This window comes from Strix aluco, chromosome 7, assembly GCF_031877795.1.
Source record: "Strix aluco isolate bStrAlu1 chromosome 7, bStrAlu1.hap1, whole genome shotgun sequence".
Lineage (NCBI taxonomy): Eukaryota > Metazoa > Chordata > Aves > Strigiformes > Strigidae > Strix > Strix aluco.
In genome coordinates, this window is record NC_133937.1 from 29,914,962 (window position 1) to 30,033,178 (window position 118,217).

At 40.6% G+C, this 118,217-nt stretch overlaps 1 protein-coding gene across 8 annotated transcripts; it reads left to right on the forward strand.

Moving 5' to 3' along the window:
• The first annotated feature begins 2,402 nt into the window (after window positions 1-2,402).
• On the forward strand, window positions 2,403-104,862 carry ADD3 (adducin 3). 8 transcript variants are annotated; one of them, XM_074831231.1, is made up of 17 exons: window positions 2,418-2,507; window positions 37,279-37,323; window positions 38,928-39,078; window positions 76,540-76,763; window positions 89,760-89,898; window positions 91,390-91,541; window positions 91,664-91,744; window positions 92,822-92,971; window positions 93,848-93,991; window positions 94,080-94,178; window positions 95,196-95,378; window positions 96,216-96,473; window positions 97,520-97,639; window positions 98,958-99,047; window positions 100,265-100,388; window positions 101,677-101,772; window positions 102,468-104,862. In XM_074831231.1, the coding sequence occupies exons 4-17, from the start codon at window positions 76,569-76,571 to the stop codon at window positions 102,764-102,766; spliced, it is 2,130 nt and encodes a 709-aa protein (XP_074687332.1). In that variant the 5' UTR covers window positions 2,418-2,507; window positions 37,279-37,323; window positions 38,928-39,078; window positions 76,540-76,568; the 3' UTR covers window positions 102,767-104,862. The 8 variants fall into 8 exon arrangements, with proteins under 8 accessions (XP_074687331.1, XP_074687337.1, XP_074687332.1 ...); XM_074831232.1 differs by lacking the exon at window positions 2,418-2,507 and adding an exon at window positions 36,937-36,996; XM_074831230.1 differs by lacking the exon at window positions 38,928-39,078 and having other exon boundaries at window positions 2,403-2,507.
• The last annotated feature ends 13,355 nt before the right edge of the window (window positions 104,863-118,217 follow it).

Here is a 118,217-nt window from a genome sequence, read left to right on the forward strand (position 1 = left end):
CCCTACAATAAACACAAAAGGCATCTTTACATGCCTGAAAGCATTCTGCTGGGATAAGCAACTGCTGCCTCTGAAATTCAAATCTCAAGGTGTGTGATCAATGTCACGCAGCACCTTAGCACTCAAATCAAGCTCCTGAGACAAGAAGTCTGTCCCCTGCCGTTGTAGACAATGCATTGTATAATGACTTTAATAAACTTCATCTCAAAAGCAGTGAGATTTTTCCATTCCCAATAACCCCCCTGGAAAAGGTGGAATTTGATTGCTCTAATGGTTAACAACCCTCCTCTAATTTCCAGCTTAAATTTGTGGGTCAGCAGTTCATACCCAATTGCTCTTGTGCCAGCACCATCTCTAGCTAAGCAGTTGTCTGGAGCAGAGTGCAGAAGTCCCAATCTACCTATTTCAATGCAGTATCACCCTCACTTTCAAAACCATACCTCAAGTTTGCCATTTCTTGGTCTTTTCAAGTTGAAAGTTTATTAAAACATGATGCAGCTGTATTTTTTCCTAAAAGGAAATAAAAAAGAGGGGATGAACATGCAAGGAACAGCCCTACTAATTCCATGAGTGTTATACTGAATAAATACGCAAATTGGAGAAAGGCAATTGCTTCAACCTTCATAGTGCACTCCATATGTAGGTATATATTCTTCCTGTGCCCAAGGTAAGTTTTAACTTCCTACAACCACCAGATAGTTAGAGATCTTGTATTATAACATCTTAATAACAGATGCTGTACCACCTCATCCCATTATTACTGGCCAGTACCTACAGGTTCCCATAGTGCTGGTCTGGTCAGGTGGAGCCATCTCAGTGCTGGGTATAAATTTGCAAAGTTAAAACATGCTCTGTACCCCCTCCCTATCCAAATCAAGTACCCCGTGGCTGGATAGTTTGGTGCCTCAAGCACTTTGTTCTCTGAGGACCTCCCTAGCTCCCAAGGGGCCTTGCTTGTATTTCTGTGAGGGACTTGCAGCTCCTACACTGATGTGGTGGCAGGAGCCAGCATGGCTGGAGCCTCTTTGGTGACGCCATCAGAAGAGGGGCCAGGGCATGCATCTTAGACTGGACATTAGGAAAAAATTTTTCACAGAACGAGTGTTTAGACAGTGGAATAGGCTGCCCACGGAGGTGGTGGAATCACCATCCCTGGATGTGTTTAAGGGTCGTTTAGACGAGATGCTGGGGGATATGGTGTAGGGGAGAACTTTGTAGAGTAGGGCTGATGGTTGGACTCGATGATCCCAAGGGTCTTTTCCAACCTTAATGATTCTATGATTCTATGATCTTCACCCTGCCCTTGCTCCAGCCCTGCTCATTTCTCCATGATCACAGTCCCCAAGGGGCTCTTTAAAAGTGAGCAGTATACAGAATTAAAAGGTCTTGTCCCCGAACCTACAAGAAGTAATTTTAAACATGTAAGCAATACTACTGATTTTAAAGGGAACTTTTGAGCCTTTCAAGCATATTTTAGACAACACCTGAGTTTTAGAAAGAATTAAAAATATAATTAAAATACAGACTTTTTTTTGCATATAAAGGACAACTACCACCCAGTGCTTCCGTAACTTCAAATGGCTGGTCAGAACCGCTCAGATGTAAGCAAACCAGCCCTGAAACCAAGAAACCAGTAACTTTGGGTGGGGAACCAAGACAGCGATGATTTCAGCTGCAAAGCAGAACAATTACAGAAAGCCAAAAAAAAAAAAAAGAAAAAGAAGGACAGCTTTTGCCAACAAAATGAGATTTGCATTTCGTGCAGCTTTTTTTAGCCAGGGCCGCTTTCTCCCCGTGGATGGCGCGAGATCCTTCTCCTCAGCAGCCCCAGCCATCTGGAGAAGCGCTCTGCTGCCTTTCAGCCCCAAAGACTGTTTAAATCTCTCAACATTTCATTTCCAAACAGGGTTTTTTTGGGTTTTGGGGGGGTGTGTTTATCCACTATTGCCACATACGCCTCGTTTTACTTCCCCCCCCCCCCCCCCCCCCCCCCCCCCCCCCTCAGCTGTGCAGCGGGCATTGCGGAGTCTCTCTCCTCACGTCAGACCCAGCTCGCCATGGCCCTTCGGAGATAAAACGCTCCCCCCCGAGGATGACTCGCCGGGGACGAGCGGCGTTGCCCGCCCCGCACTGCAGGTACAGCCGAGGCCCGGGGACAACAATGGAGGGCGGCCGGGGCGCAGGACACAGCGCTGCCGCCGCCCCTCGGCCAAGTTGGAAGCCGGGGGAGGGTGAGGGGGGGCGGCGTTCGCCGCCCCCCCTCACCCTCCCCCGGCTTCCAACTTGGCCGAGGGGCGACGGGGGAAGGGCGGCGGGCGAGTCCCCCCTCGCTGCCAGATAGTGAGCCACAGCGGGCGGGCGGGCGCGGGGGGAGGAGCCCAGGTGTCCCTTCCTGCCACATAGTGCGCCGCCCCTTTCCCCGCCCGCTCGCCCGCCGCGGTGGTGCTGGGGCTCCCGCCGCCGGCGAGGAGGGATGGACTGAAGCACAAAGGCGCGGGCCCGCTGAGGTAACGCTCCCGCGGTGTGGGGAGAGGAGGAGATGGCGGCGGCGGTGACGGGGGGGGATCCCCTCCTTTCCCGCCCTACGCGGGCGGTAACGGCCGCTGTTGAAGGGGGAAGGGGCGGCGGGAGGCCTGGCGCGCTCCCCACGGCCCCTCAGCCGCCTCACGGGGCTGAGGCGGTGTGAGGTGGGGGGGGCTGCGGTCGCCGTGGGGCTGAGGGGGAACTTCTCCGTGGGTATACGCCAGCTCTCCGTCCGGGCGAAGATGCTGCAGTGCTGTCTTTCTGCCTCAGCGCTGAGCTGGGAAGGGCTTTAAATAATGCGCCTTCTGCTCGGCAACTCTGCTAATCAAATAAAACCCTGAAAGTGATGATTATAATTATGGACTGTCCGTGGGCCAGCGCAAGGCTCGGGACTCCCTACGAGTCTCGGTAAACTTCTTAAAATGTATATTCTTTAGGCTTTTTCTATGTTTAACCGCGCAGGGCTCCACCTTTGCCGTCGATGATGGTGCGGGGAGCCCAGGCATGGAATTTCCAGGCTGGGCACACGCATTCCGGTCACGGCACCGCGCACCCACCGGCGTGACCAGCATCAGCCCCACGCCACTCGCTTCGCGGGGATTTGCAGCGTGGTGGTGGGTTCACAGTTTGGAATTATTTTCGTTGCGTGTTTATGTTAGCGAGGACAAAATACGAGATTGCTGCCTTGAACTTTAGGCTGCAGAAATGAGGATTACGGTGGGCCTTTTGGGAGTTGGTTCCTCAGTTTTGGTCTCACCTCAAGACCATTTTCATCTCGTGTTAAAAAGCTTATTTAGGAATTCAGAGCAGCTTTATCAGTTGGTGTTCGTCCCGGACTTCAGGACAGGCAGGCTCTGCGTGGCCAAACGATGTGATTTTAGGAGGGAAGCCTTGGACTGGCTCTGTAAGGAGGGTAGAGCATGCCTCAAAAGCAACAACTTGCCGCAGCTGGTCATGGAGGTGGGTTGCTTCTGTCTTCGCAGCATCATTATGTTACAGGCAGGTTGAGGCTGAATCTGCTGGTTTTCATCCACGGGTCCTGGACTCGTGTCTGGAGGGTAGTGATGTGATGCCAAGCAGAGGAAAAACGTGTAGGATTATGCTTCATCAGTGTGGTGCCACTATGTGGAGGAGTTAAGTTTTAAAACAAATACATACAATCAATAGCAATGAGTACCTGGGCAAAAAATAATTGGCCAAGGGTTATAAAAGCATGAATGTATGAAATTGCTGAATTACTAATTGTGTGGGAGAAGTTGTTGCTTAAATCAGCTTTGGTACTGGAGGAATGAAGCTGATACACATGACCTCAGCCTTTAAAAAAGGGCTTTGGTGCGCCTGGGGCAGCTTCAGGCTGTCTCGCCTGCCTCCTGCTCCAGTTGCTGGTGACTGGAATAAAGCACAGGTGTGGCAGACGTATGGCTGTGTGTGATCTGCTGGGAAGGGACGGTGCAGGGCGGGGGCAGTTCTGCACGTGTCTGTTTTGGCAGCAGATCTGCTGTGAAAGGCTCCCTTTCGCTTCCCTGCCAGGGTTTGCCAGCACATCCCTTGTACCAGGGAGATCTCTGGTCTGCACATCCCATCACATACGTGGCCTGGCTGGAAACAGCGTGTGAACAAGTTGCTCGAGCTTCCCTGGTGGCCTCCTGGCCTTACAGAGAAAGAAGGTGTGAACTCTGGGAGCGCCGTGGGCTCCTTGGCCATTATTGGAGAAGCTCCTCAGTGCTTCTTTGAGTAAGGACTGCATGTCTTCATCAATGAAACAAAATGATGATTGCATGTTTAATAGTGTATACCAGTTTTAACTTTAGAAATTTTTGTGTTAACGCCTTTGGTGATACTCGCATTATTTTTCAGAAGATGTTATTACTTGTGTTTAATTCTCGCTGGGACAAGTGAAGCCCTAAGCAGGGAGGAAGGGGTGGGCTATTTAGGGGCTGAGTGTTTAACAATCGAGGTTAGTGCCTGATGATGATGATTAAGCACGTCCTTAATTCTTGACCAATAGATGGAGTGCTGCTACCCTTTAGGATATCTGGGGATTTAATGGTCTCTTGGTTAAATCAGTCATTATCCTTGACTCTTGCCTGGGGATTGAGGTAGCTGACTTTTTTATTTAAGGAAATTATTTTAGGGTGGTGTAGTTAGGCTGGACGTCCTCTTGAGGTTAGATAATCACAGTGTACAGGTGATGCCTCTCACGTCTGAGATTTTGCATTGCTTGTAGAGAGGGTGGACTCGAGTGATCTGGGTGAATGAGGATGTTTCACCATCAGTCAGCAAGGCGTACTGCAGCTATTCTGTCGACCCTTTGCTGGTTATGAAATGAGCATCGGCTGTTCGACAGGGCTGGATGAACCGAGCTGGTTTCAGTGTAACTCTGCTGGAACTGTCCCTGTTGCATGTGATGTTAGAGGTGACATTGCATGCGGGGCTGCCTGCTTTTGTTCAGCTCAACTTGTAACAGGCCAAATACCTGGCGTAGGACACTATTTGCTGTGAAAATCGTCACAAATTAACGTGTAAGAGTTGAAGAATTAAAAATACTTGAAGACAAGCCAATGTTTGTTTCTTTTTGTAAGTGGAATGGTTTACAAATCAAAAACTGAAATGAAAGCAGACAGAGGGCTGCTAGTGTTTTTGTTGTTAAAGTCATTGTTGCTAGTTAAAACTGCAACAAACGTACTTGCCGCACTGTGGATGGTGTTGGAATGATAATGCTTTAAAAAAACAGTTTTAATTTAAGAGAATAACTTGTGTGACTTTGAGCTGGTGCATAAAATTGCCTTTACTACCTTTTTTTAAACTGGATAAAATTTTTGTTTCTTTAAAAAAATGTCCTGTAACTTTAGCAGCCATAGCAATCTCTGGCTATTATTTCCTTTGTAAATCAATTTTGTATTTTCGTAGTGCTGCTGTTTCAAAAGCTGAGTCGGTCATTGTTTTGGTATTGACTTAGAAGAATGCAATCTATATTATTTCATAACACTGCTTCCCGTTACATCACAGGCTTTTTTCTTCAAGCTATGTTTTGAAATGCTGGTTGCCGTATGAGAGATGGTGGTAGATGGTGCTGTGGCTCCTGGTAGGGTTTTTGGGGGGGTAGTTGCATTTTGTATAGCATTTTTTGGCAGATGAAGATGAATAAATGCTACTTGACCCTTAGGGAACAAGCAGTAATTTACTCGTGTGGTAATGTTAGATGTGTTTGTCATAGAGTCTATTCTGCTTCCTATATTAACTTTGAGCCACTTGGCATATGGGGAAACACTTTCGTCTCTTTTCCATATTCAAGATAACACAGGTCATTGTACATCATTGCAAATGAAATTTTTAGGTATTTCTTTTAAAGATATCCTAGCAAGTATATGGCTGTTTTGTCAATAATTTGTGGTTGGATTATTAGTTAAGACAAACCACTTTTAATAAATTTGGTTAGATAAGAAAGTATCTTTAGTTATGGCTAGGCTAGGGGGGTGGGGGTGTCACTTCAAAAATCATCAGTAAACTGGAAAATGTTTATTACTAAAAAGTTGAGATTTTCTTCAGATTTCTTGAAAAGTTAAATAGTGAAAGAAGGTTTGAGAGCTTCAGACCTCAGTGTGAAGGGTGATGACTTCTGGTTGGTTTTTTTCCTCCCTGTATCTTCACAATTTGGTAAATGTGATGTAACTATCTAGTTAGCTAGGAGTCTGGGAGCATATTAAGCATAGTATGTGTCTTATGGTAGTAATGTCTGTTCTGCTTGACAAGGATGCAATTGGCTGTTACAAAGGGCTAATTAGGGAAATATTATAATAGCCTCATTCATTGTTCCAGTCTCTTAAACTGTTCTGGTGTTGGCTAGGAAGAAACTCTTTTCTTGCCTTGTATTGTTTAATGTGTTAAAATCCTAGTGACATAGAAGTAGCAGGTAGTTTTCATGTGGGTTAGCAGGTTGTGGTGAAGATCAGTAAATTGCAAACTGGTGTGAGAGCTCCAGCTTGCTTTGTAGATTTTCACTTTGTGTTTTCTTGACCTGCAGCAGCTGACACCTGGTAAATCCCTTTTCTCTTGTGAAGTCAGAATCTCCTGAAGTTACTTCTCCAGCTGAAGTACACAGCAATCTTGAATACTGTAGAGTTGATGGTAGCTTACTGCTGCTCTTACTGCTGCTGTGCTGCCCTGAACGAGTACCTATCATGGTGTTGGTGTTAATGGTAGCTGACACTTCAGCCAAGAGCTGAACTGTATCTGCTCTGTTGGCCGAAGTAAGAGGATTCTGTTGAAGTGCTTTGAAGATCTGTGCTTGTTGGCTTCATCTATACCTGTAATAAGTGGTCTCTTTTTTGATTGTTGCATGTATTTAATTATTACATGATGTGGGTTTTTTTTGTAGAAAACAAGCATTCCAATGCATATCATCAATAGCTATTACACTAAATACCACACAGCGTAGAGGCCAGTTGATCTGCATCTTGTCTTTGCAGATGCACTGTAAATGTCAGTTCTGGAAGCAGGGTGCTTACTACCCAACCAATCCTTCTGATGGTAAATAAGAGTTCAAAACAGAAAAGCATACTTATTGGCTAAAGCTTGCTTTGCTTTAACAGTAAAAACAAGAAAGGGAAAATATAATTTGAATTTTTTAAAAAAATCTTTTCTCCCTCCAAATGTGGGCTGGCTTTTGTTGAAGTGCTTTTTTTGACAGCTCTAGAAGTCTTGACAGAATGCTGTGGAAGTGATTTGGTGCTGAAGTTGTCTGTGTGATTCAAAAATAATTTCTAGATCAATTAAAATTATAAGTTGGGTGGGTTCAGAGAGATTGTTGATATTAATGTAAGTGGTTTCATATAATCTGTATCACAGTACTTCCTCAGCAACTCGTATGACACTTTAGTCTTTATGGATTTATACACAAAAAAACTCTGTATTTATAAAGAGCATCAGTAGGGCCACAAAGTCAAGTATCTGAAAACTGGATAGTGCTTTTCAAAGAAAAATATCCTTGATTTAAAAATTAAAATTAAACTATAGCATTGGAAAATATGAGCCCTAGCATCAGGAAGAGTAGAAGTGTTTTGGCTCAGATGCTTCAGATCTAGCAGACACTTAGCAGAGGCAACCTTCAGCCTAACATATGAAAAATTAGACGAAATTGGAAATAGGATTTTGGGACGGAAACAGTGGACAATACTAGGCAGCGCATCCAGCTCTGTCTAGAACCGAATACAATGACACAAAAGTAGTGACCTCACAATTACCTTTGTGTTTTCCTGACTCAGATGCACAACCGTTTTTAGGAATGCTAATGAATTGCATAACAATTTCTCCAGGCTCCTGGTCAATGCTAAAACAGGAGTAAAACACAACTTAAGCTAGCTCTCTTTTAACATACCAATTATTGCTACACACCAAACAACCTACTGTATTTGCTGTGTATCCTAAACCACTAAAACCAAACCAAAACACTTCAGTCTTAGAACATACAAACTTTATATAGAGATTGCATGGTATAGTAGCCTGTGGAGGGTAAGATCAAGTATTCTCTTGTGATTGTTTTCAGCTGTATTATCTGCAGTTTCTGTGAAGATGCTGACATTTAAGGTGCAAGAAGCTGTGTATGGAATGAATACCTGGCATTCCCGTGTTAAATCAATACAACATTGACCCATCTGATGTATTACTACTGCCATAATAAATGAATAACTAGTCAAATAAGTATTTCTGTTACCAGGATTGAATTGTGGTAGTGCCCACAGGCAGCCCTTCATTCCGTTTCAGATCTTGATCGCATATGAAGCATTGTATGAAATAAGTTAAGCAGTAATTGTCTTTGTAATGTTCACAGTTAATCTGTACAATTTATGGCTTTCAGTGGCAGCTGTCTTTAAACGTCTGTTTGTCTAAAAGTATGTGCAAAGGCAAAACTCTTCCGGTCACTCAATTTTTTTTTTTTGACCCAGCTGTCAGGGTAGAAAGGAGATGATATTCGTGGTCTTCAGTTCATTTACTAAATGGAAGCTGTTGTCTCTTAGAGCAAACTGTGTATTTTCACACCAAAGCTTGTGTAACTGACTCCTAAAATTATTGAGGTTGTGAAAGAATCTGTGGGTATGTGTTGATTTTTTTCTTTTTTTTTTCTTTTTCCATTCCAATCGATGGACATAATACTGAATGCAAATTAGATTTCTTACTGACACGTTGATTGTTATGGATTGACTATCCAAAGCTATTTGTCTTTGGTGCGTAGCTGACTTGGCATTCAAAGGACACGTGCATGTTCTGCGCTAAATGGCTTAAGGACTGGAGTGACACAGTTGGAGAGCTTGGCAGATACCTCTGTGTGCGCATGGTTTGGAACAGAAAACTCCATCTTCTATGACAGTGTCCAAAGTAGATTGCTCAGTCAAATTTACATAAATATTTTTATTGCAAAGATTTAATCCTGAACAGCTGAACAAGAAAAATGAAGTTGTGATATGTGCTTTAATAATGGCTAGTACAATGTTTTATAAAGCAAAGTATGCCTGTAACCAGCAAAGCTCTCTTTATATGTTTGGCTTGTTCCTTATCGACCTGATCAAAATCATGGGTCGGGTATTGAGCAAAATAAGAAATGAGCAGAAGAACTTGCAAATACATTGAAGTTTGTGGATTTTTAAAACAAATAAAACAAAAACCAGAAACCAAACCCAGTGGTCTGGCAGTCAGGTTCCCCCCTCCTTTTTTTACTCTGTTTTGAACTTTGTTTAAATAGTTTTGCAGCATGCAAAGAGATTGAATACATCTGTAGTGCTAGCAGGAGTGGGTCTGTACTCAAAAACAGGTTAGTTTAAAAAAGAAAAATAAAAAAAATCTTGAAATGAATCCAGGTAACTTCCTAGTTAAAACATATCAAATAACATAAAGCATGTGAACTCAAGACAACTCAGTTTAACTATATAAAATGTTTAAGCTGTAAAACATCAGGAGGGCTTTTTTATAGGTGCCTGGATAATTTGCCCTTAGGTGGCAGAGGGGCAGTGCAGGTTCCCTTTTTACATCAGATGTTTTCCTATGAGCCAAGCACTTGGGGAAACACTGAAATACTGCTTCCTCTTTAAATGGTGGTTGCATACACGTTACACTCTTTGTGTGTGTTTGCTCAAGCTTAGATGTTTTTAAACAGCAATGTCCCTAATTTTACATGCCCTAAGACAACTCCTGGTTAAGGGCTGGGTTTCACAGACTGCTTGCTTCTTCTCAAGCACTGCACCATTCAAAATTGAAATTTTTGCTGTCTGGTCAGCAGACAGTGTTCTTTTACTTGACATTCCTAATGTGAGTGGTTTATTGCACATCAGTGCTTCTAATCAAATCAAGTGACTTTTAATGTATTGCCATGTGGGATCCTGTGTCCTTCAAAATATCTTAAGTCTGAAAGTCTCCACTTGCCTGGATCAAGACACCATCTCTTCAGCGATGGACCTGAAGTGGCCAGTGGACACCTTTTAAGTGTGGTGGGATGTCTTCTATACCAGAGGAGTGTCCTCCAGGGAGGGTGGTCAACATTCCAGTCCTACAGTCTGTGAAATGTTTGCTTAGATGTGAAGACTGCCAAATCTCTCCTCAGTTGGCAAACACATACAATGCAAATCAGAGCGAAAGGGAGGGAGAGCTCTGAGTGGAGACGCAGGAAGTGGGAGCGCTCTGCTCCATAGGCAAGGCGAGCAGAAGCCCAAGCTCACCCAGTGGTTCCAGTGCCAGCAGCTTTGGCTGCCTGGTCTTTTCCTATAGCTTGGAAAAATAGACTGCCTAGCCCATATGTATCTGCAGAGCAATGTGCATATGGGCAACCCTTTTCAAGAACCTCAGTTGCTATATGGTGCTTGAGTCTGTGAACTGTTTCCCAGGAGCCCATAAGACAGAACAAAGTGTAATAGTCTTAGTGTCCCAATACTTGTGTTAGGAGATCCTGTCTCTCCGCTGGAAAATTTCTCTGTTTCCTTGTTGAAAAGGGTTGAAATCCTTTTTTTTTTTTTTTTTTGGGGGGGGGGGGGGAATAAAAATTTAAAAATCAGATGTGTTGCTTCCTTTCCTATTAATAATGGCTAGTATGTTGAATAAGACTCTATGTGCAATGTTGAATAAAAAAGAATTAGCTAATGGTGGGAGTAAGAATAACAATGTCATATTTATAAGCTGGGTTAGCCTTAAAGGCTAAAGAAATAATAGCTTGAGGTATACCATGTAACGCTAGTGTCTGGCTACTATCAAACATGCTGCAAATGTATAGTAACAGGTATTGTGTGCAGTAACTTTATCTTTGTAGTAGAAACGTGATGTTGTTGCTATTCTCAGGGGGTAAGTTGAATTACATTATTACTGAGGCTGAGCTAACAGAGCTTTGCTTATGGTATACATACAGACAAGACGGTTCTTCACAGAGAGGTGACCTTTGCTGTATTTTGGTTTCAGATTTCACAGGGACCTATTTCAAAGTTTTTAGCTTCAGTCCACACCCTGCTGGTAGTTAGCTATAAAAGTCTCTTTGAAGCAAGTTAAAAAAAAAAAGTCTGCCCTTTATTACTTTAATAAAGTTAGATAAAGGTCATTTGTTTACTCCTTTTGTAATATACACTGTTGCCACTGTTACTTGTCAACATAACTGATAGTTCAAAGATGAAATTAAAGCTACAGAATTACCGGTTATAATGTGCAAATGCATAGTGTAAGTAATTCTTTTTTATGACTCTTCTGTTTATTAGTTAACTTGAAGAATGTGTACTAGCATATATTTGTGCTGGGGAAATGATTATGGTTGACATGGCATAACGTAATGTACTCCCTCCAAGGTTATTCCACCCTCTCGAAACTCTTTTTGGGTTACTCGCTCTCTCTCTCTCCAAAAGCAAGTTAAAGAAACAAATTAAAGCCCTGTAATCCTATTTAAGAACCAAGTCAAATAAGAAGTCTGCATGTCACTGTTCCAATAAATATAATCACCTCTTTAATACAGTCATTCCTCTCTAGGACTCTGACTTCCACCTGATTATACAAGCCAAATATTGGCTTGTACGTTACAACCGAGCTAAAGGGGACATCCTGATCTTCCCTCCTGGCCGTGTGGTCCTGCCTCGTCTATTGTGTAAGCCCTGCTGTTTGCTGAACTTCTGCAATTCACCGTGAATTGCAGCAGAATAAATCTTCTCCCCTCCCCCGTCTGCATTAATTCTCTTTAATAAGTTGAATTGGCTCAAGAGAGTTGAGTTGAGTGAGCCCTAGAGTGGGTGCAAGGTGTCAAAGGCAGTGGTGAGAACCTACGGGGAAGGTGGGAGGAGGGAGATGGGGGACTGTCAGTGCTGAGCTTCAGGTTGACTCCAGCCCCTTAATCCTTCAGTGGTGGCAGTTCTGCAGGGTCCTGCCTGCAAAAATGTAAGTGAAAGGTGTTTGTGAGATGAGCCTTCTGCAAGGGGACTTGTTTATAAGAAAGTAAGAGAAAGCTGTTTCTCTAGGTTTTGAGATATGATGTGGCAGCCACTAGGTTACGAGGTTGCCCGTGCACTCCCAATACTCTCACAATCTGAGGGGGAACAGTTGTGTTTAAAGGGAGGCTCTTTGGGATAAATGCAATGTTTTGGAGAAAGTATGTAGGCTTTTTGAAATTATTTTCATTAAAATAATCTCAACATGCTGGCCTGAGCTGCTCTTTGGCTCCCATGTCACATGCCCATATCCCAGCTCCATGAGGCTGCCAGTGACAGTCCTGGGTGGTGTGGAGGTGGGTGCTTGGAGTTGTTTTCTGTAACAGTATTCCCTTTTCTCCAGAGCCCACAGTATACATGGGCAGCACAAGATACACAACTAAATTTTCTATTGTAAAATAGAATTTTTCACTATTAAACACTGTGTACCATTGCGGCTCTTACTTTTTTTTTTTTTGTTCTATTTCAGTTATGTATAAGAAATGAGTCTAAACATTGCCACGGGAAAACTTAATTGTGTCAGGTAGACCACGGTGTCTGTATGTTCAGGAACGTATAGAACAAATTATTTCTTTGGTAAAAGGATGGGGGTTGTGCTTGGTTCTAGTAATGAACTTATGCATATGTTTACAAGAGAATTTTATACATAAAGAAGAATTGCATACATAAAGGAAAATGTATACAAATAAGTTGTTTAGCATAGCTCAGCCTGCCTCCCAAAATGTTGTGTAACTATAACTTGCAGTCTCTTACATGCCTTTAAAAATGGTATTGTCTCTCTTCTCCTTCCATCCAGGTTCACATTAATTAAATGATGTGTAAGAAAACCTAGTGTTGCTATCAACAAATTTGGCAGAAGAATTGTTTTAGAAGTGTAATACTGAGTTTCCAACAGCAGAAAGCTGTTTGCTGTTTTAAGTTGACTGAACTTGTTCCAGTTAGTCCCTGTGCAGGTGGTGAATGATACACATTCACAGTGTGAATGGCTGTCCTGCAGATAGCACTTTATGGTCCTCAGTGCTGGGTCCTCCCAGCTTTTTCCTGGACCCCTCTCTTTTTTTTTTCCCTTTTTTTTTTTTTTTTTTCCCCTAGCTGCAATGAAGCATCATCTTCAAAAGTTTGCATTTTCTTTGATGTGATATGCAGGCTTCAGTGTAGATACTTAAGGAGTCTTATCAAAGTAATACTGGCTCAGTCAGAGTAAAGATGCTTTAGTTAAATATACTATGACTGTGTTTAAAAATAACAGCTCTGGCTGTGTCAGTGCATTGGACGACCTGATACTGACTTCCAACAGAAAGATTCTGAAAATTACTTTGCCTGTTGCATGTATTATTCCCAGTGTGAACTTGTTTTCTGTTGGTAGCATTTTGGTGTCAGATGAACCAAAACAGAGCCCCTGAATTTTAAATGCGATTAGCTAAATGGCTTCAGAGAGAGCTGCTTGTACTGGGCACCTTCTAAATGCATGAACAGGAGCAGCAGCATTTCTGGTCTTGTTCAGATCATCAAAACAGTGGTGTCTGGGGTTGGGTACACACACTGTCCTCGTCTAAGCTCAGTAGTTTTGGGTTCTTGGCCATCTGATTTTTTTAGGAAAAAGGTGGTGTGTGTACTCTGCCAGCCCGGCATCTGTCCATGTGTGACTGCCAGCCTGCACACGTGTAGGCTGTTGCTTTCTCATAATAGTAAAGCATGTGGAGGAGCTTATTAGTAATTCCCATGTAACTGTCATGTCTCACCCCAGCCCTGATTTGACTCTGACTTCTGCTGCCTTTCTGAAGACTAATTTCAAGGACTGGTGTTCTTAAAAGGTCTTGGTTAATGAGATATAGGCAACATGCAAAGAAATAAAAGGTAAAACTTTTTGAAAATACTGTGTGTAGCTGATGTTTATTCCGTTTTTTATGGTTCTTGTCCTGTGTGTGTTTTCTGTCCTTTTTTGTTTCTTGGCAAGAAAGACAGTATTACATTCTTGTACCAAGAGGAAGGGTATTAAGCTTACTCATAAAAAGAAGATTTATTATCAAATGTAGTTTTTCATTTTGTCCATTGGAATTATTTTTTTAAAAAAACTCTAACCATACCCAGATTACTGGCTTCATTCATAGGGTCGTTGTATCAAGTTTGGATGCTGTCTTTGTTAAATTATGGCTCCAGAGGGTTTTCTATTACAGAGGTTTCTTCAGTCAGGGGAAATGAGGGTATAATAAAGAGGATCCAAGGACCGGACATAATGATTCTATATAACTGAAACAAACAATGCCAGATTTGGCTGATGTTGGATTTTCCATCAAACTTTTTTATTGGCATTTGGTCATTTTGCTTTAAGCAGAGTTTAAAACTGAGGCAGCTTGAGTGCCTGAAGTAACTGAAAGACCAATAGCAGATGATTTGGACAATACTTTTAATCACTATATCCTGTCTTCATGCCTTTATCCTGAATTCTCCTTGATTCAAATGCCGTTAGAGCTGTAAATTGAAAGGGAGACATCCAAAGTCACTGAAAGAACTATAACTGAAGGCAGTATAATAGACCTGGCTGTGCCTGAGGTTCCTGAAACCTTGTTCCAAGCGTTCAGCTCGTGCTCGGTGAGAAGCAGTGCTGCTTCCTGGGACAGTGAGTGCCTGACCTTTGTTGCTGTTGCCTCTGACTTGCTGCAGCTGTCTACTTACTAGCTGTTAATGGTATCTTTCACCTTCTACTACAGTTATAAAATAATATTAATTGTAATATTCTAAAATAGGGATAGAATCATCAAAACATACTTCAGAATGCAAACAAATTTGCTGAGAGACTCTATAAATAAATGACTGCGCCTTCTTGCCTCACACTGTATTTCTGGCTGAGTGTGCTGGTAGTTTTCTCTCTTTCTGGTGTTGAGCACTGCCAGAAGAGAAATGATGCTGAATCCGTTTCTCACTGCCACTGCTGTGCCAGAGCATTGGTCTTTCAGAGTAGAGAGTGTGCAGTACTGCCATTTTCTGCAGATACTTCTCAAGGAGAGAGGAGGAGGAAAAAATGTAGTATTAGTTTTGACATTTGCAAACTAATAGATACCACCATAAAGCTGCTGAAGTCAAAACTTTGTTTAATTCTTTTAGAATGTTTTGAGGGTGGTTTTCCCCCCTTGTTATTCTCAATAAGTTCTGTGTGTTTGCGCATTGGTGGAATTAGGTGCAACAATTGAATCACACCCAATACACAAAACTGTTTCCTCTCCCCATCTATTTCTGCATGTGCTCTTCAACATACCTTATGCACTTCTTTATTCATAGAAATCTAGGAGACACTTTCCTAATGCTCTTTCTCTTATTCAGGTTCAATTGCATAACTTCAACTCCTTTTCTATTCTTAAGTCTTTCCTAACCATGTTAGAAGCCACTGTCTGGTAAAAATGAAAGTCCTTACAGAGGTTAATGGTGTAGCACTTTGGAAGATGAAAACTGGATTCCTCATAGAGCAAAAAGCTGTATGTGATTTGAGATTAGCACTTGCAGTGCATTAGCACTGTACATTATGGTCAAATTTAATGAATACAGTATTTCTAGTCCTTTTTTTGTGTACTGCGATATGCAAATGGTACAGTAGGATTCTGCTTGATGAAAAAAGAAAGTTGACGGAAGGGGTAAAACTACATATTGCCCCAAGGATAAACTTCTGGAAATATTTCTGTGGATTACAGCAATGGGTATTACATAAGAAAGAAAAAAAAGTTTGCCCTGAAGCGCCTAAATTATTAAAGCATTTGTAAAAGTAGGATTTGTCTGTCTAGAAATCTATTGCAATGTCCACTTCTGACCAGAGGCGAAACGAGTATGGATGCGTTGTAAAATCTGTCATCTACAGGAGCCTGTGGATTTTGAGGGTTGCAAGGTTGTGTAACTCTGTGTGAAAAACATAAAAGGTTACAGCTGATATCTTCAGATTAACTATTTATCTTGCAGTTGTGTGAAATTAAGTTTCCTGAGAGGTCTGAGTGACAGTATTTAATGTAAGAGGATCTGATCTAGTTGTTTGTTCTTTGTGATAAACTGAACTAGCACAGACTTGACTGAAAGTGTTGAATTGTGCAGCTTTCTAATTAATTGGAGCACTTCCTTTAGCATATTTGATAGATCAGGAGGGGTTATAAAAGCAGAAAAGTAGAACCATCTTGGTTGTGAGATGCAGTGATTTCTTTGTAGTATCTCATGGCAGGGAGTTTGCACTGGACTCGAATCCAGAGCTATTTAGACTCCCTTGAGCCACAGCATCTTTCTTTAGCTTGGTCCATAAAGGAGCAGAAAGGCAGGAGGTATTCATGCCACTCAGCTCAGCCAGCTGAGGCTTTCCCCTTAATCACATTCCTGCTTTGAATTGCTTTTTGGAGAACTCTCTATGGATGCCGGAAGCCTTAAAACAAGGCAAACTCAACTCAGGCTTGGCTGGCTAATTAAGGCGCCCCAGTAGAGCAGTGAATAGCACACTTAGGTTATTAAGCCTGCATACAAATTCTTTGTATGGTGGGGCCTGGATCCATGGGTCCTCTTGGCTCCATGCAGATAACACCCAGATAACAATTCTCTGTTTAGGTCTCAGCTCATTATGGGATTGCTGTAATATTTAAATATTCCAACTGCATATTGGCTTAACCTCTGGAAGGACTTGGGCTGTGAGATTATTTAAAAAAAACCCCCGACTTTTTAATACAAGCTGTGTAAATGCTGCAGTATGTTATCTTTCTCCTTTTAAGATATTTTATTCCATACCGATGTGACAGCTGCTGGTGTTCACCCTTTCCGGGGGCAGTGAAACCCTTCATGTGAAATAGTTGGCACCTAGTAGATGGATGAAGATTTTGCTGTTGATTTATGTGTCCAGAAACCACCTGTATGTTTTGGGTTCTCAAGCAGTACAATTTGTTTGTCTTCCTTCTGAAGAAAATAAACAAATTCGGACACACTCATTTGTTTCTCCTAACCCCATCCGTAGGTAGGCTTCAGATTCGGTCAAATCAAAATGTTCTCAAATTGGGGTTTGTTTTATGTTTGAAGGAGAAGCTTTGCTAGCAAGGCTTCATTTATAAATAGTAAGTAAGTGCACATATCCAGAAGGGCTGCTTTTTTTAAGTGAGGCTGTAGCTAGTTGAAGTTTGGAAGTAATTTTTAGGCACCGCGTAGGTAGACTGCACATGGGCAGAGCTGCTCACCTGCATCACCCACCATAACTGAAGTAGGTGGAAACACTCGGTTGAGAGTGTAGCTGAGCCTCAGCTCTTGGACGCTCCAGTGGCCTCTCCTGCTGAAATGACCTTTTCCTCGTGGAGCAGAAACAAGTGCTTTGCTCACCTCTGAGCTCAGATTGCCTTGTTCATCAATCCTCGCCAAAGTTTCCTATCTGAACAAGCCGTTAGGTCAAACCGCACTTTAAATCAATCTGATTCCACCACTAAAGACAGTGTTTATACAACTATATTTATTTATTTTTTAATCCTGTTGAAAATTATGCTCAATTCAGATGTCATAGGTGTTTAAAGTACTTGTTAAGGGTCATTTGGGATATTTGAAGTAGTTATGAAAAAATGCTGTTGTCTGATCTTCAGGATCTCCAGGAGCAAATACAGTTATGTACCTGTTGGTTATAAATTGGCTGGTTGTGAGTGGATTCTAAAATTGAAGCTCTGTTCACATTTTCTGACACTGTGTTTCCTAGGTGAAAACAGGACTTTTCCCTGCTTTTAGTTTTATTCTTCAACTTTTTCATCATTTCATATGACCTTTTTAATACCTTGCTCGGAAAAGATAATCTAGATTAATCAAATACCTGAGCTTTACCAGTAAATGTAGGCTCTCATAAGTGGCAGTGTCCTCTGAAAGAGTTAGTTTTATTTTTCAAAGGTCCAATCAAAAGATAATTTGGGGACAGGGGTTGGGTTTTTTTCAACTGATGATTTAAAGTGATGTAACTGGTAGTTAACTAACTTAGCTTAAAGTACTTTAATTCCTTGGATCAATACACTGCCAAGGCAATAACCTCAATAACCATGAACGACTTAGTGTTTTTACTAGTTTAATTTTATATGAGCATGAATGTAGGGTGAGAGTAAAATGATTATATATAGCGAGAATTTTTCTTAAACAGTAGATTCTCTATTCATATGAACTTGTCTGATGTAGTTCAGGAGTGCGTTTGTTAAGAGGACTGTTCTTAAATACTTCAATACCTGGATATCAAATATGGTGAAAATCTTCTGGGTTTAGATGTGAAACAATGCAGTCAAGTCTTTCTGTGCTGTTTCTATCCTGTTTTGAAAAGAGTTTGAGTTTTAGTCAAACTTTCTTGAGGCAAGTTGATAGGATTTTATAAATTGGTAAGCATGAAAGAACCAACTTATTCAGATTTCACTAATTTTGAATTTAAAAGTTGTTATTTCTATTCATTTTGTTGATTGATCAGTGTTTTATCAGAATTAAGCTACCTTTTATGTTCTAAGCAATGCTAGAACACACCAACTAAATCTTTATTATATATTTGAGTTGCCTTACTGAGAGCTCTATAAATTGGTAAGAGATTTTAAGGATGCTCGTGGATAGTGATCAAAAACTTGGGTATGTATCAGTTGATTTTTTTTAAATTATTTTTACTCAAAACACTAAAAATAATGATTAAGATCTCTTTAAGTTTCTCCAGTCCTGCAAGCAGAGTTGTAGTAACTATTTTGTACTTTGAAAATCAAATTACGAGTCAGGTGAAGTCCTAGGTAAGTGTTGTTTGTAGTGAAGAAGCTCAGTCTAGACTTAGTTCTAACCTGCAGTGTTGCCTTCTCACAGCTGACAGCAATGAGCTGCTACAAAGCAGTGTTTCCTCAGTAACATGTTCAGCTCCTCTTTGATAAGAGTATGCTTGAATTATTTTTGTGGTGGATGTGTGAAAGGGGAGGGTGTGTAACTTTTTTCGTTCTAGGAAACATTTTTTGTGAGTTAAGAGACTTAGAGAAAACATAGAAGACAAGTGAAATGATTATACATAGAGAGAATTTTTCCTTAAACATTGGGTTCAAGATGTAGGCCACATCTGTAATCATGTTTTTAGAAATGAGTCCATATTAAATTGATTCTCTGCCAACAGCATCTGGTTGCACTTTATGTACGTGTTTTCTTTCATAAAGAAATCAAACCATATGACATAACCCCAGTCAGATAAAAATGATTGTTTATAATACTTTGTTTATTTATATAGCACCACAAGATGAAATATGTCCTCATCTGAGAAACCTTACAGCAGATTACAAAGGTAGAGCAGATGATATCTGCATTTCCAGGTGGCTGGTCCGAGGTACTGTGTAGCATGGTTAATAAGCCCTGTTTAAAGGGATATAAAATTAGTAGCTGAATTGCTAATCGAATGGGGGCTAATAATTCTGGGTGCCTTCATGGGTAGTGTCCCACATCCTGCAGCAGCCCTGTGATACTGGTAGCACTCCTGAAGCATTGCATGGTGTCAGAAAGAGCAATACTGTGCAGTGACAAACCTTCACAGACACAGAGCCTTTTAGGACTGATGGCAAACCCCTGGTACTGCTCACTGCTATGAGTAAAATTTGGGAGCAATGATTTGGTTTTAATAAAATAGACTGCACAGCAGTTATTCGCATGAATTGTTCAGACTAATTTCAGCAGGCTGACCGAAGTTACGCTCTTAAAAGTGGCGTCTTCACTTACAAAACAAACTGTCTGCGGGGCTTGTGAAGAGTTCCAGCCTGGATTCACCCTTTGAGTTCAGCTTGGAAAACAGCTGAAAGATAAGAATTGAAAATACCTTGTGAACATCAGAAGCACAAGTACTGGGCTGTGATGCCCTCAGAGCAGGGGGAGCTAGGCAGTGGGATTTCGGCTGTTGTAATCCTAAACAACAGATCTCTTCAGCCCATGCCTAGCAAGGTTTTTAAGGGTGTCAGCCGTGTCTTTCCAACATGAAAGTTGGGCCACCTGCAGCTGTCAAAAAGGCTGTAGATGAAGCAGTGTTTAACTGAGCATGTATGGTACTGTACTCCTGATTTTGAGGTATTTGGAAGGAGCAATTTCCATGTAGGCCAGCAGACAGTTATTTCGGAAACACCTTCTTGTGTCAAAAGCTTGGTGGGAGCTTTTATGCCCTGCAAGACCTTGTGTGTCAGAGAGGGACATACTGGGCAGGGATGCAAATGTCATCTAGTGTAGGGTTTATTTCTTCCCTTAACAGGCTCTGATCAAATGTGCACAAGGAAAGGACATTTTGACAATTTGTACCTAGATAAAATATCCTTGTGTTGTTAACGGTTTCATCCAAGATCTGGATGTCTTTCATTTTGGATTTTTTAATTGATTATTCATACATTAAAGTTGCTTAGAATATGCAGTATTCAATAAGTAATACTTTCTTTGACTCTTTCCATTTCAACTGATTACTTATCTGTTAACAGCCTTTTTTTTTTGACTTTGTCATAAGAATGACAGTGGTTTAGAAGAGGGTTTTGTTGCAATAACAGAACAAAAGAAGAATTTAAATACTGTGGCTATTAGACCTTTTAAAATTAGGCATCCTAATTAACAGAGCTAAACATGACTTAATTACTTAATGTAATTAACAGAATACCTATTACCTTTTTAGTTGCTAGGCTAAGAGGTTTTTAGCCGAGTGCAAGCTTTTGCTGTGCATGATGACCCTTTAAAGGCTTTTGGGACTCTGTCCAGCTGGCAGCTTGGCATTGCTGAACAGATGTGGCTGGTCTCTGGAGAGCTGATCTGTACTGCTAGCTTTATTAATTCCTGACATTCATATTGATCTGTGGGTCCAAACAAAAGTAAAGAGTCTCATGTGGAAGTGGCATAATGTGTAAGATCCTGTTGGTCTCTTCCTGATATGTTCAGGATATATCTTGGTAGGTCTAATATTAGCCTTAGCTCGTATTTGTTGTTTGTACGTGTGCATGTTTTACTGTTTCTTGGCTTCATGTTCTGTTCTTGGTGATTCATAGAGCATCAACATGCACAGAAATCATGTTCTCAGCACTTTGGAAGACCTCTCCAGATAATTTTGAATGCTGCTTGTTCACGGGAAGCAAGTGGGCGTGCAGGAGGAGCATTCAAGTTTCCTGAAAGCGCTCGTGATTACTGAGGAACTGCTTTGCAGCTCTCCTCTGAGAAGGGATTTCTTCATTTCTTCCAATATTATTTAATAATTAAAATTGTGGTGTTGGGAGGAAGTACATTTTCCTGTAATAAGGACAGATGGCATTGAAAATTTGTGCTGATGGACTGGAGTTTATCTAATTTATATCCGCAAAAGGCAAGCCGTAGTAAACTGGAATTAGTATGACAATAAACTCAAATCACGAGTGACGGATTTTTCTCGTAGTCTGGGGAGAGTTATAGTCAGATGTTCTGTGTATGGGAAGCCTTTGTGGGCCACCTGTTAATGTAATATTACCCACCCATTAATTTATTATTATCAAAGTGCTAAATTGAAGATTTTTTTTTTTTAAATGCTTATCAAATGTAAGAGGAAACCTGAAATGGTTTAGGACTTTGCATAAGAACAGTATGACCAGAAGTTGGCACGTTGGAGATGCTGGTCACAGGCTGTTGCAGGTAGTGTTCTGAAGGTTATCAGTGGAGGATGCCAGTGGGCTGTGAATTTTCCTCTTCAGCCACTCTGGCACAAATAAACATGCTAATTACGTCAACAAAGGTGCTGCACTAGTGCACATTACTAACCTCATCCCAAGAAACGTACAGCACTAGCCAATTTCTGATATAATTTGTGGAAAACATTTATTTAAATACTTACTGAAAACAGATGTTTGGGAAGTTTTTGTGGGTATGTTAAAGTCTTTAAAAAAAAAAAAAAATCCTGAACTGTAATTATAATAGCTGATTGTTTATACCTTTTCAATCCTTGGTCTCCGAGGCTGTGCTTTGATAACTTCTCCAAAGGAAGCACTTGCTGATCAGAAAGTGGATTCAGACTGAGACCACCCAGTAGTCACTGAATAGCAGTCATGGCAATATGTATGTTTTCATTTAGTATAAACATTCTGAACTTAATGACTTCCTGTTTCTAAGGATGAGAATAATCTTGCTTAAAAAAGGAGGAGGGGGAATATTAAAACAGGAAACTTGAGTACATGACTGCACTTTGCTAGTAAGCCTATAGGTTGATGCAAACTCAGGAGAAAGGTCATAAGATGTTATGATATTACTGTTTGCAATTCCTAAGGTGTTTGTCAAGCAGTTACAGTTGTTTTCATACAAAGACCCAAACTTGTGCATTTTGCTGAACAGAAATACAACAAGCACCAACAGCTTGTTGAATGGAACAGCAAATGAGGAAGGAGTGGATGGCTGGGAAGACAGTGAGGGGAGAATATGGATTGTGTTAAGTAGCATCTTGACTTAATAAAATATTACACTGGATAGTATTTCTGTTTAACTAGGTAACAAGTCTCTGTTTACATTTCCAAACCCAATCTGAATAGGCAAATATTAGTATGAAAGAGTAAAAAGAAAAAACCTCAAGATTAGACTTGAATCATTAAAACACTCAACAGTTGAACTCAAGTTGAAGATGTCAATTAATACTATCCTAGTTTTGCTCTCTTCTAACTGAATTTGATGTACAAGTTCTCAGTGTGTCAGTGTTCTAGAAGCAGCATATAAAAGTGACTATTTATTTTGTTTCTTGAGTTTAGCAGGGGAGTGAGTTGCAAGTGAGTTACAAAGATCCAGTAAGGGCTTGTGTAAATCGACTGAAGCGCACATACTGAGGAAATCTTACGCTTCTGTAGTACGGTTTTATTTTAGACCTGGACTTGGATTAATTCTGCTGGCCTTCAACATGTATCTCTTGTGCAATCTTATATCACCACTTTATGTAGCGCTCTGTTTGATCAGCACATGTTTTCTTCCCTTTTTTAAGTAATCTTTCTTGAAGGGATCAAAGTACAATAGCCTTAGCCAAAGCTGAGGATCTTGTTAGGAAGGCGGGTGCTAAGAGGTGAGGAGGGGGATGGCCTGATTTGATTTAACTTTGCAAGAGCTGTGAGGGGGGAATTGAAACCAAATGAGGTCTCATCTTCCTTTCTTGAGGGAGGAACATATAAAACTAAATAGCATCCTTTTCGCATAGCAATAATTTACATTTGTATTGGTCTAACTTTATACTTGAGTATCATTTTGACTTACAGTTTTGAAGGAAGAAAAACAATCCCCTCCCAAAGGGCTTTGCTAGAAGTGTGCTGGAGGAGCCTGTGGAAGTGAGTCAGTTTGACTAAGTTGCAAATAATAATGTTCCATCTCAACTGAGAAAAAAGAAAAAAACCCCTTGATTTCTGAAGGGGAAAGAAAGATTAATTGGTAGTGTTCTTATACCCTGATAACTTCTGTTTTTGAGAAAGCTTGACCTGTGTATTGTGAAATGAAGTTTCTTCCAGAGTCAAAACGTATTTGCTTTTGCTTTTGGTGGCGAAATAAGTTATACTAGTTGAGCAATCTTCTGAAGCTTTGCGTGGTCCAGGCGTTCATCAGAGTAGGGATTTGTCTTCTGAATGTAAGTAAATTTGGGTATTGCTCTTGTTTACATCTTCTGTAAAGTGACAGTAACACTTAAGTATAGTTTTAATGGTCTTGAGTGTTTTTTTTTTTTCTTTTCCCATTTGGAAAACTGGATTCCCTGTGGTGAATGACAAACAAGGATTGCATCAGTAAACTTTGTTATAGTAGCTATTGCAGCAATAACTGACAGGATCTGGGTTTTGTCTCAACATGGTGATCCAACCAGGCAAAACTGTGCAGCAGCAGTATTTTCATTGGGCTGACCCCTAAATCTATTCCAGTTATCCATCATTTAGGAAGTTATGCATTTATTTTACTGTATTGTTATTTTCATAGAATTTCTTCATACCTTAAAACTAGTACAATCTGAACGTGAAATTTAGTATCTTGTGTCTTACTTTTTAAATGGCAAAAGGTTTTAGAAAGTAAAGCCTGGGCGGGGGAGCAGAGACTTCATACAGCAGATAGACATTCTTGTTGCATTTATACCTGAAATAGCTACTATCATCATGTAGCCACTGAAATTCTTTATTTGTTTTTTTCCAACTGATAGCCTAAATGTCTTGAGTTGTGGAACTGTCCCATTAAAAGCCAACTCTCCCCTTAATAACATTGTCTTGAAGTGTGTTTTAACATATGCAAAATTTGGCTTTATAGCATAAGCAGTGATATAAGGAATTTCTCTAGTACCAGGCCCGAAAAGGATGGCAGTGGTTCCTGCTGCCTCCCTGGCATGTCTAACCTAGGCATTCTCATTTACTTCTGCCTGTTCAGTTTTAGCCCTTCCTTTCATATGTCTCTCGATTTCTGCAGGGTTTGCATGTTGTGTAAGAAAGGCATAGTTTGAAGTGAAGAAAATCCTACCTGCTAAACATGCCTGGAGCACATGTTAGGGACTTACTTCCACGGCAGGCATTAGGAGGTTAGTTACTTGCTGTGAGTATGCCTTTTTTCCTCTCTCCAAAGCAGTGAGCACCCCTCAGCACAAGAATTTTTGAGTACAGCCTTCCTTGATCGACATTTTGAACCCAAAAACAATCACTAGCGACAATAATGTGATAAACAAAGTATTGTTGCTTCTAGTGTTTCTAGCAAGGCAGTAAGCAGAAGCGTTCTTCTGTTTGGGGAAATACAGTTGTTCATCTCTATTGGAATATCTTGTAGGGTACGTTTTGTGAGGAAAGGCTTTGAAAATCAACAGGAAAAAATTGCTAAATATATATATCCTATTGAATACAGAATGGTTTCTTAAAGAAGCGTGTTCTTGCCAAAGACGAGATCAAAGTTATTTGACGTTTCCACATTGTGCTTACAGCTGAAACCATCATTCTGATTTGCATTCAGTGTGATGCATGTGACAGGCCATTATCTGGATTATTCAATGTGTATAATTAGGCATTTACTTTCTTTTCCTTTTGAAGTATATGTAAAGGGGTTTAAAATTTTGAAGTAGTAATGAACTGTGTACTTTCATACAGCATTTGCATAATTAATTTGGGAGGTTGGTCAGAAGGATTTATTTTGAAGCTTTTGTGCCAAAAATAGATTCTATTGATTTATAGATAGAGATGGGTATTGATGTGCGGTCTGCAGTGGGATAGCATAGTGAAGTAGTATCTTGGCCTCTGGTAATGTATTTGGGATTTCAGGCCTAGGCTGTTACCTCTGGACTGCTGGCCTCCAGGCAAACACTTTTGGAAGCAGGTTCTTGACATTGATGTTTTGAGGTGCATTGGTATTTTCCTTTTGAAAAGTGGACAGCTGTGCAGAAAGAGTTGTCACTGCCCAATCCAACACAGCATATATGTAAATGTGGAGCATTCTCTGCAGTTGAAATGAGCCTCACTAAAACACCTGTATTGAAACTGCTTCAGAAAGATTCTATTTTCAGTTCACAGTCCAGTTTTTATTGGATGCAAAGGAGACCTGGATTTAGTTGGAAATGTGAATTTAAGGTAACCTTTTTCTTTAAAACCCTGTGTATACCCAGAGAGAAACTGTCTTGCTGTGTTGTGAGAATGATGGATAACAAGACTTGTTTTGCCTCTTGCAGATACATACACATGCGCAACCTCCGTTGCTAAGCAGTGGGTTATGTGGCTGGTTACTAGAAGGAATGTTTCATTTTAAAGTTTCGGAAGTGCACCATGTACTTCTGAAGTTTTAAATTCTCCAAAGAATTCTGATTATTTTGGCCCGGAGGAACGGAACTTGTGGAGTTCTCTGGCGTAGCTGCCCTTTGGGTCTGTCTGTGTCCTGAGTGCAATCCCCGCACATGAAGCGCAGCACTGGCTGGGGAGAGCATCCTGAAGGAGCCCCATGGCATCAGCTCCACTGGCAGGGAGGCTCAGGGGGACCCGCTCCAAAGTCCAGTACGCATCGGGGCAGGGAAACCCACTTAGGGTTTGTGGTGTGGAAAATCCTGAAAATCAGCACCTTTTACCTGGTCCCCTTTGAGTTCCTGGAAAGAAGGAAATGTTTGCTGCCTCACTGGTTAAAAATTTGTTTTCCCTCTGAAAGAAGACCCATGAGATGTGGGCAGGCAGACTTTTAAAAGTCATGGGGAACTTGAACGAGCAGACTATATTAAGTGTCAACTGTATTATAGGTTATTTTTAGTGTTACTTCCTGCACTGTTGTTGAGAGGAGTAGGCTGGTACTGGTGGTGAGCAGGTGTGCATCCCGCTCACACCTCTGTTCTCTCCCTCCTTGAACAGATGGGTATGCCTCGCCAGTGAGGTTGCTAGTTAAACTGCTAGTTCAGGATACTCAAGATTCAATTCCTTAATCAGTTTGGAGGGATTTTGCTTCATGCACCTTCTGCAGTTGATGATGTTTGTTACAGAAGCAGCACAAACCTAGAAATTTTGTTCCCTTGGATTCTGCCCTGTTTCCTTAGAAACTAATTTGATACCTTAACTATGGATGGAGAATTGAGTCACTTCATGTTCTCTCCGTTAGAAACATACAAAATCAAACTAATGCACACTAAAGTGCAAATATATTGGTCCTCACTTCTTTGCAGATTCTTCTCTTCTCTACAGTGAATCTTCTCTTACTGATCCTTTTCTGACTTGGGTGCTCTAGAGAACAGAGCCCATTAGGCTGTGATTACTATTCTTTTGATTAAGCTGCAAGGAGTTGTCATTGCTGGAAGTAAAACTTATTTTTAGTAGCTTGCATGAAATGTTCAGCTTGTGTCTCAAGAAAAGGAAGTTCAGTTGCCTGTTTATTGTCCATGTCTTCACTTCTAAAAGAAAAAAAAAAAATTACAAATTCTGTGGAAAATTTGAACAGCTTGAAATCACATTCAAGGGGGGGGGAAAGTCCTTGTTAGTGGAGGTATTGCTCAACTGGTAACAGATCTCCTGGGGTTTTGTTTCTGATAAATAATTTGGCAATGCTTCCCTAAAGCAGAGATGTGTTGCATCTTCACTATGCTCCAGCTAATTTTAATGACAAAATGTGTTTATTCATATTGATGGTCCTTTGTGCGTTTTGGAGATGAGGAGGCAAAAACTGTGAAGGGATAATGTTGAATCGGTCTAGAAACTGGCAACTGCGAATGCAAGGAAGTAGAATGTTTGGTTTTGTTAACATTGCACTAAGTCCTCATTTCATAGATGTGGAGGAGGTAAATGTTGGCAAGGGAAGTGTTTCTGCCCTGGCTTTGTCCCCTCAATTATTCTGGTCCAAGCGTTTGGGGAGCCACAGAGCTTTATGCAAAATCTATTTTATATTATTTTATATGCGGTGGTATTTAGGTGAGTTGTTTCAATAGTTAATTTTTCACATGAACACATTCAATTACATTTTTAATTCATAGTTTTCTCTACTGTGTATTCCTTTCTCTAATGAATTAACTGTGGTTGTGGTATGCAGCCTCCTGCGCATCTGTGATTGAACTCCTTGGTATTCCATGAGAGCCGTTGACGAAACAAGAAGATACTTGACATTAAAAATTATTATGCCTCTGAAGGGTCCCTTCTTTGAGTTAAATTCGGAGGTTCAACCTGAAATAAACAGCAGCAGGTAGTTCTCTTTAAGTGATCTTCCCTCTACAGAGGTATTTTTCTTCTAGTACCTGTTTTCTAATTTATGTTACAGTATAGTTCTACATCGACATTTTTTCCTTATCACAGGTATTAAATTACCTCATTAAACTGAATTAAATTTTGAAATGAATCAGATGTTTGGGTCAAGCATCACAAAGCTTCGGGAACTTTCAATTCCTAATTAAAAAGTTAGCTGCATGTCATGCATTGCTCATTGCTTTCATTAATTTTCTCTGTAACAAAGGGGCCAATGTGGCTTTCATTGAAACTTGATGCAGATTTCTGGTGCATGTCAAGTGGAGTAGAATAGAGCTGGAAAGTAGTTTTTAATGGTAAGCTATAGTTGACTACCTCTTGATCGAAAGAGATAGTGTGCCTTTAAAAATAGGGCTATAAAACGCACTAAAAGGGAAGCATTATACATCAGCTCAGATAAAACCAGATAAAAGTAGGTGGGTTTTAAGAACATGTGGTTGAAAGTAAAAACCAGTTTGAGGTAGTTGCTTGTCTTCTGCAGTTTGCAGAAGTCTTCGTGGGCACATTTGTATCTGCAGTGTTGGGAGGGGAGTCGCAGCATGGATATTTTGGCAAAAGGTGGACAAACAGAGATGCAGCAGTCCTGCTCCAGCAGTGAGCTACCAAGGGGAAGGAGGGACACCATCAAAATGAGTACGACTTCAAAAATAAATGTTTGTCTGTGTTCCTTTTAAAATTTGTCTCTGATCTTAGTTTGGCAATAATCAATTTTATTAGCAAAACTGTCACTTTTGCTGTCTAAATAAACACTTTGATACAATTGCTACTGTCCTAATCCATCATATATGAACTTTCATGCTGTTTGTAAAGGCTTTTGTGATGAGAGGGTGAAAACTGAGGGGAAAAATAGTAAGTTTACTTTTTCTAGTGCTGCCTTTTTTTCATTTTAAAAATGATAAATGAGGAAGTTGTATGACCTCAGTAGAGGTCACAATGAAGACCCTGCGAGCTCCCCAGAGGGCACAATAACTTTTTTGAGAAAATAAGAACTTAGAAAATAACTGTGCCGACAAGACAGGAAGATAGTAAGGGGATTTTCTTTGTTCATGAACAAATTTAACTTTCTTCTCAATAAATACAGTCCAGATGGCTGGAAAGTACAAGATGCTCCCAGGGGTTAGGGTGGAGGTTGGATGAATTAAGCTTTGTAGAAGTCAAAAGTGAACAAGTGAAATACAGAGTTAAAAAAAAAGTGTATTTGGTTTCTATTCTTTCTTAGGTTTGGGGGCTGGATTGAGTATTTCATGACAGTGATTAAATTGAAGACTATAAAGAGGCAATGTTTCTGTTCATAATACCAGAATAAAGTAGGAAGAATATTGGTAAAAATCTGTTTTTCTTTCACCAGTGGAGTCAGTCAGTTTGTAAACAAATCATACTCTTAACTCCCAAATACAATGTGTTTCAATAAATAAGGGTTCTGATACTTTGGAGCTGAGGAAAATTATTTAAAGATAGGTATGTGTACTGATAATTATTAGTTTTGCAGCAATAGTGGCATCATGAATCCAGCTATGGTTTTATGCATAAATTAATACTGGAAGAAAATAATACCATACATTTGAAGTTTATGTTCTGAAGCATCTTCTGATCATGTGTCTTCAGGCAGAGATTCCTCATGGGAGGTTGTGCCATGCCTTGATGAGACTGGGCTGGTTGCCTCAATCGCTGTTGGGAGTATGAGGAGAATCCTCTCCAGCCCCTCGAATCTTCAGCTGCAGGGCTTCATTTTTATTTCCGCTCTTCTTGTTCTCAGGCACGGTATGAGGGAAGTTTAGACAGTCTCAGAAAGAGATGCAGAATGCCAGTAACCTTGCTGAAAATGCTCAGAGGTAATGTTGCTGAAGTAGAATTAGGAGTAACACTTCAGCTTCACAGCTGAAAGAGAAAACTGTGTGCTATAGATCTGATGGCTTAGAAATAAAAACAACATAGTACTAAAGGAAAAGATGAGATTAGAAATGAATCAGTGGCTGCTCAGGTGGTCAAAGCATCAAGTTAGCAAGCATCACTTCTTAGTAAAAACATCCTGAATGGATGTTTTTTAGGAGTGAAGTGGCAAAGTTTGGAAAAAAAACATGCTGTGAAATGAAATGTAGTATGAGAATGTGCTAGATCTTATTGTACTTTATATGAAAAGGTATGGAAAGACTCCCTGTGAAACTTGTCTTGCTTTTTATCCTTAGGCATACCACTATCGCTATACCAGTACCATAACTGCAAATGTTTCTTTTTTACATATAAGTCTAACGAGAATGGTGTATCAAATGCACATACCTGCGTGAGTTGGGAAGTTGGTCTTGCTTCCTTGTGTGAGAGATGGAGGCCAAGGGAGCAGAGGTCTTGCTCCCTAAGGTGCCCATTCCTTTCTTGAAGCTTTGATGCTGTAGTAGGTCTTGGGCAGAGTAGGAGGTAGATGGTCTGCATACAGCACCAAGAAGTTGCTTCCAATTATGTTTTTATTCACCTCAAATTTGCAAAAGTGTTTGCTTGTGGATGTCAGATTGAGAATAGAAAAGGGCTAGGTAGGGCCACTTCCTAGTGGTAAACTAGTGTATCTATGATTTATAGGAAGTTAGCCAAAGTGATACTTATGGGCACTTCTCATACCGAGAGCGCACATGGCAGTGGAAGAGGAGGAGCAGGCGAAAGATGAAGTGTTGTAAGTGCAGAAGGTGGTGCTGAAAAACGAATGCAGAAGTAGGAGCAAAGCATGAAAGGAGAGAGCTGCAATGGGTGGAGCGTGGGATTTCTTGCAACCATTAGCAGTCTTGGCATTTTTGAACATGTATGTATTGCTGAGGGTGGGATCCTGCAAACCACTAGGTAGGAGTGGTTGGAGTGGATGGTTTCTGGTGAGAAGCTGAGAGCAACTTTTAAAATGTGGCGTATGATGTTAGTAGGTGAAATCTGATGACAGTAGTGAGGTTGTAGCAAAAGCTAATAAGTTGGACTTGACACTGGAAGACTGCTAGAAAATGAGAAAGAGATCTCTTCTCAGGGACAAGAAGAAAGCAGGAAGCCTGTGCTAACAAAAGGTGAGAAGAGTCATGCCAGGCTTCCACATTTCCTTTTCTTTTTGAAAAGGAATGTAAGATTACTTTTTTTCTTTTCTTCCAGTAGAGATTTCAAATCTCAAGAGTCTGAAGACCAGAATATACGTGGAGTGCAGCAAAAAAAGTAGAGGGGGGGGGGAAAGATTAGGGTGCAAGTTCAGGGGCATTAAATAGCAGCTGGAAAACAGTAGGTGGTTTTTTGTTCACAATTACCCAAATCTTGGACATAGCTTGGAAAGTATTTTGCTTAAATGCATTGTGTGTAGCTTTAACATATACTTTTTCATTTTTCATAATAAAGGCTAAAGGAGCACTATCCACTGGCTTTTTGAAGCCACAATTAGTACTTGTATTTTGTCGGTCTTGAAGTACATGTCACTGAAAGAGATGCAATATATTAACAAATATGAATGAATACAGCTTGACTAATGCTGATCTCAGTAGGAACTTCACCTCATTTTAAGGGGGCAAGGGGGCAGAAGTATGCAATGCTGAAATTATTTTCCTGAGGCCAGTTAGGATACCTGTTGCAGAGCTGTACCCGGCATCTGGATCCTTAAGACCATTCGGATGATTTCTGAAACTGCCATTTCCCACTGCTTGGACTGTATTTGCGTGAAAATTTAATAATGCAGTACTTAAAATACTCCATCTGAAACTTTTTACAGTCTTTCTGAGAAACTGTAATTAAGTAGATACCAGACAGCAGCTATATTCTTTACAACACTGAATTGTTGAGCACTGAGCCTTTAGTAGTGGGATTTGTCAGATGACAAAGGTGAAATGGCATAACAAGTATTATTATAAACTATAAACCATAAGGTAAGGGTGAATTAGCATATTCATTTTCATATGTATGTAGTTCAACCAGAAATCATAATGAAAGCTTTTCAGATAGTCTTCAGTAGCTTTGATTTATAACATTTTTCTAAAATCAATCTCTGCTTCCTTATCAACACCAAAGCTTCCGCTGATTGTAGCACCAATTCAACTCGAGTATGAATGTTACATAGATTCTGCACAGTAGTTTCATGCCATTCTGAACATGCATCTTAATGCAGCAACTGTAGGAAAAATTAAAAATGAACATTTTAATGAAAACCAGCAAATCATTTCTTGCATAGCTTGATATTACTATGTTCTAATTGTGGAAATATGTGATGTGCTCTAACTACTGCCTTGCCTTGCAGTCTGCAGTTTGGGTAGCTCTCTGTAGCATCAGCAGTAAGATTAAACTGAAAAGCTTTTCGTGCATGTTTTTCTCTAGGATGCTGACAGTAATAAAAATAAAAAATAGTTTTTTGAGTAGTCTTCTAAATCTCAACACAGACTTTGGCATATCAGCTGATGTGGGCTTTTGGTTGTCTAGTTAAGATAATAACTGGAAAAATATTTTTTGCTATACTGTTTGTAATTAAACCAAGCTGCTTCTTTGTATAATTTATGTCTAGATCTTCAGCATCATCTAAAAAGGAGGGGAGGGTTCCTATGTTTGTAACTTTAGAACAGTTGAATTCTCCAAGACCAAGATTGTGCTGTGACGAAAGGTCAGCACTTTGAGAGTTCAGTGTGCATCTCTGGGAAAGAAAGGATCAAGAGATGCAATAGTTCAAATAAAGCCTAGCTTGAAATTTTTAGCTTCCTGTTCAGTAACTCCTGGTAAATGGTTCTGTATGTGAAAATATTATGGGAGATTTGCAAGGGCTATTTCATCATTTATCATCTCAGAAGATCAAAGTACCGTATAGACACATTTTGTTTCTGATGGTGACGTCTTCCTCTGCAGTGCCATTGGGATGAGTTTATTGTCAAAGCCTTCTGGCCCTGTTTGTCTGCATGTGGGACACCCAAGCCATATCCCATTCTCCTTTTTGAAGAGCATGGAGGATTTTTGCATGGTCCCTCCTAAAAGGGGAATTCCAAAATTTGAAATCTTGTAATTGTAAGAGTGATTTCCTGGACTACCAGGGTAATAATCCCTCTGTCACAGATTGGAAACACTCTTCCACACAAGGAAAGTCTTTTAACGTTTCTATCTGAAGTTAAGACATTTGTCTGTCTTTTCTGCCATCAAAAATTCTTGACTTGTTTGGCACACTAACTCCATAAAGCTTTGTGTTTTATGGGTTTTGTTTGTTTTGGCTCTTCCTTCTGAAAACAATTTGGTCTTTGTAGCACATTTGAGCTTTGTTCTGTTTTTATGACTTGTTCCCCTTGCTTTCCTTCAGCTGCAATGAAGAGAATTAAGTACAGTTGTAGCCCTGATTAAAATCTTGGCTTAATTGAGTTGCAAATTTGCAATGACAGATATTTGTCAGGGTGCCGATGATTAGTACCTTTTAGCATTCCTGGTGCCTTTCTGAATTCTGATGATACTCTGTTTTTACCATTGCTCGAATTCATTGCTTCTCTTTTCAGCTTGAAGCTCAGCACAGGGTGTAAATTGCTTTCTCCTTGATAGTGACTTGTTAATTAGCTGTCAAGAAAATTAAGTCCCTTTTGTAAGGCCTGTCTTGCCTTTCCCTTGGGTTGTCTCTGATACTTGGTCTCCTCATGCAGGGTCTGAAGGCTGGTAGACTGTGAGTACTAAGAGTGCCATAGCCTGTACCAATGCACCAACATTACCAGCTTCCTTGGGAGGGGATTCACAGTGTCAGTTGGCACTGCTCAAATAATAATCCCAAACAGAGAAGTTGGTAAGGAAATCCGTTCATTAGACTAACGTGAGGGATATTGTATAAGGTACAAGGGGTATTCTACCAGTAGTGCTGCTGCTTCTTCCACTTGGAAAGTTAAGTAACAACCCATGTTCTCATGCCAGTGCTCCTCGCTAGTATCACCTGCCTTACTGTCAGGGAATGCTGCAGGACTGAGTCTTGTTATTGGTGTACTGAGTTATGCTTGGGGCTAGGGGTCTGTTTCTGGTTGATAGGGATGCTAACAGTATTTTTGGGAAAATCCAACAAATGAGTAGAAATCGCAGTAGAAAAATTTTGATTAGATGACGGTGCTTGATAATAAACGTAAGTGTTCTCTCTAACCTTCAGGAAATGTATTCTTGTAAAGCCTCTCAGGTGCCGAGTTTTAGTAAAGATATCTTGTGCCTCTGGTACACTTCTGTATCCTATTCTATCATCTATTTTGTATGCTGAGCGCTGAGAGTGGAAAAGATGGAAACATGGTTAGATTGTCGGTTGTTTCCAATGAAGAAATCTCTGTTTGGTGGAACTGTTTGCATTCCTGTGGTCAGTGGTATAAGGAAATACCATGTTATGAAAAATTCCCAATTGTTTCCTTAAGGGCTCTTAGAGTTGCACAATCTTTTGATGGTTTTGTTTGTTAAAAAAAGAAATTAGTTGCCAGCTCTCTTCAGTTTGGAACTGAGAATTCTCCGAAATATTTACTAGGGCTTTGCTTTTTATACTCAAGGTTTGGATTCAAACCAGAAATGTATTTTCCTAATATATGCTGATCAGCCATTATAATATGAGTAGTTGAAGAAGATTATTTATTCATTCCAGGAGGTGTCTCTTTGGGATATCCCATCAGTTCCTTGACTATCCATCATTGTGATTACTCATAGTTTCTGGATGCAGCTCTTAAATGTTGCTTCTCTGAGCAGGGGAGAGCTAGCTTTTAAATAACCCAAGTGGCTTTTGCACTTTAATCCTCAAAAAGAGAAATGGTATCTCTGACACACAAATCCTTTTGTCCTACAGGCTGAAGCCCTCATTTAACATTTAATTTGTACTTGCATTTTCAATATCCTGTTAGGATTTGTGTAATATGTCTGATTTTTGACATACACATTAATTCAGATGTAGTCCAAAATTTTTTGAAGCTGTTCCTATTCGATATTTGTCTTACTGCTGTCATATCTTGAGTTAAAATCCATCTCTCTTCCTAATTTATTCATCCAAGAATGTCTTTCAGTTCTTATTTTCACTGATCTGAGAGCTGCCTTTGAGTTGGTTCTTTACTGTGTGACTATTATTTCTTTTCAGATTTTTTTTCCCCATTCTTGATACAATCTGCATCCTTTGTTACTGGATGTATAATTTTATTTTGTCCATAGAGGCACTTAATTAATGAATAAGAGCTGAGAATATGGCCTAAACAATGCTAAGCGCAGTGAAGACAACTGCTGGCCAGTGCCTGTGTCAGTTTCTTGCCCATACTCAAGGCATGGGTGGAGTAGGATGAAAAGACCCCGATGGATTAAGCAGAGTGAATTGGGTCATGGCACCAAATGGCATAGTAGTTTCACAATTGTTGAGGGGTTTTTGTTGGTTTGTTTTTTTTTTTTAAATAATGAGAATTTTTAATTGGGGAGGGAGGAAGAGCTTGTGAAAGTGCACTGAGTGATACTAGGGAGAAGGGATATGAAGAAAGGGATTGTACAAAGAGCCTGTGATAAACGGTAGAAAAAAATTGCTCAAAAGCATATGATGCTTGAAGTGTTGCAGTTCATGGCTTCAGCTCTTTCCCCCACTGCCTCCTTTTGCTGAGAGCTGTAGGGTCTCCAACTTCTCCAGCACCCAGAGGTGGGGACCGAGCCAAGCCAGCTGGCCATCGCTCACGTGGGGCTCCGCTGACCCCCATGGGAGAGAGCAGTGCTGTGCAACTCCGGGGAGGCTAAAGTAGTGTTAAACACCATCATAAATGGGTACCTCTGCGTTCTGCCAACCAGTCCTATGGGACCCAGAGCTGACAAAATTAGAGAGAATATTAAATTTTCATGTCTGAGAGTAGTCTGTTGATGCCCTCTAGAAACAGTAGCTGCCAGCCTGCAAGACGGGATCTCTTCTTGCGGGTGATGGCTACGCTTAAAATAACATATCAGGAACTTGCATAGAAATAGCATTCCCTTATCTCTAGCAGTGTGAAGTAGATGAAAAATAAACCGTAGTCATGCCAAGAATAAACAGTCACGTTGAAGTGTTTAAATTCCTGACGCTGTGGAGGGCTCCTGCTCTAACACGACATTTTGATGCCAATACACTTCCTCCTCTTTCCTCAGTCACTGCCATCGCTTTGTGGGCTCTGCCAGGGAGCAGTTGGCAGGACAGCAAAATAAGCAAACATGCCCAAGCCTCATGCAGAGCACCTGGCTGGAGCCAATTCTGCCCCCTAAATCTGTATTTCTGTCAGGTTTAAAAGTAGATGAAATATTTTTGTGGCTGTTTACCTGTATTGATAATGAGTATAAGTACATTGTTCATTCCTAAATACAAACTTACTGAAAATAATGCTATGTTTATGGCAACATTTTTTTTGAATGGACTTACTGTGACAAAGTAAATCAGGGAAAATAGGCAACGTGAGCACACATACAATAACATCTTGTTTTAACTGTGATTCTCCTGGAAGTTTTGGTTTTTGCTTCAGAGTCTCTTGGGACAATAACGTCTTGGAGTGATTTTGTATAATTCTACTCACTGCCTTTTTGTGCACACTGTTTTTTCAGAAGTCAGTTCTTTACTGCTGAACTTCATAAAGAACACTGAATAATCCAGCCTCTAGTGATGATAAAGAATGTGGGATATCCATCCAGCCTGCTGAAATGTTGAAACTGGTGAAGTATTTTGTAGTACAATATACTGAGAAGACCTAAACAGTAATGCTCGAGGATACTGTATTGAAGTCATGAAAGAATAAAAAAGGAAAAGCTGGTGATGGTTGAAAGAGGCTGTTATAACCCGATGAATAAAAATGGGTTAACAGGTTGGTAAGAAGTACCGCCTGTGCCCGATGGTAGGCTGAGCTCTGTTTTCACAGTGCATAAAATGTCTAATTTGCAGTGTATAGATCTTAAAAAAAGAAAATGTAGCATATGTTTTGTATGCACATATGAAATCAAGGAGTCTGGCCCTCGTCCTCCAGGAAATAACTGCTTTTCCTTGGAGGAGTGGTTGAGGGAAAAGGGAAGATGATGGAAATAGATTTGTCAGGTTTGATTGAAGATAACATGTGCTCAAAGACCTAAGAAGACAAAAGATGATAGAAATAAACAATTGCTATTTTATTTATTCGTTTTACTTTCATGTTAGAAGATGAAGGTAAGAGGAAAACCCATAGCTGCTCAGTGGTGGGAAAGAGTCAGAGCAAGGCGGTTGTTTCCTTATGAACTTTGCACACCAGCAGTTGTCAACCTTCAAAGAGAGGTATTGTGTTCCTTTCCCTGGCTCCCCACCCGACTGGAGCCTGCCCCCTCGGCAGCGTAGCGGCTGCTCTACAGTTCAACTTCTGGGCTAGAAGAGGAATTGTGGATTGTGGCTGTTATGTTGTATTTTAAAAATGCAGCAGGTAGGCTGGATTTTACTTTCTGATTTGTAACTTGGTGTGCATGAGGCAAAATGGTGAGATTCCAACTAGGCGATCTGAAATGAGACTTCCCTTTGAGATTTTTATATATGAAAAACGTGTTATATGATAACAAAGTAAAATGTAATTCAATGAAATATTCTGAAAAAGAGTTAGAGAAACTAAATGTTGTTTTAATCTTTCTTAAGTTTTAAGTGTACAGTATATTCCAGTAATATTGAAAAGCCTACCAGGAGTCAGTAATCTCTTTCTTCTGTTTTACAGGTCAACTATATTACTAGAGCAAGGAGAGCTGTGGAAAAAATCAAGGTACCTAAAACACTTTACTGTCTGAATTCTTGGCTGTGTCTTGCTCGTCATTTAGTGTAATGATTTTAAGGAGGAGGAGGGGTCAGTTCCCCTCCTCCATCGTCAAACTGCCACTTCAAAGTGGTTTTATTAAAAAACACAGACAAAAAAACCCCACAATAACTTTAATCTTATTAAAGTTGTACAAAATACTTTTGTGGGATGAAATTGTACTTTAGCTTTGGTGCGTGTGCAAGAGTCTGAACAATACTGCAATAATATTTGCTCTAGATATGTAATGGAACTTCTCATGTGTAAGTTCCTACCACTGTGAGGTGGGTATTGCCTATTTGTACAACTGGGTACATTGACCAGCTGATAAGTATCATCAAAGATGAGTGAATGTGGTGCTTCCAGCTTTGACATTCATCACAGTAATTAGCAGACTTCAGCATGTTATTTAACCATTAAATATACAGTTCGTAAAGATGCAAAAGGAGGAGTATGAAGACAAAAAAACCTGAGCAGTAGCCTATATTTTACAAGTGAGGAATTAGGTTTTTTCATACCTTTTTCAGATGTTTTTGACTATTATGTCTTACAAATGTTACCACAGTATAGATAGAATATTTTGTGTTGTGGTCTTCATTTTTATAATAATAGGCAGCAAACATTGTTGCAGTGCAGTCTTTTAGGAATTGTAGTGCCTCATATCTGAAGGGGGTTTTCTTTCTACCGGTGTTTGCTACAGCTCCCCAGTCCTTGATCAAAATAAGACAAGAGTTACAACTTAATGTTTTCATGCCTGTTATGTAACTAAAAAGATTATATTAAAATAATCCTGTTGCAAACAGCTGGCTAGGATTCTTTTGGGGGAATTTTTTTGAGTTAGAGAAAGTTTTTCTCCTTTATTTGCTGTGAAATATTACCTGTGAAATGCTACACGTACCCTGCAAATGCAACACTGAGGCAGAGCAAGGAAGGAGTTAAAACATTATCACTATCAAAATGTAAAGACAATGGCTTTTATTAAAAGCTTACTGCATACTTCTGTGCACTCCAAATTGAATAGTGCTGAGCTGCCTTCTTCCACTAAGAGTGCAAGAAATTGTTACTTGTGAGTAATGGTGTAGTGAACTCAGGCTTTCTGCCCTGTTGAGGTAATGCTAAGTTTGCATATTTTTAGCTGTGTAGGTTGCTCATGCACTTTATTACAGATAAGAGTACAGTTTATATAGAATTAATTTCGCAAATTTCTACTTCTAATACAGCTTTTAGAGACTGGTTAATCAAGCATTTATCTTTGCAATTGAGGAAAAAATAATGGGTATTTTCTTTTTGATTGGTGTCTTCAGGAGTGTGAGAATTTCAAAGAAAGGGCAGAGCAACTTACATTTCATTTTTGCCAGCACTGTATCTGGTTCTTCACCTGCTGGTGGATAACTACATTTACGTTGCAGGTGATGCAGAACTTCTCAGTTTAGTTATTTGCACAGAATTGAAAACAGAGGAGAGGAATCCTGTCCCAGAGCAAAATAGCGATAGTGGCTGTGACATGTTCGTTGATAATGCCTTTCATTTCAAGAAACAGAGTAATTTCTTGGTCCTTTGACTTTTGCTTTAAGATCATTCAGGTGATCACTTCCACCTTTAAATTGAGGTCTTCTGTGATGCTTGTTGTTTTCCTGGGATCTTGGGAGACTGCTTGCTGTACACGGAGCCCCAGCGTGGCTACGTTCCCTTCGGTGCTGGACTGGCCTCTCCTGAAGGCTCCTGGTAAGATGAGAAGCTGGCAGAAAGCATAAAAAGGAATTCATGTGTGGCTGGAAAAAAGATACAAGGGAGTCTCAGACTTTTTAATCTGGTGTCTCCAGTGCTGAAGGAGAGGTTTCTATCTCTTTGCCCAATTTAGACAAGAGATTTTACTCCAGACTTTTTTTGCCCCTCGCTGTGCAAAACCTGTCAGATCCTTTTCCTGACACTTTCTCCCCCGTCAGTCCCTCAGAAAGACTTCAAAAGAAATTTTTCCCTATTGCAAAAGGAACCAGACGTGGCCTTTCTTACTCACCCTGCATTTGAAGCATTGATAAGTAACATGTGGCTGGCTCCAAACTGCAGACTTTCCCAGCCATTTAGGAAAACACTGTTAATAGTTAAGTTTTAAAATAAACTATAAGATTGTTCTTCCTTCTTTGCAATTGCTCTTTTGTGTAATATATCCCAAGAGTTTTGATTCTTTTCTGTCTGAAGCAGTCAGAATTCACTACTGTCTTTCTGATTAACACATATTGAAAAGGAATGTCACATTTTTAAAACTTTTCCATATGGGAAGGGTTTCTTTATTCATAATCTGTGTCGTGCTGTTTAAGCTGTAACTTTTTTTCTTTAATACCTTTGGATCATCACTGTTTGGAACATTTATTTCAGGAGTACCCTAGAAGAAAGAAAAACATTATTTTTAAAACTTAAGACTGAGTAAGAGGAGCCTGGAATCGAAATCCACTGTCTTGTGTAATTGTTTAAACCTGCTATGCAGTTTGGCAAAGGTACAAACTGAGAGGTCTCTTCCATAAAATGTAGCTGGGGCTTCATCTTCAAAGACAGGGTATGCCTGAGGACAGCCTATGGTCCTTTTAATAAGAGTAGAGCTCACTTGAAAGGCAAGGGTGCAGATGAAGAAGAATGTAACCTGGGGGTTTATGAGTTTATTCAATAACTCCAATCTGGTGAATCACATTATAACGATGGGAGAACATGGTAAAACTTTGCCTTTTTATCTCCTGCTCTAAGGAACAGTCTAAAAGCAAATGGTACAAAAATATACTAAGATGGAAGATTAATCCAAATCTGTGTTCAAATTTATCACCTGAATTGATTTTTCTTAAAAAATAATAAAACCCCTGAGCTTTTCCCTATAATAAAGAGCAGCTGGATGCATTATCCCCAACCATTTAACCTGGTTAAATAAAATTCAATGTTGGCTCTTAGTGTTGGGCAAGCTGCACTCCCTTCAGCTTCTGTTGTCCCACATGGTTCATGTGAAGAGGGCTGAGACCTTGAACTGTTAAAACATTCAAGGAACCTGTTGGGGCCATTTTGTGAAACCATCTCACAAAATTCTACTTTAAGCTTCAGCAAGCTTGTAAAGTTGATTTATTTTTTTAAAATGCTTTTATAATGCCTTTTGCCGATATGAAGCCTACATCTACGCCCCATTTAGCATTACTTATTTTGCTAGAAATTAGACTTTTAAAATCCCCTTACACATAGTGCTGAGGAAGAGGTCATGGTAGGGCAGAGTAGGACAGTTACCAAAGTGTTTTTGCATATTACCAATGAGAGTTGACCAAAATTTTTGTCTCTACCCTACTTAAAGTGTCAGTCCTTAGTGTCCCATTCCTCTCTGCACGCGTGCACGTGTGGTATGGGGACATACTATTTCAGCACTGGTGAAGGCCATGTTTCTAACCAGGCTGCTGTAGTTTTTGTGCTTTTGAGCCCCTGGGTTTTCTAAGACTAGAGAAAGGCTAGATGTTGTCTGTGGGACTATTTTAAGCAAGCTCTTCAGTGCTTTACACACGCACACACACCACCCCCCCACTCCAATGCATCTTTCAGCACATCTCCATTTTCCTACCAGCTCTCACCCTTCCAGTCCAGCAAGGAGGAGTTGGGATGAACATTGTCTCAAAGTCCATTTAGGCACACCCCTTCCTAGGCTTGAGCAAGGGAAGCTGTTTAATAGGTGTTTGCTCCTGGATATATAGCATTTCATGCAAATGTGGAAATAGTATATTCTCTGTCTTCTGTCAGTTACCAGCCCTGGCTGAACCATACTTGAGCATCCTAGAGGCCTGGGATCCTCCTGGTAAATGTGACTCTGTTGTCCCCTCTGAGCCCCATGGTCATGGTGTACTTTCTTACTTTGGTCAGTTTTTTAATTGGAGCCATTTAGGTCACCCAGGTGGGGCTCTTCAAATGTCACTGACTCTAGATAATCTTGTCTGCATGAATGATGAAACAGAATATGTGATACAAGTATATTTCTGCTTCAAATGTCTGTTTCCAGTAAATATTCATAAAAAGAAGTCTGATAACAAAAACAAAATTAAACACACAGTTGGGCTCATGCACATTTCATAAAATCATGTAATCTGATACCTCATTCTCTACAGTGAATCAGTTTGAAGCTTTTTTGTTCCTAGCATGAGAAGTTTCAGTGCAGAAGAGTTGGAGTCTTTGAATTAATCTTCTCACTAAATATTTATAGTTGCAAATGGTAAGATTTGTTCATACTGTATCTGCACTCTGCATTTTTTCTCATTCATATTGGAAAAAGATAACTACATTCATCATGGAAACAGCTGTATTTTTCTGGAATCCTTCATTTGTTGGACTCTTCCTTTCCTGTTGAGGTGAAGAAACTTTCTGGAACTCAGTTCCTGTTTGCTTGGCTGGTGCCAACCCTGTCCTGTACTGGACGTGACAACAGTGCTGTATCTCCTCCACCTCTCCAGCCTTCCCTGCTGGTGGTAGTGCTCATGCTGAACTGAGCTGTTCACTGGGACCAGTTGCATCAAAGCACTGGAGCTCTGCCCAGATACTCATAAACAAATTAAATACAATGTGGGATATATATTGTGCAAACTAAAGTAATCAAAGATAATATTAAAAAAAAAAAAAAGGAGATCCTGTTTATTTCTACAGTTCTTCCCTTTCTCCTGAAAAGCACTTGATTTGTGTGGAGCTCCTGTTGCTTTATTACACGTGTGAAAGAGTAGTGTGGTTGTTGATTGTGTTTTTAACTATTATTTTAAAAAGACCATGATTTTCAACCCAGATAGCCATTACAAAATAGAACCTGGTTCTCTGTATCCTCAGCACCAAGCTGATGATTGTCTTGCCTCAAAAGAGCCAAAACCAAGGTTTCTCTGGTATGATCAGACTGAGCTTGAGCACTTGCACTGCTTCTCTCACTGTGATAGGAAGCTGGAGAAGGAGAGCTTAGTAGTTGAGGATAAAGCTTTTAAAGTAAAACAGGTAAACATCACCCTAGGATACTTGCAGAATTGCTGCTGCTTCTGTGGTCCATAGTAGTAAGTAAGGCTTATCCAAATTCATGCGGCCTTTTAAAATGTGCATAGGTTGCTTGAAGCGAAGATCCTGCTTCCTCAGACATGCTGCTAATCCTTGGGTTTGTGCAGAATTTCTCTAGATATTACTTCGGTTGTGGATTTAGGACAAAGACATTCAGGCTTTCCCAGCCAGCGTATCTTTTGAAGGCATTATTTTAATTACATTAAAATCCTGTATTGTTGGTGGTGCCCTTCTCCCTCCTCAAGTGCCTGGAATGTGTTGAAGAGTGCTGGATTGCTCTCTGCCATTTTTCCCTTTCTGATGCCCCTATCATGGGAACAGTTTGCTGGCAGCAGATAAGTTCTGTATCTCGTTCCCTGTCAAACTCCCCGGTCCATGTGATAAAGCAGTTTCATGCGAGGCAGAAGGAGGCAGAGGACAGCATTCGTGTAAAGTTTCTGATTGCAGCAGGGGTCAGAGTAGCTTGGTGGACATCTCCAGAAGGAATTGTAGGGAGTGGGTGCTGCCAAACATCAGAGAGAAGTGCTGGATCTCTGGAGTTCACCAAACAAAAAACTTGTCCTTTTTCAGTTGACACAAGCAGGCTGTTAGGAGTACAGATTGTGTTATCAAATCCTATTAATTATGACTTAATGAAGAACAGCTCTGCAAAAAAAAGAGTTGATACAATTGTTCAGTAGCTTGTGACATGGTGATCAGATTTTCAGCTCTTTCTACGTGATGCTGGAATTAAAGCCAAAAATGCTCATTCAGAATTGCAGACTGGCGTATTTTAAATCAGTAAGCTTATAACTACAGGAGAACAGATCTAGCTTAAAATTAAATACTGTTTCTAAAAGGCAAAATCATTCTGTTTTGCTAGCATTATAACTATTAACAAAATGGGACTAAATATGTCACCCTATCTCTACCACATTGTACTTAAGTTTTTAAATTGCTCCTTAGCTTAGGAGTAAGTCTGTCCCTGATGGCTTAAAAATGCCGAATCTTTGTGAGCATAAAAAATATGGAGCTACGTGTATATCAGCTCATCACTGTGACTTTACAGTGGAGATTTTTGGGGTTTTATCCAACCTAGTTTGGTTTGGCTTTGTTCATAAGCTGAGTGGAGTGAAAGAGGAATAAGTGTTTAAAATTGAACTTTTTCCAAAGTAGTTCTAAGCCTTAAAACTCTCCCACTCAATACTGATAATTTTAACAACAGTGTGTGGTTTTAGGATTTTATTTTTTTCCCTTCACTCATTGAACTGTATTCAGTAATGATGACTCCTTAGCAAATGTTGATATTTAGAAAGTCAGTTTAATAAACATACAGCTTTTTGATTCCCCTCTGCTGAAGCTGGATTTACTTCTTAACAGTTCAGCTGTAGTAACATGAGGGTTTTTTCTGTCTGCTAGTGACCAGTGACTCTTCATAGAAAAGAATCTGTTAAATGTGAAACTAGTTTTAAGATCTGCCTTAGTTGTGTACCTTGGCATGTCAGGTTAAAACGATGTCAGTCGAGTTATTTGCAGCTGATGTTCTCTTAATTCTGTTTCTTCTGAAGGGCTTATGCTGTTAACTCAGACTTTCCAACACTACAGTCTTCGCTGATTATCAGCGTGGAGTGCTAGGAAATGTGGCTTGTGTTGTTGTCATCTTTAGGCTGAGGAGAGTCTTGGCTGAAGGGGGATGGGGGTAAAAAAATCACTAACATAGTGTGAGTCTGATTTCTTTATGCTTTGCACTCGGGAACTGTTTTCAGTGATCAGTAGTTGCTGCTATTGCCCAGTGTCTACGCCTTAACATAGAGATATGCAGGGTTTCATGTCTAACAGTTCAGTTTGAAGCTTGTCTGTGCAGGTAATTGGAGTAACCTATAATTAGTTCTCTTCATTTTAAGTTCAATTTATCCATGTTTCTGGATTAACAGTAGCGCAGCTACACAAATCAGTGAGTGTTGATCGCGGAATCAAACGTGTTTATTCTCAGCTAACCATCTTTAAGAATGACACTAGACCATTTATACTTGACATAGGCTGTAATTTAAGATTGAGTTAATTCTTCTAATAAGCTAAAGCAGTCAAACCCCCAAATATTACAGAAACAACAAAACAAAGCCCTTTGTTTGCATTCTGTTTGCAGTCCTTGACTATGTGTTCCTTAAAAAAAAATAATTATGAAATGCATGGTGTTATGAAACATGTTGTAACTCACAAGAGTTCCAATCCTGGTTATAATACATTGAACAAACCACTTTGAGGTTTAGAGCAGTAACCTACCATGAAGGCATGGAAGGAGGTAATTTCATGAGCATTTTCTTCCTCCAAAGGAGAAAGCCTGTCGATACCAGTCTTAAAGTTTGTCGAAGTCAATAACTGCAGAAAATATCAGTGTCGCTTTCAGTACATTGTTGTATGGTGTCTGGGATAACAAAGCTGGTTCTTACCTGACTCCCAATAAGTGTGTTCGCATGGTTGAACTGAAAGTTCACTGGTAACATCTGAGCCGGGGAACTGAACGTTGCAGTTCCCATGCCAGCCTTCTGCCTTTGCTAGTTGTAAAAGTGAGAATGCTTTTTATAAGGAAGCTGAAGCTTGCAGGTAGTAAACCAATTCTTTAAAGACTGTGACTTAGAAGCTAGATAAAATATATACTATCTATCAAAGACTTCCAACTTTTTTTTTGTTGCTACTTTTCATTTTTAAGAGGTAAGGAGAGGTTTGTAGCAGCATTAAGGAATCTCTTAGAAACAAGGAGACATCTTTCAAAAGTTGAAGTTTTCTCCAAAGAAAATAGAAAAGGGGGAAAAAAAGTCCTTTTCACAAATTAAATTTTAAAGTATAATAAGTCTGGCCAAAAGATATTCTAAGAAACAATTTGCTAAAGATATGAGAGCCTACAATAAATCATTTAAATTGAATCATTTCAAGTACATCAGAAATGGATGTCCTGCCAGACAGACTGGAGAGCTGATAGATGACTGAAGTGTAAAAGAAGTGCTCAGTGAAGATAAGGAGCAGAATGAAAGCTAAATCATTTGTATCCCAGTTGACTTTCCTGAGAGATTTTAATGCAGGAGCTTCACTTCGTAGGTCATGTTTTGAGAATTGGTCTCAACTTGAAATGTTGGTAGAAAAGATTTTTAGAACCTAAAAAAAAAAAAAAAAAGGCAAATTGCCAGGAGTAGATAACATTTGCCCAAAAGATCTTAAGGTAACTGCATGTGACAATGCTGATCTGGCAACTGTGATCTGTTACTGCTGCAGGATCAGAGGCAGGAAAATAGGCAAACACAATTTCAGTGTATTAAAAGCATTCCACAAATAGTCAGGGTACCGCAGACCAGCAGGTCTGTACAGGTAAGTTGGTATGTTTCATTAGGAACAAAGACCACAGAATTGGTAAACATGTGAGCATATATCATTTATCTCATGATTTGAGGAAAGTGCACACATAAATTTCAAATAGATGGTCTTTAGCCTTATGATGGGACATGCAGTTAATTGGGTCTCTGTCCTCTCCTTCAGGTTGCAGAACTGAAACTGCCAGTGGCTTCAAATGCAAGAAAACCAATCATTTGTTCTGTAATCATGTAACTTTATGAAAAATATACTTACTTAATAACCAGAAACTGTATACTATTGTGATAGTTTGACCTTGACTGAATGCCAGGTACCCACCAAGTCACTCTATTACTTCCCCCCCTTCCCCCTTTTTCTCAACAGGGCAAAAAGGGGGGAAGAAAATAAGATAGGAAAAAAACAACCCTTGTGGGTAACACAAAAGCATTTTTAATGTAAACAAAGCAAAGGTCCAGTGCAGAAGCAAAACGAAAACAGATTTATTCTCTACTTCCCATTAACAGGCGATGTCGGGCCTTCTCAGGAAGCAGGGCTCCAATACGCGTAGCGGTTGCATCGGAGGACCAAGGGTGACACCCCCTCCCCCCCCTTCCTCCTTTTTCCCAGCTTTATACTCGAGCAGACGTCATATGGTATGGAATATCCCTTTGGTCAGTTTGGGTCAGCTGTCCTGGTTGTGTCCCCTCCCAAGATCTTGCCCACCCCGTCCCACTGAGGGGGAAAATGTCAGAAAGAGCCTTGGTGCTGTGTAAGCACTACTCAGCAGTAGCCACAACACCAGTGTGCTATCAACACCCTGCCAGCTCCCAACATAAAACACAGCCCATGAGGGCTGCTATAGGGGAAAATCAATACTGGCTCAGCCAGTCCCAGTACAACTATATCGCAATGTAACTTTTTGTTAAATTAGGTGGAGGTCAATAAATAATTGGATCATAACGAATAGTGGACTGAAATTACCTGTATTGCATCAGGCACACCAAAGGACCTATACATAGTCAAAATCTGTCACTGCTGACATCCATTAATTTAGATGTAAATGTTTGTTCAGTTTTGGTCAAGTTCTGACTGCCAGATGTAGGTGAAGCTTGGTTTGTGGTGAATGTGCCATGGTCAGTAAGTAGATCCCTATGAAATCTGCCAAGTCTGAATTTTCTCCTGTCTTGCATCCAGTCTGACTCATGCCAATCACGTATGGTGTGACTTTTTTTTTTTTTTTTTTACATTGCTGATAACACACACTTCTTGGTAAGAGGATACAAAGTGAAGGAGGTATAGTGTCATCCTGGCATCAGATACAACGGTTCAGGATGAAAGATTCTTTGGACTAATAGTGGCTTCATGCAAGTTTTTCCCTGGGTACAGCCTCTTTAAAGTGTCTAACTTTGCATGTAGACTGAATACATTTTAAGTTTCTTCCTACTATTTCTTCATAAGTGTACAAATTCATGAACTGAAAGAGGAAATGGGCATTTTATGAACTTCACTTTTTCTGCAAAAGAGAAAAAACCTGATTAAAAGAAAGAGCGGTTTGGTACACTTGTTTTGATGATGTTTCCCTTGAAGGAGTAAAGAGCTGCACAAATCGATACAGCTGTGTGCTGTGAGGATTTTTTCAACTACTTATCATCCTAAGCAGGAAGAACTTGCATTTCATCAATTGTGGATGTTTGAAAAGACAAGTAACTGTGGGGAAAAATAACCCTAATAATGATTTGTGTAAAAAATTTTAATACCTTAATGATGGTGAAATAGCTTTAAGGTGAAACAGATTTACTAGAGCAGCTGAAAGGCCTTCTGCATCTGTCAGCTATATACCAATTTTGTACCAAGAAATCATAAAATGAGGAAAGGTTACTAAAGAGCTCAAGTTACTTCCACAGAAACACTTTCTTTGACCAAATCTGTCCATAGGGCTTTGTGGAGATCCACTGTAGATAAATTTGTGCTATTCTCTTTAAAGCATAAAATACCAAGTTTGCACTGCTGTTGTTTTGCACGTGTTGTGTCATATGGAAGAAAGCATATGTTTGTAGGTGGGTACTTGCATGATTTAGAAAAGTATTCAAAAATCCTTTCATCTTCACCGTAACTTACAATGTCGCATGTTTGCCATGAATCATGCCAATTCAACCCCAGATCATCTGGCTGTCATATAAGGAGGTGAGCTTAAATTAGCTTTTACCAAGTACATTTCAGTGCAACACATTCAATACATTTCACTGCAATAACTGTATTTGGTGAGTATAGCAAGGTGCTTGTAGTGCAAGTGCTGATGGATGTGAGGGGTTTGTTGTTGCTTTAACTCAACTTTCAGCATGGACTGTTAAAAGGATTTCCAGTATAAAGGAGTACTTTGCTTATTTACATGTCACGCTAACATTGAAATGTAAAGACTTCAGTACCACGTTGATGTCCAGAAATGGGAGTTGTGTAATGCATTTGCTAACTTTTTGGCTCATTTTTCTTTCTTGACAGCAATAATAAAATACAGAAGACAGTCTTTGAGATTTCCATTAGCTTCAAACATTTACTGGGAGCTGGAGGGAAAGCATTACCGTTGCTTTAAAAATCTTTTATGGAACTTGTTAAACACCATTTTCTCTTAAACTTGTTTGCTTTATAGTAGTCTCCATGGATGTACATTTTCCTATTCAAGTAAATTTGTATTTCAATCACAAACCCAATAAAATTTAAATCTATTACATTTCCCCCATTCCTCCTCCCCTCACTTTTCATCCTACTCCATTCCCTGCATGTTGCCTTTTTTTAATTTAGATTTTTTAAGGAACTGGACATATATTTTTCAATTAACATTTGTTATGTTAGCAGCTCCTGCACTTGCTATTCTGAAAGCTTGTTTGTGCCTGGTGGCATTTTCTCACAACATATTTTAGTCTACGCTCACACTACTGTTGTCAGATCTTGGTATTTACTTGTTACCACTAGGTTCTCATTTTATACTGTGTTGTATTGCAAAATTAGTATGTGATATGGCTTGTTGACTGGAGCAATGTAAAAGACCCCTTTGCCTCTGAAGTTAGTGAGATGCACAGAAAAATGTACTACCCGTCGTGCTGTGTGAATTGCAAGAATTTAATGAGTAGGCTCTTTTTTTTTAGATCCACCACTTGCTATTTTTTTCCCCTTGGTATTTAAAATGGCTAAGTGATCTTTTCTTGTTACGTGTTTTCTCGGCCTTGTGTGTAGCTTGCTAGTGTCTTAGAGCAGCGTGTGTCTTGCATAACTTGAGATGTCTGCAATATGGATGTCTACTCGTGAATTACATGCCTCTTGTAATCACTGCAAGTCTACAGTGAAGCTAGTGAAGTCTAGAAAATGACTCACTTCATCCTAGAGAGAGACTTTAATTAGATAATGAATACAAATGTTATGTAAATATCTAAAGTTAGGCAAAAAGAATCTCACTCTAGGACCTAATGAATTCAGGAACACAAATGTTGAACATGAAGATGTTAAGTTTTAGTAGTTCATACATAATACGAATGATAAATGAAAACTATTACTTTAGCACTTAGGAATTTTCCTTTCAGACTGGGAACTTTTAGACATTGAGAAACTTTGTTCCTCATTCAAATTCCAGGGAAAAAAAAAAATTAAATCATCCCAAGTGACTCACAGATTATTTAACAATAAGGTATGAACTCCTCTTGAAAATTTATCCTTAACCATTATGTAATGTAAGTATTTCTAGTCACTATCAAGCATCTTCCGTATTTCAGTAACTATTCCAACGTATGTGATATATATTGGCTATTCATTCATGTGGGCACTTTCTCAGCATGAGTAAATGCAACTTTCTCATGTTACAGCTGAATGTGAAAAGTAGAGATTTTTCTAAACCCATTTTGTATTCTTTTAGTGTGCAATTCTTTGCTGTGTAGCAAATCTGAGTGCTATGCACCACTTAAAACGTCACTACTATTCACCCGTAAGTCTATTTTGGGATGTAAGTGCTACACAGGCTTGGAGCCCTCTCTGCATCTGAATTTTAGCCTTAGTCACTGAAATTGATTTCCAGCTTGAAGCATCATGCCTAAGTTTAAATCATAAATCCTTAAGAGCAGACGAATTGTGGTATTTGTTTCTGGGACACATCTCCCATGTTTTTAAGCAATGCATAGATCCTAGATAGGTTTGCTGCACAAGAAAGAATTTTGCTCTGAAGAAGAAGAAGTAAAAAGAGGCTGATCAGTGAACAGTTGTGTTTTAGTTAGCCAGCTGGCATATAGACACCTGCAAGATTCACTTGAATGATTTGTATTTGTAGTACTCAGCTGAGTTTACTGATGCAGTGGAATTTACTCTGTTGTCACTTTTAACATCTATCAATATTTTCACAGCCTTCTATCAAAATACTGCTGAAAACTGAGCCTGAGAAACAATTTTGAAATCAATAACTACTCTTAAAACCCATTCTAATAAATAGGGGTGGGGTGAGAGTCATATCTAAGCTACATCATTTCTTAAGGCAGCTACGGTACTGTCACCATCCCTTAGTTTGCTGAAATATCTTAGATTTTGAGGTAGGTCTAATAAAGCTTTTAATTCTTCTGGGATTTTTAGATTAAAAACTTCTCTGTGTTTTGCTGTTTAAGTAGTTTTGCCTTGTATTGCCCAATATTTGGGACAAGTAGTATATTAAGTAATATATATTATTTGTATTGCAGCACTTCATGTGGAAAGAACTAACAGTCTTGGAGGGCTGGCCTACGTGCCTTGGAGGTCTTGGCCTTGCTCAGTGTAACTGCTGCTGTGTGCCCTTGCTTCTACCTCCTTCCCGCCATGCCTTCTTCCCCAATGTAAAACTGGATTGATCACATACAGAAACTTTTTGTGTATGTTTCTAATACATGAGAAAGTCGGGTTTTGCTGTGTCAGGCAGTAAGCAATGTGAGAAATCATCCCCCAATGGATTTGTCCGATGTTGAGCAGCTAGAAGTGAAATTATGGAAGAATGATGAGTGCTGTTCTTGCTTTCAAGCAGCAGTGGAACTATTCCTGCAAGAATATAGTGAGATTGTTTGCAGTCTAAAGCATGCTATAGTTCTGATTTAAACAAATTGTGCTGCTTCTGTTTAGCCATTATTGAGTCATTGGTTCCAAGGGAGTAAAAAGAGAAGGTATTTTAAGCCATTTGTACAAATTCGTACTTTCCAATGAACCATAGGATTTGGATTTACTTTCCTTAGGAAACTGTAAATTACTGGAAGTCCTCTGCTTTTGTATTTTCCCAGTGATAACACTGCATGCTTGTGTAGGTGTTTCAGAGATGATACCGGTCTTCCAGAAGTATACGTCTAAACTTCAGAGATCCATATTTAAAAAGTAATGTTTAAATATTTCATCAATCTTGTTTGCTTAAAAGAATGTTGTTCTCACGTTTGTTTCATTACTGTATGTACACAGTATCACAGTCTTATTTCTGCAGAGTGTGTTTCTTTCCACACACTGGGACACAAGCCTGTAGTTTTAGCAGACCCAATTTATTCAGCAAAATATGCAAGATGGTGCTTCAGCACGTCTTTTTGTAAAGGGAATAGCACTTTGGTAGTTAATTCTTACCTTAGGTACTGGTCTTGAAAGTTGTCAAGTGCAAATATTTTCTTATTAGTGTTATTCTTCTGAATACCTGTGCAGTTTGAGTTGTGGCCCCTGGTTGAGTGGTCCAGCAACTCAAAAGGTGACCTGCTATTACTAAATATCAAAGGAGCTCTTTTTAACTGGTGGTGGTGGACCTGAAGAAAAATATGCCAGTAATATGTATTAGAAGAGTCTTGCTGTGTGTGGCTTTGCCCAGCAAAAAGGAATCCATATGGATAATTCAGAATTTTTAAATGGGGGCTGGCTTGGGCTAAGGGAGGAAAAAAATAAGTGTTGTTTTTGTTTTTTTAAATATGTTAGAGGAAAAATATGAGCTGTGCATGTAGCCTGCTGAGTTTATTCCAGAGTGGGATGAAATTTCCAGGTGCTCAGCAGGGCAGGGTTTGTGGATGTTATCAATAGCATCCTCCTTTTATATACTCTATGCCTTTCCTGAAATCCCAAGAGTGGCATGAGGGGATTTTATTCATAGGAAAGTCTGTCTAAAGGACTGAATTTTGCCTGAAGTTCTGGAGCTTCAGGGCTGCAAGCATTGGTAAGATTACTTACCAATAGTAATAATTACCAATTAGTAGTGATTACTTACCAATAAGTCTTACTCTAGTATAGATGGAACCAGGTCTCTAGCAACTTCATTGTAAAAGTGCTGATCCCAAGTAAAAGTAACGGCTTTTGTGAAGTGTCCCCAAATCTACCTGTTTGACAACAGCCAACGTAGAAACACCTTGACAGAGCTGCTGTAGACATGTGGGTTTCTGAGACCGTCCCACCTTGTCTCTGCCAGTAAGCGACAGTCGTGTCCATTCTGCATGCTGAGCTTGGCTTTGCCAGCAGCTCCCCATTCCCGTCCCCACCTCCTGCCGCCCTCTCCGACAGATAACTTTATCCTCGTAATACAGATACGCAGCGCTCTGGTCTGGATTTCATTTCTTCTTCAGCTCCATGTGATCTCGCGCGCATTCCTAACGCGTTACCAACAGCCCGCGTCTCTGAAAGCGCCGTATCAGCTTTCAGTGGCAAAAGCTCAGAGAGGAAACAGGCGGGTTCCTCCATGTGCAAACAGCTGGGCAGTTGTGGATGGAATTAATTGCTGATATACACTGGCTATGTTTTTCTTCTCCTGTCATTTCCTTTGCAGCTGTGAAAGGCAAGTTTTTTAGGCTTTGAAAATGGCTCAGACCTTCTCAGTGGTAGTGATGCAAAAGTACTGAAATACATACACTTTGCATACAAAATAAAACCTATCCTAAGCTGTAACAACCAGCACTGTTTACATCAGTATTCAAATTCTAACCACGCCTCCCAAAAGTAATTTCTGACTTTCAATTTCCAACTTGAAAAAATCTGTTAGGGAACATTTGGCTTTCTGAAAGCAACAGCAGTATTTTCTGAAAACAGGAGTCTGAGGTTGAGCATTGAAAGTAATGTGTTCTGAAAATCATTGTCTTCCATCTACAGTCTTGGAGCTATTATATCAAATGGACTGATGCTGCTTTAGTCAAATGTGAAACGGTCAAGTTGCTGAAAGTCATGTTCCAGGCCAGCAGTTATGGGAAATTTATCACGGGGTTGGAAAATGCGCATGTTATCAACAGGGCTGCATGTCTGCCTCGAGGCTTCACCCAGCCCGTAACAATGCAAAAACAAACCACCCATCACAAATCAAAAAATGCTGTCAAAAGTAGATTCTGAGCACTAATGGTGTCAGAAACTGCTGTTTGCTGGGTTTAGTTGTAAAATCAGTGGAAAAATGTGTAGTATCTATTGTTGAAGATAATATTTTGTTAGCTTCCACCCTGTAAGTCCCACAGATTTTTTTTCCCCTTGTTTATTAAGCTCTTCTAAATGCACTTTTGTTTTATAGAATTGTTACACGTCCCCTACTAGCTGGTTTATGCTGCCATGCAGTTTATTCAGGGGAACATCTATAAGCTCCTTTGCCAAAATACCTACATCTATCCTAGGGATTCTACTGATATGCAGTAATTGCATACTGTATATTTATAAATCTGATATGTGGAGTGGGTTGTTTACTTAAACAAATGCTAGAGGAAGTTTTTGTTGTTTTAAGACCTGATCCTAATAACTAAATAAATGAAGTTGTACAAATATGCTGAAAATGTCCCCCACCAGCTTGTGTCATGCAATTACTTCTACCACAAGATGAGTATTTCAAAGGTCCCACTGAAACCAGGACCATTATTTGTGGTAAGAAATACTATGCAGAGTGAGGAAGGGTTGACAGACCAAGATCTTAAAAAAAAAAAAAAAAAAAAAAAAAAAAAAAAAAAAAAAATTACACAACTCTTGAAAAGAGCTAGGCTTTCAGTCAGAGCACCCACATCAGCCAAACTCTTCCAGACATCTGTGTGACTGTACTTGCAGCAAATACTAAGGAGTGCATCCTAGTTTTTTAGCCTTTCATGCAAGGGATTTCTGCTGCAAACTTACATCTGTCATGGCTAATACTGCGCAAGGAGTTACCAACCCAAGCCTGGCTCACATGGCGCACAGGAAGTTTAGCTGTAGTAACTAAATTGTAAATCTGCACCAGAGTGTCAAGTATACTCAAACTGTGACTGTTACTTCAGAGAATAGAGCCTGCCTCTTTCAAAGGCTTCTAGTTTTCATAGCTGTACAAAAATTAACTATTACATAAGTTGCATGTTATACATATGTGTATATGTGTTCATATTTTGTTTTAAATATACATGTACCATAGGGTCACTGTCCTGTATATGTCATGCTAAGTACTTTTTTGGCAGGTAACAGAAGTTATGGAAACAATTAAAATTCCTGTGCAACACTGGATTACTTATTTGTTTGGAAGGGTGGGTGGTGTTTGGGGGGGAGGGGAAAAAAAACAGTTCTGTACTTTAAAACCAAAGTGTAAAAGCATTCTGGAGTGTTTTTACCAGAAAGCCTTTTTGTCAATTTGTGTTTTGACAGAAAGGTCTGAATATCAGGAATACAGTTCTGTGTTTTGTACTCTGATGTGTCTTAGTAAATATTTAAGAAATGATAGAGCTGCAGCTGTTTTTATGACCAGTAATCAATGTGTTCATTTCAAGGCACTAAACAATGTAGAACAGTGCTCTTAACTGCCCTGTATGCAAGAAGTTGTTAAAGTTTGGAAACTGATTGCTTTCTGCTCTGGCTTCATGTTATTTCCTAATTCACTTTAACCTAGTGCCTGTCTGACTGAGAGATTTAAAGTGACAAAAAATCCAACCAGTTTCTAAGAACTTCATATAGTAGCTGGGCAATTTAATTTCATCTAACAGTGAATATCTTGATCCAGAGAGTCTGCAGCTGCATTTTCCTATGGGTTACGTGACAGGTTGGTAGAATGATTTGCTTTGCAAACCTGTAAATGAGTTTGTGTTTGTGAATCTTTTAGCTGTGGTTTCTTTCTCCACCCTTTTCTCATGAATAAATTTGAAAAATATTTAGGAGAAGATTTCTCTCGACTCGCCACTTCTGATGATATCTTTTTCAACTATGGTCTTCATATATACATATTTTTAAAACAATTTGGAGGTGTGGTGCAATGTGCTTCCTTGCAGGGAGGAATACTGTTAGTAAAGATTACGAATTCTGTGAGAAGAGTCAACCACACAAAATTCTAATATTGTAGCTGGGAGGAGTCCGTGGCTTTGGTGCTTAACTCCCTTGGGTTTTGCCAGACAGTGACTTGGAGCAGAAGTGTTTGGTCACTTATGGTGAAACACTGAAAAGATCTTAATCTTCCTGACAACGAGACATCTCAATATACTAATAAGGTCAGTGTCTTAATCAGCCACCTGACTTGCTACATGAAGTAATTACATACAATTAATAAATATTTCAGATTGTTCTGCATGTGACTTACAAGCCTTAGTTGACTAATCAAATACACAATTTGGCAGTACTAAAGCTCGAGACATCGTTGCGTGAACTTTGTGTAAGAGTGGGTTCATTCAATAAAAAATAAAAGAAGCATTTAAAGAGCCTTTTATTCCTGTCATAAAGATGCTTTGTGCTATTGCTGTTGTGTATTTGACAGAATGGCTGGGGATGGATGCTGCAGAAAGTTGTCTTGTATTTTGATTGTCTTCTGTTTCAGACTTGCGTGATTTTTATCGGCAATGTCGTGACATGACTGGTGAGTTTAAATTTCTGTGTTTGAATGGGGTTTTCCTGTGTAGTTAGGATCTGTGTAATCCATAAATCAGTTACTCAGTTTGCCTCAATTGTTCTGCATATTACTTTTTTTTTTGAGGAATAGGTGATGTGATTTTCCTTCCACTTAAGTCAAGGAGAACTCCAGCCTTGGTAGGACTGAGAGTAGGCTCAGAGTTTTGAGTATATGCTGGCAGCTAAAGTGAGCACAACCATAATCAGGCACAGGGCTGATTCTGCTGTGGTGCAGCACCATGATTTGCTGTACTGGCCTTCAAGGTTTTAATTTTAACTCTATGAAATAAAATAAATCAAATATGTTTGAGTTTGTCTTTTGTGGTTGGGTTTGTTGTTTGGGTGTTTTTGTTTTGTTTTTTAACAGCCTAGCCACAAATAGGTATGTAATCTGGATTTAATTTGGAAAATTTGGCTCTAAAATGCAACACAACACTGGTCATGCAGTTACAGCAATTGTTGCACTGTAGTTCCCTATCTCAGTTTATTGTATCAAAGTAGTTCAACTTCTGTGAGTATGTGTGCTAATGGACTTTTATCATGTGTGTAAGTAGTAGCACGCTAGATACTCTCCTGTGTTAGTCATTGCAGTGGGAGATAATAGAGAAGTCTGTTCTCATTTAAAGCTAAAGCAGAATGCATGAAGCAGCCTTCATTAATGTATGCTATAATACCATTGAATGTCTTGGATTTCATCAGATAGATTTCTTATGATAAACACATGACCAACTATTTTTAAATTGCCTGTGAAATTCAATTTTCTGGTGTCCAAGAAAGAAAAAGGCGAGGCATGCAAGTACTTTAAAATACATAAACTTGAACTGGGGAGAAAAGATGAAGAAAAAGCTTCTAACTTTTAGTAGGTTACTCATGCTTTCAACAGTTTTTTCTTAAATGCAGTTTTGAGATATGCAGTATTAATCTCAAAGTTTTGTGAGGGCATGCAGAGCTTAGTCTATGAGTCCGATATTCAGTTCTGCATTCATTTTTTTTGCATTGTTTCTATATTCTGGCACTCCACTGTTTCCTTGCCTCGCCGAGCACTGAAAGGGACATAAATTGACAAAACTAGATTTTTCTGACTGGTGCAGGGGAAGCAGGCTGAAAGATAAACTTTAACCTATCATCCTGTCAACAAATTTGAATTGTTATGGAAGTAAGAATTTATATACTATGGAGTCAAGAATAGTATGCAGGGACAATGCATTAAGATAAAAAAGAAAGCGCATATTTAAAGTTAGGTTTTTCAGCCTAAAAATAGGAGCTAAGCATCCCGCTTTCAGATTTGCTCTTCCATAATTTTGTCATAAGAGAAGTTCTGAATGTTTTTGCTGGCCTAAAGCAAGGAAATTCTGACTGTGACAAAATTTGAACAAATTCATGAGAAACTTATGAAAGAATTTGGCGTATCACTGTGGTTTTGGGATGGGTGACCTCTCTTAGCAGTCTATACCATGTCTTCAGTATGTCACAGTTCAGTTATGCAACCTTGGGAAATTTCTCTCCCACTGAATGCACTCGTCCTTATTAAGGCTAATGGGAGTCACGTGTCCATGTCAGTGGGAAAGCAGACCCTTACAAATCTTTCTGGTAGATTTGGTGGAAACAGAGCTCACGTTCATTATGGCTGTGTTCTGGGCAGTTGGATGTCTCATTAGCGGGACATTAATGATGTTCACTGCACTTCTTTATCGGACAAGAGGATGTGGTGAAAATATAAAATGACTTCTCGATCTTATAATTTCCTGTAATGTTGGATTAATTTCTGTCCATTGTGTGCTTTCTCCATCCCGGTACTCAAACATCATTACCTGTAACATGGTGAATGTGATGCTGGGGGTGCTCCAGCCCTGCTTTCAGGCTGCTCTGCCCCGACCTCATGCCATGGCTCCCCTCTCCCTGGAAACTTCCTATAGCTCAGTAGCAGCCATTATATTTTCAGTCCTTCTACAGTTTAAGGCAGGGCACAGAGCATAAACATTTGATCAGGTAGCAGCCAAATTTTAGCTGTGGGACTGTCAATGTAGTATCTTTATAGTGATAGCCATCTGCAGAGGGAGTAAACATGGTTTTGCACAGATCCGTGGGGAAGGGCCTGCGGGCGGTGATGGGCAAGAGCCGAACCACCGCTTTGCTGAGCAGATGTTCCTGCAAACCGCCTGCTAACAAAAACAAACCCGCCATCTCCCCACCGAGTCACGGGGCGGGCTGGCCCCCTGTGAAGCCGAGCCCTTGGCCAACGTCCTTCTACGCACAGTGGGAATTCACTTCCCCTCAGGAAACGCCAGCTTTCAGTGTTTTATCTCACCGAGCACAAGGGAACAATAGACTATTAAAGCATTAGAACTACGCCAGCTACGACTGACCCCGTCCTTACTTCATTGTGCAGGCAATGCTAAAAGGAGAGGTTGGCCACCCTCAGAGCTCATTTGGCAGCCAGTGCACGGGGCCTGGGCTGGTGGTGGGTGGGAGGTGAGAGTGGCCGCAAGAAAGCATGGAGGGCTTCCTTTAGGGCTGCCCCCTCTAGGAGGGGCAGAAATAAACTTAGAAATCAAGAGTGTTGTCAAAGTAAAAGTGTTGGTTGGTGGTTTTGTTTGGTTTATTGGGGGGGTTTTGTTTGGTTTTTTGTTCCTAGTACAAAATCTGTCTTTGTTCTGCAGCTTCTAAGACAAAATTATTACATTGTTAATTTTTGTCATTGTGGCTGGAAATGGCTGTATTGCAGGTGAGTTGTCCAACCACAAGCAAAAAGGCCTCTCCAGTTCTACATGGAACAGGACAGGCAGGCTTTCACCTCCCATGCAGAGTCTGCAGACCTGATTTTATCTGGAATGCGGCCGTTGGAGCTGTTGTCCTTCCTCAGACTGTGCACATCTGTAAGCAATTACATAAATTATGCCATTGATATCTCAGAAATTAGAATCAAACTTGCTGTACTGGGAATTTGTTGTTTCAGAGAAATAAGGTTATAAAGGAATACTTCAGACTACAAACAAGGCATGCTCCAGCTATGTGTGCCACTAGTCTTAAAGGTGCACTTTAAGTTACTTGACTAGAAACACTTTTGTTTCAGTACTGGTAGAACATTTAAAGCTGCAGGGGGGATGTGCATTTTGAGGAAAGTCAGATGCAACACAACATTCAGATGTTTGACAGTAGCTCCTCCTTTCTAAAATGAAAACAAGGTTTCTTAGTCCCTCAGCTTTCACTCACACATACCCTTAACTACCAAAAAAGAAACCAGCCCTCCTGATGACATTTAAGACTATCTTCGGTAGAGTTTTCCTGCCTCTGTTGCTGGAGGAGGAGCCCATCCAGGCTGTGAGTTATTTGTAGATCAGCTGATCTTTCCATGATGAGAAACAAGGTGATGAAACTATTTTTTTTTTTTTTTTTTTTTTCTTCTGGGCTGGTGTGCCTGTCACATCCTGAGAATTTTACATATTTTTTTAAATGTGCTTTTCTCAAAATATTTAGTAATGAAGAATTGTGGCATTCCCTTTCTGGGTAGCTGTCTACTCATCATGTAAATGTATTCCCCAGTGCCCTGACTGGAAGCCTGCTGGAAGCCTCCTAGTCAGTGCCCTGACTCTGCAGCTCTTGAGTTGCATCTGAGGGTCCAGTACCAGAGACTTTGCCATCAATTCAATGGGCAGCAAAACAGGCACTCTATGTGGGAAGAAATATTTAAGTTAGGATGTGCACCTCTTTTTTTTTTTTTTTTTTTTTTAATAGTTGAGGAAAAACAAGCGATGGCAGCAGCTGTGCCATGTGAGCGAGTGTGTCATGAGCCTGCTGGGCAAGGCATAGTGAAGGGTATTATTCCGCTGGGAGGTTGGCACTGGCCATGGCCCTCCAGAGTTGCCACAAAGGATTTTCTGTTCAACATCTAACGCAACAAGAACATTCATATGTTTGCAGAGGGTTTCCATGGAAACCGTGTAAACTGTGATGCTAGCAGACAGAAGCAAAGGTTATACTATTGTAAAGGCCCTTTGTGTTCTCTTTAAATGTTTCAGAGCAGCTATATTTCTTAAATGATACTCTGAGCCTATGTAACAATTCGTTCAGATTTTTGTTTTGGTTTGGGCTTTTTTCTTCTCTTTTTTTTTTTTTTCCAACCAAGCGTTTGTCATGGTTGTATTGAGGAAGTCAGATAAGCTGCAAGAATAACTTGAATGTCATGATTTGATTTGATTTATCTTTTTGTTAGTGATAATGATGCAATTGGAAATGGAAGAACAGGACAAGGAAGAAAAAATTTCAAGCTATTCTATGCCTACTAGTACAATTCCCAATTCTGTTGAGTGCTTCTATTGCCCAGGTAGAACTAACTTTTTCAGGTCATCTTTCACTGGCACTTGGGGAATTTTGAATGCTCATCTTCTCTCAGAATTATGAACCTATGCTATTTGTAAGTACCAGTGTTAATACTAGCTAGCCTTTAGTATGCTTTGACAGTTCATACTGTCTTTAAATTTGTACTACAAATTTAAATTTCCAAACATACCTATTGCTTTGTTCATGTTTCAGGAAGTACTGCCACCATGGGCACAGACACTATTTTTAGTTCTTCTATATGATTATCCAAGTTCCTATTTGACTGTTCATGTTTGCAAAATTGTGTTTAGTCATAAGTTCAGCTTAATTATCATGGGATGATTTTTTTAAATGACCAAACTCAGTTCTGCGCTCATGTTTGGGCTTATGCTGCGTGTCAGTGAGAGGTCCAGGTACATGCTTTTTTTCACTTGCTGCTCTATGAAAATGAGATCTTACCTGATTGCACTGTGCATGTATTCACTCCTGCTACTTAACTTTTGAACCTATTGGTTATTTTAAGCCAAACTTGGTACAAAGGTAAAAAATAATTCTTATGCATTACAAAAGTTGATATCTGGTTAGAAGAGAAAGATGTAGGATTTTGATGTTGAGGTTGAACAGATGTAGAAGTTGCTCTTTCCATCTGGTCATCAGGCAGTAACTTAAAAAAAAAAAGTCCACTATAAGTGTGCGTTAACTGAACTTATGATCAAGATTACAAGAACCAAGAGACAATTTAAATTCTCAATTTTGAAGTGTTTTATACTTTGCTGCAAAAAGTACAAAAACCCCTTAGATGTATAAGATGTTCCCATCTAGAACTAGACAAGTAACCTGGAGACATTAATTGTGTTTCCAAACAATGTAGTTTTGAAAGCATTCACAGTTGTGCTGTCACAATACATGATGAAGCAGCGCTTAGTAATTACTTTTTGTGTGTCCCATGCAAAGATGAAACAGCTGACTTGTAGTACTTACTGCTGTGGGCAGTAGTTTCTAATACGGAATGAAAAGGTGAAATGCACAGTTAGCTCTGGATAGCTGTTGAGTTACTTTGGGACAGCTAGCATGCCCATAACCTGCTGCACCATGCCAGGAGGGGCCAGGAAGGGATGGATTTGTTTATTTATTTATCTTTCTCTCTCTCATGTTTTGTTATTTAGATATCGGATATATAATCATTAAAAGTTTTGTATCCAGCGCCTCATTAACGTGTCAGTTAAAAATAGCTTAAAAAAATATATCAGTTGGAATATCTCCATCCATTTTAGTCTTCTAGAAACCACCAGTATTCTATTCCAATATCACCCGCTTACAAACACTTTGAATATAACATGAAAATGAACACAGGATAGACATAACAAAAACCTGTCTTCACATTTCATATAGCATAATTTGTATAATTGCACTCTGTGAGGGACAGGGGTTGTGCACCAGGTAGGAGTGTTTTTCGTTATGAATTCCAGCTTTCTGAATTTGAAGCCAGAAGTCTTAAGAAAGCCTGTTCACATAGCACAAAACTGCATGCTTTTCATCACTTCTTTCTGACTGCTTTGCAGTACAAACTCTGATCAGTTTGGTAATTTATCACAAAGAGAGAACATAATAGTGATGAGGCAAGCAGAAATCAAAATCCCATAGCAATTTGCCAGAGAATTAAAAAGAACAAAACAAAAAACCCACAGCAACCCACAAATGGCATCTTAAATGCTTGTTCCAATGCGTACTGGAAGCATCATTCAATAATTAAGATAAAAGAATAGAAGTCCAGCTATCTCTCTGCCCAAAATAATGCAATAAATTAATGAGTTAGAATAATGCATCTTAAAAAAACCAAAATTAATAGAAAAAGAAATCTAAATACTGCCCAACTCTGAAAGCAGCATCCACTGCTACTCCTCCAGAAACCTTTGAGACCAGATTTGTCCTGCAGATTCCTTTTTTCCTTTTTTGGATTAGAGAAATGAGTTCCAAAAAAGATGCAGTTTATCCGCGTCCCCACTGTGGCTAATGCAGAGCTCTGGCTGCCCTGGGTCAGTGTTGTCCTCCACAGCGTTCCAGCATGTCTGTGGGAGCTGTCATGAATGAGCCTTTGGCAAGTGTCTAATCACCTATTATTCAGCACTTTATTAATAAAGCTTTGTGGTGTTTTTTGGCATGTTCTTACATTAATACAAAGAACTTTAATTCCTTGAACAGTGTTGGGTTTTTACAGATGTTTCAAAAAAAAAAAAAGACACCCACCACATAAGTGAACAAGGTAACTGAAAGCCATAGAAAAGGTGTGATTTACTTTCCTTCCTCAAGCAGATGTAATCTATATAGCCTCAGACATTTTTTTGTATCATCAGTAATGTTCTTATGGTATAAACTGAAATACCATGTTTACCTAGGATGATTTCCATGAGTTATTCAAATATTCAAAAACAAGCATCAGCAAAGCTCAGAACACAATGTCATTTTTACAGCAATTGTTAATTGATTTTTTTAAAATTGGTTGCTTTTGATTCATAATGATATAATTGAGAAGAAAATTTGCCCCACATCTCTCTGCACTCAGACTCTGAACTCCAGCCCGCGACTAACATGTCTGATACTTGCATTCAGTACAACCATAAGCAGGTTTAATTGCAAACAGGCAAATACCACTTTCAGGCCAGGTTTACAAATGAGCTTTGGAAATTCAAATACAACAACTTGTATGTTATTTTATGAATTTTTGTCGTAATACGTTCTATTGAAACTTTTATCTAAGAGACAGATCCATTTAATATATTTGTTGGCTTCAGAATATTCTTGAAACTACAAACAAAAAAGCTGTAGAAGTCAAAACTTCAAGAATTGTTTGGGGAAGGACTTGAGGAAGAGTCTTTCAGGCTGCATGTGTGACTAATCAGAGGCTGCATGTGCCTTCAAAATTATAACTAAGGTCTTCACAACTGGACTTCCGAGTCACTGGTGCTGCAACTTGTTCGAATGCCTGCTTTGTTTCTCCTAAGAGAAACCATCAAGAAGCTTTATTCGCTTGCATGACAATGCTTTAGTAGAAAGTAAGGGTCTGAAGATGTCTGTGGTGGATGGTGTGTGTTTGTGCCACCTTGGCTGCTAGGAAATTCTGTCCCTGGTACATTGGATGCAATCCTCTTTAGACGTGAAAATATTCATGCTTCATGCAACTTCTTAGGACAAAAGAGAGGATGGTTTAAATCTCAAAGTGTTCAATGTCAGGCTGGTTTTGCATTCTACAAACGACCATCGCAGATGTTTGCAAGTCCCCAGGATTTTGTGTAGCAATGCATCCGTGCTCTGTAGTACTATAGTAGTCTGATGTGAAGTGTCTTTTATCCAGACTTTCAGTGCTTACGAGCGATGATGGAGAATTATAGGCTAAAAGTAGGTAATTGCTTGCACTGAAAAAAAATAGTAACCTAATTATGAAATGCTTATATATTCTGCTTTTGACTTTTAAAAAACTAATCTTTCTACTGTGCTTAATGCTGACTCACCATAGCCCTCACTGTGTGTCCTACTAAAGTTTTTGTTAGCAAATCTTCAGCACTTGTTCAGGGACGTGCTAGCTTTTCTGTTCAGTGCTGTGGCGAAGGCCAAAATGACCCCCTGACTTCAGACTGGCTTGCTTGAAATTCAGTGGAGTAATTTTCCATTCCTGAAGGTGCGGAAGACCTTTGGCTCTCCAAATTCAATTTGCTTTTCTAGTACCATGAGCGAAGGGTGGCAGAGACAAGAAGCAGGTCAAATGCAAGTCAAGTCAGTTGAGACTAATGTACATATTTATATAGGTTAAACTTTGACTGCAAATGAAACTTTTTGTGTTTGATAGTTAGGTGGTTGGTTGAGGTTTTTTAATTATTTTGAAACAAGATGAAGACAATATTAGCAGTGTGGGCAAATACAGAAAAAGTGTTGCTGCACCACTGTAAATCCTAGGGATTTCCGTGGGAAGGATAATTAAAGCAACATGCTTTGAACGCAGCTAATTAAGTAGCTTCCTTTTAAACTTTCAAGAAGGAAAGCCTGGCTGCCCCCTGAACTTCCATGTGGGCCTTCTCTACTCCATTATTTCCCCTGCCCACCCACCCTAAATGATTTTTAACCTTGATCTCTTTGTGTATCCAGTTTAGACCCTAGCTTCATGAAGAGGTGTGCTGGCACAGGTAGGGGATGGCATTTTAAGAGGTGGGGAGATGAAACATGTGAGTTGGAGGGGCAGGATCACTTCAAGCCAGACAGGAAAACATGAAAAGCTGTAGCATAAGGTATGCTTAACTTAAGTCCTCTAAAGATGATAATTTGGTATGTATTAGGCACACGACGATAACCTCAATCAAATTCTGCATGTCTGTTAACTTTTTTCATGTTATGTTTTAACATACATTAACACTTATGTTTGCAAATGGACAGAAGAGAGGAAAAATTGTTCCGTATGTTAGGGCAAAACTAATTCCAGTAATGGAGAAAAAAACAAGATCCTTTGGAGACTGAATGAGGTGAGAAGCAACACTGTCAGCATAATTTAGGAATAGTGATTTACAGGTTTTTGTACCCTGTGCCATCCCATGGCTGATACAAGCTGTTAAAGTCCTACCAACAGAGCCTTACCTCTACACCTCAATTTGTAGCTTGTTTTTTTTGGAGCGTTTACTGGAGTAAATGTGTAGCTTTTTTCTCAAGATGCCCATGGTTTTTTTTCATGCTTCTCATGGCCAATCAGTGGCAATGTGCCTGCTGCAGTCAGGCCTGGGCTTGGCTGGCATCGTTTGTCTCACGCTTTTATTGATCCCTAAAATTACTACTTTTAAATTGCAATTAAAAACCTCAAGACAGCCATAACATTCCCACTATGCCTGTTCTTTATATGTGAAATCAGTATATGCAACTGTGTTCTTTTATTTAAAATGTTCTTAGTTTTTAAATATAACTATCATAAGTCAGCTTTTTTTGAAATGCTCTTGTTTTCTGTTTAATGTGAGAACGTATGTACAGGTCAGTAAAATGTTAAAATTCATTTTTGAGAAGCTAGCCAATTTATTTTGACATGATCAAGCTGATAGTGGTGTATTGATGTAACTTGTGTTATTGCTCCTTATTTAAAATTTATAGTAGAGTGATTCAGAGATCCCAAGATGAACTGGGGGGAATCATGCAGGGTGTGGTGCATAATATAAATAAAGATACAATCTGTCCTGAAGACTTTATGATCGAAGGCCTGGCCCGATTTCATCTTTTCTTCGTCTCCAGTTACAGATGTCCCCACTGAGATTAGCTGTTGGCCGGGTTTCCTATTCCTTGCTTACGAGTTACAGAGGGTGTTGAGCTGCAATTCTGTATGGCCAATGCATGGCAGTGGTCTTAAATGGGGTCTACATTGAGCTGTTGGTGGTGGTAAAGGTCAGGATTTGATGTGAAGAGGAGGAACTCCAGGGCTTTGCGCTATAAAAAGGTTTGGCTGCGTGTTGCCATACACAAGATCAGTTGTCCGTGTAAACATTTGTAAAATCCGGCAGTTGCCTTGTGTCGATCATCTGTGTTGCCCACCATCGCAGCCTCTGACCCTCCAGCAAAACCCAGGAGGCAGCTGCTTTGGCCATGACATTTCTCAGGATAATCAAACTGCCATAAATCAAGAAGGCTTTTGATGTGTCCTGGGATCAATAAGAGTTTTCCCTGCTATGTAATGTCACATATTGTACCAGTGACCAAGGAGGGCTCTTGCAGATTGCTCAGAGTAGCCCTCATTACTCCAGATGGTGCTTTCCAGGTCAGTGTAAATCAATGGGATTTTAAAAACTTATGTAAACAGCAGACTTGGTTCTTCTACTCCATAACTCTGTGTAGATCTGCGTAAAGAGTGAAATTCTTTCCCCCTGCATCTGTGTTGTTCAGAGGCAGCCCAAGAAAAATGTCACCAGAGGAAGTTGGAGGCTTTGTATTGCAAGAGGGAGAGGAAGAGCGTCGCATAATGTGAAAGGTTTTGACTGCAATCGGCTTTTCCAGTTATATGTTTTTTTCACGGATAAGTTCTTAGTTTATATTGTGGAGGAACCTAGATTTCATCTTTTTCAAAGGATTTAGGGAGATTTTTCAGCCATTACTTGTCTGTGTGTGGGGGTTATGCATTTGCGTACTTTCGCGGCTTAATACGGATAAGTACTAACAGAATGTAATCTTTTAATTTAGCTCTCTTGTCTACTGACTCGTGAAATATTTTTAGGTAACTCAGCCACAAGTGATTGTGTAGATAAGTGGAGATAAGTCTTAAAAAAAAAAAAAAAGCTTTTTATTGTCTTAAAGTTGTAATATTTTGGAAAATACTACCTTATTTTTTCATTACCTAGGTCCCAATTATCTCTGAAGCTAGATGAATTCAAAATACTGTCCTTTTCTTTTTCCTCTCATGTGTAATCTACTCTGTCCCTTTGTAGCATGAATATGAGCAGGTTCATGAGAACCAAAAGATGAAGCTGCTTTGGTGCTGCGGCATTTGCGTTTCATCAGAATCCTTAAAACCAAAAGTGAAAAGCAGTTATTCCTATTGAAAACTGATATTTATGTCTTCATTTCTGGGCTTAGAATACAACTGAAATAGGCATTTGGGGTTTAAGCTACCTGACCTTATTTTGAAGAGTTCCCTGACTTTAGTAAGGTCAAACACAAATAATATGATTTTTGCTCTCCAAGTAGTTTACTTGTATTCCTTGTTGAAACTCTGCAAGGTATGCGTTAGTGTAGGGAGTGGATAAATACAGGACACTAATTTCCAGTAAGTGCTGAGACCACTGATGGCTTCTTTGAAATATATAAGTATTTGTTAATAATATTTATTACTTTTGTTCCAGGCATCCAAGTGGGTTTGACATGGGTGGGTAAATGCTGTCATCTGTAAAAGAGGGGTAAGAGAACAGGGTCAGCAAGAGCAGAAATGCACTGCCAGTCTGGGAGAGCCCATCAGGGCCGTGCTGACCCATGAGCCAGTTCTCCCAAGCGGGCTGCACTGCTGGCAGCTGCTTAGGAGTGCCCAGACCTTCCTGTGGTTCCACGGCCTGCTGGCACGCTGGAGTTGTACACATGTTCATGTGCTTTCATCAGCTAGAACTACTGTTTAGGGATGATTGTAATAGGTATGTTCTTAATACACTTCTAAAAGTGATTAAATTTGAATGCATAGTTTATTTTCTATAATTGAGTGCACTTCCAGCAAGTTTGCCAACAACACAAAGCTGTGTGGTGTGGTCGACACACTGGAGGGAAGGGATGTGCCATCCAGAGGGACCTGGACAGGCTGGAGAAGTGGGCCCGTGCAAACCTCACGAAGTTCAACAAGGGGAAGTGCAAGGTCCTGCACGTGGATTGAGGCAATCCCAAGCACAAATACAGGCTGGGTGATGAGTGGATTGAGAGCAGCCCTGTGGAGAAGGACTTGGGGATGTTGGTTGATGAGAAGCTCAACATGACCCAGCAATGTGCACTTGCAGCCCAGAAAGCCAACCGTATCCTGGACTGCATCAAGAGAAGTGTGACCAGCAGGTCAAGGGAGGTGATTCTCCCCCTCTACTCTGCTCTTGTGAGACCCCACTTGCAGTGCTGTGTCCAGCTCCGGGGCCCCCAACATAAGGACATGGACCTGCTTGAGCAGATCCAGAGGAGGCCACAAAGATGATCAGGGGGCTGGAGCACCTCCCCTGTGAGGACAGGCTGAGAGAGTTGGGATTGATCAGCCTGGAGAAGGATCCAGGGAGCCCTTATAGTGGCCTTCCAGTACTTAAAGCGGGCTACAGGAACGTTGGGCAGGGACTTTTTACAGGGGCATATGTGATAAGATAATGTGGTGGTAAGGTGATGCCTTTGAACTGAAAGAGGGTAGATTTATATTAGATCTAAGGAAGAAATTCTTCATTATGAGGGTGGTGAGACACTGGCACAGGTTGCCCAGAGAGGTTGTGGATGCCCCCTCCCTGGAATTGTTTGAGGCCAGGTTGGACAGGGCTTTGAGCAACCTGGTCTAGTGGAAGGTGTCCCTGCCCATGGCAGGGGGGTTGGAACTAGATGACCTTTAAGGTCCCTTCTAACCCAAACTATTCTATGGTTCTATGTCTTAGCTTCAAGGTGGCATTGGGAAAGAGCCAGTACTTTTATCTTCACTTGGATTTGCCAAAAGAAACCACTTCCAGAGGAGACTTGGTTGAATTCTTGCGGGTCAAGCACTCCTGCTGCCCGTGAGCTGGCTGAGGGTGCTCACCAGCAAATGCTGCAGCCGAAGCAGTGGCACTGCTGCTATCGCTGTGCTGGCTGGCTCCTTTGCCAGACATCTTCTGCATTCTGATCCTTCTTCTTTGTGGAAGTCCTAAATACTGTAAAGGAATACAGCTTCAGAAAGCTTGCAACTTGAAAATCTGCAGCAATTCATGCTGCTGTGGTCCTTACCAAATCCTCTGGGGCAGCAGAGGTGGGAGGAAGTTTTCTGTGAGTGCCAGACAAATTTTTACCCTGGAGCAAAGTGGAAATGAGCAGGAAAATACTAAAGGGGGAGAAGTAACTTCATTTCTGTCATTGTTTTTCAGTGCATCTTGCTTTGTGAGACCAGCTTTTTCCATATGCCATAGGGAGGAGGTTTTCTTTTCCCTGTTAGCTCCTCTATGTCTCCTTAGCTTTCTGCTACAGTGAGGACATTTTTCCCTGACAGCAGTCTTGCCTTTGGATAGAAGCAGGTTATTTAAACTCAGTGTTCAGGTATTTTCAAGTTATCTCATATCCTGTGCATGAAATAGAAAAAGAGCTTAAACCAAGAGAAACTTACATTCTCATCATAGAGCTCATTTTTACTGTGCTTACTGTTATACTTCAGTATAACATAGAAGATGAAAGAAAAACAGAGGAAAAGTGAGTGTGAGGTAGGACTCACTTTTCCAGTCTAGTGAGTACAGAAACTATTTACAGTTTAACAAATAATTGAATTTTTTAGTTGTTCTGGTGTTTTTACTCAATTTAATGAGGTGATTTTTTTTTTTTAAATTTGCCTTAGAAAAGTCCTTCTCCAGAGACTCCACATCATTTGATAGGACCAGTCACTCTGTGTACCTGAGCGTAGGTGACAACCATCAGCCCTCCAAAGTGCAGCTTAGTATTGTTTCAAAATATATGCATAAACTTACATATGCAAATAAAACTTATATTTGAGGAAAATATAACTTTAGCTTTAAAACTGTTTCTGGTAAATTGCAGTGAACCAGGTAGCTATTAAAAATAACAAATAAATAAAAGGAGGAAATAGTACTACCAAAATTTTCTTTTAAAGGAACAAGTTTAGGGAAAGGGAAAAAACAAACCAGTGTGTGATATCTGTGGGTAACTGACCTCCTCTTAAAGCAAGGTTTTATTGACACGATCTATTGTGTCTCTTTTAAAGTTACAAATTAATAGTTCATAATTGCTTGTATTGTACTGTTACAGATAACTGGTGTGGCAAACTGTGTCCCGTGGTGAAAGGGAATTTATAGTGAAGAATCAACACGTGACATGAATCCCTCTTTGCCACTCTGGCATTTCAGTGCTTTCTCATGGTGCAGCTGCCTCTTCCTGATGCAATGCAGGAGTACCTGTGTGCATCATTTCAGCAATAAACTCTGAATTCTTCCTCTGCTATTTCTCTATAACCAGTTGCTTGTGTGACTGGGTTTGTTCTGACTTGAATGTTTTTTGTAAAGAAGAGTTTAATCTCAAAATGTTACTGTTTAATGCACAACCTTATCAGTTTGCTAGTAAAACAAGAAAACATCATTTTAGGGAGTGAAGCAAGGAAGCCTCTGTGCTGCTCACTGCTCAGGGGTCACACAATACAGCAATGGAAACAGCCCAGTTATGTACAGCCTTCCCTCAGCACAGTAGGTTCAATACTGGGCAAGATGGACTTTGGATCTGAAGTTCTAGAGGTTGGCCTTTTGGGACTGGTTTTGTCTTTTATTGTGCTGTCACCCAGAAAAGGGTAACTGGGTAACTCGCTCATCAAGGGTTCTCTCCATCATTAAAAACTGTCACACAGCAGTGAAGGAATAACAAAATGTGAATGATTGAAGTATCTTGGGTCTACAGGATTAAGCATACAAGTTCATTTATGAGACTTAACGCATGCAAATAGCATTTACGGCCATGTGGTAGAGCATATTGGATGCATCAAACCATCATTCTAGGCTTGGGGTTTTTTTCCCCCACTGCTTATGCTGCAGAATGTTGGCAGGCTGGCCTGCAAATGTGGAGATGCAGACTGCACCTGCTACAGTCTTGGTGCATTATAGGGAGCCTTCCTTAACAGAGAAAAAACATCACATCTTCATTTAAAACTAAAGGTATAGCCCTCATATTCCGGGTGGCTCTCAGCAACCCACTACGTTATCTGACTCTTTGACAGTGAAGAGTAGCTGGCTCAGTTCCAGTTTGCACTGAGTAAAATGTGAGTTGCAGAGCTTGTTTATGTTGACTTTAATATTGCAGTATATAACTGGGCAAAAATAATGCTTTAGAAAGAAAGAAAAAACAGAAACACAAAAACAAGGTTCAGATACACTTAAGTTCTTACTGCTTGGCAAAAATCTATACTGCTGCCACACAGTCTCTTTAATGGGGTGTGTGAAAGGAGATGATGATTATTTTATTAGCTTACTCTGTTTAAAAGCATAAGGACTTAAATACACAGCACTGGATTAGAATGTTTGGTTTGTAACCAGTTTGGGCTGTAGTGTGACAAATTGTTTATCGCTGCATTGCTACTAGAAGAAGCGGTATTAGACACCCCTGTATCATCACCGCCTTTGTTGCAGAACAAATAATTGTGTATATATACAGTTAGCTGTCTGGGGGAGCTGATACAGCTGAAAATAAATCCATTTAAAAAACCCTAAAGTTTTAAAAAAAACAAAACAAACAAAAAACCAAACAAAAAACCAACAAAACCAAACTAAAAAAACCCCAAACCACAACCAATCCAAAACCAACCCCAAAAAATAAACACCCCTCCTCACCCCCCCCCCCCCCCCCCAAAAAAAAACCCCAAACCAAACAAGCCTCAAACCTTAAACTCAGCCAAAGGGTTATTTCTCCTACCCATTCCACTATCTGACCTTACAAACACCTGCTGGTATGAATCTGAAGAGGTGATACAGAGGGAAAGATTGAATGTCTGGGAAGGTTGGGAGAAGGCATGACTACTTTATTTTTTTAATGCAACTACCTTGTGTCAGTTTAAGGGTGTAGTTTGACAGTTTGACTTGAGTGCTAGTGTACAGAATTAGTAAAATCAGTTAATATAATTTTAAGCAAATGCTACCTGTCTAGTGTAGCAGATTGCTGCAAATTGCAATTAGAAAATGGTAATGTCTGAACACACATCTTACTCATCAGTGTGTAAGGCAAGACTCACAAATGAAACCCAAACCCATTGTAACATTAAAAAAAAAAAATCTGTCATTGCATTGTCAGATATTTATGGTATTTGATGTCCTGTTCAGGAGATTAAAAAAATTAATTTAATTTTGAGGTGTTTATGACAATAATTTGTTTGCCCTAGAACAGATGCGATTACTCAATTATATGTCATTACTAAAATTTATATGAGGGAGGATGAACAATTAACTTTTCAATGCCAGAAGATAGTGATGGTGACCCTTGTTTCAGTCCATATTCTCCTACATGTTTTCCTGTCCCTCTTAACCATTCCCTCATATTGCTTAAGCGTAGCTGACAGTGTTGGCTAAAGCCAAGTCTTTGATTCAGACTGGAACCTGCCTGTTTCATAGGGAGGCTGGAAGAGACACCCAGTTTGCTTCCAACAAGTCTCCTGGCAGACAAGATACTGGAGGGGGGAGAAAGAGCAGACTGTTCCTTAAAAACAAGCAGGCGAGAAATGGCAAGAGCAGAATAACACAACATGCTACTTAAAAAAGAAATGCTCAGATGTGGTATAGTCTAGCTTGAGTGTTCAGACCTGAAATCAGTTGTACTCGTTAATGATGCAGTGCGCACACAGCTGGTTTGCAGTGCTGGAAACTCTCAAATAGATGGATTGTACTGCATAGAGAAAATAGGGATGTCTGAAGCCAGCCATAAAAAAAATCAGCATAAAAGGTAGGTTAATGATTTGTTGCTAGGTGATCTAATTATTTGATCCCTTTTCTGTTGCTCTGTCTTTCTCTTATGGTGGTATTTATTTTTATATACATTCTGTACATTCTGAAATATGTAAATATATCAAGTCAGTGCTTTCTGAGGTGTTCTTTGGCAAGATAAATTTTCATTGCATTTGGTCTCTTGCCTTTTTTTTTTTTTTTTTTTCCCTTCAGTACTCCTTGTTTCTCTGACCTCATTATTTTTTTGAGCTGCTTTTGATTTGACATTGAAAACAGTTATTCCAACAAAAGCAGCACAGCATGTTACTTAGACTTTACAAAGTGTCAGATGGGGATGCTCAGGACTTAATGTTGCAGCCTAAAATCAACAGTTCCAAGTTCTTGAAATAAATTGGAAGCTTTTGTTAAATAAAACTTACTTCTAAGTAGAGAGATGCATAGCCTTCTGATAGAGGTGGAATGTTCTACTTTTCCTCGGTAGCCCAGTTACAGGTATAAAATACAGAACAGGATATGAAGGCCAAACCCATGAGCGATATCAAAGCACGGGAGGACACCTCCTGTTTTCTTTTGTAGCAGTATCAGAGTTCAGTTCAACATGAACTGGGAGGGCATAAGGGAACAGGGGGAAGCAGAGTTAGATTAACAAGTTACCCTGTAGCAAGAGCTTTTGAGCTTCTTTGTTTCATAGGTCCCTAAAAGTATTTTCAGCAGAGGTGGGGATTCTCTGTAACAAAAACTTATACATGCTGACTTGCTCTACATAGTTTCTTTTACCCACTGTTGGAATAGTTGAACCATAGATGGGGAAACTGATTTTCTGTATACTTTGAATCTCTCTTTGGAATGACAGCATATGAATGTTAGGCCAAAATGTGGGCTAAAATGTGTGTCTCGGCTGAGCAAGACTGATGGCTCTCACCAGGACAAAATCAGATTCTAGTTTAGGTTTGATTTTTCTGTGTATGTTTGTCCTTTGTGACCAGACTAGATATAGTGTCTTGTTGCTATAGGGGTGCACAGTCTCTCATTTCCACCTGTGCCTCAGTCTCTAGAACTACTTATGCAGTATAGCATACGTAAGAAACATTAGCTAGTGTTGCTCAGGAAGATGGTAGCTCACTTTCTGTAATTCATTAACATCATTGGAAGGGGTGGAAACCAAAAGTAAACTTGCAGCAAAGCTGTTTTTTCTTCTAGGTAAAAGAATCTCACCAAAAAATACAGAGGGGGAGAGAATCCTCTATCACAATTCATAGATTTTTGAGATCTGGATTTTCTGTAAATATTTCTCTGTCGTTGCCAGTCCTGTGCTGAGAAGGAGGTACAGATTTTTAGATCCCTAAAAGCTGAGCACGTTTTTAACAAATTCCTCTTTTTTTAAAAAAATCAGTGCAAGATGCAAATAAATAATAGAAGAATGGCTGATTTGTTTGAAAATTTTCCAGCTGAACAGTAGGGGTTATATGAGAGTCAGCCTGGGCCCAACAGAGTGGGCATTGAACCAGACCTAATAAGAACAACTGGACCAAATACCCATATTATGTTCAGTAAGGGAAGGGGTTTTTTGTAGTACAAGGACTTTAATGTTGTAATCTTAATGGCTAGAGGTAACAAACCAATCTGAAAGGAAGGAGGAAAAAATGAAGTCCAAAGCAATTAGAAAAATCTCTTTTGTGGATTTTAGGTATTGCCAGCCACATTTGTGTCTTTTTACAGATGAATGGGCTTTTCTGTCCCTGTAAGAATGAATTGTAAAGTAACGGACTTGAACTAATTATGTCCTGTAAACCTATAATAATAACAATAAAAGTTTTTTGAAGTTCAGACATGCGTGTAGTTGGTCCAACCAACCGAATGGATCAGCAGTTGAGCAAGTTCGCCACTCGGGGTTAACAGGATTCAGCAGCATTTTAGGAAAAACAGTTGGATAAGGCAACTCCTGGGAAGAAGTAACTGAAGAGCAGGAATCGCAGCAGGTTGCCAATTCAAGCAAGGTTCTTGCCATCTGCATCTCTAGACAGCTCTCAGTTACCAGCAGGTGCTGGAAGGTGTCTGTTCTGACTCAGATGGACGTATTTACCCTGACGCAGATAGAGAACAGTGTAGGTTGAGAGGTCTGGTCTCAAGCTCTTCATACCTTGTGGCATTTGGAGAGTGAGCTCATGGTGTTGTCTTCTCCAAATGCTTTTTTCTTTTGCTTCTTAAACCCTGCCATTTTTCAGAGGGGGTGAGAGGGGAGACATAATACATGGTTACATTTATAAGGGTATCTCTTCTAACCTGAACAGAGGGAAGCTGAGCTGTGATCATATCCCCAAATGCTGTCCCAAGGGGTTTTATTCTTCTGCTTCAATGCTCTCAGCTGGAAAAGACAATAGTTCATTCTTTAGAAAAACTTAAGCTCCTTTTATACTTCTACTAGATTTTTTTCCCAAACCTTCACTTCCTTGAAGCAAGCCCCTTGTCTTCTCCCCAGCACCCCCAAATTGATCACACATAGCAGGCGGGTCAGTCAGCAAATGCTAAATGAACTCATGCTGCACCCGAGCAGCAAATGCAAAACTCACTGGTATGCTTCCACAGCCTCCGTAACAAAGCCACCAGAGTTCATGGAGCTTGTCTCCAGGATGCAAATTATACATCGCAGAACGTGGTACCTTCATCCAGAATGCCAGGTACCTCCTGGAAGCTCTGTGCCTGCAGCTGGACAGTGTTGCATCCCAGATCTTGTTTTCTCCCTCAAAAAAAAAAGAGGGCATAAAGAACAAAACCAATTACATCCTGTAGTGGTTTTTTTTTTTTTTTTTTTTTTTTTAGAAGGGTGTTAGTTGTATTTCATCTTAATCCCGAATTTTATCATAATCTATAATATACAAGAAAATCATAACATGGTTTTCTTGTACCTTATTTGCTAATGATTTCCTAGCTCTGTAGGTGATATCTGTCTTGTCTTCTGTCTGGGGTTTCATATTTGGTAGCAGGGCTGTAGTGCCCCAGGATTCCATCCTTGTGCTCTCCCTTACAGCTTGCCAGCAAAGCCGTTTGGGTGTCAGTGTGGGAAACTGGCTGAAAACCAATTTGCATCCTCCTGCCAGCCTGGTTCGTGGCGTGGCTGCGCAGCAGAGAGTGCAGCACAAGGAGTGAAAGGGCTGGTCGCAGGCAGGAAGAGGGCTTGGGCTGCTGAAGCTGGTTTTAACAGGGCTTCCAGATGATTCATTTGGAAAATGCATGAGGTTATAGTTGGAGGAGTTCAGATGCTCCATGTCAGTTCACTGTTCACAGAATACCCCAAACGAGGGATGGATGAGCTGTGCCGTGTAGCAAGGACACTTTAAACCACTGATACCATACTGTCAAACCACACTGTTTAACACTGCTCAACAACCCTCATTCCTTCATGTTTGGCTTTTTTTCTTCTGAAGATGTGAATTATTTACATACCAAATACATTTGCATGCAAATATTTTTATATTAAATATATTATTGAATGCCTATATTTGCATGTTAAAATGTATTTTCATAATACACTATCTCTTCCTACAAATCTTGCTTCTCTTTGTTCCTCAAACCTGAGAAAATGTCACTCTTCAGTACCTGTTTGAGGAATGGTGTTCCTGAGTGTGCTTCTGTATGAAAATTCAGGTGCCTGCTTTTCTGCTTTTGATCCAGTTCTGTTTGTGTTTACAAATACTTATCAGGTTTTTTAAATTACGTTTTAAACATAGCTTTCTACCAAGACATGAAAGGCTTTTTTTGCTGGGTTTTTTTTTCCTAATGTAATAAGCTTCTTTTTTTTTTTTTTTTTAATGTAATGAGTTTCAGTGGGGATCTTGGTGTACAACTGCACACAAGAGGAGAAAAGCTAAAACTCAGGTGTCTGCTGTGGATGCAGCTGCAATCATGTGCAACCCAACGTATGACCTTTTCTGCAGTTCCCTTGGTGTCTCCTAGTGTCTCCTGAAAGCGCAGGCACCAGCCAGTGCTCTGCTGAGATCCCCCAGCAGTCTTCAAGCGGCCCGGCACCTTGTCTTTAAGCTGGGGTTATGAGATGCTTCGGAAATGCTGTAATTGAGGAATGTCTTCGTTCAAGTTGGGAGATGAACTCTGAGCAGATGTTAAACAGAGGTCCTGTCTTCTGGGTGTGCTTGGTTGAACATGTCAGGAAAAAGAGCTATATAAAAACCTTGGGGGGGTGATGAGTGCAATGTAAAATGATACAGGAAAGTTTGTCGTAAAATATATTATGGTCATTTCAAATGTCATAATTTTTAATTGTATGCTGTTGGTTTTTTATTTGAATTGGAATAGAGATGGTTATGCACTATCAGAGAACTCATTAATGGTTTTTAAACACTTCTCTAGAATTTCTTCCTTAGTTTTCTGATTATGATAATTATTCACTTGTTCTTTCATTTTAGATGATGTTCTGCAGAGATGAAAAAGAACATCATTTGTGTCCAGACTTGGAGGTTATATTCAATGCCCTCCTTTTAGCGGTTAATCATTCTTCCCTCTTTTTTATTTGTTTCAGGTGAAGCCTACTATCCACAGTGTTGAAGCATGAGTACTGATGCCAGTCAGGTGGTGATCACTACTCCTCCCGCAGCCACGATGCCTCACAAAGAGCGGTACTTTGATCGCATCAACGAAAATGACCCAGAGTATATTCGGGAGAGAAACATGTCTCCTGACCTGAGACAGGACTTCAATATGATGGAGCAAAGGAAGAGGGTCACTCAGATACTGCAGAGCCCTGTGAGTGGGATTATGGGGGGATGAGAACGAAAGAGGGTTATTTTTTGAGATTCCTGATTAACTTTCTGAGACTTAAAAAAATAAATCTATGTCACAGCTAGCTAGAATAACTCTGGACCATCTTCTAAGAAGAGTCACTAAACAGATTATCCAGCATTTTGTTTGCATAGTCTTTTGTCTGTGAACAAGCAGCCTTTATTGTGTTGTTTTTTCTCCTGATGCTTTTATATTCCTACGCTTCACTGCAGTATTACAAAAAGATCTGGCTGGCTGCAGGGCACTTAATTAAAACTTAGGGGCAGGGAAGAGAGTGAAGGAGTCACCGGTCAAATAGGAACAAATTAGGGCATTACGTGGTGTTCTGCTTTCTGGGTTTGAATATTAACCTATCATTTGCATCAGGAATGCTTTAATTAACATTTTTAATTGGGTTAAGTTTGTTTAAAAGCTAGACTATATGTTCTTTTCATGTCCTTGGGGGTGATCATACGCATACTTGGCCATATTAGCATCATGTGGTTGTGTAAGTTCAGCACTTGTGTAGGCTACATGTTAAAATACTAAATCTGTTGAACCACTCTCATAGTAGTTTTAATTTATATTTTAATGCATGCATTCTTTGGGTTTAACCTGATGAATACATTGGAAAGTAATACTGTTGCCTTGAGTATTTTGAAAGCCATAGGAGAAAGCACTGTATGAGGGTGAGCCTTTGGGGGCGGTGGGGTTGAATGTGAGCAGTGAGGATAATGGGACTGAGAAGGGGTTAAGCAGCTTTACAGATCCTTCTCTCTTCAGTTCCTCTCTAAGTTGGGGTGCTTCTTCTGTAATTTTTTTTTTTTTGAAGCTTTTCCATATGTAATGAGATTGCAAACAGCTGTTAGTAATCACCCTATTATAGTCATCCATGAATAACAGGATTGTTTGCTAAAGTGTTGTCGTGGAGTGCCTCTTGGATCTTGTGTGTTGCTCTGAGTATAATGTGAACCTGTTGACTAAGGAATTTATTACTTTCAAGACCATTTGTGCAAGCTTGGTTTTGCAGCCAAGCTCTTTTATAAAGAAAATTCTCTAAGGAGATATTGCATAATGCTTTAATCATGATAATTTTATGTTAAACACTTGACTGTAAAATGTGATCGGAGCCTGCTCCTTCCTGTTAAAATATTCACGTTAGGAGTAGCCAGGACTCACAGCAAAGACTAGATCTTTAGCTTAACAGATAAAAGTAAGTTACAGAGACCTTATTCGGGTTTGTACGTTTGTTATTTTTTGGTCCTTTCGATGGCAGTATTGAATCTGACGAGCATAACTATTTCCTTAACATTTTGGGGGACCTTTTGCCAAGTCTGCCAAACATAATAAATGTCCCTTTGCCGCAGCCTCTGTGGTTTTTTTAATAGATGCAGTGTCAGCATGCAGATTTTAGGAAGGGGGTTGAAGAGGGGCAACCCCTGAGTCTAGGTAACTGTTTTAATAGAAGATTCGAGGACAAAGAGCTGCTGGGCTGCTGTTAGTGTCCTGCTGCAAGAGAAGCTGAGCCCAGCACTTTTTGGAAAGTGACTGTTTGAAGCTGCCAGTAAGTTGCAAGTTTTTGTTATGTAAGGGAACAGTTGTCCAAATAAGCCAAGGGCCTGCCGCCTGCTCGGCTCTTGGCATCTGCCAGGGAGAAAAGGGAATGTGGGAGCTGAGTGTGTGAGGCACGAAGAGGAGGTGTCGAGCTACCAGTTCCCCTCACTTAAGTATCTCCTTTTATTGTCTCTTCTCTTGAACTAGAAAATTTAGAGTAACCCTGCTATGATTTCTCATGTGAGGAAGTAAAAGCATTTTTAATACAGTATCTGTGACTGAATGTCCATCAAGCAAATTTCAAAACTGGTTTTGGGGGTAGAAACTTCCAGGTTCCAGCTGTGATGTGCCATAGTGTACTTGAGAGTCAGGACTGAAGACGATTACCTTTTCTCCTCCTGAATATAATACTTGTCACAAGAGGGCCAGAAAGCATTTTTCCTGTTACCAGTTTGTGTAACACAGGTTCAGGGTTGAATTAACAAGTATTGTGCATAACGTTTTTGTTCTGTAGCTGCAGAATTACATTGCATTAGAAGTTTGCATAGAGCTTTGTTGCTTCTCTGGTTTATTCCAGTCAGCAAGGAGGAAATAGTTTGAAGGTGTTTGAATGAAGAGGAAGAGAGGTTATCAGACACATTTTAGAGAAGAGCTTGCTCAGTGGTAAATCTTGACCCAGTCTTAGATATATGCATCCATATCTTCACTCAGTCTTGATATATGCATTCAGATCAGAGAAACAGTCGCTGACTCATCTTGTGGCAGGTATTAGTAAATATGAAGTGTATGTAGCAAGGATAATACCTTTCTTAAAAATACACAAGCATATATGTATTTGAGGTGAGCTTGTTTGAACATGCACTTTCTCTGAGCAAAGGATTATGGTGTAAAACTAAAAGGGTTAATCACTGCCATAAACTAGGAAGCTTAGGTACTAATTTAATCTGTTTTATTAACAGGCTTTTTTCTTTCAAGTAGGAAAATCTAAATCCTTTAGCAAGAAAATAAGTTAGAGAATATATTTCAGGAACCACGGTATGTATTTGTGCAGCACATGTTATTGTAAGGGCTACAGGCCTGACCAGACATCTTCAGACATCAAACTGCTGCATCTCTCTGATGTGCCATTTGATGCACATATTGATGCGTGTTCTGACTACTTCCCTCTGATGTGCAATTTCCCTTTCCTAAATTAAATAATTTAAAAGCTACTGAAAAGCTATTCCCATTACCTCTGATGCTTGCTAATGTCTTAGAGTTTGTTCATAATAAGTCTTAAATGAGTTATAGGAATTTTATGACCGCTGCCCACAAAGAACGTCCTGACATTATAAGTGGATTCTCAGACATGTTTGCTTAATACTGCATGTAACCTGTGAGCATCTGACAGCCTGGAGAATCTGATAGGACCTGCATGTTTGTTCTGGGTCTGTTAGAAAGGTGGAAAGAAATTAAAATCAGCTGGGTCAGAGCAGCTTGATAGCATCTAGACGTACTGCTTGGCCAATCTTTAAGATAAAGCTGTTTGAGTTTATTTCAGTATTGTCTGCAAGTTCAGAAGGTTCAGGTACTGTGTTGTTATTTTTAAAAAAAAAAGGTACTACATGTGTGCAGTGGACTAATTTTATTGGTCTACGTTGGGTCAGAGATACTTGACCTATAATACATCCAAAATTTGAAAATATGGGGGATTTTTTTAGATTTTCCAACTTAACTCTGAAATTTAAAAGTTGTGTCTTTTTATATGCTAAACAATCATATATTGCTTGTTACACAGAGTAACTACCTCTTTCAAAGAGTAAACATTTATTTGCTGTATCATCAAACCCCTTCTTTCAGTTATGGTATGAAAGTCCTCCTGGCTTTCATTTCCTTCTGGCATTTCTCTGGTGCCCTCACCATGGCAACCAGAACCTTCAAAAACACTTTTTTTAAAAAAAAGGCAGTGGTTGCACAGTTATCATGTGTGAAGACTGAATAGTCAGTTCAGCATCGAGGAGCTGCATGAACATACAGCAGGGAGAAACTCCCTGCAGCCCTCACGGAGCAACTGGCGGAGGTGTCAGGTGTTTCTGCAGGCAGGCAGCAGTGCCACACTGCTTCCAGTGAAGTGAGACCGTGTGAAACAATTATCTAACTGTCAGGAAAGCTAACTACAGACTTCAGCAAACAGGACTCTGTGTGTAACCTGACAGGAAATTAGGATCACTGCTTAAACTGCATTGAGGAGTACCTTACATCCACTTTATATCACTGTATTTGAAGAAAAGCTAGAAGTCAGAGTGAAAATGGGAGAGGATACATTCACTTATTTATGCATAAGATATATTGTTATATGAGATATATTTCATTATTTTTACTGATGTAAGAAAAAGTCGGAGTAGTCAAATTCGTGTATAAGAAAGTGATGAGTGGAACAGATGAACTATGTAAATGTAAAAATGCCCATATACTGGAATTTAAATGCCTGGTTTGTGTTTTGAATTTACCAGTGAAAATTTTGTGTGGCTTGTTGAGACCCATTGAGCATGTACTTGCCATTTTCATATATGAAACACACAGTTATTTGGAGCTTGTTTTGTTTTAAGTTGAGCACTTTGCTGGCAGGATCTCATCATGCTTTGCTTTAAATTCATGTTGGATGTAGAGAGCGCATACCGATCCACGCAGCTTGCAGGGCATTCAGGGCGATTCTGGCTCATGCTGCCATTACATGAGGGCACTGGTTCAGGTCTAGCCATCTGGATTGCAAAATCAGGGGGTTTTTTATGCTGAGGTTAAAAATGCACTTCTCTCCCATGCCTGCCTGCCTTCCTTCCTTCCTTCTACATGCACACACACCTCTGCCTCCCACGCTAGCTGGTCTTGCCCAAAAAAGTGGGGAGATAACAGTCCTGCTTAGCAACTCCTCTGTTCAGAGGTCTGCCTTAGCATGCAGCATGCAGGCAGATTTTTCTCCTCAAAAACAAGCAAAGCCACCTACACGTGAATATTTTTTTTCTGGCTATGTTATTTTCAAACCGTAAGAACAGAGGAGAAGGATGATTTAATTTATTTTTCCCCCAGCTTTTGCGATTGTCTATCTTGCTTTATTTTGTATCAAGTGAATGCGCAGTATTTTCACAACACCACTCCCTTTTGGGGAAGCTTATTTTCTTAAAATATCAAAGTCTTTTCAGTTCCTCACATGTTTCAGCTTCCACTCACCACAAGTTCAAAAGCCTTTCAGATCCTTCAGGAGCATCATCCTTTGGTTGGGAAGGGCTCACAACCTTATACCTCTCCTGGGCAGGCCTCTTGCACCGCAGCTCCCTTCTCTGCCTGTCTGCTCTGACGTGTTCATGACTTCCTGCTGGGGAGCCCTCCTCTCCTCACAATGGCTTTTTAAATCGCATGCTTTTGTCATACGACCTGTGCAGCATTTCATTCACCAGGGGAGATGAGCTCAACTTGGTACATCATTTAAGATATGTCAGAAGATGTCTCTTAAAGATCCCTTCTGAGCCGTGACAATATCCTGCTGTGCCTGGGGCATACTGGGGCGCTGAACTTGTCCAGTGAGGGGGAACGTGTGCTCACAGTAATGCTGTGTTAATCAGGGCCATCCACTAGATCTCTATGAGAAACCAAGAAATCCCATTGCCTAAATTCTATTTCTATAGCTGTGACAGTGCAGGGTCAATTTATATCCACGTTCTCACACATACCAGCACTGCAAGTGTGATTGAAAGTTTTCTGCTGTTCCCTGCTTTCTTATGTTAAAAGTGAAAATTACCTTTAACCCCTCTTGTATGCCCATATTGCTGCTTTCCATTTTGTCTGAACTGTGGTTTTCATTAGATATAAATGCCAACAGTTTCCAAATTTAAATTACTTTTTTTTTCATCCACGTTTCTAATCCTCCTGCTGATTGCTGAACTGCTTGACTTTGGGTTTTTGTCATCTCGGGGAGTGTCTGCAAATCCTGTTTTACTTTTGACACCATGTTCTTTAGATTATTCAAATCATTAAACCATCAGATCAATCCTCCTTTGCCTGAAAACTTTCCTATGGTCCTATATGTATTTGAAGTTATTAACTGTAAATAACACTCAGAAGTAATTCTGGAGGAAAGTGATAGGGAGATATAAAATACAGTGCATTGTAAAGAAATCCACCATTTTTCTTTCATTCACTAGACCTGTAAATTCTGTCCAATAAAGGCATCAAGTTGGTCTGGTGAGAGCAGGAAAAGGGGTTTCCGTTGTGGTACAAGTAATGAATAACAATTAAAAGGCCTTACTTATCTGTATTCGTTTTTAAGTCCTTTTTTGAGGGGAGGGGGGGCTATTAAATAATCCTTTGGTTTAGTACAAGCTCTTAGCAGTTCCTGGAAAATCCTGAAAAGTCATGACTGATGACTTTTCTCCCTGGCTGCAGGAGCATGTGCATTCTTCAGAACACCCTTCAAGAGCTCTCCCCATCGTCCATCCTGGGGCATCACCACCCACCCTACTCCTGTGCTTACTGAAAAAAGAGTTAATTATGCTCCGAAATGTGTAAGACTCCTGACAAACTGAAATTTGATTTCTTCTAGCATTTTAAATTTTGGCAGTTATATTCCATGTAGCAAGGTGTGTAGCGTGGCTTTACTCCATGAGATGACAGGAGCGAGGGACCCAGACCCCACATTCACGGCAGCAGTTATATGAGCATGGGGATTGCTGGGGCTGGAACTTTGGGAGCTGCATGGGCTGAAGATGGGCTTTGCAAAGGAGGTTAGTGGTTTGGGTTTTGCTTTAATCATAGGGTATCTCTAGGCTGCTTATCACAGGAGTAAACATGCTGCTTCAGCTCAGGAAGGAAAGCTAGTGTGTACCAGGTTAGAGGAGCTGGAAAAACCAGCGCAGGCTGAGTTCTCTATGGGACCAGCTTGCTGTCAATCAAGTTGCTGAATTCAGCCCAGATACCTACACGCTTCACTGCAAATGAAGAGATTATTATAACTTTACCTAATTCCTTGTATTTATTACTTGAGCCTATTTCTTTCACAGAAGCCCCCCCTCCCCCCCTTTTTTTTTTCCTTGGCGTTAACAAACACTTTTTCTGACTCTTATCTTCTCACCACCAGCCTTAACTCACTGGCGGTTTTTTTGTGGTCAACTCCACCCTTTTCCACTTAGGGCACCGGTTGTTTGTATCTAAACTCCAGTCTTGAAACAGCCTGTTATGAAGCTGTATGGGCTGTTTTGGTGAAGGTCTTCCTCTCCGCGGGCAGCTGCGTTTACAGCACAGGACTTAAAATTAACGTCTCTTCACTCTCAAGAACTAAATACCAGTTAAGTTTTGAAACTTTTCTTCAATGGTGGTGATTTGGCTGTTATTGTCGGGACCTCACGTATCTTTTCTAGCTAATTTCCTGTAGACTGACATATCAAACTGTTTGGGCCTTACTGTAACTAGTCCTGATGTGAGCACATGCTTCTCCTCTTAAAGGTTTGTGATGGTGAGGAGTATTTGCAGATCATTCGTATGCCATTGTTTTCTCTATTTACAGGAAAAATGTTTTCTTATTATTTTATTTCTACTTCTTTTGAGTGGATAAGGACTACATGGAGAAATCAATAGTCAACAAACAAGAAGCAACATATGTAAGACAGTCAAAATACTTACGAGCCTGCATACTTCTTAACATCCTTAGAGAGCTGCCTACCAAGATGAGGAGATCAATACTAACATTTTCTAGCAGCATTATTCTTCTCTGCTATATACAGGTGTATGCATGTAAAATAGGTTATCCTAGTAAGTTGGTTATTCTAGGTTTTTTTGCTTGTGTTGACTGAAAAATACCAGTTGTCAACTGGTATATGCAAATGTTGCTTTGATTCTTAAAAGCCCCACTTTACACTGTCAGCTCACCCTTAGACTGTCCTGAAAGAAAATGGAAATAAATGAGTCAGAGCTGAGGCTTGTAACTTCACTCTTGAGTTTCAGAGAGCCCTTGCAGGTCTAAGTTGAAAGATTTTTCCATTTAAGCTGCTTGAGTTTATGATGTGTGTTTGGAAGATGATTGCAAATATTTCTGGAGAAGTAATTTTATGATATTAGAAAGACCTTGATCTAATGATGCAACTAATGGCTCTATCAAGAAAAGCTGTATCTGTTCTTCAGGCTGCAGTACTGTGTAAGGCTGTCTAAGCTGGTGTAAAAGAACTGGCTGGAGTTTTAGAAACAGAAAGTTTAGAAACTGTGGAGTTCTAGAAACCGTTTTAGGAATGGGCTGAGCTGCTCTGTATATTTTTACTGGTGAGTTGTGGGGAAATTCATGTCTCAGTGCAAGGTAGTGGAGTGGCATTCAGAAGGTGGGTGAGGCAGAAGCTTGGCTGTGCAAGGGATGCTTTGGTTCATGGTGTAAATGCGAAACTATGTTTTCCTCTGGTGTAACTTTAGTGTAGTTCAGCTCACTGCTGTTTTGAAGAGAACAACCTCAGCTGGCAGTAGTGGAACGGGGGAGTTTGCAGCCTGCTGTATATCGAGATCAGGCTATTTGCTTAGGTGGTTATCTGCTGCCAGGTGAATAAAAGCTCTACTTGGCATTCTAGTTGTGCATCTTGTCTGAAATGTTGCTTTACCTCCTTCCTATAGCTGTCAGGGGTGCAGTTTTCATACCATGGGCTGTTTTCTATGCAAACTTTCAGCAGGATGCTTGAAGTGCTGTTCCAGCACAAACAAGGCGGGGACATTGGTGCTTGGCTGGCCAGGTGAGCTCACTGAAGGCAGAAGGATGCTTGTGCAAACAGGAAACGATTCTCAGCTATGGTGTGGTGGGTTATCCAGGCAGCAGCCTTGCTGTAGCACTGGTGCAGACACAGGCAGGTTGGCCGAGTCCAGAGGTGGTGCAGCTGTGTTGACAGGCAGCATGGGCAGCCACGAGGTGCTCTGCTTCTCACTTTGAGACTCAGTACCCCATTGTAAAAAGTCACTGGTCCTATTGTATCATCTTATGTCCAAAGTTTTAGTGTTTTAAAACAAACCGACCAAAAAAACCCACATGTACCCAAAGAGCTATTTAAATCCCAGAGCTGAAACTTTCTTTTTATTGAGCAATGCTGAGCATACAGCTGAATAACACAATTTTTCATTCATCTGACAGTACAGTTTTTTCTTTGTCAGCATTTTCTTGTCAAATACTACATCTGAAATTACTAGTGACCTTTCCACTTGAAAAATATCTGCTTTGTGCCAGAGCAGAGAGTTTGTCGTCTTTTTGAAAACATCTCTCTCAAGCGTGACTTGGTCACCTGTGGGCATTTGCAGTGTAATGCCATATATATATATTACAGTCTTATGAATTAAAGCAAAACCACAGTGCTTGGTCTCCAGGCTGCAGTTAGGTTTTCAGAAGCACATTCCTGCTGCTGAATGGGTCAGATCCCAAAATTGGAGCCCTGCATGGTAGTGGTTTTATGGAAATCAGTGCTGTACAGTGAGAACTCCAGTAAATATCATTCATTTAATGGCTAATATTTAAGGTAAACTGGTGTCCAGAAGAAGGTGATGCTCTTCATATGAGCCCATCGTGAATTAGCAGAAACAGAGGAAACTTGTGTTAGCCCACGTGGGGCGATTGTCTAAGGACATACAGATCCAAGTTTTAAAGGCCTGTAGCAGTGAACGAAAGGTATTGAAATATTCATAAATATGCATGGAGCAATGCGTGTGAGTCATGTGTGACACACTGAAGGCTGCAGTCTGCTAGAAGACATCGTTGCGTGCTGGCATGTAGATAAACTGCATACTTTATTTTAGGCACTTCATCCATATCCTCATCTCTGTTTTACAGCTCATCCCAAACCTCCATATTTGCTACTTGCCCTGGCCCTTACCTGTCTTCTGTTATTTTTAAAATTGTTTTTAAGGAAATCTGATTGTTTGGTTAAACAAAATTGTTGATACAACACTAAATCCTCATTTGTAGTAGCCTCAGCAAATGTATAGTATACAACTGTTAGCATCAGAGAGCAAAACTAAGATCAGAAGATGAAAATACCGTGATCAGAAAGCAGAAGAATTAAAAATACAAGAAATAAACCAAAAACTCTTTCTGTTAAAAATTGCCTGAAATACATTACACTGTATTTTTTCTGTTATAGAAGTAACGTTACTTGTATAGGTTTAAAAAAAAAAGTCTGACTATGACTAATATGAGTTTACTGTGAATGTTTTTGCAGATCCTTTTTATAGTCCTTGTTGAACTGAAGTGAGAGTGATTTAATATAATACAGATAACTGTGTTTCTCCATCTCCTCCCAAGCAAATACTTCCATGAATTTCATGAACTGTCTTCCACATGGCCCCCAGAAGACTACAAATGTGCAGTTTCCTTATATACATATTGTAAACAAGAGCGAAAGAGTATTTCAGCTTTGCAGACTGTGAAATAGCAGAGCTTTCTTGCAGAGGGTCTCTTTCAGGGATATTTGAGAAGTAATCGAATACCTTAGAATGACAGAATTTGAAAATAAGTGTTAGTATAGCTTGATGATTAAATATATTGAACAGTCATTGTCTCTGCAATCTTAATAGATTACAGTAACAGAATGAGAAAGTGCCATAAAGCCCTAGCCTCATGGTAAACCATGAGCAGAAAAGCGAGCCGGTGCTGGGATGGCTGAAAGTCTGTTTTATGTGGTTTGGGGGTTTTCAGGCACAGAGGGGCAGGAAGCCTTCTGTGATGTGAGGCATATGATGTGCAAAGGGCTAAGGAAGTACCTCTGTTATTTTACATTTTTTACACTTTCAAGCAGGTTGGTAGAACATAAAGATTGGACCTTGGCTCCTTTTTCTGTGTACTGTGAGCTGTTTGACCACCAAAGTGCTTTCTCCTAGTTATGTGAAAAATCTTTATCTTCTACAAGGGATTGTATAAATCATGTGTATCTGAATTTCATTCAAAACCACTTTGGTTGTAGTGAAAGATTCTCAGATTCAGGTAGTAACCAACCTCAAGGGTTTAAACCAGGCTGAAATGGGTGATGCTGAATCATCTCTTTCTTGGTTTTTCAGGTTGTGATTTTCTGTGTATCCCCCTTGTTACCCTGAGGTACGGCAGCATGTTAAATACTCAGTGCTGCACTTGAATTTTCACTGAGAGTTGTGCTTTGAGGATGTAAGAAACTACTTACTGCCCAGTAATCTGAGTGGGGCTCTGGGCCTCTCAGAATGAATGTCCCAAATTGGTGGAAGCATCTGACCTCAACCTCCTCACTGCCATTTTGTGGAAATGATGACAGGGCCCTGCTGCACCTTAAAGGCATGTTTCGGGGATTAGTAACTTAATGCTTGTGAAGCACTTGAATTTACAGTAATTATCTGCCCAGAGAAAATCTTGACAGATAAATAATAGTTGTCATCTCAACAGAGTATGAGTAGCATGCAAAAAAGGGCCATGTGCTGAGCCATGAGAAGAGGAAAAAAATACAGAATTTCTTTTCTAGTGAGAACTAGCCACTGTGTGCCAAATGAGGCATGGGGACAAGACAGCTATGGTGTACTTACAGATGATCATCTGTGTGCAAGAGGGGCAAAGAAACATCCTCTGCATATCTGACTTCCAGCAGTCCAGGCTTGCAGCAACATTTGGGTTCCAGGTTGGGGACAGTGCTCGTTATGTTGTCAGTAGGGGGACACCCACATTGCCACTGGAACACGTGGAGTCCTGAGGATGATGGCCATCCTCGGAGCTGAATCAGATTGCAGGGAGTAGGTCTCACAGTCATCTACTCATAGATGAAGGATGAGAGTCAAGATGTTTTCTCCAACCACTGCTGTTTTCCACAAATCCCTGTTTGCATTTCTGGCAATTACTCTCCCCATAATGACCTCCCATCAGTTTCCCTTACAGGCTCCCAGTGCTGATGCACCTCCCATACCTCTACTTATTTTCTTCCAGTCAAGTTCCTTTCCTTACTCAATTCCCCATTTCTTTCTTTTTCCTCATCTGCTCCCTTCCCTTGCTGCATAGATCTTACCTACAGCAGCCACTAAAGAGAAAAATCTGACTTTGCCCATGTATCTTCAGGTTAGCAAGAGGTTGTTCAGCTGTTTGAGGGGTGCTTCGTGCGTAGTCAGAGAGTACACAGAGAGATCGGTGTAACAGATCGCTGCATAGTCAGTCCATGTGAATTTTTAGAGGCTTTACTTGTAGAAATCTGGCAAGTCTCAGGTACACACAGTCCTGACAAAATTACTCTAAGGAAGATCATGGGTGTCTGTAAACTTGGAAATTAAAGTGTAGTTATGGATGCTCAGCTATCCAACTGAGAGGCTGTATCAAGTAGAGTCTTGAGGATGTTTTTTAGGTGTCTGGTAGCACTCTGCCTTTTGAAGTCAAAACCTGTTGATGAACAGACTATGTCATGAGATTGGTGGATTTCACCCAACAAAGTGGGTGTTTTGGAGGACTGAATTAAAATTCAGTGAAGAAATTACATTTGCCATACAGAACTATTTTCTTTTTTAATTGAGAGCAAGTACTCTGCTAAGGAAGGCAAACTGAAAGGAGCAATTACATACAGGGAATAGCCTGGAGTTATAATAGGAGTCAGCTGCGTGGTAAAGACACCACATGTCTTTCTGGAATGAACCAGCAAGAGCGTTTGCAATACACCTCAGCTCGTGTTGTGTGCAGCTTTGCATACTGGAACAGAATTTACTTAGTCTAGAAATGTCAGGACTGAAGTAGTCCTAGGACAGGCATTTGTTTTGGATAGTGATTAATCTGTCCATCATCTAGAAGGAACAGGCTTTGTCCACAGTGCATAGTATATTAAATTTGATACTGTGAAAACCTTTTTCAGGATATATTCTGCAAGAGTTTATCTCTTGGGGTTGTGGACATTTTATACAGGAGAAGAGGGAACTTTTTTTCCCTTTGGGAGAAGGAAAGAAATAGAGAGGAGGTGACATCCTGGCATTCCTTCTAGCTTTTGCATGTCTGTGATACTGCTTAAGCATGGATGAGTTCCAGTTTTCCAGTTGTTTATAATTTTATCAAATTTGGATGGATTTTCAGAGGGATTACAGAATTTAAAAATATCCAGACTAAAAGCAACACATCCTGATGGAATTTCAAATACCTCTTTCAAAATATGGAGAACTCTTTAATTATTGATAAAAATGGTTTTTGTTATCATTTTCAAAAATACATTTTATCTTGTCTTGTTCTGCGACCAAACTCATTTCTCCCACCCCCCAAATTGCCGATACTTAGCGTGCAAAGTTTAGGTCAGATGGTTAAAGTTTGGCAAAGTTATAAGCAGCTAAAAACAAGGTCTAAGGGGAAGTTTCATGTAACATTAATAACAGGCAAAGCTACCAGCCCCACCTATAATAATCTCATTTCTATCAAAGCCAGCTTTCCTTGATGATTCTCAAATGTTTCTACAGGCTTTTAGAGAAGATCTGGAATGCCTTATTCAAGAACAGATGAAGAAGGGTAATAACCCCACTGGACTGCTTGCATTACAGCAGATTGCTGAATACATTACAGCAAGCTCTTTTGCAGGTTTTTCCTCATCTTCACTCAGTAAGTGAATTATACATATAATTGCACTTTTTCTTTCCCTTTTTTTATTATCACCAGGCCTTAGCAATGCTGGGATCTCCTCTTTCTTTGAAAAGCTTGCTTCAGCTGTGAAGTAGTACAGATGGTGGCCTTAACTTTCCTTTTTAGGCTTCTTTCTCTCAAATTCTTTAATTTATATAATGATATCCAAAATGTTTGGAGTCCTCACACTCAGTTATTCTAGAATTTGCTAATAAAAGTTTAACCAAGATAGGAAACAAAATGCTGTGCCCCGTTACTATTAGCAGTTTAACGTGAGCATAAACTGAGATGTGAAATACATAACCATTTAGATTCTTTTTTTTTTTTTCTTTTAACAACAATTTATATGCAAGAGTAGAAAAATAAATGAGGGGTAAGAATAGCCTGGCAAAATGATTCATTACACAAACAGCTCCAACAGTTAAAAACAGCTTGTAGTATGCACTCTAGTTACAAAGATGTCGCTAGGATCTTTCAGTTAACACCCAAGTTCTTCTTTCCAAGTCATGAAGCACTGAAACGTTAAAGTCGATTTAAGTTCTGTGGGTGGACATCATATGGGAGCTTACAAGTCTGCAGTGGCAGCTGTCAGCATTCAGCATCTTTTGAGAATTGGTCCCAAAATGGTGCTTCAGGGTTAATTTAACAAAACAAGGGGAAGAGAACAGAGAGCCCAAATAATCTCATCTCCGTGTCTGTGGTTGGTTAGTGAGACTGTAGGTCTGACTTGTGTCTGCTGTGTTTGCCCAGGGACTCGGACAGGGCGACTAATCTCAAAGTCCATACTCTTCTTGTTGAAAACCAAAATGGCTTTTACCTCTTCTGGTCGTAACTTTCCCTGTAAACAAAGACTGTAGCTCTCAAAGGGATATCATGCATTCCTGAAGGGGAGAAGGGTATGTTTGTGTAGTCACAAGTCAGAGATAAATTATCTTTGTGATTTCTCTGTTAAGAGGTGATCTCTTCTGTCAGAGGGTTTGAGAACTCTTGCACTAATCCTAATTTCTTCATTAAGACTAAATTAAAGTGCTAAGACTGAGACATCTCTTCAAATTAGTTATACTGATGTCAGAAGTCCAGCAGGAATGTATTTTCCTGTGATTTTCAAAGTAATATATAAAAATACTTCGTTAGCGGCAAACGTCTTAAAGTGCAGTTCCAGTCCTATATAGGATCTTGAATCAGGAGGGAGCTCAAAATCCACGTGGTACTCAAAAGGAGACCTTTATTTCACCTGTCTTGTGTTTGAAAAAGAGATGAAGACTTAAATTTGGAGTATGGTTCCTACTGTCTTAATGTTAACAGAGGTTTCAGTAAAGACCTTAGAAATCCCAGCAGCGCAGTTCCAGTCTAATAACTGCTGGTACTGCTATGCTAACAATTTAAATACACTGCTTCTGGAAGATCATGGCATAGCTAGAAGTTATTTAATTGTCCAACTGGCATCATCTTTTTTTATCTGTTTTTCAGGCCATGGAATGATTACACCCATCAATGACCTACCTGGGATAGATACCTCCTCATTTGTTAAGGGAGAAAAACTTACTCGTTGCAAGTTAGCCAGTTTATATAGATTAGCTGACTTGTTTGGGTGGGCACATTTGCCAAATGCCTATATCACAGTAAGTATTTTAGAGAATAAAAATTTTTATTTGGACTCTTACCTATTCATTCAAATTAATTTTTCCCTGAATAATATAAATTTAAAAATAGATCAGTAATACATTTTCTTCCTTCTTTGCAGGTAAGAGTAAGCAAAGAACATGACCATATTCTAATCATTCCAAGAGGTCTGTCCTTTTCTGAAGCTTCAGCTTCTAATTTGGTACGTGATTCACCTGCTGTAATAACCAGCAAGGCTCAACCTGTTTTCTAAAAGACTTTTGTGGCTGCTGAAATGGACTTCTAAACTGTAATCATGCTGTTATTTGTTTTTTAATCTTTACCCACCAGATGAAAAGCTGATTAACTATTTAGATACTAGCATCCTTTGTTTTCAGCATTTCTTTCTGGGTTTAGCTTTGCTTTCTGTTGCTTTGTCTTCAGCTTCGCCGTGGAGCAGCAAAGTTTTGTTTTCCTGTCTGATGAAGCTCATCAAATAGCCTCAGTGTAACAGCAACCTTTTGTAACCTGACAATATGGTAATACATATGAAATGAGTCTGTAGGAGTAGTGTTAGTAGAATCAGCTCTTATCTTTATAAGTGGGGAAATAAAGTTGAATAATCTTCCCCAGGCCCCAACAAAGGAGCTGGATGAAGTTACAGATTGGCATTTAGGCAATGGTAGCTGCTAAGTCACGCATCTTTTGGTGCGGAACCTGCCATATGTTCTTCACGTCAGTACGTATCTGTAAAGAAACTACCTCCAGTTGAAAGGGGTAGCAGATTGAGCTTGATAGCATTACACCAACAAACACAGAACCAAAATACAAACATGAGAACAAGACCTGATATGACCCTGCTGTTGTTGATCCTGGAATTATTATTTTAACGTTCACATGAAATTGAAAATTCCCTATGCATTTAATTTTCTTATTGGAAATTTCTGAGGCTGAATTTTCTTCATATTTAAAATGTAGGAAATGTTAATGAAATTCATTTTTGAAAGTCAGAAACAAGGAAAGGTCAGCTAGACCCAGTATCAGCTTAGACAATTTGATCAGGGTCTTATCTTTATTTTTTCCATTGCTGGACTTCCAACAACTGTCAAGGGCTTGGATAGCAGGATGGTTTATGGACATATGGAGCAGATTCACGGCTGCTCTCCTACTTCTTTTCATGCTCTGAGCCCTAAATATGTGAGGGGAAAATTTGGTGCCAAGTAAGAAGGGGAGAGTAGTTTGTAGATAATGGCAGTTGTCACAAACTTTTTGAATATCACTCCTTTGTTTTCTTTTCCAGGTTAAAGTAAACATCCTAGGAGATGTAGTTGACCAGGGAAGTACAACTCTAAGTATTGACAATGCAGGATTCAGTCCACATGTGGCCATCTACTCCACACGCCCTGATGTCAGATGTGTAATACACATACATACCCCTGCAACAGCAGCTGTAAGTCTTCCTTCTAGCATAAAGAGTAAAAGGAAACAGGTTTACCTTATGAACTTAGAGCACATTTCTGAATCTGAATCACTCTCACAGCAGTTTTATTTTTAACATCAACTCTACACTGGTAAAGAAAGGTGTGAGGTTATCAAATAAGCAGGGAAAGAGGGCTGGGCCACTGCAGTGGCCAGAGATGGATAGGAATAAACTGATGCTCAGATATGACTGTACTCAGGTTGAGGAGGCTTTAAAGTATATAGTTTACACAGGCTTCACTTATAGCATCTTACATATAACGTGCCGTATACATCATCATTTGTATTATGCAACTCCATTTTTAAATGGCTTAATTAGTAGTTATGTTCAATTTGAATTTACCTCACTATTAAAAAGTCATGGTTAATATAAGTTAAAAATTTAAGGAGACTTGAAAGAATTGGTTTGAGATAGATAAATTAATATTATTTTATATATAAATGGATATATGCATTCCTTGACTACAGACAAAAAAAGGAATGGATAACTTCTTTTATACTAGCTTTTTGAAGTTATAAATGTGGAAAAGAAGGAAAAACCTTTAAGTAGGCTTATGCTGAGAATTAAACATGGATAAAATTCAGAAAAATTAACTTAATTGGGATGAGTTGTCTTTTCCTATAATGAATCTCTCCCTAGGTTGGGTAGCAGCACCTCTTTCACCCAGTTGCAAATTAGACTAGAGGGTAAAAAAGAAGGTATTGTTTCTAAGCTTTTACTATGGAGAGTTTGTCTCTCTTCTACCAAAGATACAAAGTACATCCTGCTAAAGCTTGGGTGGTTGAGATGTGAGTTTTAAGAGTTTGATTTTTTCCTAATTATCAGTACTTCATTTTCTTGAAACAGGTTTCATCTATGAAGTGTGGCATCCTTCCCATATCACAAGAGGCTCTGATTCTGGGAGATGTTGCTTATTACAACTATCAGGGATCTCTTGATGAACAGGAAGAGAGAATTCAGCTTCAAAAAGTTCTTGGACCCAGCTGCAAGGTATTCAACCTCATTCACGCTCTTCATAAACAATTTTCATGTACTGTGCCAGTTTCTACCATTTAACATTAGTGTCTTCATTTACTAGGTATTAGTCTTGAGAAACCATGGTGTGGTAGCACTAGGAGAGACACTGGAAGAAGCATTCCACTATATTTTCAATGTGCAGCTGGCCTGTGAAACACAGGTGAGAGAGAATTTATCTGTATTTAATTTCAAACACTTATGCTGCTGAGTTATAGATTGCATCCCAGATGGGAAGATCTCTAATATTACAAAATATTTGGGGTTGTGGAATCTGGTAAGCATATGCTAGGTCAAAGTCAGAGAAATTGGAATAATGAGGAAAACTTAGAAGGAACAGCACAAATACCATATCACTCTTCCTCTAATGACCATCAGTGTTGTTACACTCTGAAGGGTACAGGTTCTGTTCCATGCTGTGGAGAGTGAGCTTCATGCAGAGAATCTGCTGGATAATAGATTCAGCGGTACTCGCTGCATGTGGAAGTGTGACTTCAGAACTCTTGACATCTGGCTCGTTTATTAAAGCTGAATGTTGTGACAAGATAAAGAGATTCTCCCTACAATCACAAAGATTTGTAAAACCAAATCAACAAAAGGGGCAATGGTAGAGGGTAGTGTATTTAAAAATAACATGAGTCCCAAAATCAGTTGTTCCCGTTTTGTCTAACTACCTAGTTGGGCATTATCTATAACCTGTGGAGACAGACCACTGAAGGGTGTCCTCACATTTCGTAACTCTTAAGCCCATCCCCAGACACTTCATCACTTTGCTTCTACTTGTTCTCCAGTGATCCTGTCCTCCCAAGTAGGCGTTTGGAGGTGCACTTCTTTCCTTTCCTCCTTTGCCCTGCCATTCATTTTGAGTTCAATCGCTCATTTGTTTTGAAACAGATACAAAAATTAAAAATTTTTAGTCTGGTAATGCAGATGGACCTTTTTAATGTACTCTGAAAGCTAGTGTTTGAGTCTACTTCTTTTGAAGTGCAGTTATTAGCAGATATTCTCATCCTTTCCATAAGAATCACTTGCTATATATTTTAATACGTCTTTGCACAGTAGAAAACTAGTCTGAGAAATAAGTGCAGCATGTGCTTAAGTATGTTTCTCCTGTGAATTCAGAAAAGCAGAGAATCCAAAAGCTTTTCCACAAATGAAAAACACTCATTGATGTCTCCAGGTTCATGCATTAGCTGGAGCAGGTGGGATAGACAATCTCCTACTACTGGATCTGCAGAAGTTCAAGCCTTCCACACACGCTGTGGCAGCAACTGGAGGAGGTGGAGTTAATATGGCTTCGCAGCAAAAATGGAAAGTTGGGGAGCAAGAATTTGAAGCACTCATGCGGATGCTGGACAACCTGGTGAGAGCACATTGATGGCATTGTCCATATAGTCTCTTTAAGCTTTTGAGTGTAGGATTAACTTCCATAAAGCAAATTATTATTTTCTGGTTTCTTTGTCAGTTTGAAAATGAAGACGGAGTAACTTTTATTGTATATGAAATCTCTTCTGCTTGGTTTAGTTTTTATTATGTTAATGTATCTGACAGTAGTATTCTGTCTTGATAAGAATTTATAATGTTTTGAACTTAAATTTTGTTCAACTCATCTCACAAACATTTGCTTTTTATAGTAGCTTAGTAATAAAAATGTATTTTAATCGCCAGCAAGTAAATTGACATAGCAGATTCCCTCTGTATTTTGTTACTAACTCTAATATTAGGAAAAAAAGATGGTAATTTGTTATTTGTTTGAAATGGCCATTTCACTGCACTATGAATTCTGGAACAGCATTCAATTCAAATAGAGTGAGGAATGGGGGAGTGTCATGAACTAGGATGTGCCGTTGTGCAAGACAGATAAACGTCCTCATGAACACTACCTAGGTCATAGCCTGAGCAGGGCGTCATTTGGTGGTCACGCGTTCATGAAGGTGGGAGGAAGATGAAGTGTGTGTGGGGTCCTGTTCAGTTCCTACTGTGCTGTATTTTAGATGGGTCTCTTGAATGTTAATAATATGAATGAATGGTGGATGAGATGACACCACTAGTCCATTCTCTAAAGAGCTCAGTGGACCTGTTTAATGCATATAGGGCAGCACAAAACTTCAATGACGTATTTGGATACTTTTTCCTGATTTTTTGGGTTTTAATTTTAATTTTTTTAAAACAATTTTTTCTTTTTTTTCCTCCTCCATAGGGATACAGAACTGGCTATGCCTATAGGCAGCCATTAGTCAGGGAAAAACCCAGACATAAGAGCGATGTTGAGATCCCAGCCACTGTGACTGCCTTTTCCTTTGAAGATGATACAGTCCCACTTTCCCCCCTGAAATTCCTGGCACAGAGGCAACAGAGGGAAAAGACAAGATGGCTGAACTCTCCAAACACATACTTGAAAGTTAATGTGCCTGAGGAGTCCTGGAATGGGGAAACCAGTCCCAGGACTAAGATCACGGTAGGTAGATGTTTTAGGCAGTAAATTTACTTTAGAAAGTAAATTATGAACAGAGGAGATCTTTAACAGGATTAGCAAATAAGTTTATCAAGCAAATAAAAACAGACTTTGGGGAAACTTAATGGCATTAGTACTAAGGGTCCCCTCTGTTTGGGGAAGTGGGGTTTAGCTGTTTGGAAGAGTAACAGTTTATGATAGAATTTGACAATGATTTCCCACTTGTTACTAGCTCCTTTGATTCCTGAAGTAGAAAACAGTTTTTCTACCATATCTTTTTATGCTATCAATTATCCACCAAACATAGTAAGGTTTTAAATCACCCGTGGGTTGTTCTCTATACAAGGGAGACACAAGCTCTAATTCATCTCTAACTGCTCGTTTTCTGTTTGTGAGCCTACTGAAAACAGACTTCAAAGAGTCTGTTCATGCTACTACTTTCAGTGATGAGCAAGAGTTTTCTCCTTTGGCTCACCAAGATTCTTCCACTGTGTTTTCAGCCTGGAGAGAAGTGGCTCTCTTGGGACTATGAAGCGTGTTATTTGCTATTAGGCTACTCCCAGTGGCATAGTACAATTATAAAAGCATCAGCTCCTCCTGCTGGCAGGCTAGCAAGTTTCTGAACTTAAGTTTGGGAGGAACACCCTCAGCAACTGATTTAAAACCCTGCTTACAAAGGAAAAAAACTACAGACAGAGGTGGAAGTTGATCGCATGAACAGGGGCTCTGGTGCTGGTGGATCTATATGTTGAGTTACAAGGAAGTGTGATCCTTTCTAAATATAACTTCATTAGTACACAGTTTTTCAGGAATGTATTTTAGTGTTTACAAAAAGTAATCTTGATACGTGTTCAAGGCAACTTAAATTCTCTTGGGCAAACATACAGGCTTGTAAGGAGTTGGGGTTATTTTGTGGGTGACATGTGGTATTGAGAATCAAGTCAGGAAGTCCTTTCTTTATATCTCTACTTGAACAATAAGACAACACTGTGAATTGTTCTTTCCCAGCATTGCTGGGTTTTTTAACTTCTTTTTTTTTGTTCTTTAAGTGGATGAAAGCTGATGACTCCTCCAAGACTAGTGGAGGAACGCCAATCAAAATTGAAGATCCAAACCAATTTGTTCCTCTAAACACAAACCCAAGTGAAGTGTTGGAAAAGAGAAATAAGGTAAAAGAAGTGTAATGAAGAAAATTGTAACATTTCCAGATAAAATTGTATGTTCAAATAATGATTCAACACAGCAGTAAAATAACATTTTCAGAGGTTCTGATTTTACTAAGAAGTTTCTTCTATTGTATGTGATTTTTGGCACTAAAAAGCATGTATTTAAATGAATGATATACATGAAGTCTGTAGATACATATGCAATATATATGTAAATTTTTAATGCAGTAGTTTGGTAAAGGATGAGTATTAAGTCTGGAAATGATAGACTGGAAATGGTAGTCACTGCTATTTAGTATTATATTTAGTGGATAATTAGGTGTCAACATGAACTGAATTGCTGTGCGTCATCTACAGCGTGATTCAGTCCCAGAGTGTAGTCTCACTCTGTTCTGTATTAATTCTCCTAGCACTTAGCAAGCTGGAGTTTCTCTGTTTCAGTCTGCTTCCTAATGGCAGTAGAAAAAAGAAAATGGGAGGTTATTGTTGGACCTCTCTGTAAACATAGATATCTCGCTGCTTTTCCCTTCCAGCATATAAGACGCTGACTGTCAGACTGACCAAATACTCCACCCTAGGCATAACTATATTAACAGATATTCAGGACATTTTCCATTTGATTACATATTTTCTTCTTTCTTGGAAAGCACCATATCAGTATCCACGGGGACTGAACTGGAGTCAGAAGGAGCAACTCCCTTAGAACCGGAAAGGCACCTTCTAAGCATATAGAGATTAATAATACAAGTCCCAGACAATGATTTTTAAATTCATGCATGTCAGTGTCTCATTAGATGGTTTATTCCTATTTTTCTGCTGTAGATTTTTTGTGTGTGTGTGTGTGATCTGTATTTGTATTTATATCTGATCTGTCAGTCTCTTAAGCGCTAATGTGAAGCTAAGGCTGTTGGCCTGGGGAGAATAATGAGGTATTCACAAAAGGAAAAACTTTACCAACCTTTGTGATCACAGATTGATCTCTTAATAGCTTAACACAGGTCACTTATTTTGGCGGGGTGAAGAGGACGGGTTGAGACACACACTGTTCCTTGGAGCTTATTTCTAAATACTGGCTTTCATGAAATGCAGGAGCTGGGGCTAGGGTGGATATTTGGGAGTACCTAAAGGGTTAAACAACATATGCAGTGTATTTGGAGCTGGAAGGAGAGATCTTAATTTTTTGGTGCAGCAGCATACAGCTTGATCCTCCAGACATTCACTGCTGCCTGCGTTACTGGCTTTGCAAAGCTGATGGACATAGGATTTGTTAAAGAAAAATAAAAAATATATGTTTCTAACCCAGTTTCTTTTCTCTGTATAGATAAGGGAGCAAAATCGATATGACCTAAAGACAGCAGGACCACAGTCTCAGCTGCTCGCTGGGATTGTTGTGGATAAAAAGCCGAGTCCAGTGAGTAGGACATAATTAATTGATTTACATATATTTGGATTATTCGGCTGCCTGTCTTTCAAACATCAGTTTGGGCCATTTTCTTTCTAAATGCTTTGTTAGAACTGATTATTTTAATGCCAGGTTTTGGATGTGCAATAATTATTCATGTTTCGTTTCAGAGGTTTAAAATGTTAGTTTCAAATGGAGATGTGCATGGTAGGTTTGCCTGCTATTAATATTAATGAAGTAAGACCCTTGTCTAAGACCATTTAAGCTAACGAGTGATGAACTTTGCAATGCATAGTGCCAAAAATAGTTCTTTCATCAGTCTGTGAAACTGCTGCTAAAGGAAATGACTGAAGCCCAGAAATAACTGCATTTAAAAGATGGGATGGGACCATGTAGAAGGCAGTTTTCATTAGAAACGGGCTTCTTATTGGGCGGGAGGGTTTCCAGTGTCTTACCTGTCCACACCATCTTGTCTTGAGTAGAATACTCTTAATTCCAAATAGTACAGATATCCCTAATAAGGTTATCTAACAAACTGTGCTGAATTGTAATTGGAATTCTATAGTTTTAAGAGTTTCCACCATCCATGGGTTAGTGCATCTGTTTCCTCATTCTGGTTTCCAACATCCTTTTGAGATAACACTGAGTTTGCTTATTTATTTCAGGCAAAAAGAATATTTTCCAAATGAGTTTTCTTGCAATATGAAAAGAATTTTAATTTTGTCATTGTAAGATTCATCTCAGATCAGCTTTTCCAGTTAGATTCCTAAACTGGAGCATGAGCACAGTTACTTTCCTACAAAAAAAATTTCTAGAACTTGAGGCATTTGCAGAAAATATGGGAAACCTTATTTTTGAATCCCTTCAAAGGGACTCAAAGTTGTTAAAGAACTTTCACTTTTCTGAAGAGTATATTAGTCCCTGAAGTGTAAGCTATTGAGGCAGGTCTCTACTGCTGAAGCTGTCCCACTTTATACAAAAAAAACTCAAATAATGATTGTACTACTGCAAAGGGATGGTGATTTACAGCTCAGTGGTCAGTGTTCATTACTATGTGAATGCCTATTAAATGGGGTAATTTTAGTCTGGATGCATGTGTGGTTTTCTTCTATATTCCCTGCCAGTCTGTGTCACCAAACTTTGGTCAAAAAAAGATACATTAACCACGTACATCTTGCTTGCTTCTTTTATTTAACTGTTAAATTTTGTGGTTTTCTCTTTTCCAGCCAATGCAATTTGAAGATGATGAGCATGCACCACCAGCACCACCCAACCCGTTCAGCCATCTCACAGAAAAGGAACTGGAAGAGTACAAGAAAACAATTGAGCGCAAGCAGCAAGGGTTAGAAGGTCAGTGGTGTGTTTTTAAATGTTGGGGTTTACATTTTAATAATGAATTAATTTCTAGTTTGAAAATACCTACTGTAAAAAATGTATCTGAGTTAATTAGCAGCATATCCTGTTGGCAACTGCTTTGCTTTAGAACTAATCATTCCTTGAGATGGTAGAATTTTTTGTTAAATGTTTTTCTTTTTTACTCTGGTTAATGCTATAATTAAAGCAAGGAAAGGTTTGCACAGAAATGGGGTTGGCAGAAACACTCTTTAACATAATGACTTTTTTTTTTGTCAGAATCGTAGAATAACTTAGGCTGAAAGAGCCTGTGAAGGTCATTTTAGTCCGACCTCCTCCTCAAAGTTGATTTCAAAGTTAGATCAAGTTGCTCAGGTCTGGGTCCAGCTGAGCATTGAATACCTGTAAGGATAATGATTCCACAACCAGTCTGGTAACCTTCCACCTCATTGTGGATGTTTGCTAAGTAATCTAGATGATACATGAATAGTTGACTCTGAAAAGTGATCTTTGCCACTTAGATTCTGAAATAGGTGGCCAGGTAGAAGAAAGCACTGTGATTCTGGGTTCTTCTGATACCTGTTCTGATATCAGAATTCACAGAAAAAGGCTACTGGACTCTCACTTGAAATCTGAGATTGCCATGATACTTTACATTTGGTACAACCGTGTCAACTGGTTCTCCATTTTCTGACCCTTGAATTCCAGTGGTTTTGAGCACACATTTGTAACTTATTATTTTCAGAAGTTTACTGAGATGATTGGTCTTGGATTGTTTCATTTTTCTTTTATTATCCCAATGTGCAAGACCCATCTACTTTCACTTTTTACATCTTCTTCCAATACTACTGTTTCATAGGGAATTACTAACTCAGGGTTGTTTGTTTTTTTTAACAATAACACTTACTATGCACTCTTCTTCACTAATATTGTGTAATAAAATGACTTTGCTATATATCACATTCAGGGCATAGCATAATAGCTTACTATAACAGCAAACTGTGTGACTTATGGCTACATAAAACCATGGGGCATGCTACCCAGAATGCAACCCTGCTACCCTTTTTAATGCTTTCTATTGAGGAACTAATATATAATGATTGTTAGCAGATAAAACGTGTAAATCCATAATTCTACAGAGTTTAAACTGTGTATTGTAACTTATTGAGGTTGTCAGCATGAGCAACGCAATGCTAGCAGAGCTGTAAATCTTGTAGCGCTAGCACTGACATTCTTGCTTGATTTTTACTTTTGCATGGCTACTAATTCACATCTTGTCCTGCAGATGCTGAACAGGAATTATTCTCAGATGACGGTTCATCTGTGTCACAAATTCAGTCACAAACTCAATCCCCGCAAAATGTCCCAGAAAAATTAGAAGGTATTCCATGCAATTTCTATATAATGCCAATGGCTCTGATCACCTGAGTCATCCACTCTTCTGCTGCATTCTTTACACTTGCATGAAGTTGGCTGAGCCAAAAAGAACCCTCTTTTACCAAGTCTGGGTGGGACTCTGTCCAAAAAACTACTTTCCCCAATTTTTTCTGATGCGTAATTCTCACAAACAGAAAATAACATGGGACATACTGAAATTTAGATATTAATGAGGTGGAGGAAATAGGTACTATATTTTGATTTTATTGAAAGCGTTAAGATTAAATTTTTCACCTAAGACTTTTCCAGCACAGTCTAAGAAGGCATTTGGAAAAGGTGGTTCTCTAAAGACGTGTGTGAAATGGCTGCATTTTCATAAATTAGTCTCTTGCAGTAAAATGTAATTCTGATTGTGCTTCAGACTGGATAGACTGTATTTGTATATACTGTGTACAGCTTGAGCTGTATATGTACCTGGCAGAGAGAAGGTTAGCTTTTTCAGTCCATTTTGCTTTAATGACATTTTCACAGTATTTATCTGTTTACAATGAGTGCAGATAAAGGGGGAAAAAAACCCACATGTAAGCACTTTGGGTTTCATTCTTCGGATCACAGTCCAGACTCACAGACTTTGTTTCAGTACTGGTTTTTTTGCATGATAGTGTACGTAAATAATTGCAAAATTCTTTGTTCTTTCAGAAAATCATGAAGATCTCTATACCCAGAATGCTAACCTAATATCTGTGGAGTTGCCAGTTGTGGTGGTGAACGGCAAGGATGATGCTCATGACGTGGAAGATGATCTCACCAAGAGGGTCAGTCAGTTAACCACTAGTACTGTGGAGAGCGTAGAGATTACAATTAAAAGCTCTGAAAAGATAGAAGAGGCCCTGTCCCCTGAAGGGTCACCTTCCAAATCCCCATCAAAGAAGAAGAAGAAATTCCGCACACCATCTTTCCTGAAAAAGAGTAAAAAGAAGGAGAAAGTAGAAGCGTAAGTGCAGTTCTGTTGTGAGGAGACATTGCACATTTTTAACCATTTAAGTTGACCATTAACAGCGTAGTGTTAGGGGTGTGCAGTAACTGGACTTTTAACCTAAACAAAAAGGAACTGGAAGAGGTTTTGCTTTAAAAAAAAAAAAAAAAAACCACAAAAAAAGAACAACAACAAAATCTTCATGTTAGTTGAAAATTAATTCATCTCTCACTTAACTGTGTCCAAAATTGCTGTGAGGGTTGGAAACATTCATTAGTTTCATGTAGAACTACACTGGCAGGTGCTCAGTTACCGTCGTAGCAGGATCGAATACCATCACAGTATGCAGCAGCGAGTTCTGCTTGGAGTATTTTGCAGACCTTAAAATTTTCAGTACAGTTAAAGTCTTTATTAAAGTTACTGTTGAGTGGTCATATGACTTTTTAAAACTGCTGTCTCATTTGGTAACCAGACCATACATTTTTGTATTGTGATTTTGACCATATATTTTATGTTTCTGTACCCCTGTTGAGTGGGTGCATATTAACAGCACACCTTTAAATCTTTTTTAAGATTAGATCGTATAGAAATATTATACACTGGCACATAGTATTAGGGGGAAAAACTGTGTAAGAGAAAGTTTATTTGGAATTATACAAAATGTCTAAAGAATTCCATTCTTCAATAACTTTTTTGCCAAATATTTCATTTTAGTGAAATATAATTTTTGAAGACTTCTTTTTTATTCTATCAGTTGGGGGGGGGGGGAAAACCCTTATTTTTCAAGAAAGGGGATTTTATACACTTAACATTGATAATTTAGTTTAACTGGCAAAACAAAAAGAAGATTTTATATGTTCAAATGTTTGTATACCATTCAGTATAAAGGTATTATAGGCATGTGAACCAAGCATTTAATAGTAGAGTGTATTTAAGAATGCTTGGTTAGAGTATACTTAAATATAATTCAGGAATCCAGGGACTTAGAAATCAAATGATAAAAGCATATAAAATTGAACTGGATTCATGTTTAAAAATTACTTGTGGGTTGTTTTTTTTTTCTCTCATGGTATTGCTAATGAATGAAGAAAAATAATCTCTTAACATAACCAAATGAAGGAAACAAAACTGTTAAAAGGGAAAGTGAAATAGTAAGAAAATAGGAGGAGACAAAGAAAGTAAAAGTTTGGTGATTATTTTTTTTAAATATATGATATGGATTATGGGATATTTTTATTAAATCAGCAAAGTGACATTTCCATATTAGATGTTTTAAATAATTTGTATGGATTCATACAGAGTGCAACACTTTGGGTTTTTCTTCACTTTCATTTGAATTGTAAAAGGGTCTCATGAATCTGTGTTGTCCTTTGGATGAACCCAGAGCAAATCAGAGCCTAGTGCCATGGGTAAGGGTGGTACTGCCACTTACTCATTTTTACTGATATTGTCATTTTAGTACTTTTACTGTATTGTAAATACAAACTAAACATAGAAATTAACATAGGGTTTTCTTCGCTGTGTCAAATTGTCTGTAAATCAGTCATCGCAATAGGAAGTACGTTTTAAAGATCCATGTGATTCCCAAATTGCCAGTTGAAATATTATACAATATATAATTGTTAAATATGGCTGGAGAGTGGTTTGGCATGCAAAAATGTTGATTATAGCATGTTCGGGGGCTGGTTAGCTTTGACCGTGTAAGTGTGATAATGCAATGTTGGAATGGATCCTGGAAACAATTTTCTAGCTATCACTAAATACTGGAATCAGTGTTTTTAATCATAGTGGAAACTTTCAGTTGCTTACTTTGTTTTTTATGTTCTACATTATTTGTGTTGTATTACAACATATGTAGAAACAGTAACCTGTGAACTACGCTTTTCATAACTTTTTTAAAAATATATCTAAATGAATGCAATGTGCATAAATATTTTTTAAAATGCAACCGTGAACTATTTGCACCTTTTGCTAATGCCTCTATTTACTTGCTTTGGCATAAAGAATGAGCCAGCCAACTCTTGTGTCCTGTGGAAAATATATAAATGTTATCTGAAATTGCTCATAGATGTAATGCTAATTAATGTTAAATCACAAATAAACAGTATTTTAAATAGATGGATTTTGTAGAGCAGCCTTTTGTTTATACAGTGCTTTTACACTCTCGCTTGTAGAAAAGATACCTTGATTATGCACATTGCTTCTTAAGGATTAATTCTGAAGATGGCTTCTTGCTTGTGCTTATTCTGAAAGCTATGCAAGAAAAGAGTCTGATCTGATTAGAGAACAGTTGTTTTCTCTGTCACAGGTCCTGGAGATGAAAGAGGACAGGCCTGTGGTGAAATAGGCGGCATTGTCAGGCAGTTGTTTTGAACCCCAGCTAAGTTTGTGCTGCAGGCTTTCCTCTCCCGGGGCACGCTTCCCCATCTTCTTGGTCTGTGTCTTCTGCTCTGCAGCATGGTTTACATCTGACAGCCTGACACACAGGACTTCGGTGGTTTAAGTGCTGTGTAAGTACAGAGCAGGGAAATAGCTTGTGGATATTATGGGGTTTTTTTCATTTTATTAATGAAAACAAAGGGGTTTTTTGTAGGGAAGGCTTTTAATGCAAAGTTATGTGAAGACATCTGTGTCACGCCCGTCCAGCATATGGTATATCTCAGAGTCTCTGAGGCTGCAGAAGTTGCAATGTTATGTTTTTATAGCTATATCAGCTCTGTGAAATGTCTTTAAGGAGTTCAACAATGCTTATTTTTATTGTCCTTCCACAAATCAGCCTTTTGTTTCTGTTTACAAGAAAGTCGAAATCCATCTCTCTGAGTCTGGTGACAGTTTCATGAACTCAGTCCCTGTGTGGGAGGATAATTTTGGTTCAGCATTTTAAATAAATCTTAACCAAGATTCAAGTAATTTTCTTACTATCATTTGTCTCCAGGAGCATCTACAGTCTGCTTAGTGCTGCACTAACATGAAAGTAGACACTATATCAACATGAGGAGCTTCCACTGCCAGGCTAAGTGCATCTGTAGTTCTCTTCTTTGAACTCTCTTTATTCCCAAGAGTTTACAAACCACAACAGACTCTTCATTTTCACTTAGATCTTACTCTTTCACAGTGTTACAAGAAGGATCTGAGATTCCGCAAGCCAAAGCATGGAAATAAAGTAGATGTTCATAACAGGCATAACAGACATTAAGGCTTAAATCTTGGGAAGTAGGAGCCCTTGGAAAGACAAGCTTCAAAATGGATCATTGACATGATAGGAAATAATTATTGCCGTTAGGATGTTTAACCCAAGAGCAGTGCAGAGAAGCAGCAGTGAGTGCTATGAGGAATTACATGCGAGCTACCATCCAAGAACTTTATAGAGGAAAACAAAGGATTTATAAAGTTGCTCATCTTTCTACCCCACTTTTGTGGGATATGGCCATACTAAAATCTGTACTGTGATCTGGGTGATCACCTGCCAACTTCTTTTACAGACTCTCACCTGTTTTGGAGGAGTGTTACATAACAAACCAGATTTTCCTTGATTTGCAAAAATTGCAGAACAAGGTATACTTTAGATCAGGCTTTAGATGCTGCAGGGAGACAGGATTGTGTCATGGTGAAGGCTGTAACAGGCCATTTTGACCAATATTTTCCTGCCTTGCCAGCAGAGTTATTGTACACTGTTGAGCACGTAGCATAAATTGCTGTTTTCTCTGGTGCTCAGTACTTGGGGATTTTCTATTTTCTGGATGCCTGCTTTGCAAAACTTGAGTTTTCACTGATTCAGCCTGTGGAAACTTCTGAAATATGATGTACTGCTAAGTAGCCAAGGACAGGGAGAAGGGGCCACTGTGTCCCAGACTGAGCACGTGGGTCTGATGGAAACTTCTGATGTGAGCGCTGATGTTCCTCCTCTCCCTTCCTGCAAACTGGCGGGGAAATGCATCCCCTCACCCACGGGGTTGCTGCATGGGTTGGTGTTTGTTCTTTCAGGGATCCAGTATGTTAAATGAGGTGGAGGACTCTCTGAAAAAGCACTAATTAGAAACTGCCTGGCGCTGTGCGTGCAGGCTGCTGGAGCGCAGGCAGCCCCTCTGTGGGCATTGCCTCGTGCACGGCTCAAACGGCACGAGCAGCAGCCCGGCGGGGAAGGCCACGAGGCTGTTCCGTGGAGATGGGCGCTTCTGACATTTTAGCTGTCTCAAGCCTATAAACTCCTATTTTTAAAGACTCGCAGACTGGCCAAATGTGCAGAGTCTTAAAGGAATAGTAGAAATCTCATCCCTAATCTAAAGGATGCTCAGCCCTTTGCCGCAATTTCTAATCTCAGTTGCAAAACCAGCAGCAATTGAGGTTTCTAAGAGAGAAGACTGCCAGAATGTAATGTGGAGAAACTTGTATTTTTCTACAGCCTTGTTCTTTGGAAGCATTTGATTACATTAGCTTTACCTTTTATGCATGCCAGCAGTACATGCAAACACACCCAAGCAGTTTTCAGGTGGACCAGCACACACACAGCATGGATAGTTTCAGTCAAGTCTGATCAACTTGTAAGCAAACAAAACAAAGCCTGATGATGAGAAATGGAGGGAAAAGCTGGTCACAGCTTATGCCCCCACCTCTGGTATTACCCAGGTAGATATTTAATCCTTTAAACACACTACTACCTCAACAGTGGTGGGAGCTACACAGGCCAATTATTCTGAGCCGGGGAGTTAGAAAAAAATATTTTCTCAAAAGTCCCTTTACAACTGGTTGCACTGTTCTTCTTTCTGTGTCTGCAAGGAGCAATGTAAATTTGACAGCTGATTGCTCTGAAATTGTGGTTGAGTCCCAAGTCAAACACAGCCTTTGAAAGGTGAAAATTCAAGCGGCCTTTAGATGGCATCAGACTTTCACGTTTGCTGCCTTCATTCCCTGCAGTCGGAAAGCCATTAACAAAGAGCTTTCAAAGAAAGTATTTTGGTGGAGATTTTGTGGGCTGTATTCCAGTTCTAGTGCAGCAAGATGAAAGCAGACATCTGGCTGTCGGACTCATTTTCTTTACTGATGCATTTCAAAATCCAGCAATGGAGCGGGCTTTGTCCAGGAGGCAAGACTCCTCCGCTCCCCTGATCCTCTCATACTTTCACAACTAGCTATGATTTTTTTTTTTCTTTTGCACTTGTGAAGTCACTCCACGGAGCAGAATAATATCCATATGTTCAATCTTTTCTCTCTAGCAACCTTACCCACAGGCCTGAGGGCTCTCAGCATTTCTGGGTGGTTGGGGCAAAAGTGACAGGAGTCCCTGGAGGAGAGTGGGCAGGGGGACAGGCCTGAGAAGCAGCAGAGCTTCAGATGTCTCGTGGTCAGGGCAGAAACTTGCTGATCTCCCCCTCAGGTGAGCTGTGGGTATGTGAATGGAGAACCAGAAGTCATGACAGCTGTGTCTCTAGGAAGATTTATAGTGAAGGAAGATATTTAAAAGTATTAGAAAAACCTGCTGCTTTGGAAGTTCAACCATGCTAGTTTGGAGTGTTGTACTAAATTTTCATAACTTTAAAAGGGAATGGTGTGCTTTGCCACTGCCAACCTCTTTGTGGCCCCTTGCTCTTCAGCAGATAAATTCTGCCAAAGGCACACTTGGGCGTCTTGGTCTTGGTCTCATCTCAGAACTGCACGTTGTTGGAGGCTGAAGGCAAGGTCTCATGAAGTACCACTGCATACTCACCCTCTTCTTAATGCTTTCCTCCAAGTGTCATCTTTTCGGCCTTGTGGGAAATGGGATACTGGGCAAGTTGGACCTTCATTCTGATTTGTTACAGTTGTTTTTCTGTGTTAGTCAAACTTGGGAAGGGAGGGACTGACTTAGTGCTTTGTGCTGGTAACTGTTGTGCATGGAAAATCAGGGGGTGGGGGGTGGAGAGAGAGTGTGGTCAAAGGGACAGATGCCCCAAGTTGTCCAAGAGCAAAAAAAGGCTTGTTTGATTTTTTTAGAAGTGGAACTTTTAAAAGCAGAATTTCCTTTTTGGTCTGTCTTGCCTGACTTTTCTAATTTCTCCTTCCTATCCCTGTAATAGATTAAATTCGGGGAGAGAAAGCCAAAGGTTCAAGTTCACATGAGACAGATGCAGGCGTTTTCCCCACTAGGATCTGATGCTTATGCTTAGGTGTGACATTAGTGCATCCCTGTCACTGCAGGTCCTCAGCTTATCCTTGAAATCAAGCTGGGCTGTGCCACAGACCTATAGTGCCATGGCCAAACAGGGAAAACACAGGGCATTATCCTGTCAGAGTCCCGGGTCACATTTCATACAGAGTCAGACCACACAACGGGGCCAGTGCCCGGGGTCGCTGTCACAGCCTGCGGAGACGCCTGGCAGCGGTTCTGCACTCTTGCCAGCACCACGGAGGTGAAGGCGCCGTTCACCCCCGTGCGCGGCTCTCCTCCTCTCCGTCCTGCCGGAGCTCTGGCCGGTGGAGGGGAGTGCTGCTGGGAGTCCAGCCCAGGTGGGCAGAGGCCATGCTCCTCTTGCCATTGCATCTGCTTGGCCACCCCCGAGGGTGGCTGAGCCCCACGTGGGCCCAGAGGAGCCTCGGCAGCCGCTGCTGAGCTCTGTCTGAAGCCAGCGCGGCTCCTCACCATGCATGTCCCTTTGCTGCCAGCAGCTCCTGGCTATTGTTTTATTTTAAAGTTAGTTACATTAAGTGAAAAGGGAATAAATTTTGGCAGCCGGCAAACACAGGGCTGAGGTTCACTGCCCACCCCGCCAGCTGTGCCGGGCTGCCCGGGCTCCGGGAGACGCGTGTCAGCTCTGACGCATCCCCACGGGTCAGAGCAATGGAAACGGGCCAAACCCGGCTGCCCAGGCCGGCGGGGCACCAGCCCGGCTGCAGGGCTCTCCCAGCGCCCGTGCTGCGGGGCTGCTCTCCGCTGCTCCATTTTATTTTTTTTTTTTTCCTCCTGTCTTCTCCGACCAAAGTTAAGTGAAAAACTCCTTGTCCTGTATAATTGTGTGAGAACGGCTGCGTATCAACAATGCAAAAGGGGGGGGAAAAAATCAATTAGGGGCTGAACTGGCTGCTGACATGTACACAAAAGCTTCCCACCGCAGTTGCGTGGGGTTGGCAGCGTGGTGGTTCCCCCGCAAGTGTCTCTTCAGACTGACTCTGCTTCATTTTTTCCAGCCTGCCAGAGCCAGGCTGTTTGCACCATAGAGCCAAGAGCTGGGATAAGCTTGAGCTTCACTGGGTGGTGAAGCTCTTTCACATCTGCTCGTGTTTTAGCAGCTCCAAGCTACTCTTAGTTTGAATTTCACCACAGAAATGGCTCTGGTGTGTGCTGAGCGATGTTTCACCAAAGTCCTGGGGGAGCTTCTGTTTTGTTTTGGAGGGCTTTGGGACTGGGAAGGTGGCTGTGTTGGCTTTGGCTGCAGGCGGGGATGAGCACCTGGCCTGGAAATACTTGCTGTAACGCACACAGCTGCCATCGCCGTGCGGGGAAGGGGACGTCCCTTCCCAGCTTTGCGTCCTTCTCTCCCCGTATTTGGAGGGAACGTTTCATGTCAATCCCAGATGGGATGCCGAAGAGATGTGAGCATGGGTAGTGACTGATTGGAGAAGTTTCATCCCAGCTGTGCCAGAGCTGCCCGGCTCCTCACCTCCCCCAGCCAGAGGAGTCAGGGATCACTGAAGGCCCTTCCCAGGGCTCCCCATCTCTCCAGGGGGAGATATCCACTCTCTACCGGTGCCAAAGGATCCTGCACCTTTCTGTCTCACCTACTTCAGTATCATAATTTCCAGGCGCCCTTTGTTTTGCATTTGCAGTGGCAGCTTGGTACGACTGCGTGTCTCTGGACACTGCTGTAGCTTTTGCAAATTTTTAATTTGCAAATGTTATTTATAAAAACAAAACTTGTTCTCCGGGTTATCAAGATGGCAAGTAATTAAACTCTGTGAGGAATAACTGAATTGCTCTGGGGTGGCAGCGCTGTCCTGACCACAGCTCTGAGCGGGAGCCTTCTGCTCCCCAGCAGACGCTGCCGGCTGGTGCTGGTTTTGACCTTCAGCACGTCAGCTGCTGGCTGCTCTCTGACCTCCTCACCAGGCACAGCACGCATCCCTCTCCTCCCAAAGGTACAGAAAGTTCAAATATCGCCTAAAATGAGGTGCTTGAGTTAACAGCCTGGTTTTTCTCAAAGGACTGAGCACGTTTGCCAATGCCAGGGAGAGCTGTAGAAGAGCATATTGCTTGTTCAGCCCTCGGCTTGATGTATCAAGAGCCAAATAACCACTGAGCTGCAAGGGGGGAAGCAGCCCCCAAAACCCAGCAGCATGGCAACCAATTGTTGTGCTTGAGGACCTCACAGGGATTGAGTTTCCCGGTGAACATCCTGGCAGCTGAGCCCTTTCCCTCTCCTCTGTGCGCTCACAGGGATGGGAGGTTGCTGCAGATGGCTGATTTTCTGTATCCAAGGTGTTGAGAGCAGCTAATTGATTTTTGATAAACATGCCTTTGTATTAAGGGTCTCTGAGTGTTAATGGCAGTGCGGCAACCTGCCCCAGCATGTCTCACGAGCTGGTGCTTGCTGCAATGGCACTAAGGCTTGAGGACACTTCCAAGTCCCCACAGCGATGGCCACGTGCTGCGGTAAAGCAGCTGGTGGGACATCATCTCGTTCCTCTTCCCTCTGTCATAACAGCTGAATAACAGAGGTTCTGCAAACATTCAAAACTTCATTAAATTTGTATAAACTCAGCCCCAAGCTGTGCCTGCCTGTGAAGGTAGCTTGCTTTTAAAATACTTTCTATAAAGAAATCTAGCTCTAACCTGAGGTGGCGGGATGGCCGTGCCTTGCCGCTGTGCCATTACCTGCATGTCGGAGGCTGTCACCGTGCCCCACCGTGTGCTGAGGTGCTGTCTGCCTGCAGGCTTCTCGGGCATGAAACCCCGCTTCCTTGGACATGATTCCAAACATCAAACTTAAGTAAAGAGAAATTGCAGCCAGTGCCTTGAGAAAACCAGAAAATAAATGCATTTAATATACATGTAGTTGCACATGCATCGGCTGTACAAGCAATTGCATGGTATCTCCTTGTCAGCAAGACCGGGCACAAGGACTAATTCTTGCCTTTCCCACACTAAAAACGTCCAGCCTGAAGCCCAGATGGGTCATGCAATGGAGGATGTTTACCTTGCCGCACCTTGTGTGCCACTGGCCAGGTGTTTGGGATGGAGAAGGGAAGGCAGCAGCAGCAGGTTAAGCCTCTCTCAGCACGGCTTGCTTCTCCGAAGGTGTCTCTGGGGTCTGCGGTACAAGCAACCTGTGCAGAGGGATGTGTGGGCCAAGCAGAAGCCTGGCAGACTGGGGAGGACAAACACAGCCCAGACTTTATCAGCTGGGTGTTGCCAGGGTGCAGACATATACCCAGGCAGGTGCTGTGCTGGGGCCTTGGAGATGCTCCAGCGAACCACAGCCTTGTCACTTCCCAAGTTACATCTTTGCTAGGTGCCAAAAATGACCCACGGAAGGTGGTGTGAATACACTGCAGCAGTTTATATGCAGTGCTTTGCCCTTGGATATCAGACACTTCCAGCCCCAATTCTTCTTTAGATGGATGGACAAAACAGAGAAGTTGGCTGTCAGATTCACTCAGCAGAAGGGGAACATGGGGCAATAACTCCCTTCCCCAAATATCAACTATGAATTTCTTATTGCAGTGACTTTAAACTTTCTTCCCTCCCCAGCAGGCAGTTGCAAAGTGTTTTCAGTACTTGTTCTTTCCATCTGGCTAGACAACTCTCTCAAACACCAATACCTATAATTGCATATATTATGTATATTTGTATATACATATTACACATGCTAATTATATCTACAGAGGCATTAAATCATTTACCTGCTTCAGTTTTATTTTAAAATTGGTAAGAGTCAACATTCAACCAGCATTAGGAATACGCTGTATAAATAATTAGAGTTTATTTAGATTTATTCAACAGTGTTTACATCCAATAAGGAACTGCATCCATTTAAGCATTGATCTCCTGGCTGGCATGTCACCTAAATGCCATCATTCACATTCAGCTGGAGCAGCTGGTCCTTCCTGGATTTGTTTAATGGGGCCAACTTCACAAATGACCTGGAAGAGGCACATCAGGCAGACTTAGCTCTGCCATGGTCTGGGTAACAGCAGACTATTTGGTTATTGGAGTGATTTTTCTTATAACCAGATGTTTTCAGCTGACTTGGCTTGATTTCTGCCTTGCCAGTTGCTTTATGGTACTAGAGATGCCCCAAATGCCTTCCCAGGGCGAGGATGAAGGCACTATGTCAGTGTTACTTGGACCATCCTGCCAGCACGCTCGTGCCCGCTGGTCTGGCGGGGATGCCTCAGCACCAGCCGCTGCCTGGCGGCTGCTGAGCCTTTTACAAACATTTCAAGAAGTGACAGCGTCCTGTCCCTTCATTTAAAATGAGCTTTATGCAAACAGGGTGGGCAGGGGGAAATATTCTTGGTGATCTACTTACACTGGGCATGTTAGGCTTGTAAGCAACATACACGTGTGAAAGCCTTCACTTCTCTGTTCAGCTTCTTCCTCCAGTTTAACCCACGTGGGTCCTGATGTGAATACCGTGACGTGCACACCACCGGGTGCTGCACAGGGCAGCAAGAGGCTTCCAATCTGGCTGGAGAGATCAGCATGTTTTACACAGGGGATCAGCACCTTTATGTCCCTGAAAATAATCTTGTCCAAGCCTTTGACCCATGGAGGGTTTGTACAAGCAGGTCAAAGGCTCCCCTGGAGCAACTGGGCTCCCAAACAGCACCTCCAGCACCCCCTGAACCCCGCATCAGCACGTCACGGCTAGCCAAGGCTCGTCCTGCACCACCAGTTCCTTTCTGGAGTGGGTTTTGGCAAGCCACCCACGTTGCATTAACCCCCTGCGAGATCAGAATCACAGAATCATTCAGGTTGGAAAAGACCCTTGGGATCATCGAGTCCAACCATCAGCCCTACTCTACAAAGTTCTCCCCTACACCACATCCCCCAGCATCTCATCTAAACAGGATTCAGCCTTTAATCCCAGTGCACCCTGGGTGCTGCCCCCCGGAGCAGGGGAGCACTGCTGCCCCGAAATACAGACCCTGCTCTCATTTAGATATAATCAAGGCTGTCAATACTGCTGATTTACTGGACACTCAGAAAAACCATTTACTTGGAGAAATCAATACTACAAGAAAGAACCAAAGTGACATCTGGGTGAATGGAAACACGGTGCTGCATTCCCTCGGTGTCCGTATAAATGCCGTCCGCACCGCATGCAAAGCAGCACCTGCCTCCACAGACCCCTGGACACCAAGCAGAGGGTGTTAGAGAAATGCGTGATACATAGGCAACGCAAAGGTGCGCCAAGCCTGCGGAGGACACAGGCTCGCACAGTCTCGTCTCCGTGGGTCAATAAATTAGGTGGCTCTTTGCAGCAGCAAGAGCATGAAATGCCATTATGTTTTAACACAAACTTGTGATCTTGAGCATCTTTAGTGCTTTGATTTTTGATCCTAATGAAATGAGGGGATGCTGTGAGAGGCAGGTCTGAGCCCTCCTCCTGCTCGGCTGGGCAGGGAACTGATGCTGCTCAGCGGGAGCCTCTCCATGCCCAAGTAGGTGCTTGAAGGAGAGGCTGCAAATTATCCCTGTGTGATGATCCCAGCTCCGGCAGTTTTCAAGCGAGGAAAAGTCGTCCATGCTGTAATTAAATAACTTTGAACAGAAGTCTGAGATCTGCAATAATGTTGTCAAGGATGGCTAAGCCTCATACACCATGCAGTTGCCACCTGGGCATCGCACTGACCCGCCAGCATGCGTGGTGCAGCCCTGGACACCCCGGGCTGCAGTGGGGCGGCTGGAGAAGTGTTAGAGCAGGAGCTCCTGACTGATACAGACTCTGAAGCCAAAGCTTAGCTGCTGCCGAAGGAGCGCTGGGCATGCTGCCCTCCTTTCTGAGCTGCTCTGGGGCACGGGCAGGTGGAGGCAGCCAGAACTAACCCCTTTTTAGCCATATTTTAAAAGGGCAAATTCTTCACATCCATGGGTCAGCAACAAGCTTTTCCCCGCCAGACAAACCACAAAGGCCACTCTGCTGCCCTAATGCCCAAGTTTCTATAAATGGCTTAATATCTGTAAAATTCAGATTGAACGAGGCATATTCCCATAAGGAGAAAGAAGATCTGGCATGCAGGGAGCATTCCGCCGTATCAGCCTGTGCCCAGCATATGGATTAAATAGGTTTTGCCGCGTGAAGCCAGCCGGGCTCTTCAAGGAACACAAGTGCATGTGCATATGTGCTGGTTTTGGCAGCCACCTCTAATTTGACAGATGTGATTACGAATTGATTTTAGGATTAGACGTTGTAACTCCCCTGGTCCTAAAGGAATGGCAGCGTCTCTTAGCTCCCGTGTTAACCGAGGTGCTGCCTGGCTGTGGCCAGGGGCTGGGATGACCTCTCCCGTGCTCCAGCTCCAGCAGCCAGGAAGGATGCTCCTCCCCGCCGGCCGCCTGCCTCCTCAGAGAGATGGGGTACAGCGATGCCCAGTGCTGCGCTGATGGAGTGGCAGCGATAATATCAAGTTCCTGATGGCTCCTTTCGTCCCACTGCTCTTCGGTTGGCACAGTGTCTATTTTCTGTCTCTGTGAGTTACCTTGCCATTCTCGTTAATTCTGCGTGCTATTCAAATTCATCCAGCTGCAGTTGTCAGAGAGAGCATTTAACATGGATAGGAAAAATGGGTGTGTGTGTTTATGGGGGTGGGTGTATACATGTATATGTGGATACCTGTATGTGTGCATTGAAGTTTCTGAAGTTCTCAGCAAAAACATCTTTGTCATTTCCATTTTCATTTCATCTTTTCCAGGACTACTGTCTTCCTCAGCCATCTCTGCTGAGGAAAAAATATTTGTGCAAATGTCATTTTAAAAAAAAAATTAACATTTTTAAAGCTAGAAGAATCTGTAGAAGACTTTCCCTGCTACATAGATTTAATTTTTATATGTGTATAAAATTGCCATGGGCAGCAGGGAGCTGCAGTCACAAACTCTCTTTGCTTGTGCCTCATTCTGCAGGGTAATAACCTGTGCACTCAGCTTCACCCACATGGCCTTAAACCCCTGGTTAACTAATTTGCTGGGTTCCAGCCGTGCCCCTCTCATCCCTAAAGCCAAGGCAGTGGAGCACTTGAATCCTTGAGCAGGTCCAGACCCGGTCCCACCAGCTGGTGTCCCCAGGGGGCTGAGGCAGAGGGCCCAGGTTTGGCACCTGCTTTGGCGCTTGTCCGAGGGCTGAGCAGCAGCAAGGGGGACAGGGAGGGTCAACCCCAGTTACATAGTCGGGGAGGGTGCTTTTCCAAAAATATTTTGATTGAAAAAGATATTGATGTTCGTTCTGACTAGGAAGGAAAGGTTAAGACAGGACTGAGACAATCATCAAAGACATTCACTGGCATTGATGGGGCACTCTTTAATTTACCATCCACCACGGCTTAAACTTTGCACAGGAGAGCATGCCACAATCTGGGCTGGCTGGCCGTGTCTCCTGGGCTTGTTCTGAAGTATCGCAGAGGATGTGCGAGAGGTGAAGGGCCCCTTGGCCAGGAGCGTAGCAAACGAGAGTTGCTCTGGCAGGGCTGCCGAACCTCTGCCCGCTCCTGCCTCTGCTCCCACACCTGGGAAACAACACCAGGGTGCAACTTGCCACTGGCCGCGGCTCACCTGTACACTCCCTGGATGCAAGAGAAAAATCATTAGAAATGAGGATGTGCAGTAAATTACAAACAGCTCCTGGACACCCGGAGAGCAGGAGCGAGGTTTGTTGTCTCATCACTTGTTCTGAAATGTGCTCGGGGCTGCTGCTGCTTGGGAACGAGGACCTACCCCCAAACCTGCCCAACAATGGGTGCTCCCTTCCACCGCAGGACGAAACATGCACCGTGGGTGCCATGTGGCTCGTTACGGTTACCAACACAGAGCTTTTGATGCGGTGGAGCTTTGGAGGAAGCATCCCGTGCCTGCCTGCCTAGGGTACAGCTCTGGACAGGCAGAAGAGCCAGATCCTGGAGACCCCGCGGACTGAGCGCTCAACCAGGGCTCCCCAGCCAGCCTGTCCCGCCATGCTGGCGGCAGACGGACCCAGACTCCTTCTCCATTTCTGGGTGGGATAAAAAACACCCACCCTATTGTTTGCAGCTGTCCTCTAGAAGTTTATAAATAAACCCCATTTCCCTGCTGCCTTTGTGCTTTTCCATTTTGACGCACCCTTAATTTCCTCCTGTTCCAGAGACATTCAAACAAACAGCCCCTTTTTTCTGTTGTTGTTTGTTTGCTTCCTCCCAGCTTGTGTCTGACCAGGCGTCAGTGGCAGCCCATGCGCCCGGGCACACCCCGGGTGCTGGGTGCTGGGTACCAGGTGCCAGGATGCCGGGCGCCAGGACGAGGTTATCTGACAGTTTCTTTTGAATTACCCCACGTTGTAGGTGTGGACGTTAATGTGCAACTTGGTGACGAAGCAGCCGGTTTCATCGTGTGCGTGTGGTGTGTTAGCGACGGGAGGAGGATGCTGAGCAGGCCAGGGATGGGATGCGGGAGCCTGGTGTCATCCCAAACAAGTCTTCCCTCTGCAGGGTGAGGCAGAGCAATCAGGCTCCTGCAGACCCACGCACAAAGAGGGTGACCCACAGGAGTCACTGCTGCACAGGCAGAATCACACACCCACCGTCCTAAAAAACAGGTGATTCCCCAATTAATTTTAATGGCAATACTTCATTTCCGAGCATTTTAAAGCTCACTGCATGCTGGAAATTCACAGTCCTTTGAAAATTACTCTGACTAACAGTGTCGTTTGTGTAAATATTTAAGGGACATTAAAATCCACCCATGATCTGTGTAACTGCCCTTCTCTCTGTATCAATATTGGGGATTGCCTGTTTCTATCTTTTTTTATAATACATGGCTGTATTATACATGGTCATAAACACAGGTCTGTGCCCTGGGCCAGTACAAGGAAGGGCACGTTTTGTTTTTTCAGCACTCGCATTGCAAGGGCAGGCTAATTTTTAACTCCTTCCTTCTCATTTATTTATGGCATCTGGGTGAAATCTCTCACCCCTGGCTGGAGCCTGGGGTGCGAGGGGAGCCGGGGAGGGCAGAGATGCTCTGAGCATCACTGTGCTGCAGAGCCAGGGTGAGAAGTTGCAGCTGTGGGATGAAGCTTTCCTTTTTTTGTTCCTTTTACACCTGCTTCTGCTGAAGCCCAGGTCCCAAGAAACACCAAGGGCCCACATTGGTGTTACGGCAGCCCTTCTGCCTCCTAAGGTAAAGACCTGTTCAGTTTTTAATCTCCAGCTGGGTGATTCCCAAGCAACAGTGACGTTGCCCTCTTCCATATATGTGCTCACGCCACTAAGGTTAAAAAATAGGAGAGAGAAATCTTAAAATATCTTTACAC

Coding starts and splice junctions, on each gene's coding strand:
- ADD3 (XM_074831230.1), top strand. CDS start 76,569: ATGAGTACTGATGCCAGTCAGGTGGTGATCACTACTCCTCCCGCAGCC. Junction 93,992..94,079: donor TTCTTGGACCCAGCTGCAAG/GTATTCAACCTC, acceptor TTCATTTACTAG/GTATTAGTCTTGAGAAACCA. Junction 100,389..101,676: donor CAAGCAGCAAGGGTTAGAAG/GTCAGTGGTGTG, acceptor CTTGTCCTGCAG/ATGCTGAACAGGAATTATTC.